The 113,472-nt window shown below is 46.9% G+C and overlaps 5 protein-coding genes across 14 annotated transcripts; 2 read left to right on the forward strand and 3 right to left on the reverse strand.

Annotated features, from left to right (window-relative positions):
• The first annotated feature begins 10,512 nt into the window (after window positions 1-10,512).
• On the forward strand, window positions 10,513-31,624 carry TAF5 (TATA-box binding protein associated factor 5). Its single transcript, XM_002821116.5, has 11 exons — window positions 10,513-11,116; window positions 15,948-16,185; window positions 20,840-21,155; window positions 22,210-22,373; window positions 22,486-22,621; window positions 24,341-24,461; window positions 25,854-25,983; window positions 27,953-28,117; window positions 29,745-29,922; window positions 30,085-30,262; window positions 30,569-31,624. Exons 1-11 carry the CDS (start codon window positions 10,558-10,560, stop codon window positions 30,784-30,786), a joined length of 2,403 nt encoding a protein of 800 aa, XP_002821162.3. The 5' UTR covers window positions 10,513-10,557; the 3' UTR covers window positions 30,787-31,624.
• On the reverse strand, window positions 31,609-39,160 carry ATP5MK (ATP synthase membrane subunit k). 3 transcript variants are annotated; one of them, XM_002821117.6, is made up of 4 exons: window positions 38,967-39,160; window positions 34,924-35,019; window positions 34,744-34,836; window positions 31,609-31,725 (listed from the first exon to the last, which is right to left on the reverse strand). In XM_002821117.6, the coding sequence occupies exons 2-3, from the start codon at window positions 35,008-35,010 to the stop codon at window positions 34,747-34,749; spliced, it is 177 nt and encodes a 58-aa protein (XP_002821163.3). In that variant the 5' UTR covers window positions 35,011-35,019; window positions 38,967-39,160; the 3' UTR covers window positions 31,609-31,725; window positions 34,744-34,746. The 3 variants fall into 3 exon arrangements, with proteins under 3 accessions (XP_002821163.3, XP_054378767.2, XP_054378766.2); XM_054522792.2 differs by having other exon boundaries at window positions 38,304-39,054; XM_054522791.2 differs by lacking the exon at window positions 38,967-39,160 and adding an exon at window positions 36,762-36,987.
• Window position 39,161: 1 nt separating this feature from the next.
• Window positions 39,162-89,763, forward strand: PDCD11 (programmed cell death 11). 7 transcript variants are annotated; one of them, XM_024253554.3, is made up of 36 exons: window positions 39,162-39,288; window positions 40,973-41,085; window positions 42,930-43,061; window positions 45,640-45,807; window positions 47,560-47,721; window positions 50,275-50,398; window positions 50,899-51,080; window positions 53,996-54,103; window positions 57,414-57,620; window positions 58,281-58,405; window positions 58,581-58,641; window positions 59,316-59,462; window positions 60,807-61,058; window positions 62,100-62,240; window positions 62,763-62,957; window positions 63,865-64,035; window positions 65,673-65,892; window positions 66,981-67,130; window positions 67,537-67,652; window positions 68,981-69,522; window positions 71,340-71,402; window positions 76,114-76,219; window positions 77,926-78,015; window positions 78,225-78,327; window positions 78,775-78,952; window positions 82,011-82,067; window positions 82,681-82,803; window positions 83,740-83,862; window positions 84,282-84,573; window positions 84,726-84,842; window positions 85,821-85,970; window positions 86,205-86,455; window positions 87,145-87,313; window positions 87,898-88,051; window positions 88,508-88,673; window positions 89,403-89,763. In XM_024253554.3, the coding sequence occupies exons 2-36, from the start codon at window positions 40,984-40,986 to the stop codon at window positions 89,572-89,574; spliced, it is 5,619 nt and encodes a 1,872-aa protein (XP_024109322.1). In that variant the 5' UTR covers window positions 39,162-39,288; window positions 40,973-40,983; the 3' UTR covers window positions 89,575-89,763. The 7 variants fall into 7 exon arrangements, with proteins under 7 accessions (XP_024109322.1, XP_024109323.1, XP_063583795.1 ...); XM_024253555.3 differs by having other exon boundaries at window positions 86,208-86,455; XM_063727725.1 differs by lacking the exon at window positions 83,740-83,862.
• A 1,049-nt stretch (window positions 89,764-90,812) lies between these two features.
• CALHM2 (calcium homeostasis modulator family member 2) lies at window positions 90,813-96,808 on the reverse strand. Of its 2 annotated transcripts, none has more exons than XM_009245766.4 (3): window positions 96,177-96,808; window positions 93,410-94,122; window positions 90,813-91,672 (listed from the first exon to the last, which is right to left on the reverse strand). In XM_009245766.4, exons 2-3 carry the CDS (start codon window positions 93,962-93,964, stop codon window positions 91,178-91,180), a joined length of 1,050 nt encoding a protein of 349 aa, XP_009244041.1. In that variant the 5' UTR covers window positions 93,965-94,122; window positions 96,177-96,808; the 3' UTR covers window positions 90,813-91,177. The 2 variants fall into 2 exon arrangements, with proteins under 2 accessions (XP_009244041.1, XP_002821164.1); XM_002821118.5 differs by having other exon boundaries at window positions 90,813-91,594; window positions 96,177-96,763.
• Window positions 96,809-97,265: 457 nt separating this feature from the next.
• Window positions 97,266-102,890, reverse strand: CALHM1 (calcium homeostasis modulator 1). Its single transcript, XM_002821119.3, has 2 exons — window positions 102,192-102,890; window positions 97,266-99,758 (listed from the first exon to the last, which is right to left on the reverse strand). The coding sequence occupies exons 1-2, from the start codon at window positions 102,741-102,743 to the stop codon at window positions 99,273-99,275; spliced, it is 1,038 nt and encodes a 345-aa protein (XP_002821165.3). The 5' UTR covers window positions 102,744-102,890; the 3' UTR covers window positions 97,266-99,272.
• Window positions 102,891-113,472: the final 10,582 nt, after the last annotated feature.

The raw sequence follows: 113,472 nt of genomic DNA on the forward strand, positions 1-113,472 counted from the left end.
GAGGCAGAGGTTGCAGTGAGCCGAGATCATGCCACTGCACTCCAGCCTGGGCGACAGAGCAAGATTCCATCTCAAAAAAAAAAAAAAAAAAAAAAAAAAAAAAGAACAGAAAAGAAAAAATGCCAAATAGATACAAGCTTTTTCATGGAAACAGACATGTTGATTTTAAACTTCAATACATCTATGATACGTGATAGAAAAAAAAAAATGCAACAATAGCCAGGAAAACACTACAAAGACAAAGCCCCAGCTTGGGCAACATGGTAAAACCACATCTGTATAAAAAATACAAAAATTAACCAGGTGTTATGGCCTGCGCCTGTAGTCCCAGCTACTTGGGAGGCTGAGGTGGGAGGATTGCTTGAGCCAGAGAGGTTGGGGCTGCAGTGAGCCAAGATCCTGCCACTGCACTCTAGACTGGGCAACAGAGTGAGAGTCTGTCTCTAAAATAAATAAATAACTTTGTTAGGCTGAGGCGGGTGGGTCACTTGGGCTCTTGAATTCAAGACCAGGCTGGGTAACATGGCAAAACCCTGTCTCTAAAAAGAATACAAAAAATAAAAGATTAACTGGGCGTGGTAGCACTCGCCTGTAGACTCAACTACTGGGGGAGGGATAATGGGAGGGTAGGCTGAGGTGGGAGGTTTGCTTAAGCCCACGAGGTGGAGTCTGCAGTGAGCCATAATTGTGCCACTACACCCCAGCCTAGGTGACAGAGCCAGGCCCCATCTCAAAAATAAAATAAAAATCTATAAGATGTGTTAAAACTCACAAAAGTACATCAAAAAAGTTCAACTTTATTACATGTAAATTAAATGATGATAATGACAATAATAATAAACCATACTGAGATACCATTTCTCACCTATCAGAATGGCAAAAATTTAGGAAGTAACAATTCACTCTGTTGATGAGGCTGTGAGGAAATAGTCACTCTCACACATTGCTGACAGGATTGCAAATTGATACAAACTTTATGGAGGGGAATTCTGCAACACCTGGGAAAACAAATTGTCCACTTATCTTTTCACCTAGCGATCACTCTTCTGGAAATTTATTCTGAAGATACAATCCAACAATATAAAAATACATACACAAAAGGTTATTTAATGCAGCACTGTTGGTAATTACACAATTCTGGAAACTAAATGGCCATACATAGGAGAGTAGTTGAATAAACAATTGAACATCCACAAGATAGAGTACTGTGCAATGCTAAAAAAAAGAACAGAATGAGGAATTTCTCTAAAGACAGTTACGATTTCCAGGATACATTTTTTTGTGTGTGTGAGATGGAGTTTTGTTCCTATTGCCCAGTCTGGAGTGGAACGGCATAATCTTGGCTCACTGCAACCTCTGTCTCCCCGGGTTCAAGCAATTCTCCTGCCTCAGCCTCCCAAGTAGCTGGGATTACAGGCATGTGTCACCACACCCAGCTAGTTTTTTGTAGTTAATAGAGACAGGGTTTTACCATGTTGGTCAGGCTGGTCTCGAACTCCTGACCTCAGGTGATACACCCACCTCGGCCTCCCAAAGTGCTGGGATTACAGGCGTGTGCCACCTCACCTGGCCGATTTCCAAGATACATGGTTAAGTGAAAAAGAGCAACTTAAAAAAGAGGATCTGTCGGGCACGGTGGCTCACGCCTGTAATCCCAGCACTTTGGGAGGCTGAGGTGGGTGAATCATGAGGTCAGGAGTTTGAGACCAGCCTGACCAATATGATGAAACCCTGTCTCTACTAAAAATACAAAAATTAGCCGAGTGTGGTGGTGTGTGCCTGTAATCCCAGCTACTCAGGAGGCTGAGGCAGAAGAATTGCTTGGAGCCGGGAGACGGAGGTTGCAGTGAGCTGAGATCATGCCATTGCACTGTAGCCTGGGCGACTGAGCGAGAGTGAGACTCCGTCTCAAAAAAAAAAAAAAAAAAAAAGAGGATCTATGATCTATAGTATGCCACCTTTTGTTTAAGAAAGAGAGGCCAGCCGGGCATGGTGGCTCATGCCTGTAATCCCAGCACTTTGGGAGGCTGAGGTGGGTGGATCACGAGGTCAGGAGTTCGAGACCAGCCTGACCAACATGGTGAAACCCCATCTCTACTAAAAATACAAAAATTAGCTGGGCGTGGTGGTGTGTGCCTGTAATCTCAGCTACTTGGGAGGCTGAGGCAGGAGCATTGCTTGAACCTGGGAGGCGGAGGTTGTGGTGAGCTGAGATCGTGCCATTGCACTCCAGCCTGGGCAATAAGAGAGAAACTCCACCTCAAAAAAAAAAAAAAAGAAAGAAAGGCCAGGTGTGGTGGCTCATGCCTATAATCCCAGCACTTTGGGAGGCTGAGGTGGATGGATCATTTGAGGTCAGGATTTTGAGACCAGCCTGGCCAACATGGTGAAACCCCGTCTCTACTAAAAATGCAAAAATTAGCCAGGCGTGGTGGTAGGCGCCTGTAATCCCAGCTACTTAGGAGGCTGAGGCAGGACAATCGCATGAACCCGGGAGGTGGAGGTTGCAGTGAGCCAAGATAATGCCATTGCACTCCAGCCTGGGCGACAGAGGTGAGACTCTGTCTCAAAAATAAATTTATAAATAAATAAATAAATAAAATAAATAAAAAGAAAAGAAAGAAAGAGAAAGAAGAAAATATACTGTACCTTATCTGCACATTTGAAAAAGAAACAGAAAGGATAAAAAGGTGTGGTTAGAATGGGGTGGAACAAAGGATAGAAGGAATGGGTATGACACTTCCCTGAATATACTTTTTTAAATAGTTCTGAATTTTACATTTAAAAAAAGATGGGAAACCTTCTAAAATTGAATACAGCCGGGTGCGGTGGCTCATGCCTGTAATCCCAGCACTTTGGGAGGCTGAGGCCGGCGGATCATGAGGTCAGGAGATCGAGACCATCCTGGCTAACACAGTGACACCCCGTCTCTACTAAAAATACAAAAAATTAGCCGGGTGAGGTGGCAGGCACCTGCAGTCCCAGCTACTCTGGAGGCTGAGGCAGGAGAATGGCATGAACCTCGGGAGGCGGAGCCTGCAGTGAGCCGAGATCGTCCCACTGCACTCCAGCCTGGGCAATAGCGAGACTCCGTCTCAAAAAAAAAAAAAATTGAATACAAAGAGAAATAAATTAATCAAACCGTGTTTCCAATGATTAAGATAACCACTGTGAAGGATGGGGTGGGGAATAACTAACCCAAATTACTTTTCAGCATAGGATTTGGACTATATATCCACAAGCTAAACACAAAAAATACAGAAGTTTCTTGCTTTGTTCAGTTCCGACATGTATGAATTTCAATTAACACAGTTTAATTAAATAACATCAGTCCAACAATAACATGGTTCAAAGGTAGTTACCATAGTATATTAACTGTAATTGCATAAAGTATAAACTTTGCTACTAGCTCTTCAGTCCACAAATCTCTAAGTAAACAAGAGACACCTGGTGATCGGTAACCATCATCTCAGTTCTTTCTTTTCTTTCTTTCTTTCTTTTTTGTTTTTTGAGATGGAGTTTTGCTCTTGTTGCCCAGGCTGGAGTGCAATGGCAGATCTCGGCTCACCATAACCTCCACCTCCCAGGTTCAAGCAATTCTCTTGCCTCAGCCTCCTGAGTAGCTGGGATTACAGGCATGTGCCACCATGCCCGGCTAATTTTGTGTTTTCAGTAGAGACGGAGTTTCTCCATGTTGGTCACGCTGGTCTCGAACTGCCGACCTCAGGTGATCCCTGCGCCTCGGCCTCCCAAAGTGTTGCGATTACAGGCATGAGCCACTGCGCCTGGCATCTCACTTCTTTCAAAGTCAGCTGGTGATCGGTCATTGTACTTACCCTATTCAGTTGTAGTTTTCTTGTCTTCTTGTCTGCCAGTGACTCACACATTTTATAAAAATGAATAATCAGGCTGGCACAATGGCTCATGCCTGTAATCCCAGCACTGTGGGAGGCTGAGGCGGGCGGGTGGATCATTTGAGCTCAGGAGTTCGAGACCAGCCTGGGCAACATAGTGAAACCCTGTCTCTATAAAAAATACAAAAATTAGCCAGGCATGGTGGCTCGAGCCTGTAGTCCCAGCTACTTAGGAGGCTGAGGTAGGAGGATCCCTTGAGCCTAGGAGGTTGAGCCTGTAGCGAGACACAATCACACCATTGCACTCAAGCCCAGATAACAGAGTGAGACCCTGTCTCAAAACAAACAAACAAATAAATAAATAATCAGAAGAAAGAATTAATGAACAAACATGAAAGTGTAGTAACGAAAGGAAAAGTGTTGGAAGTCACATTTCAATCACCCATAAATGGCAAATTTATTGACATAAATGATGAAATTTGTTGTTATTAAAAGGATGAAGATATCCCAGAGGAAGTGTTGCCAGCAAAAAAACCTCTGCATTAAATAGGAGCTCTCAGAGACATTTCACAACATTGAAAGCACAAAAGAAAAAAAATGCAAACTTAGAAAGGAGTACAACAATTTGCTAAGGAACGAAAAACATGCTATCACTATACTGTAAATTATAAGAGAAGAAGGCAAGCACTATTCAAACTATTCGTAATGAGTTTTTTTTTTCCAATAAGCCTTTTGGACTCCTATTATTCTTGATGAGTTTTTAACAAAGAAATGAAGCACTTTAATCCTCAATGTTTCTTTTTTTTTTTTTTTTTGAGATGGAGTCTCACTCTATCACCCAGGCTGGAGTGCAGTGGCGCAATATTGCCTCACTGCAACCTCTGCCGCCCAGGTTCAACCGATTCTCCTGCCTCAGCCTCCCAAGTAGCTGCGATTACAGGAGCCTGCCACCGCGCCCGGCTACTTTTGTATTTTTAGTGGAGAAGGGGTTTTACCATCTTCGCCAGGCTGGTCTTGAACTCCTGACCTCGTGATCCACCCGCCTCGGCCTCCCAAAGTGCTGGGATTACAGGCGTGAGCCACAGCACCCAGTCAATCCTCAATGTTTCTAATATTTTAAATTACAGTGTACCAAATAAATATTAGTTTTACTATGTTTTTCATTTTTGTTTTTTTTGAGACAGAGTCTTGCCCTGTCATCAGACTAGAGTGCAGTGGCTCGATCTCGGCTCACTGCAACCTCCACTTCCCAGGTTCAAGCAATTCCCTTGCCTCAGCCTCCGCAGTAGCTGCAACTACAGGTGCACGCCACCATGCTCAGCTAATTTTTTGTATTTTAGTAGAGACAGGGTTTCACCATGTTGTCCAGGATGGTCTTGATCTCCTGACCTCCTGATCCACCCGCCTCTGCCTCCCAAAGTGCTGGGATTACAGGAGTGAGCCACCACGCCTGGCCTGTTTTTCATTTTTCTATACATTTACAACCAACAGTAAGAGACTGTTGAATATTTTCACATTTTTTGAAGGTCACAGAGCAATGTTAACATTAACATTGATTATTAATATCACTTTGCATGGTTTCCACTTGCAAACTTTTTTTTGAGATGGAGTCTTGCTCTGTCACCCAGGCTGGAGCGCAGTGAAGCGATCTTGTCTCGCTGCAGCCTCTGCCTCCCAGGTTCAAGTGATTCTCTTGCCTCAGTTTCCCAAGTAGATGGGATTACAGGTGCCCGCCACCATGCCTGGCTAATTTTTGTATTTTTAGTGGAGATGGGTTTTCACCATGTTAGCCAGCTGGTCTCGAATTCCTGTACTCAGGTGATCCGCCTACCTCAGCTTCCCAAAGTGCTGGGATTACAGGCGTGAGCCACTGCACTCGGCCAGCACACTTATTTTTTATGGCCCCAGACTATTGTACAAAGCTAAAACTGCCAGCATTCTAAAAATGATCGAATCTAATTAGTATACTTCTTTTTAAAAAGAGACATAGGTTAGCAATTCTGAAGCCACTTTCTGTACATCCTAGGATTGAGCAAGTAAGTAAATATGTTGTGAACAATGACAGAATTCTCACTATTGGAAAAGAGTGTTAAAAATACAGAAAAGGGAATGGATAGAATAAATTCTGCTTTACTAGATTAGAATTGGAGACATTTAAGGTGAACTTAAGGATAAAGATAAATGGATATAGATAGATATGTGTACATGTAGATGTATGTACATTTCTCAGCACTATCTGCTGAGAGGGCCTAGAAGCAATTACATACCTCACACTCTGGTCTTGGTTTCTAATACCAATAAAAGAACTGGCCAGGCACGGTGGCTCATGCCTGTATTCCCAGCACTTTGGGAGGCCAAGGTAGGTGGATCACTTGAGCCCAGGAGTTTGAGACCAGGCTGGGCAACGTGTCAAAACCCCATCTCTACAAAAAACACAAAAGTTATCCAGGCATGATGGCACATGCCTGTGGTCTCAGCTACTTGGGAGGCTGAGGTGGGAGGATCACCTGAGCCCAGGGAGGTCGAGGCTACAGTGAGCTATGAACATGCCACTGTACTCTAGTCTGGGACAATATAAAGGGAGTGTAGAATGTCTCATTGTGCTAGAAATTAAGAAGGAAGTGCTCAAACAATTATGTGGCCATGTCAAAGAAATACAGGAGCCAGTTTGAAGGAGATCCTAATGATCAAATTTGTGACAAACAATATTAAAATAAAAATGATGATAGTAACTGCGTGAATAAATAAATAAGGAGACAGAAAATTTTTCTTTTTTTTTTGAGACGGAGTCTCCTCTGTCACCCAGGCTGGAGTGCAGTGGCATGATGGTGGCTCAATGCAACCTCGCCTCTTGGGTTCAAATGATTCTCCTCTCAGCCTCCCAAGTAGCTGGGATTACTGGCGTGAGCCACCATGCCAGACATTTTTTTTTTTTTTTTTTTTTTTTTTAGTAGCGATGCGGTTTCACCATGTTAGCCAGGCTGTTCTCAAACTCCTGACATCAAGTGACCCCCACCCCGGCCTCAGCCTCCCAAAGTACAGGGATTACAGGCATGAGCCACTGTGCCCAGCCAAGAGATGGAAAATTTCTTCCTTCCACTAGAAAACCAACTACTAAGTGTAGGAGAAATGATGAAATTAGAAAATTACCAATTGGTAACCATGGTATTAATAACTGACGCAGAAAAAAATCAGCAATGGATGCTAAAACTAGTATGTGAAAGTGTGAGGGGTTATGCCGGGCGCAGTGGCTCACACCTGTAATCCCAGCACTTTTGGAGCCCGAGGCAGGTGGATCACGAGGTCAGGAGTTTCAGACCAGCCTGGCTAGCATGGTGAAACCCCGTCTCTACTAAAAATACAAAAATTAGCTAGGCATGGTGGTGCACGACTGTAGTCCCAGCTACTTGGGAAGCTGAGGCAGGAGAATTGCTTGAACCTGGGAGGCGGAGGTTGCAGTGAGCCGAGATCACACCATTGCACTCCAGCCTGGGCGACAGAGCAAGACTCCGTCTCAAAAAAAAAAAAAAAAGAAAGTGTGAGGGGGTTATAGAATTATTACTATTATTATGTTTTAAACACAGGGTTGGCCAGGTGTGGTGGCTCATTCCTGTAATCCCAGCAGTTTGGGAGGCTGAGGCGGGATGATCACTCAAGGTCAGGAGGTTGAGACCAGCCTGGCCAACATGGCAAAACCACATCTCTACTAAAAATATAAAAATTAGTTGGGCATGGTAGTGCACACCTGTAATCCCAGCTACTCGGGAGGCTGAGGCATGAGAATCACTTGAACCCAGGAAGTGGAATTTGCAGTGAGCTGAGATTGAAAAAAAATTAATTCACTTAAGATCAATTTAATGGGTCACACTCAGTATTTTATTTTATTTATTTATTTTTTATTTTTTTGAGCCGGAGTCTCGCTCTGTGGCCCAGGCTGGAGTGCAGTGGCACAATCTCGGCTCACTGCAACCTTCATCTCAACTCCTAAAGTGCTGGGATTAGAGGCATGAGCCGCCACCTCTATCCCTAGATTAGCTTTGCATTTCAGTCTTGAGATCACTTTTGAACATTATGCTTGCACTTTCTTAATCAAACATTTACAGAACACCTTTTAAAGTGAAGTAGAAATAACCAATGGCTATTTATTACATACTAGGTATTGCATATGCATTACTTCATTTAATTCTCAAAACACTATGACGTAAGTACTATTATTTTTTTGTTAGAAATTGGGCAACTGGGGCCAGGCATGGTGGCTCACGCCTGTAATCCCAGCACTGTGGGAGGCCGAGGCAGGCGGATCACCTAAGTTCGGGAGTTCGAGACCAGCCTAACCAACATGGAGAAACCCTGTCTCTACTAAAAACACAAAATTAGCTGGGCCTGATGTGGCACATGCCTGTAATCCCAGCTACTCGGGAGGCTGAGGCAGGATAATTGCTTAAACCTGAGGGGTGGAGGTTGCAGTGAGCCGAGATGGCGCCATTGCACTCCAGCCTGAGCAACAAGAGTGAAACTCCGTTTCAAAAAAAAAAAAAAATTAGGCAACTGGGACATAGTAAATTAAGTAACTTGCTTCAGGTTATTCAGCCAGTAAGCAAGGTCAAGCCAGGTGGTCTGTGCCTGTAGTCTCAGCTACTTGGGAGGCTGAGGTGGGAGACTGCTTGAGCCCAGGAGTTCAAGGCCAGCCTAGGCAATATAGTAAGGCTTCAGATCTCTAATAAAATAAAATATTTTTAAAAAGTAAGCAGGGTCAAAGCACGCTGGTAAGACCTCAAAACCAATAACTTGAACGGCTGTGCTAGATTTTCCCAATGTCTCAGGCTCATTTTTCTCATCTGTACCTATTCCACAGAGTTACAAGGTTCCAATGAGATAAAATATGCAGGAGGGTTTTATAACCTATGAAGCACATTGCAAAATGGCATATATGATTTTGTTTTTTTTTTTTCCTGAGACGGAGTTTTGTTCTTGTTGCCCAGGCTGAAGCGCAATGGTACGATCTCGGCTCACTGCAACCTCCGCCTCCTGGGTTCAGGTGATTCCTCTGTTTCAGCCTCCAGAGTAGCTGGGATTACAGGTGCCCGCCACCACACCTGGCTAAATTTTTATATTTTTAGTAGAGACGGCGTTTCATCATGTTAGCTAGGCTGGTCTCGAACTCCTGACCTCAGGTGATCCACCCTCCTCGGCCTCCCAAAGTGCTGGGACTACAGGTACGTGCCACTGCGTCTGGCCATGATTTTTAAATACAAAATTAAAATGGTTTATTTGTAATAACGGATAATAGCATGAATACATAACGTACATATTTCACAACCACAAAATTCTGGTATTTAAAAACTTTTTTTTTTGAGACGGAGTCTCGTTCTGTCGCGCAGGCTGGAGTGCAGTGGCGGGATCTCGGCTTACTGCAACCTCCGTCTCCCGGGTTCAAGCGATTCTTCTGTCTTAGCCTGCCGAGTAGCTGGGATTACATGGGCGCACCACCATGCCTGGCTAATTTTTTGTATTTTTAGTAGAGGCAGGGTTTCGCCATGTTGGTCAGGCTGGTCTCTAATTCCTGATCTCGTGATCCGCCCGCCTCGGCCTCCCAAAGTGCTGGGGTTACAGGCATGAGCCACCGCGCCTGACGTTAAAAACTTTTTATTGAAATGTAATGTACATGGGCCAGGCGCAGCGGCTCACGCCTGTAATCCCAGCACTTTGGGAGGCCGAGGCCGGTGGATAACCTGAGGTCAGGAGTTTGAGACCAGCCTCGCCAAGATGGCGAAACCCCGTCTCTACTGAAAATACAAAAATTAGCCGGGCGTGGTGGCACACGTCTGTAATCCCAGCTACTCGGGAGGTTCAGGCAGGAGAATCGCTTGAACCCGGGAGGCAGAGATTGCAATGAGCTGAAATCGGGCCACTGCACTCCAGCCTGGGCAACAGAGCGAGACTCCGTCTCAAAAGATAAATAAATAAATAAATGTAATGTAATGTCTATGGTGTAAAGTTCATAAAGCATGCAGCTCGATTAACTTTTACAAAAGTAAAAATTGCAAAAAAAAAAAAAAAAAGTAAGCACTATTCAGGTCAAAATGTAAAACATTACCAGTATCTCGGAAGCCTCCCTGTGGCAAATGGTATATGTTTTTGAGTTAAATACGTGGATTCGAATGTTGACATCTGGACTTTCTTCTTGCCTCTGGTAAGTTATTTAACCTCTCTTGGTTTCAACTGAGCCATCTGCGGGGTGGGGATAATATTACCTCATAAGAATATTTAATTGTAGCAGGGCGTGGTGGCGCATGCCTGTAATCCTAGCTACTGGGGAGGCTGAGGCAGGAGAATCGCTTGAACAGCCTGGGCGACAAGAGCGAAACTCCGTCTCAAAAAAAAAAAGAAAAAAGAAAAAGATTATTGAATTGAAGGAGATCACATAATGTAAAACATCTATCATAATGCCTAAATATAGCTGGCCTGCAATAAATGGCAATTATTCTCAGGCAAATGTAATAGGTGGTCACCAATGCCCACTTCCTGCCTTTCTTTCGCTCGTTTTTGAAAGTTGCTCTCTTTCCTATTCCGTTTCTCCTTCCTTTTCGCTCCTCCTACAGCCGTAAATGGCCTACTAGAGTTGTCGTGAAATGCTCCTCCCCGCCCTCCATGTGGCGAAAATGCAATCACGCTTGACGGCGCGAGGTGGCTCAGCCGCAAGATGGCGGCGCTGGCGGAGGAGCAGACGGAGGTGGCGGTCAAGCTAGAGCCTGAGGGACCGCCAACGCTGCTACCTCCGCAGGCGGGGGACGGCGCAGGCGAGGGTAGCGGCGGCACTACCAACAACGGCCCCAACGGCGGCGGCGGGAACGTTGCGGCGTCGTCGTCCACTGGCGGGGATGGCGGGACCCCCAAGCCCACGGTGGCTGTCTCCGCCGCTGCCCCGGCGGGGGCGGCCCCGGTGCCTGCTGCTGCTCCGGACGCCGGCGCTCCGCACGACCGACAGACTCTACTGGCCGTCCTGCAGTTCCTACGGCAGAGCAACCTCCGCGAGGCCGAAGAGGCGCTGCGCCGTGAGGCCCGGCTGCTGGAGGAGGCAGTAGCGGGCTCCGGAGCCCCGGGAGAGGTGGACAGCGCCGGCGCTGAGGTGACCAGCGCGCTTCTCAGCCGGGTGACCGCCTCGGCCCCTGGCCCTGCGGCCCCCGACCCTCCGGGCACTGGCGCTTCGGGGGCCACGGTCGTCTCAGGTTCAGCCTCAGGTCCTGCGGCTCCGGGTAAAGGTGAGCCGTGGGGTCCCGGGTAGGCACGGCCGCCGCGAAGGGGAGCAAGCCGGTAAGGCAGGGGCTGGCAGGCCTGCACCTCTGCGGGCTTGTTTTGAATTTCCTGGGCCCGCCTCTAGGGCCACATGCCCGCCCCTTTCTCTAGTGCGCCGGCTGCGCAGTCAAACCCCCTTCCGAGCTGTCAGTTCCAGCGAGAGGCTGAGGAGAGCTGTTGAGCAGAGGGATGTATGGGGAAGGTGAGCGCGGAGAGGCGGGGACCTTCACGCTTTTGGTCCCTTTCCTCTCATTTGGGCTTTTGAGCCTTGGGCAGGTCCGCATGACACTAACAGTGTTTGTACGGTTTCGTACTAGCGTACTTTAGGTACTATAAGTACTTTATTCTCTCTTTATTTCTTTAGTTCCTCTTAAAAGATGTGTTAATAAATATTTTATATAATTTTTTTTTTTTTTTTTTTTTGAGACGGAGACTTGCTCTGTTGCCCAGGCTGGAGTGCAGTGGTGCGACCTCGGCTCACTGCAACCTCCGCCTCCCAGGTTCAAGCGATTATCCTGCCTCAGCCTCCCGAGTAGGTGGGACTACAGGCTCCTACTGCCAAGCCCAGCTAATTTTTGTATTTTTAGTAGAGGCGGGCTTTCACCATGTCGGTCAGCCTGGTCTCGAAATCCTGACCTCAGATGATCCACCTGCCTCGGCCTCCCAAAGTGCTGGGATTTACAGGCGTGAGCCACCGCGCCCGGCCGCCATACAATATACACTTGTAACAGTCCTGCACATCATGTACCCCCTGAATCTCAGCTAAAAGTTGAAAAGTTTTTTCTTTTTCTTTTTTTTTTTTTTTTTTGAGACGGAGTCTTGCTCTGTCGCCCAGGCTGGAGTACAGTGGCGTGATCTTAGCTCACTGCAACCTCTGCCTCCCGGATTTAAGCGATTCTCCTGCCTCAGCCTCCCGAGTAGCTGGGACTACTGGCACGCGTCACCACGCCCGGCTTATTTTTAAAAAAATATTTTTAGTAGAGATGGGGTTTCGCCATATTGCTCAGGCTGGTCTTGAATTCCTGACCTCGGGATCCACCCACCTCGGCGTCCCAAAGTGCTGGGATTACAGGCATGAGCCACCGCACCCAGCTGAAACTTTAAAAATATATATGGGCTGAGAACCACCAGTGTTAAGTCTTTGGAGGATGCAGGTTCCTGGGCATCACTTCAGACTTAGTGAATCAGGTCCTCTAGAGGTGGAATCTGGGAATCTTCACTTTTGAATAAGTGCTTCTAAGGAGTATTGACATATGGCAGCTTGAGAGCCATGTGTTTAGGCATGGGCATTGGACAGCCCTTTTTGTCTTTGCTGCATTTACTTGTGTGATGCTGATTGCCATTATTTTTTTACTTTTTAATTTTTTTTACCTTCATGTTGGCCGGGCGTGGTGGCTCATGCCTGTAAATCTCAGCACTTTGGGAGGCTGAGGCGGGTGGATCACCTGAGGTCAGGAGTTTGAGACCAGCCTGGCCAACATGGCGAAACCCCCTTTCTACTAGAAATACAAAAATTAGCCGGGCGTGGTGGCGCATGCCTGTAATCCCAGCTACTTGAGGGGCTGAGGCAGGAGAATCACTTGATCCTGGGAGGCCGAGGTTGCAGTGAGCCAAGATGGCGCCACTGCATTCCAACCTGGGTGATAGAACGAGACTCTGTCTCAAAAAAAAAAAAAAAATTTTTTTTTTACATTAATATTGTCAGGAGGCAAGTCATTCTCATGTTGAATTTCCTCTCTCTTTTAAATGAGTGGTTATGAGGCTTTTTTTTTTTTTTTTTTTTTGATGGAGTCTCGCTCTGTCGGCCAGGCTGGAGTGCAGTGGTGTGATCTTGGCTCACTGCAACCTCCGCCTCCCAGGTTCAAGCGATTCTCCTGCCTCAGCCTCCCGAGTAGCTGGGACCACAGGCGCGTGACGCCACGCCTGGCTAATTTTTTTTGTATTTTTATTAGAGACGGGGTTTCGCCGTGTTAGCCAGGATGGTCTCGATCTCCTGACCTTGTGATCCACCTGCCTTGGCCTCCCAAAGTGCTGGGATTACAGGCATGAGCCACCGTGCCCGGCCACTTGAGGCACTTATAATATATATATGTAAAATGTTTGGTATGGATAAGTTTATGCCTCTGTATATGTCCCTGAAACCTGAGCCCCTCCTTTCTCCCAGCAACTGTTGTCACAAATCCATGCAGTAAAACTCATATACAATATAAGGTCTCAAAGGTGATCCTGAGCTAACAATAAATGTTTATTGAATTACCCAGTGCAGAGCTTTTAGCCAAATTAGTCTGTATGACGCCTAATTTTTGCAGCATTGCCAGAAATGAAGTATTCATACATAGCATTGTATTCATACCTCATTGTAATCCATAAATAGAAATGTGTGCAGATGTGATTGAAGGCTGGGCGCGGTGGCTCACGCCTGTAGTCCCAGCACTTTGGGAGGCCGAGGCGGGTGGATCACTTGAGGTCAGGAGATCAAGACCAGCTTGGCCAACATGGTGAAACCCCATCTCTACTAAAAATACAAAAAAATTAGCTGGGCATGGTGGCATGTGCCTGTTGTCCCAGCTAATCAGGAGGCTGAGGCAGGTGAACCACTTTAATCCAGGAGGCAGAAGTTGCAGTGAGCCGAGATCAAGCCATTGCGCTCTGGCATGGGTGACAGAGCAAAACTCCGTCTTTACAAAAAAAAAAAAAAAAAAAAGAAATCTTTTTTGAATGTTGAATTTTGTGAATGAACTATAAGATGAATTATATTGTTGGTTATTTTGCTGTAATCTCAGATCTCTTCAGAAACTTGACCTAATTATAGATCATAACTGAGAAATCAGTAAAAGAGGCCATCAGAGTAACCAAAGAAATTATCACATTTGTGCAGTAAACAGCAAAGTGTACTATAATGGCAACTTACAAAAATTTCCAACAACCAAATTCTGATTTAATTGACAGATGTATTGTTAGGTGGTGCTGTATTACCAATAAATACTTACGTTTTCTGTTTTGAAATGGTGGTTATGGAAATTGTCGTAAGCATATAACTATCTTTTGAAGATATAAATAAGGCATGGTCCTTCCCACCGTTAAGTACTTATATTTTATAAAGGGTAAGAGATGTATATAATGTGAAGGGAACACAGGATAGGATATGTTACAAGAATGTTACACAGTGCTTGGGTGGCTCAGAGAGCTGGGAATGTTACTGCAGTGCATGGCTTAGTCGTGGTGGGTGCCATTTGCACAGAGCATTGAGAGAAAGTTAATTTAGTTGTTTGATTTGCACATATCATCTTTTATACAATTTGTCTTTTACATAAGGTAGTTCCAGGAGAAATACTGACTCCTTGTTATTGTTTTTTTTTTTGTTGTTTGCTTGTTTTTTTGAGACGGAGTCTTGCTCTGTCACCAGGCTGGAGTGCAGTGGCACGGTCTTGGCTCACTACAACCTCTGCCTCCTGGGTTCAAGTGATTCTCGTGCCTTAGCCTTCTGAGTAGCTGGGATTACAGGCACATCCCATCACACCCAGCTAATTTTTGTATTTTTAGTAGAGACGGGGTTTCACCGTGTTGGCCAGGCTGGTCTCGAACTTCTGACCTTGTGATCTGCCCGCCTCAGCCTCTCAAAGTGCTGGGATTACAGGTGTGAGCCACCGTGTTGGCCTGTTATTGTTATCTTAAGATATGGATGTGCTGACGGGTTTCGGTTTGGGTGACTGAAACAAGTGAAAAAAATTCCATTAAAAGATTATGGCTGGGCACGGTGGCTCGTACTCTTTTTTTTGAGATGGAGTCTCGCTCTGTCACCCACGCTGGAGTGCAGTGGCGTGATCTCGGTTCACTGCATCCTCCGCCTCCCGGGTTCACGCCATTCTCCTGCCTCAGCCTCCTGAGTAGCTGGGACTATAGGCGCCCACTACCACGCCTGGCTAATTTTTTGTGTTTTTAGTAGAGACGGGGTTTCACTGTGTTAGCCAGGATGGCCTCAATCTCCCGACCTTGTGATCCACCTGTTTCGGCCTCCCAAAGTGCTGGGATTACAGGCGGGAGCCACCGCACCCGGCGGCTCTTACTTGTAATCCCAGCACTTTGGGAGGCAGGTGGATCACCTGTGGTCAGAGTTTGAGACTAGCCTGGCCAACATAGTGAAACCCCATCTCTACTAAAAATACAAAAATTAGCTGGGCATAGTGGTGCATGCCTGTAATCCCAGCTACTCAGGAGGCTGAGGCAGGAGAATCACTTGAACTCGAGATGGGGAGGTTGCAGTGAGCCGAGATGGTGCCATTGCACTACAGCCTGGGCGACAAGAGTGAAACTCCATCTCAAAAGGAAAAGAAAAAAAAAAAAACAACTATGTGGGCCAGGTGCGGTGCCTCATGCCTGTAATTCCAACACTTTGGGTGGCCGAGGCGGGAGGATCACAAGGTCAAGAGATCGAGACCATCCTGGCCAATATGATGAAACCCTGTCTCTACTGAAAATATGAAAATTAGCTGGGCATGGTGGCGCACGCTTGTAGTCCCAGCTACTTGGGAGGCTGAGGCAAGACACTCGCCTGCGAGGTGGAGGTTGCAGTGAGCCGAGATCTCCCCACTGCACTCCAGCCTAGCGACAGAGCGAGACTCCCTCTCAAAAAAAAAAAAAAAAAAAAAAATATTATGTGATTGTGTTGAGGAAGAGACAGTGGGAAGAAAGAGACAACAATCTGAGAAACAACTCACCTCTGGGCCTTAACAATACAGCCATAGTCACATGGTCATAATAGGTCATTTTCTTAAAAGTTTTTTGTTTTTTAAATAGTTGGAAGTGTTGCTGTGGAAGACCAGCCAGATGTCAGTGCCGTGTTGTCAGCCTACAACCAACAAGGAGATCCCACAATGTATGAAGAATACTATAGTGGACTGAAACACTTCATTGAATGTTCCCTGGACTGCCATCGGGCAGAGTTATCCCAACTCTTTTATCCTCTGTTTGTGCACATGTACTTGGAGCTAGTCTACAATCAACATGAGAATGAAGCAAAGTCATTCTTTGAGAAGTATGTAAATTTTTACATATATATACACACGTAGTGTGTGTGTACGTGCATATATGTTCACATCTGTAACCACAAAAATGTAAGACTGAGACTTAAAAAGTACGTTGTGAAGGAGAGGTACCTGAGGCTATGAGAACTTAAAATGTGGGGTTTAATCTAGCTGGAGAAGTCAGAGAAGGCTTCCAGAGGAAATGATACTTGAAGTGAGATCTGAGATCTGAAGATTAGGTAGGAGTTAACCAGATGAAGAGAAGAGGGAAAAGCATGTGTAAAAGCTCTCTGGTGGGAAGGATCCTGGTAGGTACAGAGGCTGAAAGATGGCCAGGGTAGCTGGAGCAGAGAATGGGATGGGGGTGTGGTATACCATGAAGCTGGGAATTGGTTAGGGACTGGAACAGTAGGCAGGTTCTATTGTTAAAGTGAAGGCATTGAAAAAAAAGAATAGGCAGGTTTTTGGGCCATGTTGAGGGTCTTTGTTTATCCTAAGAGCAGTAGGGAGTTGTATTGGGTAGGATTAGATTTCGTTGAGAGTCACTGAAAACTCATCAACAATGGCATAAATAAAAGTTTATTTTTGCCTTTATCTTAAGAAAACTAAGAAGCAGTGTTAGGATTAGATTAGAATAAGAGTAACTGAGAACCCAAACAACAGAGGTTTAAATACAATAAAAGTTTATTTATTTTTCTCATAAAGGTGGGACATTCGGGATTGGTGTGGTGGGTTCTTCATTACCAGGGCCCCAAGCTCCCTCAGTCTCGTTGCTCTCCCATGCTTTTCATGCAATTTCCACCTGGTGGCATAAGATGGTTTTCCTGCTCTAAGCAGTCACATCAGTGTGCCAGTCAGCAGGTAGGGCACACGGAAACTTCACACACTTCTTCCTTTTATATCTTAACAGTCAGTGGCCACACCTAGCTACAAGGGAAATAAGAAATATGGTCTTTACCTAGGCGTCTATGTGCCCAGCTGATATTCAGGTTTTCTTTTATGGAGGAAGCCAGGAAAAATGGATATTTGGGGAGAGTGAAGCCTTTTTGCTACAGAGTCATTTCTGCTACAGAGTCATTAAAGGACCTTGTCACTATTAGATATATACTTTGAAAGGACCTTTATGCAGTGGGGAAAACAAATGGAGGATAGAATGACTATAGGGACAAGTTTTGGAAGTTATTGCAGTAGTTCTCAACTGGAGGTGGAATTGCTCCTTCCGCTAGACCATTTGAAAATGTGTAGAGGTGGCCCGTCGCTGCGGCTCACGCCTTTAATCCTAGCACTTTGGGAGGCTGAGGCGGGTGGATCACTCTGACCTCAGGAGTTTGAGACCAGCCTGGTGAGACCCAGTCTCTTCAAAAAAATGCAAAAATTAGCTGGGTGTGGTAGCTCACTCCTGTAATCCCAGCTATTTGGGAGGCTGAGGCTGGAGAATCGCTTGAACCTGGGAGATGGAGGTTGCAGTGAGCTGAGATTACATCTGTGCACTCTAGCCTAGATGACAAGAGTGAGACCTTGTCTCAAAAAAAAAAAAAAAAAAAGAGAAAATGTGTGGAGGCATTTTTGGTTGTCATAATGACTGGGCGGAGGAGCAGGAATACTAAATGTTCTAATATATGCACCTAGGTAGTCCCACTTTACAAAGAATTATCCTGCCCAAAATGCTAGTAGCACCCTTGTTGAGAAACACTGGACTAGGTTGTGGTGGAGGTGAAGAGAAGTAGACAAAGTCATGAGACACTTGATAGATTAGCTATGGAAGTGAGAGAGATGGAGATATCATTGAAATCTCCAGTTTTCTGGCCGCTCTAGCTGGATAGGGGAGCCAATTCCTGACACAGAAAACCCTAGAAGAGGACTTGATTTGTCAGGCCTTGGAATAATTTTGAGTTCTGATTTGAATATGCCTTTGACTCATTTAAGAAATGTCAAGTTGATAGGTAGATGATATATGAGAGCTCAGAAGAGAGGTAGGGACTAGAACTATTAATTGGAGTTGTATGCAATATTGATGGATATGGATGAGGTTGACTAGGGGATAGTATGAAATAAGTCAGTCAGTGGGCTAGGCCCAAGGAGCTCCAAATTTAATGGCCAAGTAGAAGAGATACACAGGAAGAAAACCAGGGGAGAGTTGAGTTATAGAAGCCAAGGGAAAGGAGTATTTAAGAAGGAGGCAGGCCAGGTGTGGTGGCTCATGCCTGTAATCCCAGCACTTTGGGAGGCTGAGGTGGGCAGATCACCTGAGGTCAGGAGTTCGAGACCAGCCTGGGCAACATAACAAAACCCTGTCTCTACTAAAAATACAAAAATTAGCCGGGCGTGGTGGCGGACACTTGTAATCCCAGCTGCTTGGGAGGCCGAGGCAGGAGAATCACTTGTATCCGGGAGGCGGAGGTTGCAGTGAGCTGAGATTGCGCCATTACCCTCCAGCCTTGGTGATGAGTGAAAGTCCATCTCAAAAAAAAAAAAAGGAGGCCGTGCTTAGCAGTGTGAATAAATTTTTTTTTTTTTTTTTTTTTTTGAGATGGAGTTTTGCTCTTGTCACCCGGGCTGGCATGCAGTGGTGCCATCTCGGCTCACTGCAACCTCCACCTCCCAGGTTCAAGCAATTCTCCTGCCTCAGCCTCCCAAGTAGCTGGGATTACAGGCATGCATCACCATGCCTGGCTAATTTTGTATTTTTAATAGAGACAGGGTTTCTTCATGTTGGTCAGGCTGGTCTTGAACTCCCGACCTCAGGTGATCTGCCCACCTTGGCCTTCCAAAGTGCTGGGATTACAGGTGTGAGCCACCGGGCCTGGCCTGAATGAGAAATGTTTAATACAAGCAGTAGAGCCTGAAGTCAAGATTTATCACTTAACACAGGGTAGTAGTAATAGAGGAACAGTAGAACTTAGCACCCCTGGCTTCTATGCCATTATAGTAAATTCATTATACTAGGATGCCTAATAGGAAGTATATAAAGCAAAATGTTCTGTAGCCAAGTGCTTTTGAAAAAAAAAAGAAAGGCTGATGACAGAACTTCTACTCTAGAAGCTAATTTCTCTTTAAAGTACTGTCATCTAAACACTCCATCCTTGGCAACGTAGACACTGTCACTTAAAAAATCAAAAACATAGCCTGGGCAAAAGAGCGAGATCCTGCTTCTACAAAAAGTAAACAAAAATTGAGCCGGGCACAGTGGCTCATGCCTGTAATCCCACACTTTGAGAAGCCAAGGCGGGCAGATTGCCTGAGCTTGGGAGTTCGAGACCGTCCTGGCCAACATGGTGAAACCCCATCTCTACTCAAATACAAAAGATTAGCTGGCCATGGTGGCGCGTGCCTGTAGTCCCAGCTGCTCAGGAGGCTGAAGCATGAGAATTGCTTGAGCCCTGGAGGTGGAGGTTGCAGTGAGCTGAGATTGCGTAAACAAAAATTAGTGGAGTATGGTGGCACAGCAGTCCTAGCTAGTCGGGAGACTGAGGCAGGAGGAACCCCTGAGCCCAGTAGTTTGAGACTGCATTGAACCACTGCACTCCAGCTTAGGCTTCAGAGCAAGAACCTGTCTCTAAAAAAGAAGGAAAAACCTTTTTGCTCTTCCAGTCTCATGGTGTAGCTGTCTCCCCACATAGGAAGCTGGAATATCATAGGGGATTCTCTGTCTTCCCATTATGGACAGTCTCACCGCTTGCCAGGACCCCATCACCACAGGAGGATAATGGGCAGTTACTGATATAAGAGGCTGAGATTTCTAATTTTATTCGAATCTTAGATCATATATTGATGAGTTGTAATGGGGTAACATAGTTAACAGTTTAGAAATCTGTTGGCTATGTGTTTATCAGAGCTGGAGCCCTAATATGTTTAGTTATTGTTTTAAAAATGTTTTTGGATTGATTGCTGTTTTTAGTGAATGCCAAATATATTGTCTTTAATTTTACTTTTTTAGGAAAATTAAGAGTTGTAAAAACAAAAGTACATTTAAGTTTACTAGTTGTTATCAAGGCTAAAGGCTTTATTTTATTGTCTTTGGTAATAGTGAGTAAGTGGAAGTACTCATTGTTTGGTATCAACAATGAGTACTTCCACTTTGTTGTTTAGTGATCATATTAAAGTATTGATATTTTAAAAATGTCTGGTATATGTTTCCAATGAATATAGGAAATCATTAAAAATGATGGGTTTTATGAGAATGTTATGTATTGATTATTGTTGAGATGCTGAGTACTGTGTACATTGAGTTCATTATACTTTTGTATACCTTTGAAATTTTCATAATAAAACTTTTAAAAGTGGGTTTTGAGAAACCATAACATTTAGTAAAGCAAGGGTTCTTATATTTTCAAATGTCTACCAGTTTCTTTTAAATGTCTCCATTCTAAAGAAACTGTCTACCAATGGTGGGTATATTATTTTTCACTTAGGATATTTAAGTTCTTTTCTTAAAATGTTTGTGATACATTTCATTAGAGAATTACATTTGTTCATTTTTAGAATAAATTCAGAAACTGAATTATAGTCATTTTGAAATGAGTTACTTCTTATCCTACAGCTCAGTTCAGGATTATTTAGACTACTACATTGAAAATATTCTGGGATGGTTTATAAGTATATGGGGGAAAGGCAGATCCCTTAATGATTACATTGAAAAATGACTTTTTAAAATCACTGAAACAGGTTCCATGGAGATCAGGAATGTTATTACCAGGATGACCTACGAGTATTATCTAGTCTTACCAAAAAGGAACACATGAAAGGGAATGAGACCATGTTGGATTTTCGAACAAGTAAATTTGTTCTGCGTATTTCCCGTGACTCGTACCAACTCTTGAAGAGGCATCTTCAGGAGAAACAGAACAATCAGATATGGAACATAGTTCAGGAGCACCTCTACATTGACATCTTTGATGGGATGCCGCGTAGTAAGCAACAGATAGATGCGATGGTGGGAAGTTTGGCAGGAGAGGCTAAACGAGAGGCAAACAAATCAAAGGTATGGGAATGAACCTAAGAACTCTGTAATGCAGATTATGAAAAATTGTAGCATTTCCATCTACATAAGTTACACATTTTTCTTATAGCTAGCTTGGAAACAATTCTTTTTGTATGTTTGTTTTGAGACGGAGTTTTGCTCTTGTCACCCAGGCTGGAGTGCAGTGGCGTGATCTCAGCTCACTGCAACCTCCACCTCCCGGGTTCAAGTGATTCTCCTGCCTCAGCTTCCCGAGTAGCTGGGATTAGAGGCACACGCCACCACACCCGGCTAATTTTTGTATTTACTTTAGTACAGACAGGGTTTCACCATGTTGGCCAGGCTGGTCTCGAACTCCTGACCTCAGATGATCCACCCGCCTCCGCCTCCCAAAGTGCTGGGATAACAGGCGTGAGCTACTGCACCTGGCCGCTTGGAAACAATTTTATACTGTATATAAAATTTTGTGTTCTAAGGTTGATGTTTTTATGTGACAATTTGGGTATGGTTGCATTTTATGGAACCCTGAATGCAGTGGCTGAAACAATTTTTCTCCCATAAAATGAATTTCAGAGGAAGGCCCTCCAGGGCTGGCATGAAGGCTCCACAGTGCCATCAAGGTCCCTGGCTCCTTCTGGTTTCTGATCCATCATCTTTAGAATGTGGCTTTCTTCTTTGTGCTCACAAATGGCTGTTGCAGTTTCAGCATTGCAGCTCCGTTCCAAGAAGGAAGAAGGGGGAGGACAAAAGGCATATCTCTGCTGAAGCTTTCCCTTTTTAATCAGGAAAACAATATTTTTTTGATACAACCATACCCAATATACTTATATGGACAATCCTAGCTGAAAGGGAGCCTGGGAACAGAAATGATTTAACTGAGCACATTGCTACTCCAATAAAATCAGGGTTCTGTTAGTAAGGAAAAAGGGGAGAATGGCTATTGGGTAGACAAGTACAGAACCCTGCCTCAGAGTGTAAATTACTATTTTGTAATTGTGATTTATCCTATCAAGATGTAAAATGGGTGTATTAATGAATAAATAATTTTAAAAATGTTGGCTCTTTTGACTTGTAGGTATTTTTTGGTTTATTAAAAGAACCAGAAATTGAGGTACCTTTGGATGATGAGGATGAAGAGGGAGAAAATGAAGAAGGAAAACCTAAAAAGAAGAAGCCTAAAAAAGATAGTATTGGATCCAAAAGCAAAAAACAAGATCCCAATGCTCCACCTCAGAACAGGTGAGGAAAAAACTTCAGGAACTTGTGTGTGGAGGTATGAGACAACATGTTATAGAGAGTTCAAGTTTGTTAATAGTCAAAAGGTAATTTTGACTCTCTTTTTCTTTCACAGAATCCCTCTTCCTGAGTTGAAAGATTCAGATAAGTTGGATAAGATAATGAATATGAAAGAAACCACCAAACGAGTGCGCCTTGGGCCAGACTGCTTACCCTCCATTTGTTTCTATACATTTCTCAATGCTTACCAGGTTGGTAAAAAAATTGGGCGATTTCTGCCTGGAGAGTCATTTAGGATGATGATTTACCATTAAGAGACAAACAAATGTATTAGCTAAAATGGAGTTTCGTTATTTAAACTCCTTTTTTTTTTTTTTTTTTTTTCTGAGACAGAGTCTCGCTCTGTCGCCCAGGCTGGAGTGCAGTGGCGTAATCTCAGCTCACTGCAATCTCCGCCTCCCAGGTTCATGCCATTTTTCTGCCTCGGCTTCCCCAGCAGCTGGGACTACAGGTGCACGCCGCCACGCCCGGCTAATTTTTTGTATTTTTAGTAGAGACGGGGTTTCACCGTGTTAGCCAGGATGGTCTCGATCTCCTGACCTTGTGATCCACCTGCCTCAGCCTCCCAAAGTGCTGGGATTACAGGCATGAGCCACCGCGCCTGGCCGTTAAATTCTTAATACAATTTAAAGACAGCATTCAGGAAGAGAGAATTGGATACTGCACAGAATAGATAGAAGGCAATGTTTAATGGCATTTGTTTCACTGATCAGAATTCTGCTAGCCTTTGAGGAGGAGCAAATTGTGGTTCATTTCTGTTGAATTTGGTTTAAGTACTTATGTAAACTTATTTATCAATTTTTTTTTTTTTTTTTTTTTTTGAGACAGAGTCTTGTGCTGCCACCTAGGGTGGAGTGCAGAGGTGAGATCTCGGCTCACTGTAACCTCTGCCTCCCGGATTCAAACGATTCTTGTGCCTCAGCCTCGGCCTCCTGAATAGCTGGGATTACAGGCACCCTCCACCATGCCTGGCTAATTTTCGTATTTTTAGTAGAGACAGGATTTTGCCGTGTTGCCCAGGCTGGTCTTGAACTCCTGACCTCAAGTGATCTGGCCACCTCGGCCTCCCAAAGTGCTGGGATTACAGGCGTGAGCCACCGTGCCTAGCTATATAAACTTTACTTTATTTCATTATTTTAATTTAATTTAATTTTTTGAGATGGAGTCTCACTCTGACACCCAGGCTGGAGTGCGGTGGTGCGATTTGGGCTCACTGCAACCTCCGCCTCCCAGTTCAAGTGATTCTCCTGCCTCAGCCTCCTGAGTAGCTGGGATTATAGGCATGAGCCACCACGCCCAGCTAATTTTTGTATTTTCAGTAGAGACGGGGTTTCACCAGGTTGGTCAGGCGGGACTTGAGTTCCTGAGCTCAGGCAATCCACCCGCCTCAGCCTCCTAAAGTGCTGTGATTACAGGCGTGAACCACCACACCCGGCCAAACTTAATATTTTATTTTTGTTTTTGTTTTTTTTTTGAGTTGGAGTCTCACTCTGTCGCCCAGGCTGGAGTGCAGTGGCACGATTTCGGCTCACTGCAACCTCTGCCTCCTGGGTTCAAGTGATTCTTTTGCGTCAGCCTCACAAGTAGATGGGATTACAGGTGCCCAGCACCCTGCTTGGCTAATTTTGGTATTTTTAGTAGAGATGGGGTTTCACCATGTTGGCCAGGCTGGTCTTGAACTCCTAACCTCAGGTGATCCACTTGCCTCAGCCTCCCAAATTGTTGGGATTACAGGCATGAGCCCCTGCGCTTGGCTAATATTTTAAATCAAGAATTTTAAAAGTCTTTATATATTCTTTAAAATAGAGAATTGAGGATATATTTAGTAGAGTGTGAAAATGATTAACATTTGCTTCCTATCTCTAAATACCCTAAAATAGTATTGTTTAGTCTAACCCTTTTATTGGCAGGGTCTCACTGCAGTGGATGTCACTGATGATTCTAGTCTGATTGCTGGAGGTTTTGCAGATTCAACTGTCAGAGTGTGGTCTGTAACACCCAAAAAGCTTCGTAGTGTCAAACAAGCATCAGGTAACTGAGATGACCTTTTGGAATGTGAACTTGCCATTAGTCTATACCAATCTTGATTCCACGGAAAATACACAGGAGATTGTGTTCTTTACAGAAATTCACTTGATTTTACTTTAACTCAAGATTCTAACATTCCCAACAGTGAAAAGCTTTGGAGTGACTGGGGTGCTAGACTGGTTTAATTTCTTTAGGCCTCAGTTTTCTCATCTGTAGAATGAGTGAGTATTAAGCTAAAAAACTTAAAAATCTAACATTTTATGATTGCTTGTAAATCTTAAAAAATCTTTAAATAAGGGATGGTACTTCCTGTTTTAGTCATAAAAATGGCTAAAAAAGAACAAATAAGGTCAGGATTTTATTTGAAAGTTTTTTACTTTTTGTTTTTTTGAGACAGAGTCTTGCTCTGTCACCCAGGCTAGAGTGCAGTGGTGCAGTCTTGGCACATTACAGCCTCTACCTCCCAGGTTCAAGGGATTTTCCTGCCTCAGCCTCCCCAGCTCCCCAGTAGCTGGGATTACAGGTGCCCACCACCATGTCCAGGTAATTTTTGTATTTTTAGTAGAGATAGGGTTTCGCCATGTTGGCCAGGCTGGTCTCGAACTCCTGACCTCAGGTGATCCACCTGTCTGGCCTCCCAAAGTGCTGGAATTATAGGTGGCTCACTGCAACCTCTGCCTCCCGGGTTCAAGCGATTTTCCTGCTGCCACACCCGGCCTGAAATAAAGTTTTTTACTAACAATATTATTTAAATAAAACAATATATTTTAAATTATTTTAATATTTCCATAGGTTTTTTTTTTTTAATTTTTAAATTTTTTTTAGATGGGGTCTCACTCTGTTGCCCAGGCTCGAATGCAGTGGTATGATCACGGCTCACTGCAGCCTCTAATCCCTGGGCTGAAGTGATCCTCCCCCTTCAGCCTCCTGAGAAGCTGGGACTACAGGTGTGTGCAACCACGTTGGCTAATTTTTTATTTTTTGTAGAGACAGGGTTTCTCCATGTTGTCCAGGCTGGTCTCGAATTCCTCTGGGCTCAAGCAATCTGCCCGCCTCGGCCTCCCAAAATTCTGAGACTACAGGTGTAAGCCACCATGCCTGGCCCATAGTTTTCATTTTTGTGGAACACTGTGGCATAGTGGGCAAAACTGAGTTTCAGTCCTGGTTCCCACACTGAGTAGCTGTGTGCACTTTAGCAAATTATCTGTTCTGAACGTCAGTTTCTTCTCTTACACGCTGAGATGATACTGCCTAATTTAGAGGGATTAGCAAAGTGTGGTTGGTATATAGGAGGAAATTTTCAAATGTTAATTCCTCTCCTGAACTGTGATATGATTACTTTAAAAGTTTTGATGAATGTACTTTTAAAACATCAATATTTCTGGACCATTTTAGATCTTAGTCTCATAGACAAAGAATCAGATGATGTCTTAGAAAGAATCATGGATGAGAAAACAGCAAGTGAGTTGAAGATTTTGTATGGTCACAGTGGGCCTGTCTATGGAGCCAGCTTCAGTCCAGATAGGTAAAATACAAACAATAAAAATTAAATACTGCTATGTTATATTGAAATTATATAAAAGTTAACTACTGGAAACATTATGCAAATGCTGGGAAAATTCTGATAAAAATCTCATGGTTGTCTGACGTTCATTATCTTTTGGAATCTTGCCATTTGCTAATTCATCTTTGAATCCTGGTGTTTGTACATGGTAGCAATTTAATGTATACTCACTTTTTTTTTTTTTTTGAGACAGAGTTTCGCTCTTGTTGCCCAGGTTGGAGTGCAATGGCGTGATCTCGGCTCACCGCAACCTCCGCCTCCTGGGTTCAAGCGATTCTCCTGGCTCAGCCTCCTGAGTAGCTGGGATTACAGGCATGCACCACCACACCTGGCTAATTTTATTTTTTTATTAGAGATGGGGTTTCTCCATGTTGGTCAGGCTGGTCTTGAACTCTCAACCTCAGGTGATCTGCCCACCTCAGCCTCCCAAAGTGCTGGGATTACAGGCGTGAGCCACTGTGCCCGGCCTGTATACTCAAATTTATAGAATCAAAATGCACAGTTTCAGGGCTTACTGGTTTTAAAAATTAGCTTTAATATTTTCTTTTTTTTTTTAAATTATTTTTATTTGTTACCCAATGGTAAATAACCAACCAAAGCTTTAATTTTATAGAACTCCATTAGGGGTTGAATTGCTTCATTGGGTCCCTGCATTGTGTCTTCTGGCTGCTTCATGAAATTTAAGACAAATTCCTGACATTAATGGCATATTAGCTAGTAATTGAGGATTTATCTTTCTATAATCAAAAGTACTAAGAGTAAATGAAAAAGGAAATTCGAAATTGGTTTGCTTCCCTTTAGGTATATGATTACCATGTCATCCTGTGTGTATAGGTATTTGCCTGTTTTTCATGATCTCTAACACTGTAAAAATGGGGGGAGGGCGTTTTGTATTCATAATACCGTCAGTATATTCCTTGGATAGATAATAGCTTTCAGGCCGGGCACGGTGGCTCATGCCTGTAATCCCAGCACTTTGGGAGGCCAAGACAGGCACATCACCTGAGATCAGGAGTTTGAGACCAGCCTGGCCAACATGGGAAATCCCGTCTCCACTAAAAGTACAAAAATTAGCAGGGTGTGGTGGCGCCCACCTGTAATCCTGGCTACTTGGGAGGCCGAGGCAGGAAAGTCACTTGAACCTGGGAGGCAGAGGTTGCAATGAGCCGAGATTGTACCACTGCACTCCAGCCTGGGTGATAAGAGCAAAACTCCATCTCAAAAAAAGAAGAAAAGAAAAAAAGATAATAGCTTTCCATCCATCAAGGTTTCATCATTATGAAACTTTGAGAATTAGGTTTTTTGTTGCTTGGTAAGGTTTTGCCAGATGATACATTTTTATTTGAGGGAAACATCTGATTTCAGTGAAAATTGTAATAACCTTCTATCAACCTTTTGTGTTTATCCTTGAAACAGGTAGAGAATTATTAGCATGTCTGTAGTGTTTTTTTTTTCTTCAAAAGACATTTCCTTTTTAATTCTTACATAGCTTACACAGCATGGGAAAATAGCATCTTTATTTTAGGGTCAAAAATTGTTGAATTTTAAGTGACATATTACATTTCTTAAACTTTCTCAATTGACCTTATTTGACTATACTTTGTTAATTACCCCTGGTATTTTTTTCTTGTGAAGAACTGTGATTTTCCCTAAGTTTTTGTATCATATTACCTCATTCATTAGGTGCTTGGTATATGTAGAGTGTCAGGGTTAACATTAGTTTGGTTAGTTCTTTCGATTGATACCTACTGTGAATTGTGTGTATGAATTAAAAGTGAGATGTAGCATGTTAGGTATATTTAATTTAGTCAAGTGTATATAAAATATTCAAATGTATATAAAATATTTAATGTATTCAAATGTATATAAAACTGGGCAGGTGACCAAAGGTTACTCTGGGAGTCAAATATATCACCTTTTCTTCTCTCAGGAACTATCTGCTTTCCTCTTCAGAGGACGGAACTGTTAGATTGTGGAGTCTTCAAACATTTACTTGTTTGGTGGGATATAAAGGACACAACTATCCAGTATGGGACACCCAATTTTCTCCATATGGATATTATTTTGTGTCAGGGGGCCATGACCGAGTAGCTCGGTAAGAACACTGTGATCTTATGACTGGGTCTATTCAATGAATAGAATGGTTTCTTGTTGGGAATTACACAGCCAGCCAAATTCATTTACACTTCCATTCTTGAGGATCAACTTTCTGAGAAGCTTTTGCATTTATAACTTATTTGAAATTGGAGCCGGGCGCAGTGGCTCATGCCTGTAATCCTAGCATTTTGGGAGGCCGAGGTGGATGGATCACCTGAGGTCAAGAGTTTGAGACCAGCCTGGCCAACATGGTGAAACCCCATCTCTACTAAAAATACAAAAATTAGCCGGGCGTGGTGGTAGCCGCCTGTAATCCCAGCTATTCAGGAGGCTGAGGCAGGAGAATCGTTTGAACCCGAGAGGCAGAGGTTGCAGTGAGCCGAGATCGCGCCATTGCAGCCTGGGGGACAAGAGTGAGACTTCATCTCAAAAAAAAAAAAAAAAAAAAAGAAAAGAAATTGAGGCAGGAGTATTATTATATCTGCAATTACATCTATATAAATCTTGATAGTTAAATCCTCCCTCCCACCCCCATCAGATGCTTAACCTTGTCTTCCATACCACTGTGAGCACCTTTATGTTTCTCTGTCATCTGCTTAGAAGTTGAGGTTAAGGTAGTTCAGGTTAGAAACTATTTGGCCAGGTGCAGTGGCTCACACCTATAATCTCAGCACTTTGGGAGGCCGAGGAGGGCAGATAACTTGAGGCCAGAAGTTCCAGACCAGCCTGGCCAACATGACGAAACCCTGTCTCTACTGAAAAAAAACAAACATTAGCAGGGTGTGGTGGCACGTGCCTGTAGTCCCAGCTACTCAGGAGGCTGAGGCAGAATTGCTTGAACCCAGGAGGCAGAGGTTGCAGTGAGCCGAGATTGCACCACGGCATTCTAGCCTGGATGACAGAGTGAGACTGTCTCAAAACAACTATTTGGTGGCCAGAACTAGGGGGAAATACTTTTCTGTGGTTTAGACTAGGAATAGGGGAGGAAGAAGAATATACAGAGAATTGGAGTTCTAGAACTTAAGTTTTGGCTGGCTACAGTGGTACACACCTATAGTCCCAGCTACTGGGGAGGCTGAGGTGGGAGGATTGCTGGAACCGAGTTTGAATTCAGCTTGGGCAACAGAGCAAGACCTCAGCATTTTTTTTTTTTTTTTTTGAGACAGAGTCTCGCTCTGTTACCCAGGCTGGAGTGCAGTGTTGCCATCTCGGCTCACTGCAACCTCTACCTCCTGGGTTCAAGCAGTTCTCCTGCCTCAGCTTCCTGAGTAGCTGGGATTACAGGCGTGCGCCACAATGCCCGGCTAATTTTTTGTATTTTTAGTAAAGACGGGGTTTCACCATGTTGGTCTGGCTGGTCTCGAACTCCTGACCTCGTGATCTGCATGCCCCGGCCTCCCAAAGTGCTAAGATTACAAGCGTGAGCCCCCACGCCTGGCCAAGACCTCAGCTTAAAAAAAAAAAAAAATTGTACCAGATGAACTCTTAGGACTGTTAGTCTCATTTTTCTTCCCCTCAGAACTAACTTTTCATATGGATGTTTCTGTATTTATTTTGTATAGATTTTTGGCATTTCACAGCTATCTACTAATTGTCATCTTTTGCTTTCAATAACTTTATAAAAGGCTCTGGGCTACAGACCACTATCAGCCTTTAAGAATATTTGCCGGCCATCTTGCTGATGTGAATTGTACCAGATTCCATCCAAATTCTAATTATGTTGCTACGGGCTCTGCAGACAGAACTGTGCGGCTCTGGGACGTCCTGAATGGTAACTGTGTAAGGATCTTCACTGGACACAAGGTATTTTACACTCTTATTATTCCAGCATCCAAGGTTGCTTTCAAAATAAAAATATTTTTTAAACAAGTGACACATAAATTTTAAAGATACCATTCTTACTACAAAACTTTAAAATTTTGTCTTATTTTCCTAGTTTGATCCTTTCTATGAACTTTTTTCTAGGGACCAATTCATTCCTTGACATTTTCTCCCAATGGGAGATTCCTGGCTACAGGAGCAACAGATGGCAGAGTGCTTCTTTGGGATATTGGACATGGTTTGATGGTTGGAGAATTAAAAGGCCACACTGATACAGTCTGTTCACTTAGGTTTAGTAGAGATGGTGAAATTTTGGCATCAGGTAAATGACTATTAATGGCTTTACGGTAAATGCTATGTTAAGAGGAAACAGTGTTGACGATTGCAATACTAAGTCCTTATGTTTTAGGTTTTACTTCCCTTTAGCTATGATTCCAGAGTGTCACCCTACATGAATCACTTCTCAGGTTAAAGTACCACTTGAAATGCTCCTTAGGAAGGAATAGAGTTGTTGGTCAAGTTTAGATTTTTCACCCAAAATGTACAGTAAATACATAGTGTACTGGACAAAATGTCCGAATGTAAATATGATGGATGCAACTAATGGTTTCCTTTGACTTCCTCTTAGGTTCAATGGATAATACAGTTCGATTATGGGATGCTATCAAAGCCTTTGAAGATTTAGAGACTGATGACTTTACTACAGCCACTGGGCATATAAATTTACCTGAGAATTCACAGGAGTTATTGTTGGGAACATATATGACCAAATCAACACCAGTTGTACACCTTCATTTTACTCGAAGAAACCTAGTTCTAGCTGCAGGAGCTTATAGTCCACAATAAACCATCGGTATTAAAGACCTTTTGGAAGCTACTGTTTTTAAAAAGGGAGACTAAAAGCAAATACCTCAGTGATTAATATTTAAGCTACAGAGAATGTTTTTGTCTATATGGATCTGGAAGTATGCTGCTTGGAAAATCTGAACGGGACAGTTCCACGTTTCTATAGCAACCACATTTGACTAATTTCCGTTAGTTGAATAAGAGGTATTATGATCATGGAGGGGACATTTATGGTGCTTTGGATTGTGTGGAAACTATGCATTTTCTGTTCAAATGCTATTTTAATTTATTACATTTAGAAAAAAAGTTGATTTCAATAATTCATCCTGCTTCAAGATTCAAATTCAGAAATATACTATCATCTTGAATTTTAGCTGAAGAATCCTATAAGCATGTATGTTTCTGCTGTAAAAACGTAGTTACTGTACGGCACTCAAAAACTATGTTAAATGATCTGCTAACTTTTTTTTTCTTGGCCCATGATTAGTGGAATGTATGTAACTAGGTAGGGTTCCTTTCTTAGATCTAGATGAAGTACAGCCACCCACTGACATCTGAATTTATATACCTGTTGAGTTTTGAGTGCACCCAAACACTCGATAAACCAGGTGAAATTTAGCTTCCATGTTCTACTTCAGCTAAAACAGCTAAATACAACCTAGTACACTTGAAGTCAGACAGACATTTCAGTTGCTTACCTCCAGTACTGAGCCTTGCTTTGGGAAACTAAAAGATTTAGACCAAGTCACTGCCAGTTTTTGCCTTTGTTGCATTTTGTACAGTTTTTATATTTTTGATATCTTGTAAATAAAGACAACCAGCTTTTCCAGGTTCATAATTTATTGTACAAATTGAATTATCACATGATGAGTTGGCATTAGCTTCTCCAGGCATGGGAACTTAACAGATGAGGTTAAGAACCGTAGACAGTTTAAAATCCTATAAACAAAGCAAACAGTTTAGATACAAATGTGGTCAGCTTTACTCTTAAGACATTCAAGAATTACTAAGATAACATGAACCCACTGAAACTGAATGTGAATTTATTAGATTGTCAAAGATGTAACACCAAAAAAATTAAAGTGTATCTCAGATTAATACTTTTTTTTTTTTTCTGAGACAGAGTTCGCTCTTGTTGCCCAGGCTGGAATGCAATGGCGCAATCTCGGCTCACTGCAACCTCCGCCTCCCGGGTTCAAGTGATTCTCCTGCCTCAGCCTCCCAAGTAGCTGGGATTACAGGCATGTGCCACCACACCCGGCTAATTTTGTATTTTTTAGTAGAGACAGGGTTTCACCATGTTGGTCAGGCTGGTCTTGAACTCCTGACCTCAAGTGATCCACCTGCCTCAGCCTCCCAAACTGCTGGGATTACAGGTGTAAGCCACTGTGCCTGGCCTCAGATTAATACATTTTAACCTAACATTCCACCTTTAACAAATAAGCTACCAACAATTTAGTATGATCCTAAAGATATACTATTGGAAAAGTCTAGCATATAAAGTAACATCTTTTTTTTTTGTTCAGAGACAGAGTCTCACTCTATCCCCCAGGATGAAGTGTAGCAGCACAATCTCGGCTCATTGCAACCTCTGCCTCCTGGGTTCAAGTGATTCTCATGCCTCAGCCTCTCAAGTAGCTGGGATTACAGGTGCCTGCCACCACGCCTGGCTAATTTTTGTATTTTTAGTAGAGATGGGGTTTCACTATGTTGGCCAGGCTGGTCTCGAACTCCTGATCTCAGGTGGTCCACCCACCTCAGCCTCCCAAAGTGCTGGGATTACAGGCGTGACCCACCACGCCCAGCCTCTCCATTTTTGTAATGGGGATACTACCACCCTCCTGAAGTTACGAGGTAATTAATATAAAAAATTGGGCAAAATACTACCTGTTTGTCAGGAACAAGCCAGTGATCACTGCATTCTGGGATATGCAGTCCCTAAGGCCAACTGTTTTGAGACTGGCAAAGCTCTTAAGCATAGAAGAGGCCAGGCACAGTGGCTCATGCCTGTAATCCCAGCACTTTGGGAGACTGAGGCAGGTGGATCACTTGAGCCCAGGAGTTTGAGAGCAGCCTGGGCAACATCACAAAACCCTGTCTACCAAAAGAAAATACAAAAATTAACTGGGTGTGGTGGCATGCACCTGAAATCCCAGCTATTCAGGAGGCTGAGGCGGGAGGGTCACTTGAGCCCGGGAAGCAGAGGTTGCAGTGATCCGAGATCGCACTGCTTCACTCCAGCCTGGGCAACAGAGCTAGAGTCTCAAAAATATCCGGGCTGGGTGTGGTGGCTCACGCCTGTAATCCCAACACTTTGGGAAGCCAAGGTGGGCATATCACCTGAGGTCAGGAGTATGAGACCAGCCTGACCAACATGGTGAAACCCCGTCTCTACTAAAAATACAAAAAAATTAGCCATGCGTGGTGGTGTGTGCCTGTAATCCCAGCTACTCAGCTTGAGGCAGGAGAATCGTTTGAACCGGGAGGCAGAGGTTGCAGTGAGCCAAGATCATGCCATCGCACTCCAGCCTGGGCAACAAGAGTGAAACTCCATCTCAAGAAAAAAAAAAAAGTCTGTGAAGGAGAGCTACAGCAGATGAAGATGTGGCATTTGGGCTTTCCACATATCACCCATTGCCAACACAACAGATATTTAAAGGATGGACAAATGGGGGTTGGTGGATTATAAGAAGAAAAACCTATGGGGATTTAAGGAAAAGATAGAATTACATAAAAATTGGAAACTAGAAAAAGAAATATTTGCAACTGATATAAAAGGTTGGTTAATGATTACATAAAGAGCTTCCAAGTCACCCAATTGATAAATAAAAACATGTATAGGATGAATTGTATTTTCAAGAAAAATGCAAATAGTAAACACACAGAAAAACATGTCCTTCAGAAAGCAAGAAACACAATTTTTTTTACTCATCAAATTAGCAAAAACCAGATACTTACATTTCACATTGGCTGGGCAAAAGACACACCCATTTACAAAGCTGGGCACCCCGTAATTGGGAAAGCACTTTTGCCTAAGATGACAATCCTAGATACAGACAAGGCTTCATGCTCAAAAGCATTCATTGTAGTATTACTAATTCTAATGGGAGCGAGAGTTCCTTTCTGAAATAGTTCATATATTTATAAACAGACATGCATTCAAATTAAAGATATATTTGGTATAAGACGAAATTACAGACATGATCATAGTCACTGGAAACCAAACAAAATACATGTAACAAAAATTGTTAGGGTCTTGGGATATGGGCAATATTTTTCTCGCTTTTTTTTTTTGAGACGAAGTCTCGCTCGTGTCCCCCAGGCTGGAGTGCAATGGCGTGATCTCAGCTCACTGCAACCTCTGCCTCTTGGGCTCAAGCTATTCTCCTGCCTCAGCCTCCCGAGTAGCTGGGATTATAGGCGCCTGCCACCACACCTGGCTAACTTTCGTATTTTTAGTAGAGACGGGGTTTCACCATGTTGGCCAGGCTGGTCTCAAACTCCTGACCTCAGGTGATCTGCCTGCCTCAGCCTCCCATTGTGCTGGGATTACAGGCACAAGCCACTGCACCCAGCCTCTTTTTCTTTTTTTTGAGACAGGGTTTTGCTCTTTCGCCCAAGCTGGAATGCAGTGGCGTGATCTCGGCTCACTGCAACGTTTGCCTCCTGGACTTAAGCAGTTCTACCCTGGCTAATTTTTGTATTTTGGTAGAGATGGGGTTTCATAATGTTGCCCAGGCTGGTCTTGAACTCCTGGGCTCAAGTCATCTGCCCGCCTTGGCCTGCCAAAGTGCTGGGATTACAGGTATGAGCCACTACACTAGGCCTCTGTTTTTTTTTTTCTTGTATGCTATAAATTTTGCAAAATGACAATGGTTTATTTTTATACTAAATGTTAGGGAAAAATCCTAACATCAAAATGGCTAAGTTATAAAGGTCTAAATGTCAACTTCTTACCATTTATGTTGCTTTCACAGCTGGAGTTTTTTTGGACCTTAACTTGAAATATAAGACAATCAAAGCAATGCTTCCATAGGTGGCCAGTACACACTGAGAAAGAAAGAAAAAAGTAAACAAGACTTCTTGTTTCATCTATATTATTTTAAAATATAACTGCTTAAAGTTATCAATACTTACGTTCAGTCTACCTGTGATAGTATAAGAGTTGAAATATTTTTTAATACCAGTGAACTGGTATTGCGCATCATTTTCTGGGCCTGCCATGATTTCAATCTTTTAAAAAAAGAAAGAAAGCAACAATAAATTGGTTTGGATGTAATTTAAAAGTAAATAAATTTTGTCTTGTTTTAGTCTAAAAACTCAAGGTCACTGTATATAAATACTGTAAATTTTTATCTATATCTCACCCAACACAGTAGTAGCAAAGATGGTGGAAAAAGCCTTCCCGATAAGAAAAGCTTTTGGAAGTAGGATTTTACCTTGATTGCTATTTCATGAACACCTCAGAATACATCAAATCACACAATAGCCCCTGCTAAGTTCATTCTCTGACCCAATACAGCTCAATATTTTCATTCCTGGCTCCATCACACCACAGTCCATTGAATTAATCCATTTTAAGGCTACTCAAAAATTGGAGCTGGTATTTTTCAAACATTCAACGGGTGACCATCAATTAAACAGCTCAATTACAACCCCCACTTTTACAATTTTTCTTGTTATAAGTAATTTAGGACCTCCACTGGAGAAGGGAGAAGGGATAATTTATTAAATGGAGTTAATAATAGCTACTGGTGGTAGTAAGGAAGCTGGAATCCTTGCACCACCACCAAAATAGATAAAAGATTTAAATATAAATAGTGAAACCAAAAAGTCCTGGAAGAAAACATGGGGAAATATTTAAGTCATCTCAGGGAAGGGAAAATATTAAGAAAAAAAGCCAAAAACCAAAAAAAACCATAAAAGGATAACCAACCTATTGGTCAAAGAAATGTAAAATGAGATCAATATTTAATCATCAAACAAGCAAAAATAAAATTATGGTAAGTAGTAGTATTAAGTATGTGAGAAAACTAAGAATTCTCTCTCTGTTGCTTGGAGTATAAACTGGTAAAACCAGCCTGGCACGGTGGCTCATGCCTGTAATCCCAGCACTTTGGGAGGCCAAGGCGGGTGGATACGAGGTCAGGAGATCGAGACCATCCTGGCTAACACGGTGAAACCCCGTCTCTACTAAAAATACAAAAAATTAGCCGGGCGTGGTGGTGGGCGCCTGTAGTCCCAGCTACTCGGGAGGCTGAGGCAGGAGAATGGCATGAACCTGGGAGGCGGAGCTTGCAGTGAGCCTAGATTGCGCCACTGCACTCCAGCCTGGGCGACAGAGTGAGACGCCGTCTCAAAAAAAAAAAAAAAAAGTAAATAAAAAATAAACTGGTACAACCTTCAGAAAGTGCAATTTGGCAGTATCTATCGAATTATAAAATGAGTATACCCTTTCATCTAGCTGGTTTTTTCCTCCAGGAATTTACCCTTATTGAAATATTACAAAGTGGAAACACAGTGTGTGGTTGGTTCAAAGATGGTCAATGAAATACTGTTTATGAAAATCTTAAAAGTCCATCTATAGAAGACTGATTAAAAAATGATGGTTTCCATTAAACGACACACAATATGCACAGATCTTTGTGTACTGACATTGGAAGATGTCCCAAGTAACGTTCAATTTTGTAAGAAAAAATCCTATTTCTGGATTTTATAAAGCACGTCAATGGTTCTGAGTCTTGTCCCTAGACCAGCAGCATTAGCATCACTGGAAACTTGTTAGTGCAAATTCTTAGGCCCTACCTATTGAATCAGAAACTCTGGGTCCAGGAATCTATTTTAATAAGGCTTCTAGATAATTCTAAAGCATGCTAAAGTTTGAAAAACACTGCAGTAAATGAAATAGAAACATAGTAAGTGTATTAAAAAAACTCTGGAAGAATATATAGCAAAGGCAGCTTAATCTATAGTACCTGTGTATTTTACAAAGGCATGAATTTCTTTTATAGACAAGACGTATTCAAAAGGTCACCAGAACAAGAGCTGAAAATTCGTATGCATGACCGCCTATCTACCACGACCGACGCCACGCCGAGTCGATTGGCAACACAGACGAGCCGGTCGAGGTCCGGTCGAGATTGGTAGGCAGTGACAGTGACTCAGCTGGGTCTTGATGAAATGGAAGAGGGAGATATCTGTCAGGGAGTCATTGCTATGGAAACTGGAACTCCCCCATTCAAAGGCTTTCAGAGGCATTCTCGTGTAAAGAATTGGCAATAAATATTTGAGAAAAATGACCTTAATTTTCAAGTTTCAAGAAGGTTCTTGGAGCAATGAAGGAAATCCAAACTTCCTTAGGCCTCTTCAGAGACCTTGGCCAGTCTAGCCCAAGTAAGAAAATCTCCATTAAAAGTAACTTTATACACTTGATCTTAGCCAACAGAAGCGATAAAAGCAACTTTATAATGTAGCTATCAACTGTTCTACTTTACTAAACTTACTAAAGACATACTTCCCCCCGCCCCCCTCCCACCAGCTCCATTCATTTCATGATACATTTCTTAGGGTTTGAAGTAGGTTTTTAAGAGAGACGCTACAGAAAATAAGGGCTTCACTTTGACCATTAACTGAAAACCCCCACTACATTACATCTAACTAAACTTTTTAGGAGGATACGCCCAACAATACTATGGCGCTTTAAATTTCCCTTTAATTTACACACAATATGGAAGGAAGGCTGATGTTTTGTGATATCCCACAGAAGACTATTTCTGACTGCAGGGAAGTGCAAGGTTCAAGAACTGAAATCAATCACTCAAGTTAGTCTGGGTCTTAAAGGAGGAGGACTCTTGAGAGGCTCAAATGGAGGGCCAAATTGGGAACGGGATCGTTGCTGGTGAGATAATGGAGTAAGGTCGAAAAATTTGGTTCTGCACTCTTCAGCACGGTGCAGGTTACTTTAGGGCAAAGATAAAGGAACCCTTGTGTTTACAGTGCTCTTTGTAAGACTCCTACTTGTGATTTAATGTTGTTAAATGGTGGTATGTTTTAATTAAGCTGCTAACTGCCCTTCTTGAGACAAGGTCTCGCTCTGTCGTCCAGGCTGGAATGCAGTGGCGCGATCTCAGCTCACTGCAATCTCCGCTTCCCGGGGTCAAGCGATTCTCCTGCCTCAGCCTCCCGAGTAGCTGGAACTACAGGCGCGCGCCACCACGCCCGGCTAATTTTTGTATTGTTGGTAGGGACGGGGTTTCACCATATTACTCAGTATTACTCAGGCTGGTCTCAAACTCTGGACCTCAGGTGATCTACCCGCCTCGGCCTCCCAAAGTGCCGGGATTACAGGCGTGAGCCACCGCGCCCGGCCACTAACTGCTCTTAAATGTAACTAATCCTTCCGTGCCTCTCTCCACCTGTGAGATGGGCACTTCATTAAAGGTCCAAAGTGACCAGTAGCTCTTGTTACTTTCTCTGTTCCTCGATATTGCTATTTTCCTTTCTAACTTAACACCTACCTGGAATGGTGAGATCACGAGGTAAGGAAGGCAAAGATGAGTGAGAACCACTCAGGTAACAGAAGCAAACCTCTTGCATTCAAGGAGTTTACAGCTCTCTGTTCTGACTACCTCCTAGGAAAGGCCTTCCCACTGATCGTCTACAGACTGAAATCTAACCCTTTTACAGCGAGCCTGGCGAACTGTAGGGGCCGGGCCACATTCACTCGCTTTGAAAAAGGCTGCAGCGCACCTAAAACAGGCCCGGCTGGCCAGCTTCCTAAGCACAGCTCGGTGGGAACAAATAGCTATGGACATACAGAAGAAAAGAGGTTAATTCGGCCAGTGATGGGGATCAGAAGCCCTAGTCCTCGTCCAATATTACGTCACTGGGTGACCTCGGAGGACGCTTCGCGGAGGGCCTCATTTTTCTCCACTGGCGAATGCAATCTAAGGGTCTTCGGAAACTGTGGGAGCCCTTGGGCGCACCTATCCGCCTCACCTCGAGGCTTCTCACTCGCTGGCCGCCACCTTGCGCCCCTCGTTTTTTCTAGCTCCTTTCCTATTCCCCACCCCTTCTCTCCTCCAAAGCTAAGACCTCGAGTTGCTCCTCGGCCAGAAACGGCGGGCGGTCCTGCAACGTGCAGGCGCGAGGCCCAAGCCCGGCCTCCCCTCTTCACCCACCTGCCAAAGCCGCAAATTCCGCAGCTTGTGTCCTTCAACGAACGAAACCACCTCTCGGCCCGGCCGGAAGAAGCCACCTCCCCCGCACGCGTTTAGCCGGCCCTCGCGATTCGGCCTAATGCGACGATTGGCTATGGCTCCAAGTCCCGCCCTTCCGATTCCTGTCTCTAGGTTAGCCCCGCAACACCGCAACGGAAGTAGGGTGTTGAGCCCGCCCACACTTCCGGAAGAATTGCAGTGGACTGTGGGTATCCTTTTCTCCGCGTGTGTGAGTACCGCGGCGCGAGCTTAGTGGTAGCTGGGTGCTGACGCCGCGACGCTGGTGAGTAAAGGCAGAGGCGAAAAAGGAGGAAACCTCATGGCTGCCAGGTCTGTCCCAGGCCTGGTTCCCTGCCAGGCACACGCTAGATGAGTGTGGTTCGGCCACCTTAGCCCCGCTTCGAAGCCGGCTGTGTTCTAGCAGCCCCTGTAACCCCAGGCTTTGTGTTCGGAAAGTAGCCTAAGTATCTTCTGTGCCCCTGGATCGCCTTACTTTTCGGAGCCTCAGTTTCCCCTTGTTTGAAAGGAAATTAAGGGTGAAATTATCAGCAAACTAGACCCCCCCAAACTTTCCTGTTTCTTTGAATCATATACCCATCCCTGATTCCATATCCTTGGCCCCACTCGGTCATCACTTCTCTAGTCTAAAGCCCTTCTAGAGTCTTATTGCCAAGTGTCTGTCAGAACTAACCTCTCCTGTCTTCTGTTTTCACTTATACCCAGTTCTGGTTCTCATGGTTTCTCTGCTGTACTGTATTTGAATCCTTTTTTTTTTTTCTTCTGTCACTGAGATAACAGGAAACAGTGCATTTGAATCCTTCTACCGAATTTACTTGCCTTCAGTACTGTCTCTCTTCATGTCCAATCTGTAGCCTGCAGTATATTTTTATTGCTTACCGTTCTCTCGCTTTCCCTGCTTAAAAGTCTCTGACTTCCCAAAGCAAACTACCCATATCTAATTCAAGGTCTTCCACAAAAAAGCCCAACTTCTCTCCTTTAATGTTTTTGAGACAGAGTCTCACTTTGTCCCCCAGGTTGGAGTGCAGTGGCATGATCTCAGCTCACTGCAACCTCCGCCTCCCGGCCTCAAGCAATTCTCCTGCTTCAGCCTCCTGAGTAGCTGGGACTAGGCGCATGCCACCAGGCCCGGCTAATTTTTGCATTTTTGGTAGAGACGGGGTTTCACCATGTTGTCTATGTTGGTATCGAACTCCTGACCTCAGATGATCCACCCGCCTCGGGCTCCCGAAGTGCTGGCATTACAGGTGTGAGCCATGGTACCTGGCCTCCTTTAAAATTTAACTTCAATTTTTATGCTTTAATTTCCCAGTGGTCTAGTTGAATAATTCTTCAGAGACAACAGCAAGCCTTTGAGCAGTTGTTTGATAGGGAAATTGCTGGTGTTTATTGAAATAATAGGCTTTTCCCATCCATGTCTTTTCTCACATTCTTTTTCTACCTGTCAAGCTTCTGTTCATCTTTTACCCTTCAGCTAAAAAAGATCTTCTTTATGAAGCTTGCCTCCTTTACTTATCCCTTCCTACACTGCCTTGTCCCTTCCTACATCTTTGTGATCATTTATAATCTGATTTGCATTTTAAGTTACTTGCATAATTGTTTTGTCTTCCAAAAAGTGCATGTTCTTTGAAGGCAGAGGATTATATATTCATCTATAGAGCTACAGTGTATCTCTGACTTAACTGTAGCTGCTTAGTTAGTATTTGCTACATTGAATCTATAACTTCTTTTTCTGGAAGAAGGTGGGTGGACTTGTGGTTTTGAAGCAGAGACCTTTGGAAAGATGAAGTATGGATTATTCCGGGCCTGACATCTAAACCATCTATGTTGTAGTCCTGAATGTTGTCTAGCATATTGCTGGAACATTCTGTCTCTTGCCCGTTGATAACACCTTTCTGAAATCTGCTACCAAGACAACATGTCACCATTATCCTTTGCATTGTTTTTAGGAGACCCAAACATGGCAAACCTGGAAGAAAGCTTCCCCCGAGGAGGTACAAGAAAGATCCACAAACCAGAGAAAGCTTTCCAGCAGTCAGTTGAACAAGACAACTTATTTGATGTAAGTAGTATGCTTGTTTGGTGACACTCGCTGGAAACTTTTACTCTAGTGTCTTGTGAAAAATGAGCCTTATTTGAGAATGTGTTATTTTTCCAGATTTTTTTTGCGTTGAAGTCTACTTCTATAAATTTAACTCATTTAGAGAGGACATACCACCACAAGGCTGTATCTTTTGAAGCTTGGCATTTAGTATTAAAGTACTGTTGTCATGCCTGTAATCCCAGCAGTTTGGGAAGCCGAGGCAGGCGGATCACTTGAGGCTAGGAATTGAAGACCAGCCTGGCCAACATGGTGAAACCCCATCTATACTAATACCAAAACTAGCTGGGCATGGTGGTACACCTGTAGTCCTAGCTACTTGGGAGGCTGAGGCATGAGAATTGCTTGAACCAAGAAGGCAGAGGTTGCAGTGACCCAATATTGTGCCACTGCTCTCCTGCCTGGGCGACAGAGTGAGACTCTGTCTCAAAAAACACACAAACAAAATGAATAAAGTGCTGTTCCTTGTTCTTAGACACTCTTTGCCATGTGCCATGTTGATTAAGGATGGAGAGGAAACAGTTTTTTGTTTTTTTTTTGAGACGGAGTCTTACTCTGTTGCCCATGCTGAAGTGCAGTGGCGTGAGTAGCTGGGGTTACAGGTGCCTGCTACCATACCTGACTAATTTTTGTATTTTTGTTAGAGATGGGGTCTCACCATGTTGGCCAGGCTGGTCTGAAACCCCTGACCTCAGATGATCTGCCCACCTTGACCTCCCAAAGTGCCGGGATGACAGGTGTGAGCCACTGCACCCAGCTGATGTTTTTGATATTTTTGTTGTTGTTTTTTCAAGCAATGGGGAGAGATGGATGTTTCACTCTGTTACTCAGGCTGGACTTAAACTCCTGGGCTCAGTCGATCCTCCCTCCTTAGCCTCCTGAGTAGCTGGAACAACAGGCATGTTCCACTGTGCCTGACTGATCATTGCATTTTTACAGGGATTCCTTGCCACATGTAATGGTCAGAATTTGCATTAGACTTCACAGTCTCACCTAGACTAGGCTGTGCTCCAAATGCTTTGGGAAAGGGAACTAACATTTGAGTGTGTGGCTTTAGGTCTATATTATGTAATCTTTTCAACTGTACTATGAAGCAGTGATTGCAGTTCCATGATGAGGAACAGTGTCTTGCTCTGTCACCCAGGCTGGAGTGCAGTGTTGTGATCTCAGCTCACTGCAACCTCCACTTCCTGGTTCAAGCGATTCTCCTGTATCAGCCTCCCGAGTACCTGGGACTATAGGTGTGTGCTGCCATGCTCGGCTAAATTTTTTTGTATTTTTAGTGGAAAAAAAATACAGCCTGTTGGCCAGGCTGGTCTTGAACTCCTAATCTCAAGTGATCTGCCCGCCTTGGCCTCCCAAAGTGCTGGGATTACAGGCATGAGCCGCTGTGCCTGGATTTTATATAATTTAGCTGAAACCACATAGCTTGTTATGGTGGAAAAGATGAGAATTTAACTTGGGTCTGTGTAACCGTGGTGTCCATTTTCATGCACTATTCTACATTGCTTCTCAAACTGAGGAACCCCAGTGTTCATCCCAGTCAAGAGAGGAAGAACACAAGAGAGAAGAGACTTTGGGAACATGAAGGAGGCTTCTCAGACCTTGGGCAGAGGGAGCATTGGTGGCCCCCTTTTTTTTTTTTTTTTTTAAGCAAGAATTAAAGGAACAATTGGGAGTGGGATGGGGTAGGGTGGAGTGAAGGAGTAACAAAGCAAGGTGAGTGATGACCTAAAATAGGAGGGAAAAGTCAGATTGCTTCTTATTCTTTTGGGTCTTTGTGGGTTCCCCCTACCCGCTTCTAGATTTCTACTGAAGAGGGATCCACCAAAAGAAAAAAGAACCAGAAGGGGCCAGCAAAAACAAAAAAGTTGAAAATCGAAAAGAGAGAAAGCAGCAAGTCCGCAAGAGAGAAGTTTGAAATCCTTAGTGTTGAGGTTTGTTAAAGTTGGTTTTCATTTAAACAATTGACCTTGGTTGCTTAAGTTTGTGTATGTTCTTTCTTTCTTCTTTCCATCTTTTTTCCCTTAATTCCATTTTCCCCTTAATATATTATATTTCATGCGTGTGTGTGTAGAGATGCTTGGAATTTATGCTATGGAGTGAGCATGATTTCCTTCCATTGCTAACCGATGCCAGGAATGTTTTTTTTCTTTGTATTTGTTTATTATTTTCCAGAGACAGGCCTGACTCTTGCTCAGGCTGGAATGCAGGCATGATCATAACTCACTTTAGTCTTGAACTCCTGGGCTCAAGCAGTCTTCCTGCCTCAGCTTCTCCTGAGCAACTGGGACTACTAAAGGTGTGTGTCACCATGCCCAGCTAATTTTAAATCTTTTGTAGGGCTTGGATCTTGCTATTTTGCCCAGGTTGGTCTCAAACTCCTGTGCTCAAGCAATCCTCCTGCCTCAGCCTCCCAAAGTGTTGGGATTATAGACGTGAGCTACCCACCGTGCCTGCCCCCTTTTTTTCCTTTAAAGCTGCCATGGGCTTGTTTGTGTCGTCACAGGACTTGAGTTCTGATATATTCAGAGGTTAGAACGGACAGTAACTTTAGCAGTCATTCTAATCTTACCCATTCATTTCATAGATGTGGAACCCATTTCCAAGAATTGAAGTGGTCTGTGTTCCTTACATCTTAATTTTTTATTTTTTAATTTTAATTTAATTTTATTTATTTATTTATTTTGAGACAGAATCTTGCTCTGTTGCCCAGGCTGGAGTGCAGTGGTGTGATCTCGGCTCACTGCAACCTCTGCCTCCCGGGTTCAAGCGATTCTCCTGCCTCAGCCTCCTGAGTAGCTGGGATTACAGGTGTCCCACCACGCCTGGCTAATTTTTGTATTTTTAATAGAGACGGGGTTTCACCATGTTGGTCAGGCTGGTCTGGAACTCCTGACCTCGTGATCCGCCCGCCTCGGCCTCCCAAAGTGCTGGAATTACAGGCGTGAGCCACGGCGGCCAGCCTGCCTTACATTTTTAGATGATAACACCAATATATGTTAGTTGTAAAAAAGAAAAGAAGTTAAATAACTTTGAAGGGGAACATTCAGATTTGGCTAGATTCAGAGTCAGTATTTTGTTCTATATGATACTTTAAAAAAAATTGTTAGACTTGGTGCCCACATTAGAAAACTAAAATTTTTTTTTTTTTGAGACGGAGTCTCGCACAGTTGCCCAGGCTGGAGTGCAGTGGTGCCATCTCTGCTCTACTCACTGCAAGCTCCGCCTCCCGGGTTCTCGCCATTCTCCTGCCTCAGCCTCCTGAGTAGCTGGGACTACAGGCGCCCGCCACCACGCCCAGCTAAGTTTTTGTATTTTTGGTAGAGACGGGGTTTCACCATGTTAGCCAGGATGGTCTCAATCTCCTGACCTCGTAATCCGCCCGCCTCCGCCTCCCAAAGTGCTGGGATTACAGGCGCGAGCCACTGCACCTGGCCGAAAACTAAAATTTTTTTTTACATGAAAATGTGATTTCTGGCTTCTTGTAAAAATTTGAAAGTACCAATAGCACAAGGCCCGTATTCCCTCATGTTTGTAATGACAAGGAGCTGAGTAGTGGTTGTGCCCTTTAGACCTGGCATGGTCACTCCAGACTGCCATTGTCTCCACTAGCTGGCTTCCTTCATTGTGTTGTCTGCCAGGCATTTGAGTTGGCGTTGCTCAGAATAATGTAAAAGGCAAAGGTGTCCTCCAGTATCCCAGTGCTGTTAACACTATCGTATAATCTAGACCTTTTACAGTGCTCAGTCAGATATTTGAGAAGTTCACTGATACATACACATGTGTATTTCTTTTCATTTATAAAATTCCTGTAGGTTTTAATTTTTTATTTATTTATTTTTTTTTATTTTCGAGACAGAGTTTCACTCTTGTTGCCCAGGCTGGAGTGCAGTGGCATGATCTCAGTTCATTGCAACCTCCGCCTCCCAGGTTCAAGTGATTCTCCTGCCTCAGCCTCCCTAGTAGCTAGAATTACAGGCCAGCCACCATGCCTGGCTAATTTTTGTATTTTTAGTAGAGATGGGGTTTTGCCGTGTTGGCCAGGCTGCTCTCGAACTCCTGACCTTAGGTGAGCCACCCGCCTCGGCCTCCCAAAGTGCTGGGATTACAGGCGTGAGCCACTGTACCCGGCTTATTTTTTATCTTTATTTTTTGAGATAGGGTGTCACTTTGTTGCCAAGGCTGGAGTGCAGTGGTGTGATCACAGCTCACTGCAGACTCAACCTCCTGGCTCAAGCGATCCACTCACCTCCGAGTACCTGCGACTACAGGCGTGTACCACTATGCCTGGCTAATCTTTTTTTTTGGAGAAACTACGTTGCCCAGGCTGGTCTCAAACTCCTGAGCTCAGGAAGTCCTCCTGCCTTGGCCACTTAAAGTATTGGAATTATAGGGCGTAAGCCACTGTGCTCGGCCTTATAGCTTTTAAATCGAGACTAGAAGCCAGACCTTCCAACCTTCCCTATTGTTGTTCCCGTCCTTATTGTACACATTTCACTTTTTCTCTTCTAGTCCCTGTGTGAGGGAATGCGGATTTTGGGTTGCGTGAAAGAGGTGAATGAACTGGAACTGGTGATTAGTCTCCCCAATGGCCTCCAGGGGTTTGTGCAAGTCACTGAAATCTGTGATGCCTACACCAAAAAGCTGAATGAGCAGGTGACACAAGAACAACCTCTGAAGGTAAGGGAAATCCGACTGAAGCCTGTTATTGAAAATAAGTGGAACACAAATAGATTTAAAATTACAACTTTGCCAGGTGCTAAGAAGGGAAGGTACAAGGTCCCGTGAGAGTTTATTATAAAGGAATTTTTGACTAAGTCTGGGAGCCTGGAAGACTGTTGAGGAAGGGATGCTTAAGCTGAGATCTAAATAATGAGGGTTCCCTAGATAAAGAAGGAAAGGCGTTCAGGCAGAGGCAATGTGATATATAACAGAGAGAAGGCTAGTATGGTTGGGTAAGGAGAACAAGGGAGAGTGTGATGTGAGATGGGCAGGAGAGCCTGAATGGGGGCCAGGGCATATACAGCCTTGTAGATCATTTTAAGGATTGTTTTTAAATTCTAGAATCAATGGGAAGTCCTTGAAATGTTCTCTTTGGGGTACAGCATAGCGTGTAGATTGAAGAGGCATGAGAAGTTGCTTAGAGACAAGTTAGGAGGCTCTTGTAGTCGTTCATGCCCTGAGATTGATGGTGACCTGGGTTCAGGATTTCCTGAGGACTGAGGAGGCAAAGTCATTGCTTGGTGATAGATTCAATATGAATGGTGGGGCAGATAGAGGTATCAGGGCTGAGTTCTAGGTTTCTGTTTTGCATGATTTGATGCTTGGTCATGACATCCTGAGATAGGAAACCCTGAAGGGGACCTGGATTGGGAGAGATGATCATGGTTTTTCAGTTTTTGAGACAGAGTCTCACTCTGTTGCCCAGACTGGAGTGCAGTGGCATGATCTCAGCTCACTGAAACCTCCATCTCCTGGGTTCAAGCGATTCTCCTGCCTCAGCCTCCCCAGTAGCTGGGATTACAGGTGCCAGCCACCACACCCAGCTAATTTTTGTATTTTCAGTAGAAACAGGGCTTCACCATGTTGGCCAGGCTGGTCTCTAACTCTTGACCTCAAATGATCCACCTGCCTCGGCCTCACAGAGTGTTGGGATCATAGGTGTGAGCCATCATGGCTGACCTATGATTTTTTTTTGTTTTTTTTGTTGTTGTTTGTTTGTTTTTGAGATGGAGTCTCACTCTTTCACCCAGGCTGGAGTGCAGTGACACGATCTCAGCTCACTGCAACCTCCAGCTCCCAGGTTCAAGCAATTCTCCTGCCTCAGCCTCCTGAGTAGCTGGGATTACAGGCAGATGTCACCACACCCAGCTAATTTTTGTATTTTTAGTAGAGACAGGGTTTTACCATGTTAGCCAGGCTGGTCTCAAACTCCTGACCTCAGGTGATCTGCCTGCCTCAGCCTCCCAAAGTGCTGGGATTACAGGCATGAGCCACCATGCCCGACCCTCAAGTGCTTTTTAATGGTCATGTAGGAGATAGACTGCAAGACTGACCACTGGATTTAACAATATGGAACTCATTGGTGGTTCTATGGGGAGATAAAGTGGTGGAGTGAGAGGAGTAGAAAGCAGATTGCAGTGAGCTGAAGAATGAGTAAGAGATGAAGTAGAGGCAGAAAGTGTAGACAACTCTTTTGACAAGTCATTTTACATGCCAGTTATGTGGAAATATTTGAAGGCCTTATGCTGAAATTCAAGACTGTGGCTAGGCCACAGACCCAACTTCCTTTATGGATGGGGGGTTATTCCTCACCCACCTTTTGGGTTCTTTGGGGTCTGAGGATGAGAAGTTACTGAGCCAAAGCTGGGTAATGGATTTTTGGTTCAGGAGAAGGGTGTGTATCAGGTCTTTCTCATTTGTGTTATGCAGGACCTACTTCACTTGCCTGAACTTTTCTCACCTGGAATGCTGGTAAGATGTGTGGTGAGCAGTCTGGGCATCACAGACAGGGGTAAGAAGAGTGTCAAGCTGTCTCTGAACCCCAAAAATGTCAACAGAGTGCTGAGTGCTGAGGCCCTGAAGCCTGGCATGGTAGGTATCTAGGGTCGGGGAGGAAGAGTGGCAATGTGCCTTTTCCCTGCCTCTGAGGGAGCGTGGCTAGGCCACCTTTTACTTTCAGCTCAACTGTTACACATTGGAGTGTTTCTTTTTCTGGAAGGAAGGTCTCTTGGGTTCTTTGGGTACTTAATGGACATTGAAGACTTGAACCTAATCATTACATTGGAGAAGAGAAAAGAGAAAGCAAGTCCAAATTTCTTTTTTTTTTTTTTTTGATTTTTTTGAGTCAGAGTTTCGCTGTTGTTGCCCAGGCTAGAGATCAATGGTGTGATCTCGGCTCACCATAGCTTCCACCTCCTGGGTTCAAGCAATTCTCCTGCCTCAGTCTCCTGAGTAGCTGGGATTACAGGCATGCATCACCAAGCCCAGGTAATTTTATATTTTTAGTAGAGACTGGGTTTCTCCATGTTGGTCAGGCTGGTCTCCCAACTCCCGACCTCAGGTGATCCGCCCACCTCGGCCTCCCAAAGTGCTGGAATTACAGGCATGAGCCACTGTGCTCTGCTAAGCAAGTCCAAATTTCACTGGTGGCAAAGAAAAATGCCTCCAGGAAGCCTTAGCAGGGGACTTGGTGATGGTGAGAAGGAGTTCCTCATAGTGCCTTACGTACTGAAATTTCCTCACAGATTTGGTCTTTTACAAAGGCTTCTGGCATTTGTGTAGAATGCTTGAAAGCTGCTCTCTGAGAGCAGGTGACGAGGTAGTCAGCTAAGTTAGTCTGTCATCTGTATTGGATATCTTACTACTTTGTGTTCAGTCCTGTGGAGATTCAGAAGATGTTAGTCCTGGCTCAGAGCCTCCAAGTCTAGTAGGTACAAAAGAGTACATTTACACTTATATAGATAATATAAGTGCTCTTGTAATTAAGAGGACGGAGATCAATATGATCTTTGCAATGTTGGTTAGAAGCAGTAGGATTTAGGAAAGGCCTAGAAAGTTTGGTAGGATTTAGTTGGATAAAAAGGGAATAAAAAGCGGCTGGGCATGGTGGCTCACGCCTGTAATCCCAGCACTTTGGGAGGCCGAGGCAGGTGGATCACAAGGTCAGGAGTTTGACACCAGCCTGACCAACATGGTGAAACCCCGTCTCTACTAAAAATACAAAAATTAGCTGGGCATTTTGGCGGGCTCCTGTAATCCCAGCTACTCAGGAGGTTGAGGCAGGAGAATCACTTGAACCCAGGAGGCGGAGGTTGCGGTGAGCCAAGATCGTGCCATTGCACTCCAGCCTGGGTAACAGAGTGAGACTCCGTCTCAAAAAAAAAAAAAAGGAATAAAAGTAAGTTAAGTTGCAGGAAGCTGAAAAGTGTCAAGAGCCTACTATATGACAGGTGAAGTTTTGGGCACTTTGATGAAATTCTCACAGCAACCCTGTGAGGCAGGTTGATATTATTCCTTATACGTTTGAAAAAATGGACTCAGAAAGGTTTAAGTGACTTACCAAAGACCAGATAGCTAGTAAGTTTCAGAGTCACACTGCTTCCCATGTAACATAAAGGAGATTGGCAATATTTTTTTTTTTCTTTTTTTTTGAGATGGAGTCTTGCTTTGTTGCCCAGGCTGGAGTGCAGTGATCCTGGCTCACTGCAACCTCCACCTCCCAGGTTCAAGCAGTTCTCCTGCCTCAGCCTCTCCAGTAGCTGGGATTACAGGCGCATACCACCGTGCCCGGCTAATTTTTTTATTTTTAGGAGAGACGTGGTTTCACCATGTTGTCCAGACTGGTTTCGAACTCCTGACCTCAGGTGATCCACCCGCCTTGGCCTCCCAAAGTGCTGGGATTACAGGCATGAGCCACCACGCCCTGCCAGCAGTATTTTTTTAATGTCTTGGAAGTGCTCAGAAAAGACATACTATGACAGTTAGAAGGATTCTCTCAATAGTCCTGGCTCTAGGAGTGCCCTTACAGGGTCTAGCAGTTCATCTCTCTTCGCATAATGTAAAAGTCTGCTATCTTTTTTTTTAAAAGATAGTCTCACTCTGTTGCCCAGGCTGGAGTGGAGTGGCATGATCTCTTCTCACTGCAACCTCCGCCTCCTGAGTTTAAGCAATTCTTCTGCCTCAACCTCCTGAAGCAGGGATTACAGGTGCCATGCCCGGCTAATTTTTGTATTTTTAATAGAGATGGGATTTCACCATGTTGGCCAGGCTGGTCTCAAACTCCTGACCTCAAGTGATCTGCCTGCCTCGGCCTTCCAAAATGCTGGGATTACAGGTGTGAGCCACCGTGCCCGGCTGAAAGTCTGCTATCTTTTGAAACCACTCGAGGCAAGAGACTCTTCTATATTGTTCCATCGTTCAGCTGTGTTAAACATTCCTCATTGTCTGGCAACCGTCAGCTCCTTCAAGCCTGGGAGTATTGAATTTGATGTCTGCCGTCTAGTGGGATTGTGGCTTAAAGTTTAATGTGGGGGTGGGATAGTGGCAGAGTGTGAGCTTAGTGGCACTAACATTCAAGTTTGGATGTTTTGTGTGTGTCCCATTACCTTTGAATTGGAACTTTTGGGACTACTTTCTCTTCCCCAGCTACTTACAGGTACCATATCCAGCCTGGAAGACCATGGCTACCTAGTGGACATTGGTGTTGATGGGACCAGAGCTTTTCTGCCACTGCTGAAAGCCCAGGAGTACATCAGACAGAAGAACAAAGGTGAGGGCAAGAAAAGGGGCCAGTACATGGTGGTGAGGTGATACCTGTGGGGATTATATTTAAGTGCCATTTTGATGAGTAACATGACAGAATGGTGACCCTGAAGGTGCTGTGGCTTTGGTAAAACCAGCACTTAATCCTAGTTAATAGGAAAGGAAAGATGTATGAAGGGCCAGCTAGTGGCAGGGTCTCACTAAGGTCTGATGGAACAGTGTCAGTTTTTCTAACCTGGAAGATTCCACTGCAATTTGGGCCCCCATGGCTTCTGAACCAGCAGTCTCCTGGCTTGTGTATTTTTGTGTGGTAACTGAATTCCAGATCAATTAGGATAACTTCATTTCCTTCTTGTAGTTGGCCCCTTAGAGATTGGGAATGTGGGGAGTAATTGATGCTAACTGGGCAGGTAGGCCATGGGTCTTTTCAGGTATTACTTGGGCCCACGTTAAAAGTCCTTCTCACAGAGACATTTTTCCTTTTGGGGTCTGGGTCTGGGCTTACAGGTGCTAAACTAAAGGTGGGTCAGTACCTGAACTGCATCGTTGAAAAGGTGAAAGGCAACGGAGGAGTTGTTAGTCTGTCTATTGGTCACTCAGAGGTTTCTACTGCCATTGCTACTGAAGAGCAGAGCTGGAACCTTAATAACTTGCTACCAGGACTGGTGGTCAAAGCTCAGGTACAGAAGGTAAGCTGTTCATTGCTACTACTACTTTTTAAAATAAAAATAATTCTTTTCAAAATATTAAATGCATAAAGTCTAAAACTACTGTCTGATAAAGGTAGTCAGTAGTCACTTATGCCCATTGAGCACTTCAAATGTGGCCAGTGCCATATGTTGAAATGATAATATTTTGGATATATTAGGTTAAAAAACTATACTAAACAGTCTTTTGTTTCTTTGTAGTTTCTAAAATGTGACTGCTAGAAAACTTAAAATTACATGTGTGACTGGCATTGTATTTCTGTTGGACAGTGCTGATCTAAAAGGTCAAATGGAATTAAAAGGTTTATAATGAAGAACTTATCCATCATAACCCCCATCTTTAACTCTTTTAGCTTATCTTTTGAAATTTCTCTCCATATTTTTGAGTGATAAGCTTCTGCTGGTATCTCTTGATTTTTCAATCTTAGGCATTGAGTTTTAACTTTTCATCAAGGTAGAAAAGATTTGGATCTCTCTTTTTTTAATTAAAAAAAATATATATTTTCCCAGCACTTTGGAGGCCGAGGCGGGCTGATCATGAGGTCAGGAGATTGAGACTATCCTGTCTAACATGGTGAAACCCTGTCTCTACTACATATACAAAAAATTAGCTGGGCGTGGTGGCGGGCGCCTGTAGTCCCAGCTACTCGGGAGGCTGAGGCAGGAGAATGGCATGAACCCAGGAGGTGGAGCTTGCAGTGAGCCGAGATTGTGCCACTGCACTCCAGCCTGGGCAACTGTGTGAGAGTCCGTCTCAAAAAAAAAAAAAAAAAACAACAAAAATACATATATATATATTTAATAGAGATGAAGTCTCATTATGTTGCCCAGGCTAGTGTTGAACTCCTGAGCTCAAGTGATCCTCCCACCCTGGCCTCCCAAAGTGCTGGGATTACAGGCATGAGTGACCTCGCCCAGCATACTAGCATGACTTTCTTTTTTTTTTTTTTGAGACGGAGGCTCGCCCTGTTGCCCAGGCTGGCATGCAGTGGCATGATCTTGGGTCACTGCAACCTCTGCCTCCAGGGTTCAAGCGATCCCCCTGCCTCAACCTCCCAAGTAGCTGGGACTACAGGCATGCACCACCACACCCAGCTGGTTTTTGTATTTTTCGTAGAGATGGTTTCACCATGTTGGACAGGCTTTTGTCAAACTCCTGACCTTAAGTGATCTGCCTGCCTGGGCCTCCCAAAATGCTGTGATTACAGGTGTGAGCCACCACACCTGGCCTACTATGACCTTGAACAGCTTTTTTCCCTTGGAGTTGGCAGTCAGCTTTGTTTTTGTCATTTGTGAAATTCTCTTCCATCAGTATTTTTTCCTATACCTTCAACTTATTTTCCACTCACTACAATTCTGCATGCTTTCAAACCCTTTAAGTAAACTACTAGTTTCTTTTTCTTCCCACCTAGAACCCTTTTTAATGTCCTTGTGCTCTAGGATGAACTAGTTGCTCTGTAGGGCTCCTGCATAGCCGGTATCCTAGGACTTCCCTTCTTCTGTCTCCTCTGTCTGTATTGGAGCCTTCTTTGGTCCCATGTATTCTTCTTTTTGGGTTTACTCCCTCGTTTTAGTGTGGCACATTATCCAGAAGCATCCTGGGAGAGCCTCTCAACTTTAACTTCCAATTCTCTAGGAAGTTTTTGTTTAGATAGCCATATTATGAGTGAGGTACTAAAAAACTGTGAGCAAGTCTGTGTGCCTGTGTGGGATTGTTGACTTTTTAAAGTTTTTATAATTTTTATAATTATTGATTTATTTATTTTTGAGACAGAGTCTTGCTCTGTCACCCAGGCTGGAGTGCAGTGGCATGATCTTGGCTCATTGCAACCTCCTCCATCCAGGTTCAAGTGATTCTCCTGCGTTAGCCTCCCGAGTAGCTGGGACTACAGGGACCCACCACCACGCCTGGCTAATTTTTGTTTTTGTAGAGACAGGGTTTCACTGTGTTGGCCAGGTTGGTCTCAAACTCCTGAGCTCAGGTGATCCACCTGCTTCAGCCTCCCAGAGTGCTAGGATTGTAGGCATGAGCCACTGCGCCTGCCTTCTTGTTGACTGTTTAACTTTTCTGTCAGGAACAGGACTAGCAGATTTAATTTGGGCACCCTCCTAATGTGATTGTTATAGGTCTTCTCTGGCATGTTAGATTTGTCTAGAAAGGATCTGGCAATCTCCACCCATGAGGGTCTAAGCCTGGCTACCCGAGAATGAGTACGAGAAAGGGGCTGGGTATTTACATGATATTTAGAATTTAATTGACGTGAGAATATTTACATGATATTTAGAATTTAATTGACATTTTCAGAATTTGCACTTTTCCTGTTTTTTGAGTCTGGTAACAGTTTTCCCAGAGAATAGGTTTCGTATTTTTGGGGGAGGTAAGAGAGAGGACTTAGTTCTCTGATTTCATTCATCTCCCTTACCACTATCTTTTGAGGGGATTGTCACTTTTCGATTTTTGGTGACTCTGTAAGGGTGACTTGGCTTGCTTGTGGTCAGTATCTCCCTTTTGCAAGCATTTGAGTTTTACCTTCCTATACTGGGCAAATATCTAAGTTAGTAACAATCTATTCCAGTTGTCAGTCTGGCAGTTCCCCAAGGATACATGTACAAAACTCCTTCCATCCTGTGGAGGACTCCCAGAGAGTGGGAGGATTGATGTCCTCTCTTAGCTGGAAGGGAGGTGAGCCTACTAAGGAAGGAAACAGCCAATGCAGTAATTGTTCTGCCAGTTAGTTTTATAGGAAGAAAAGATTGATAAGAGTTAGCTGGGAGAGGAGAGATACACAGTTAGGGATAATATGGCATTGAGTGAGCATATGACACTGTGAGCAGTGTCTCACATTCCTGGTTCTTTCAAAGAACTTTTTTTCATAACTTGTTCTGTTTATTTCTAGGTGACTCCATTTGGCCTTACACTAAACTTCCTCACATTCTTCACGGGCGTGGTTGACTTTATGCACCTGGATCCCAAGAAAGCTGGAACATATTTCTCAAATCAGGCAGTAAGAAATGTTGAGCCTGTATTTTCTTGATTCCAGTTGTGGTCCATTTGCTGTCCAGTATCATAGCTAGCTACAGGGAGGTCCTAGGACTGCATGCATACAGGTGTGCAGAGAGGAGAGGAGAGGAATAATGAAAAGTGTTATGGAGGCCAGGTGCGGTGGCTCACGCTTGTAATCCCAACACTTTAGGAGGCGAGGTGGGCGGATCGCTTAAGGTCAGGAGTTCAAGACCAGCCTGGCCAACATGGTGAAACCCTGTCTCTACTAAAAATAAAAAAATTAGCCAGCCGTGGTGGCGCATGCCTGTAGTCCCAGCTACTCAGGAAGGTGAGGCAGGAGAATTGCTTGAACCCGGGAGGCCGAGGTTGCAGTGAGCTGAGATTGTGCCACTGCACTCCAGCCTAGGCAACAGAGAGAGACTCCATCTCAAACAAACAAACAAAAAAAGTGTTATGGAAGGAAAGTAAGAAACTCTCAGTGGCTGAACTGAAATTAGAGAAGGAGCAGGTGGAGAAGAAGGCAACTTTTAGTTTTTACTTCATAGTCTTCCATATAGTTTGATTTTTTTTTTCCTTTGGTAGTAGTAGTTTTTTTGTTTTTATAATTTAAAGTAGTTTAGAAGAATATTTAACGTGGGAGAATAAGATACGTTTTAACAGCAAAAGGTGATTTTAAAAGTTGTATGAGTAGTATAGATCCAATTTTGAAAAAAATTTTAAAAAGTACCTGTGGTTAAAATACTGGAATATTATGCAAACAGGTGTTAATAGTGATGAATTCTGGGTGATTTTTCTGTTCTTTTCTTTTCTTTTTCTTCTTTTTTTTTTAAGGTCTTACTCTGTCTCCCAGCCTGGAGTGCAGTGGCACAAACACGGCTCACTGCAGCTTCAATCTCCTGGACTCAGTTGATCTCCCACCTTAGTCCTCAGAGTAGCTGGGACCACAGATGCGTGCCACAATGCCTGGCTAATTAAAAAAAAATTTTTTTAGGCCAGGTGTGGTGGCTCACACCTATAATCCCAGCACTTTGGTAGGCCAAGGCAGGAGGATCACAAGGTCGGGAGTTCAAAACCAGCCTGGCCAGCATTGTGAAACCCCATCTCTACTAAAAATAAAAATAAAAAAAATTATCCGGACCTGGTGGCGTGTGCCTGTAGTCCCAGCTACTCGGGAGACTGAGGCAGGAGAATCGCTTGAACCCAGGAGGCAGAGGTTGCAGTGAGCCGAGATTGTGCCACTGCACTCCAACCTGAGCTACAGAGTGAGACTCTGTCTTTAAAAAAAAAAAAATTTTACAGGCGAGGTCTCGCCATGTTGCCCAGACTGGTTTTGAACTCCGGGGCTCAAGGAGTCCCCCAGCCTTGGCCTCCCGAAGTGCTGGGATTACAGGTATGAGCCACAACCCTGGCTCTGCTCGTATTTAAATATTCAAATTTCCTACAATGAACATGGATATTTGGGAAGAAAATCCTAATATATGTTATTCAGAATTTTTTAGAATTCTAAAATGATTTCTTTTCTTTTTTAAAATAGTAATGTGTGCTATAGATAATTTATTTATTTATTTATTTTTTGAGACAAGGTCACACACTATTGCCCAGAGTGGAGTACAATGGCACAATCACAGTTAATTGCAACCTCAACCTCCTGGGTTCAGGCGATCCTCCCACCTCAGCCTCCTGAGTAGCTGGGACTACGGATGCATGCCACCACGCCCAGCTAATTTTTGCTATGTTTTGTAGAGATGGGGTCTCGCTGTGTTGCTCAGGCTGGTCTTAAACACCTGGGCTGAAATGATCCTCCTGCCTAGGCCTCCTAAAGTGCTGGGATTAGCCTCCTAAAGTGCTGGGATTATAGGCTTCAGCCACTACAACTAGCTGAGAATTTTTTTTTTTTTTAAGTGAAACTAGGATTTTCTACTACCTAGTGATAAGACTGTTAATATTTTCCTAAACCTCTTTTTAGTAATTTTTTCCACCCTATAACCATTTGTGTATAGAGTTGAGACATTTTACATCTTTTAATGTTGTGATGAGATCAGGCTTTTTCTGTTAGTTTCAGAGGAGCCTTGGATGTAGTGACACCAGTACATGGTTTCTGTTGTATTACAGATACATCAGCTCCTTGGTGTTGAGGGGACACTTGGTATATAGTTTTCTGGCCTTGAGTAAACTTTCTGGCTAATTTTTATTTATTTATTTTATTATTATTTTTTGAGACAGGGTCTCACTCTGTCACCCAGGCTGGAGTGCAGTGGCACGATCATCACTCACTGCAGCCTTGACCTCCTGGGCTCACTTAGGTGATTCTCCTGCCTCAGCCTCCCAAAGTGGTGCACGCCACCATGCTTGGCTAACTTTTTTTTTTTTTTTTGGGGACTGAGTCTTACTTCATCACCCAGGCTGGAGTGCAGTGGCACAGTGTTGGCTCACTGCAACCTCTGCCTCCCCATTTTAAGTGATTCTTGTGCCTCAGCCTCCTGAGTAGCTGGAATTACAGGTACGTACCACCATGCCTGGCTAATTTTTTTTTTGAGATGGAGTCTTGCTCTGTCGCCCAGGTTGGAGTGCAGTGGCGCGATCTCGGCTCACTGCAGTCTCCGCCTCCTGGGTTCAGGCGATTCTCCTGCTTCAGCCTCCTGAGTAGCTGGGATTACAGGTGTGTGCCACCACACTCAGCTAATTTTTTGTATTTTTAGTAGAGACGGGATTTCACTGTGTTAGCCAGGATGGCCTTGATCTCCTGACCTCGTGATCTGCCTGCTACCTGCCTCGGCCTCCCAAAGAGCTGGGATTACAGGCATCAGCCACCGTTTCCAGCCTGACTTTTTTTTGCTAAAACTAGAGATGAGGTTTTGCTATGTTGGCTGGGCTGTCTCAGACTCCTGATCTCAAGTGATCTGCCCACCTCAGACTCCCAAAGTGCTGGGATTACAGGTGTGAGCCATGATTCCCAGACTATTTTTGTATTTTTTGTTGAGACAGGGTTTCACTATGTGCGCAGGCTGGTCTCTAACTCCTGAGCTCAAGTGATCCACCTGCCTTGGTGCCCCAAAGTGCTGGGATTACCAGTGTGAGCCACCCATACCTGGCTTGAGTAAGCTTTGATTTAGTCATGCATAGTCCCTGTGGGACATTTTGACTTTTCTGCATGCTGCTTGAGTTTGGAAGCCAGTTTGAGTACTTACTTACTAAGGATGTGAGTACTCACATACCTGGTTAGCATGTGGAAAGGCTTGATGCCTGGAAGGTCTGCTCTAGGGTGCTCGTGTGTGCCTCCTCCTGCTCACCCTGCCCTTCCTTTTGTCTAGGTGAGGGCCTGCATCCTCTGCGTCCATCCTCGAACCAGAGTTGTGCGCCTGAGCCTGCGCCCCATCTTCCTACAACCTGGACGTCCACTCACCCGACTCTCTTGCCAGAAACTTGGAGCAGTGCTGGATGATATTCCTGTCCAGGGTTTTTTCAAAAAGGCTGGGGCCACCTTTAGACTGAAGGATGGGGTTCTGGCCTATGCCCGGGTAAGGAGGCCTCTTTGTTTGGTCAGGGATCTTATCACTGGAAGGACTTTTGGAGCACAGGGGGCCATTTCTGCTTCTTTCATCCCTTGATGCTAGTTTAAAATTTTTGGATATTGTAGTTCTAATTCCTGTTCTTAGTGATTAGAACAACGTCTGTTGACTGTATTAGGATGCCTTGGAACCAGCTTGCCATATCTGATACTTGGTTAATGGTTAAATTAACCATTAACCATAAATATAAAGATGAGTTAGGATCCAGACCAGGGCCCAGCAGTTTTTCTTAAAGGGCTATGTCATAAATACTTTAGGCTGTGGGCCCTGTAGTCTCTGTCCTAATTGTTCAATGCTGCTGTTATGGCATGAAAGCAGCCATAGACAGTACGTAAATGAACGGATGGCTGTATTCCAATACAACTTCTATTTACAAAAACAGGCACTAGGCACAGTTAACTGACCTATGTTATGGACTTTCTCTGACCTTGCTGAAATTCTGTGATGATAAAGAGCAGTTTTTTAGTGTGAAGAATTACTTAACCAGGCAATCAAAGTACTTTTTTTATGGTACATGATAAGTGTTGAGTCCTCTCTATGGGCTGAAAGGTCTCATTGGCTCAGACCTGTTTTCCCTGGCTTGTCCTCAAATCACTTGGTACTTTGCAGCTCAGCCATCTCTCTGATTCTAAGAACGTCTTCAATCCTGAGGCCTTCAAGCCAGGGAACACTCACAAGTGTAGAATTATTGATTACAGCCAAATGGATGAACTGGCCTTGCTCTCTCTACGAACGTAAGTCTGTCATTAACAGGTAGGGGTGTAGAGATGTGCACCTGTACATGTTCATATTCCGTTTCTCCTGGCTGTGCTTGGGGAGGGTTTTTTTTCTTGCCAGCATGTGGTAGCCCTGAATTTTAGGCAACCTCTGCCCTAGTTTATTTAATTCTGTGTTTTCTCCTTGTCTTAGGTCTATTATTGAAGCTCAGTACCTTAGATATCATGACATCGAACCTGGGGCAGTGGTAAAGGTAATACCTCAATCATATAATTAAGTACTCCCTCACCATCAGGCGTTCTTTAGTTCACGCACAGGTGACTGTCAGCCCGTTAGTCCTCATGTTAACACATTGAATATCATGTTCCTTGCCTCTGCCTGCTGACTAGAATTTCTTTCTCTTTCTTTGGGTAACTCATAATTAATTTCAAGGTAAGATCTTACTAGCACCACCCAGCTACACAAAGGCAGTAGATCATAAATCCTGAGATTTGGGATTTGATGGTGGTTAGTAGACCAGATCAAAAGTTAGTCCTGTGATTATTGATCTACCTGGGATATTAGTGAGAAGCCAGTTCCAGGTACCTGTCCTCTCCGACCATTTGGCTCTAATCGAGCAGCTCCCTTTATATGTAAAGTTTATTCCTTAGGAGACCTTGACATAGTCCCTTCCTTTGGGGAATATATTTTAAGGCACACAGAAAGCACATGCTCGCACTGAAAGATGTGAAGCCTCCCATAAATAAAGCTGACAGAATAATCCAGCTCAGTGTGGGGTGTGTGCTTCACCCATGTGCCATCTAGAATAACAGGCACAGTTAGCCCAGGAAGGTGGCTGTGAAGGGGAGGTGTGACATGCCTTGTTGTAAGAGGTGGGGGAAAGGCCATTCTTGAGACATTGCGGCAGCTTATCTTTGGATTCTCTAGGGCACAGTGCTAACCATAAAGTCATATGGGATGCTGGTGAAGGTGGGCGAGCAGATGAGGGGCCTGGTACCTCCCATGCACCTGGCTGACATCCTGATAAAGAATCCGGAGAAGAAGTACCACATCGGGGATGAGGTCAAGTGCCGGGTGAGCCTCCTGAAGGGTCTTGGGGTTTTGGCTAGATGGGAAGAGAGCAGTTCTCAACTGAAGTTTCTGCCTTTTTCCACAAAGTGTGTGTGTAATGTCTGCAGTGTGTGTTGTGCTATACCTGGCATTGGGAAGAGAAAAGTGAGTCCTCGTTTTGTGTAGTATAATTGGGAGTTAAAATATTCATACGTGACGAGAGAGCAAGCCAGCCTGTGATCTTTTGCCATGTGGCTTGGTGCACGTTGTGTGCTGTGGTCACACCTGAGAAAGGGGAGGTGAGGGTGGGCTGGAGCAGCCAGAATTGTTGACGTTATCAATAGCGACTGCCACTAACAGGTATTCTGTGCCAGTTTCTATGCTAGGCATGTGACAAGCATTATTTCATTTAATCCTTGAAACAACCCTAACAATTAAGTACTATTATCTTCATTTTGTGGGTGGGGAAATTAAAGCTTAGGAAAGCCAACCATCTTGCCCAGAGTCACACAGCTAATACATGGCAGAACCAGTTTTCAAATTCAGCTCTGTATGACAACAATGTTTTCTAGATTTCAGGCAGAGGTGGAACTTGAACTAGAAAGGATAGGTAGGATTTGGAAGGTTGGGGAGAGCAAAGGGTGTGTTCCAGGCACAGAAATAGCCCTGGCAAAGCTGCCAAAACATGGGTGATTTGTGACAAAGGCTCGAATCCCAAGGAAAGCTTCATAGGGTTGTGAAGATTCAACATGATGATGCACACAAGAGTGCTCCACGGGCAGGCACTCAGCATGTTAGATTTTCCTGTATTCATTTTATCTCATCATTATTGACTCAGCAGAGGTAATGATTGCCCATTGGTGCAAAATTTTACAGTAGTGGGATCAAGGGTTAAAAATAGTTTTTCTGTCTTTAAGGAGATGACCTTCTGAGGGGGTGAAAGACAGTTGCATCTCCATCTTATTTCATAGCTAATAAACAGCAGTACTAAGGTGGTAACTTGGTTCATCATTAGTTCTGTTAGACTAGATGCAAAGCCCACCAGGAAGGAGCCAAGATGGTGTAGAAGTTAGTGTAACCAAGACTCCGTAGAGGTGCTGTAAGATAATTAATGTTGCTTCATGGTCAGGAGAGGGTAGTTTGCAGCAATTTATGGGAGGAATTACATTTGAAATAGTGATTTGTATGCTCCAGATTGTCATACAGCAGGAAGCAGGAAGAATCTGCCACTGAGATGATTAGAGGAAAAGCTATAGCAGGTTCTTGGGGAATGGCCCCGTGGCTTTTGGGTTTAAGAGGTTGCAGAGACCAGCTCAGTGGCTCTCATGATAACAGATAACTTGATGACAGCCTGTGTCCCTCCCCTAGGTTTTGCTTTGTGACCCTGAAGCCAAGAAGCTGATGATGACCCTGAAAAAAACCCTGATTGAGTCCAAACTACCTGTCATTACCTGCTATGCTGATGCCAAGCCTGGTCTGCAGATACATGGCTTCATCATCAGGGTCAAGGACTATGGCTGCATTGTGAAGTTCTACAACAATGTGCAGGGACTGGTGCCCAAGCATGAGCTCAGTACCGAGTATATCCCTGACCCGGAGAGAGTTTTTTACACTGGCCAGGTAACCCTTCCCCTAGACAGGTCCCCTTTACCCTTGGTGACCCCGCAAACACAAATACGAAGGAGCAGTAAGTAGTGGGGCTGCCTTTAGGAGGCTGAGGAAGAGAGCACATGGGGCAGTGGTGTGAGCCGGCTAAATGGAGGAGACGGGGAACAGAACAGAGAGAAAGCCTCGGCAGGGTTCAGCAGAAGCTGGCAAGGTGGTGGATCTCAGGCACGCATGGAAGAGGTCAGTCTTTACCTGTAATAAACCTGTGCCTCTCATATCAGAAATTGTTTTGAGGTCACTGTCACCACACGGGGGCAGCGCTGTAAAACTAGTGAGTCTTGGTATCACTAGGAAAAACACTTTTTTATTCCTTTAAACAGATAGATAATAATTGTACATATTTATGGGGTACAATGTGATATTTCTTTTTTCTTTTCTTTTCTTTTTTTTGAGACAGAGTTTCCCTCTGTCACCAAGGCTGGAGTGCAATGGCATGATCTCAGCTCATTGCAACCTCCACCTCCCAGGCTCAAGTGATTCTCGTGCTTCAGCCTCCCAAGTAGCTGGGACTACAGGCATGTGCCGGCATGCCCGTCTAATTTTTGTATTTTTAGTAGAGATGAGATTTCGCCATGTTGGCCAAGCTGGTTTCGAACTCCTGGCTTCAAGTGATCAGCCTGCCTTGGCCTTTCAAAGTGCTGGAATTACAGGCCTGAGCCACTAAGCCTGGCCACCATGTGATATTTCAATACATGCTTACAATGCGTAATGATCAAACCAGGGTAATTAGCATCTCCATCACCTCAAAGAGAAAAATGATTTTTAAGACTTAGATTGTACAAAAAAAGTTACTTATGTCTTCCGTTTATCCCAAAGGCTGCCCTGGGGGATTGTGTACCTCTCAGTGTTTATTTCTTCTTTTCACTGCCTCCTGATCTGATCCAAAGGCTTGGTAGATCTCTCAAGGCCTCTGCAGCAGTAGTGGAGGGCATGCTGCAGGGCCTGCAAGGCTTGCTGGGAGGAGTTGGCCAAGCCTGTTTGGTTTCTCACCAGGTGGTGAAGGTTGTCGTGTTGAACTGTGAGCCATCCAAAGAGAGGATGCTCTTATCCTTCAAGCTGTCGAGTGATCCAGAGCCAAAGAAAGAGCCTGCAGGACACAGTCAGAAGAAAGGAAAAGCCATTAACGTTGGGCAGGTACGTGGACTTCTCTGGACAAGCTATTTTATGTTACAGTGGCAGAGAGCAGGGCACCACTAACACATGGCGTATTGGAACCCATGAAGCGGAAAGATAGAGGTAGCTAGATAAGATTTTGGGGCTAGAGGGGTTCTTGAGAGAGAACCTCATATGCATTCCTTCCTGTGTGTCAGAACAAATGGAAGCTGTCCATGAAAGTCCTGTTACAGTGAGGATTTTCAGCAGTGGGCTGCTGACCTCTTTCCTCTCGGGTCCCTAGGGCCAGCCTGCAGTTCTGGCTTTCCTGGGGCTCTGTGGAGGGGCTTGAGAGAGGAGTGTGATGGGTCCACACATGAGTCCTGGTGCATGTACACATGCATGCATGCTGGGTGGTTGGGGTGATGGGTGGGGTTTCGAAGAAAGCTGCCTCTTAGAGATCCTTGATGCCAGAGTTTGATGCCTCCAAGCCCTGCCTGATCCAGACCAAGTTGTTCTCTGTTCATGACAAGTGCTATTTTTGTCTTTCTCTTCCCTGGGTAGTTGGTAGATGTGAAGGTTTTAGAGAAGACCAAAGATGGGCTGGAGGTGGCTGTCCTGCCCCACAACATCCGTGCTTTCCTCCCTACATCTCATCTGTCGGACCACGTTGCCAACGGCCCATTGTTGCATCATTGGCTCCAGGCAGGTGACATCCTTCACCGAGTCCTGTGTCTGAGCCAGAGCGAGGGGCATGTTGTATCCTTGACTGGTCTGTGTGGAGCAGAGGAAGGTGGGGGGCCATGGGTGCTTGGATGGGAAATTCTGGGGAAATTAGACAGCTATTTGACCTCAGAAATACCTCCACAAAACCAAACCAGTGAGGAAGCCTGTGCTATGGAAAGTAAGAGCAGGCCTGAGGAAGTGCTGCCAGCAGATGCCGGTGGTCAGGGCGGAGTAGCCTGAAAGGTTGCAGAGAGGGGGACTCTCGGGGGCTGGAGAAGGAGGCCCAGTGGGGTGCTCGGGAGCACATCTAGTTTTCTTGGGGCTTTCAGTGCTTGCCCCTTGGGTTAGAACAATTAATAAGGTGGCTTCTGTCCCCCTTTCCTCTTTTTTTTTCCCCTGTGCCTTCTCCCCTTGGGGCTATAGGCTCAGGAATATTCCCTTTGGTCTTTGCATGGGTGCTTTGAAGGAGCTTCTTCTCACAGAATGTAAAGTTCATTCTCCTTGGAGTAAAAATGGGCAGAGGAGGGAAAATGAGTTCATCAGTGTGAAGAGGGAATGGTGGAGGATTGTGTGATGGCTGATCCAGCTGCCAGACCAGGGGGATGAGCCATCCCTTTTTGGTCTCCTCTAGTAATCTGCAGATTAGTGAATCGGGAATGGAATAAAACCGTGATTCTCAGCTGTAGTGTGCAGTTGGGCCATGCAGATGGCTGGGCCACACCAAAGTTTCTAATTCAGTAGGTCTAGGTGGTGCTTGAGAACTTGCATTTCTCCAAAGTTTTAGGCGATGTTGATGCTGCTGCTGGTCTGCACACTTACAGAATCGCTGTAGGAGCAGAGATCGGCCTGCAGTTCTGTCTTTCTCTGTGGAGAAAGGAGATGGGAGAGATGGACATTTCATCTGCCCTTTCTGGAACATTCCTTGATGAAGTACCACTAGCTTCTTTGCAGGAAGCCAGCCTTGGTCTCCACAGTAGAAGGTGGCCAGGATCCCAAGAACTTCTCAGAAATCCATCCTGGAATGCTGCTCACTGGTTTTGTGAAGAGCATCAAGGACTATGGCGTGTTCATCCAGTTCCCCTCAGGTCTTAGTGGACTGGCCCCAAAAGCTGTAAGTTCAACTCCATGTACAAGGGCTTTGAGGAGAGATACAAGGTCACAGAACCTGAGGGCGGGTGGGGAGGAGTAGGATACTTTATTCTTTTTTTTGAGACAGTCTCATTCTGTCACCCAGGCTGCATTGCAGTGGTGTGATCTCTGCTCACTGTAACCTCCACCTCCTGGGTTCAAGCGATTTTCCTGCTTCTGCCTTCCAAGTAGCTGGGATTACAGGTGCCCACCAACATGCCCAGCTTTTTTTTTTTTTTTTTTTTTCTGAATAGTAGAGACAGAGTTTTACCTTGTTGGCCATGCTGGTCTTGAACTCCTAACCTTAAGTGATCCACCTGCCTCAGCCTCCCAAAGTGCTGCGATTACAGGTGTGAGCCACTGCACCCGGCCAAGGATACTTTACTCTTTTGAAAGATTTTCAGGGGTACCTCTTAAGGTGTGTGTGTGACATAAAGGCACCTGGGAGGGGTGAGTGCAGCTGAGCTTTTGGCTCATGTTCCTCTTGCCCAGCTATGTGACCATCTGGAGGAAGGGACACCTTTCCCACTCCACACTACACATTGAAGGCCTTAGTCTCCAGTGTGAAGATGACTGCACTTGTTTTTATTCTCTCAGCACATTTAGACAGGGAAATTGATCATCCTGAGCTACTGAGTACAGGTTTTGCAGACTTCTGAGGTTTTTGAGTTGTTAAGGGACCAGAATGTCCTTGAAATTATTACCCTCACCACCGCCATGTCATTGAGTCCTGCACTTTCAGTTGGGGACAATGCCAGCAGTCCCCTAGCAGAGCCTCCTGGTGTGCCTGGCATGGCAGCCGAGGCCTAGATGGGGGATGGGACTCACCAAAGTCATGGAAGACAGCCGAGCAAATGGCGTGCAGCTGATTGCTGCTGCAGATCATTTATCAGTATTTCTTCCCCTCTGTAGGCCTGTCTCCCTGGTGTTTTGCCTGGGAAAATCTCATTTGCATCCCCTGCCAGAAACATTTTAAAAATGGGAGCAGAGGGGAGGGCCCCAGAAACAAGCCCAGTGAGGGGCAGAAGATTCCTGTGGGTTGTTAGGGGTGAGGACAGCCCTGGTGTCTGCCTGGCTTGCCGTGAATGTGCCTTCTTGACTGGGTGCCCTCTCCTGGAGGCTCTGTTTTTTGTTGTTGTTGTTGTTTGTTTTTGTTTTTGTTTTCTGAGATGGAGTCTCACTCTGTCGCCCAGGCTGGAGTACAGTGGCACAATCTCGGCTCACTGCAACCTCTGCCTCCCGGATTCAAGTGATTCTCCTGCCCCAGCCTCCCGAGTAGCTGGAATTGCAGGCGCATGCCACCACTCCTGGCTAATTTTTGTATTTTTAGTAGAGTCAGGGTTTCACCATGTTGGTCAGGCTGGTCTGGAACTCCCGACCTCATGATCCACCCGCCTCGGCCTCCCGAAGGGCTGGGATTACAGGCGTGAGCCACCGCTCCCAGCCAATCCGGAGGCTCTGTTTTTATGGAAGGGGAGTAGAGCTGTTTTCAGAGAGGGCTTGGGGGAGCTTCCTGGGCCCCATTTCCCCCCACTCACATACCCCTTTCCAGGGACATCAAGTGGGTTGTCTTAATGAAGAGCTTTCCTCTTCTCATCTCCTGCCTATTCTTCTCTTCAGATCATGAGTGACAAATTTGTGACCTCCACAAGTGACCACTTTGTTGAGGGCCAGACAGTAGTGGCAAAGGTGACCAATGTGGATGAGGAGAAGCAGCGGATGCTGCTGTCACTGCGGCTGTCGGACTGCGGTCTGGGGGACTTGGCCACCACCAGCCTCCTTCTCCTGAGTCAGTGCCTGGAGGAGCTGCAGGGCGTGCGCAGCCTCATGAGCAACCGAGGTGGGGCACCTGTGGGGCAGGGGAGGTGCGCCAGGGGTGGGAGGATATGTTGTAAATTACACCTGTTGTTAGGTGAGTTGTTGGGCTTCCCAGAACATAAGAAAAAAAATTTTTGGTTAACTTTTTTTTTAATCCAAGTATGACCTGCATAAAGTGCACAATTTTATTATTATTATTATTATTATTATTATTATTATTAGAGACCGAGTCGCACTCTGTCGCCCGGGCTAGAGTGCGGTGGTGCAATCTTGGCTCACTGCAACTTCCGCCTCCCAGGTTCAAGCGATTCTCCTTCCTCAGCCTCCAGAGTAGCTGGGATTACAGGCATCCGCCACCATGCCTGGCTAATTTTTGTGTTTTTAGAGAAGACAGGGTTTCGCCGTGTTGGCCAGGCTGATCTCGAACTCCTGACCTCAAGTGATCCACCCGCCCTGGCCTCCCAAAGTGCTGGGATTACAGGTGTGAGCCAGTGCGCCTGGCAAAAGTGCACAGTTATTATGTGTGCAGCTCAATAAATGTTTATATTACATCCCTTTAAGATAAAGGATTACAAGCATCCTAGATGTCCCCTTCTCCCCACTCCCAGTCCAGAGTAAAAATTTCCCTTAGTTCTGTGGCTTTATATTTGCATTTGTTGTGAATTCACTCGCCTTTTCACCTTTCATTCCTTTATTCAGCAGATGAAATGGAACTGAGACTTGCCAGGCTTTGTGAGGGGTTATTATTCTGACCCTCTTAGACTTTGAACCATTGTGTGGGGTGGTTGTAACTTTAATGGAATTTCATAGCAGGAGGCTTGAGAGGGGACAGTGAAAATTCAGAAACCAAAGGAAAGCCTGTCTTCCTGGTATTTGTTGGCTACTCCCATGAATTATGGTCAGGTAGGATTATTAGCAGGGGGATTAGGTCTGTCTGCTTGTGACAAGAGTTTTCATGGATACTGAACATTTTTGCAAAAAGTGATTTTACCTTCTCAGTGGTTCCAGTGCTCCACTGTCCTCCGTGGTGATAGCACACTGCCAGAGGAAAAGAACAGTGAGAGTGTTGTTTCATGGTACTAATCCGTGTTTCCTTTGGGTCTCTGGCAGACTCTGTGTTGATCCAGACGCTGGCTGAGATGACCCCGGGAATGTTTCTTGACCTAGTGGTGCAGGAGGTGTTGGAAGATGGCTCTGTGGTATTCAGTGGGGGTCCAGTGCCTGACCTGGTCCTGAGAGCCAGCAGATACCATCGCGCAGGTGAGTGCTTCTGTCTTACCCATTGTGGTTGGTGGGAGGACCATTTGCCCATTGCTCCCTTTCCTGGATATAGAATTTCTAAATACTTAGGGTAGATGAGTTGATTGAGTAGAGATTTTTGGCGTGCCTATCTTGTGTGAATGCAAAGGCTTAGGTCCGAATCCTTTAATTGTTACAATTGGGTAAATCTAGATTTTTATATATTAGGTTACATAAATTAAGGCCTACCTGAACTTGAACTATGGGAGATAGACCCTTGATTTCCCTAATTATGGCCATTATGGACCCAGGACATGTGTCCTCTTTGCTTTTTTTGGATCTAAGGGGTAGCAACTCCATGTGAGAGGTGCTGCTCTCCCTTCACCCTGTTCCAGAAGGATAATCACACTGTGGTTCTGCACTGCAGGGCAGGAGGTGGAATCTGGGCAGAAAAAGAAGGTTGTAATCTTAAATGTTGATCTTTTGAAGTTGGAAGTGCACGTTTCCCTTCACCAGGACTTGGTGAATAGAAAAGCTAAAAAGGTAAGCTTGCTCCTGACTTCCATTTCCATGGTTTCACGTGATGTACCCTTCAACCCCACTCCAGTTCAGGGATTCCAACTCAGATGCCTGTAGCAAGGGTAGCCCTATGTCTGGATGGATCCAGGACACCCCCAGTTTAGACCTCTTGTCCTGGTGTGGTTCATAGTGCTGACTTCTGTTCTGGTTCCAGTGATAAGTTACATGGGCACTCCATCTTTAGGGCTAGACAGATAAATAGTGTGTGCAGGAGTGGAGCTGGCTGTGTGGGCAGGGAGTGGCTGGCCTGGGACTCTGATGGGCTGGAGAGTGCATGCCCAGCCCACGTGGGGCTGAGACTGTTCAGTCCCGCCCAGTTGTTGCTGGGTGGGAATCTGGGGCTACTGCTGCTAAATCTTTGATTTTTAAGAGAAGGCAGAATTTGGATTTTTATTTGAAATAAAAGCTGAAAATGTTGGAAACTTATTTTTTTAAAAACATCCCATGAGCCAAACAGCATGTCTGTGGGCAGTTCAGACCTCCAGGCTGTGCATCCACACCCTCGCCTGCCTTATCTTCTGGACACTTGTGTGTGACATAAGAATGGGTTTGAGGGAAAAATTATTATTTTTCTCTGGGTGATGAATATATTTGGTTATTGTCTAAAGCACTTATTAGGCACCTAGTTGCATAGAGTATGGTGCAGTATAGATATAATCCTTAATTTCTAGTTGCCGACAATGTTAAGAGTTTAGGATAGACAGAGAACGGAAAGCAATACTAACTTCTCATTCAGTTTTCTAGCAGGACCCTGTACCATTTTATCACCTAAGGGAAGCTTGGGCATACAAGAGCATGAGCACATTTTGGATTTTGAGGAAAGAGAGGCTAGGTGCCTTGCACAAAATAAGCTCTCAGTAATGACTCTATTCATTGCTTGGGTGGAAGAGTGATTAAATTGGGGGTGGGGGAGCTGCAGGACAGAGTCAGGAACCACAGTGTCTCTAAGCTGAGAGAGCTGTTGGAGGTTGCAAGGATGTGCATCAGAATTATCTCAATAACTTGTAAAATTCAGATTTACTAGATCTAGGATAGGGTCTTGCAATTTAAATTCAAAGCAAAACAAAGACCAAGCCAAGGTAATTCAGAGGCAGCCCCATGAGTTTAGTGTACAGGAGAGGAAAGCTAGGTCCAGGGAGTGAAGGCTAGTCTGTTCCAGCTCAGACCAGCCTTGGGTTCCCCAGCCTTGGAACCTCAGAGGGTTTCCTCAGCCACACCCTGCCCAGTGGGGCCATGAGTGGGTGACCATGCTGTGTAAGGAAAGCAGAGATGGTGGCTTTTCTCTCTTGTAGCTGAGGAAAGGCAGCGAACACCAGGCGATTGTGCAGCACTTGGAGAAGTCCTTTGCCATCGCCTCCTTGGTAGAGACTGGCCACCTGGCAGCTTTCTCCCTGACCTCTCACCTCAACGACACCTTCCGCTTTGACTCAGAGAAATTGCAGGTGGGACAGGGTGTCTCCCTAACCCTCAAGACCACAGAACCAGGAGTGACTGGCCTTCTTTTGGCTGTGGAGGGGCCGGCTGCCAAGAGGACCATGAGGCCGACCCGGAAGGACTCTGAGACAGTTGACGAGGATGAAGAAGTGGATCCAGCTCTGACTGTAGGGACCATAAAGAAGCACACTCTCTCCATCGGGGACATGGTCACAGGGACTGTCAAGTCCATTAAGCCCACCCATGTGGTTGTGACTCTGGAAGATGGCATCATTGGCTGTATCCATGCCTCCCACATTCTAGATGATGTTCCAGAAGGCACCTCTCCTACTACCAAGCTGAAGGTTGGGAAGATGGTCACTGCCCGAGTGATTGGCGGGCGAGACATGAAGACATTCAAGTATGGAGGCTCTCGGGGGTGGGCTGGCTTCGAGGGAGATTGTTGTTGTTGTGGGAGGACTGGGAAAGTAGGTGGGCTCCAAAAAGTTGCATGTAAGTCAGATTTTCTTTTAGTTAACCAAAGGCATTCACCAAAGAATTATTTTGCATGATTCTTTATTTTTTCTTTTTTTTGAGACGGAGTCTTGCTCTGTCACCCAGGCTGAAGTGCAGTGGTATGATCTCGCCTCACTGCAAGCTCCGCCTCCGGGGTTCACACCATTCTCCTGCCTCAGCCTCCCAAGTAGCTGGGACTACAGGAACCCGCCACCACGCCCGGCTAACTTTTTGTGTTTTAAATAGAGATGGGGTTTTACCATGTTAGCCAGGATGGTCTCAATCTCCTGACCTTGTGATTTGCCCACCTCCACTTCCCAAAGTGCTGGGATTACAGTGCATGATTCTTTTTAAAAATATGGAATATATGGTGTGGTTGTTAAGAACATGGGTTTGGAGTCAGATGCGGGTTTGAATTCTAGATTAACTGTGACCATGTGGCAGTAGTTACTTAACTCCAAATTTTATTGTCTTAATTTGTAACGTGAGAGTCATGGTAGCGACTACCTTGTAGGGCCATGGTGAAGACTGAAAGAGAGAACGTGTAGTCTGTTCTTTGCCTAGTGGGTTGCCTGCCTCAGTTACTGCGCTGTATACATCTGCAGTTGTCATAATCCGTTCTCCACCTCCCACTTTAATTATCTTCATTTACTTTAAATCTAGTGCCGCATGTTACTGTAGCAGAAATTCTTGCTATAACAAGAACAGCAAAAAAAGAATTCAAAGTGTGGCCAATAATTTGCATATTAATTTCAGTAGCTAACTATGGGGTCTTCAGTAAGTCATTTATCCTCTAAATAAAGACCTCAGTTTCCTTATTTTTAGAACGAAAGAATTGGAGTATATAGACTGTAAGGAAAATTGTTTTCAGGATCTGATATGACAATCCTAAAAGATCAGGCCAGGCACAGTGGCTCACGCCTGTAATTCCAGCACTTTGGGAGGCTGAGGCAGGTGGATCACCTGAGGTCAGGAGTTCAAGACCGGCCTGGCCAACATGGTGAAACCCCGTCTACTGAAAAAACAAAAATTAGCCGGGCACAGTGCCTGTAGTCCCAGCTACTTGGGAGGCTGAGGCAGGAGAATCACTTGAACTCGGGAGGCGGAGGTTGCAGTGAGCTGAGATCGTGCCATTGCACTCTAGCCTGGGCAAGAGAGTGAGACTCCGTTTCAAAAAAAAAAAAAAAAAAATCAGATGAGGCTGGGCGTAGTGGCTGAACCCTGTAATCCCAGCACTTTGGGACGATGAGGGAGGTGGAAAACTTGAGCCCAGGAGTTCAAGACCTGCCTGGGCAACATGGTGAGACCCCATCTCTACAAAAAAAAAAATAATAAAATAAAAATAAAAATTAGCTGGGCATGGTGGCATACACCTGTAGTCCCAGCTACTTGGGAGGCTGAGCTGGGAGGATTGCTTGAGCCCAGGAGATTGAGGCTACAGTGAGCCATGATTGCGCCACTGCATTCCAGCTTGGGTGACAGAGTGAGATCTTGTCCCAGAAAAAAAAAAAAAAAAATCAGATGAGCCTGCTCCTTACTATTAACTGCAAAGGTTGGGAATGGAAACCTTCAGCCTGACACATCTACCTTCAGTGGTGGTGTGACAGTGGAACAGCGTGCTTTTGTGAGCTTGGTTTGGTGGAGAGTAGGGAGAAATCCTGACCTACAGATTACTGTGTTACAGAGATGAAGAGAAATGATTCAGCTTATTTGTTTCTCCAGGTATCTCCCAATAAGTCACCCCAGATTTGTTCGAACCATCCCGGAGCTGAGTGTTCGGCCAAGGTGAGGGGGACATTAGCAACACTGTCTTACGGAAGGAGCACTGGGCTTTGGAATTAAGAAACCTGAGTTCGAATCTTGATTTTACCAGTGTTAGGATTTATTTTTGCCTTTCTCTGTGCAAGTTTTCTTGTTTCTCTAGTGGGGCTATTTGGTTCTCCTAGGGCTAGAGGGATCATATGAAAATTAATGCAAAAGCTGTGTACAGGTTTTAAGTATCAATTTAAACCCTGGTTTCAGTTCTTTTTGTCAGCCTGTCACAAAAAGAAACATTTTTGCTCTCAACCCATTTTTCTATAACTCAGTAATTCCCTAAATAAGCAACATGTATCCAAGAATACCTGTTATTTCAACCTGGACGACTGTGTGGTGGGCTGGAGGCTGAGCTGGAATTTCAGGTCATGCTGGGGTAGATTCTGAAGAGAAGAGTGTTGCATGAGATACTCTGTGGGGAGAACGAGGAGTTCTCTAAAAGAACCCAGCCACTCAGATGATAGACCCTTAGTGAATGAAGCTAGATGTGTGTGACCTTAATTAAGAAAGGTTCTGTGGCTCAGTCCTGGGATCCAGCCAGGTTGTAAATCTTAATGCACCTAGAGATTTACAGAATGGTCTCCAAAGTAACTTCCAGAGCCGGGCACAGTGGCTCACGCCTGTAATCCCAGCACTTTTGGAGGCTGAGGCAGGTGAATCACTTGAGGTCAGGAGTTCCAGACTAGCCTGACCAACATGGTGAAACCCCGTCTCTACTAAAAATACAAAATTAGCCGGGTGTGGTGGCAGGCGCCTGTAATCCCAGCTACTTGGAAGGCTGAAGCAGGAGAATCGCTTGAATTTGGGAGACGGAGGTTGGAGTGAGTCAAAATCTCGCCATTGTGCTTCAGCCTGGGCAACAAGAGCGAAAGCCGTCTCAAAAGAAAAAAAAAAAACAAAGAAAGTATTCCTGGTACATTGAGTTTCAGTTGCTAATAACACTTCTGGAACTTCAAAGTAAGCCCTAAACTAAAGTTTCAGAATAATAAGATTTGGGGGATGAATTACATTCCTATTTGTTAACTCTGTGGTTTCTTAGTTTTGTAGATGTTGATTGTGTTTACCCTCCAGTCTTTGTTGGAAAAATGAAGAAACCTCTTCATATTAATGGTTTCAGCCTGCAGTATCTTCACCTCTGACATGTGATGTCTTGTTTTAATTAAACCCTTAATTAGGGTTGAGGTTAAGTAGTTTATTCAAACTAAGTGTAGATATCTTAATTTAACAGATATATGGGGGATGAGTCAGTGAACTCTGTGGGAGCACTGAGATCCTAAATGGTTTTTGATCCTAGGAGTACTGAGGAACCCCTCATTAACACCGCTGGTGTTGGAAGACTGTGGTATGAGCCAGAGTGGGGGTACTTGGCTGTAGCAGAGTGGGCCACGTCAGGAATTGAGTGAATTTGTTAAGGAGGTGGGAGATGTAGAGTTATAATAACAGATAGACAGATGGCCAGACACACTCCCAGACAGATGGCCAGACATCTTCCACTTCCTCCATGGACCTTTGTTGTACTGTGACTTGTTTTAATCTCAAGGCTCTTGAGAAACATAGTGATATTTCTCATGCTTATGTTTTAAAATAAATATTTTGAAGTCAGGATGAAAAACATTTAACTGACAGTTTTGACTTAACGGAGGAATTGTAGCTGTATTTTTATTCCTCATTTCTTATGGGGATCTCGTTCACAAAGAGAATGCTGTCTGTTCTAGAGCTGAGTTCAGAGGTGTTGAGGGGCACTCAAGGTTAAGATTCATCTTACCTGGTTACTCCTCTGGAGGGCTGAGAGGAAAGAGGCAAGGCCATTCAGGAGTCTTAAAAGGTGTCTCTGGCATTCCTGTTAGCCAGTGAGTTTTCTCATAGGTCCCCATTCAGTACTGCCAACCCTTCGTTTTTGGGGGGTTGCTCTTTTTGGAGAGGAAGTTTCAAATCACTTCAGGAAAAGAACAAAGGATAACGCTATCAGTATATATGGTGGGTTTGGTTTGGTTTAAATAACAGAAATTTCTTTTCTCACGGTTTTGGAGGCTAGAAGTCTGAGATCAAGGTGTTGACAGGTTTTGTTTCTTCTAAGGCCTCTCTCCCTGGCTTACAGATGGCCATCTTCTCCCCATGTCTTCACATGGTCTTCCTTTTATATGTATCTGTGTCCTCATCTCTCATTTTAAAAAATTATAGTAATTTTTAAAATTACTGTAACACATACATTTACCCTCAACAATTTTCAGGTATACATTACCTGAAACAACATGCATTGTTAACTAAATGCATGTTGTACAGAAAATCTCTAGAAGTTTTTCGTCTTGTGTGACTGAAACTATACCTACTGAACAGCAAATCTGCTTCTCCCTCTCTTCTGCCCCTGGCAACCACCATTTCCCCTTCCGTCTCAGTGAATTTGACTATTCTAGTACCTCACTCATATAAATGGAACACATACAGTATGCGTCCTTTTGTGACTGGCTTATTTCACTTAGTGTAATGTCTTTAAGGTTTATCCATTTTGCAGCATGTGTCAGAATGTCCTGTCTTTTCCTTTTTCTTTTTTTAGAGACAGGGTCTTGCTCTGTCACCCAGGCTGGAGTGCAGTGGCGTGATCATGGCTGACTACAGCCTTGACCTTCTGGGCTCAAGTGTTCCGCTTCCCTCAGCCCCCCAAGTAGCTGGGGCTACAAGCACGCACCAACATGCCTAGCTAATTTTTGTATTTTTTTTTTAAAAACTGGGTTTTGCCTTGTTGCCCAGGCTGGTCTCAAACTTCTGAGCTCAGGCAATCTGCCTGCCTTGGCCTCCCAAAGTGCTGGGATTACAGGCATGAGCCATTGTGTTGGCATATCCAGTCATTTCAAGGCTGAATAATATTCCATTGTAGGTATATATGCCACATTTTGTTTATCCACTCATTGGTCAATGGACATTTAGGTTGCTTGTGCCTCTTGGCTGTTGTGAATAGTGCTGCATTGAATGTGAGTGTGCAAATATCTCTTTGTGATCCTGATTTCAGTTCTTTTGAGTATATACCTTTAAGTGGGATCACTGGATCGTATGGTAATTCTATTTTTAATATTTTGAGAAACTTCCATATTGTTTTCCATAGTCGCTGTACCATTTTACATTCTCATCAACTGTGCACAAAGGTTTCTGTTTCTCTATATCCTTGCCAACACTCGTTATTTTCTGTTTTTTTTTTCTTTTTTTAATAGTGGCCATCCTAACGGGTGTAAGGTGATATCTCATTGTGCCTTTAATTTGCTTTTTGTGGTAATTGGTGATGTTGAGCATCTTTTCATTTGCTTGTTGGCCATTGGTATATCTTCTTTGGAGAAATGTCTACTCAAGTCCTTTCGCTCTCTTTTTTTTTTTTTTTGAGATGGAGTTTCACTCTTATTGCCCAGGCTATAGAGTGCAATGGCACAATCTCAGCTCACTGCAACCTCTACCTCCTGGGTTCAAGTGATTCTCCTGCCTCAGCCTCCCAAGTAGCTGGGATTACAGGCACCCACCACCACGCCCAGCTAATTTTTTGTATTTTTAGTAGAGACAGGGTTTCATCATGTTGGCCAGGCTGGTCTCAAACTCCTGACCTTAGGTGATCCACCCGCCTTGGCCTCCCAAAGTGCTGGGGCAATTCTTACTTTACTAGATAGGAAAGTTCCCATTTTCTGCAGTTGGGAACACTTGCTATTGTATTTTACAAATTTACTAACATTACTTGTACCAGTTTGGTTCATTTGGGCTTAGAAATTATTTGAATTGGTAAGCAGGGGTGGCAGTTCTGTGATTCCTTTGAGGTGATTGTGGACTGACAACTTTCAGGCTACATCCCTTTGTGGCTTTTCTGAGAAGAAAAAAGAAAATCAAAGGCTGAGTGCCGTGGCTGACATCTGTAATCTCAGCACTTTGGGAGGCCAAGGCCAGTGGATCACTTGAGGTCAGGAGTTCGAGACCAGCCTGGCCAACATGGTGAAACCTTGTCTTTACTAAAAATACAAAGAAATTAGCTGGGTGTGATGGCGGGTGCCTGTAATCTCAGTTACTTGGGAGGCTGAGACATGAGAATCACTTGAACCTGGGGGGTGGAAGTTGCAGTGACCCGAGGTTGTGCCACTGCACTCCAGCCTGGGTGACAAAGCAAGACTCTGTCTCAAAAAAAAGAAAAAAAAATTACTTGAATACATGAATGCTCATTTTATTAAAAAAAAAAAAATGCTAATGGAAGGGTAGCATAGGGCAGAGAGCTCTGGATTTTGAGTCCGAAGCCCTGACTTTAACTCCTGGTTCAATAGCATAAAATGGGCTTAATATCTACCCTGCTGAACTCACACAGTTGTCAAATTCAGTGAGAGAGAATTTTTGAATGCAGTTTTGCAAATTAAAGCAACAGCCAAAGTATTATGAAAGAAGTAAAACAATTTTGTTTCCTGAGTTTATAAAGGCTATTGTGGGCTACCTGCTTTAAAAGCAGCTTGTTCATAAGTAGATGAATGAAATGTAAAAGATTAGCCTCGGGCCAGTATTGTGGACATTCCCCTTTGAGGAGAGAAACAAAGCCTTGGAGGGTGGGTATGAGTAGGGGAGTCCCGTACAGTCAATCCGTGGCCACTTGGGAGAGATGGTTTCAAACTCAAAGTCTTATCCAGAGGTAGGTTTACTCTTTACATTTACTTTCTGCAAACAGTGAGCTGGAGGATGGCCACACTGCTCTTAACACTCACTCTGTTAGCCCTGTGGAGAAGATTAAACAGTACCAGGCCGGCCAGACTGTTACTTGCTTCTTAAAGAAGGTAAGTAGTTTTGCCACTCGGCAATGAGATGTCATTCTTCTTTCAGGAAAAAAGTCGTAACATTGGAGAGAAAAGCCATTAGCAGAGAAAGCCATTTGAGTCTGTGCTACCATGCTGGGTTTGTGGAGATAGTACATGGCCTCTGCCACTAGAGAACTTCTGGTCTAATTAGGGAGCTAAAATATGGCTTACACACAATTAGCAAGCAGCTCATAATTCAATATGTTGGTAGGTTAATTGCAGAAATGGAAAGTAAAATATAGGGCAAGATTTAGAATATAAATGTATATAATTTGGATTTTAGATTCATGCTTTTCATGAAATTCAGGTGCACTGTAAAACAACATGAAATTGGGTGCCAGATTATGTGTTCCAACCCCAGCTGGAACAGGAGTTCAAAAAGGAAAGAAAGCAGCCTGTACTGGTTGAAAGATGTAGGAGAGGCAGCTGGATTGGGTTTGACCTTGAAGAATAACACCTCTCCATTGTTGCCAGATTCCTCTTCGATGAGCATCTTTGAGCATGTTCGTCACTGATGCTTGATCCCTTCAGTTACCTATTGTCTATAGACATTCATACGCCCCAGATGCCTTAGCGTGGCAGATAAGACTCTTCATAATCTGACCTTCCTTGCACCTTGTGTTGTAGTCATTCTGAAAAGCTTCTCTGTCTTTTTCCCTTCCTGTCTTTATTCATGCTGGTTTCTACATCTGGAGTACCTTCTATTCCAATTGCCTACTGCCCATCAAGGTTCAGCACAGATAACCTTCCCTCGTTACTAGTTCCTGTAGCATGTTGTACTTCCTACATGTTGCTTGCTGTTGTAGTTATTTGCCCACTGATTTGACTTACTGCTTGTAGGCTGTAATCTCCTTAAAGGCAGGCCCTGGCTTTTATTTGTCATTATGATGCCATGTACATAGCAGCTGCTCGATAAATGATTTGTTAAGTTGACTTGAAAATTGGAGTACATATTTATGGCCAGGCATGGTGGTTCATGCCTGTAATCCCAGCACTTTGGGAGGCCAAGGTGGGTGGATCACTTCAGGTCAGGAGTTCGAGACCAGCCTGGCCAACATGGTGAAACCCCATCTCTACTAAAAATACAAAAAATTAGCTGGGCCTGGGGCTCACAGGCCTGTAATTCCAGCTACCCTGGAGGCTGAGGCAGGAGAATCACTGGAACCCAGGAGGTGGAGATTGCAGTGAGCCGAGATTGCCGCCACACACTCCAGCCTAGGAGACAGAGCTATCAAAAAAAAAAAGAGAAAATTGGAGTGCATATTTAGGGCAAGACACTGCATAAACAGTGAAGGATCCAAATCCAAATTGGTTTAGAAATTAAAAATTGGCCTCTGGAGATGGTTAACAATCGCTGGGCACAACTGAGCTTGGAGGAGGCTGCAGAGGTCTGTGGGATTGGTTCTCCAGCTTGAGGACATCTCTGGAGTCTCTCTTGCCTCCTGGTCAGCTGAGACCCTGGAAGAGATGCACATTCTGCTAGGCTGGCAAAGGCTCTGAGCTGGAGTCTGAGGGAAGCTGGTGAGAAGCGGAGGTTGGGCAAGGGCAGTGGGATGGAAGGGTGGATTCCTGTCTCTTGGAAAAGTATACTGGGGCCCTTTCCACCTTGTGGTTTTAGGAAAGTTTTAATGGCGGGAAACCTTGTATTTGTATTTGCCCTACTCTGGTTCCTTTTTTTCCCTCAGTACAACGTGGTGAAGAAATGGCTTGAGGTGGAGATTGCCCCAGACATCCGGGGGAGAATTCCCTTATTGCTCACTTCTCTGAGCTTCAAGGTCAGTGTGCTTGAGATCCCTGGAGAGGGGACCCAAATTCCCTAGCTTGGCTCATTGTCTGGTGTGTGAGTTTACAGTGGATTTGAGGAATCTTGTTCTTTATTTAAGGGTTGGTTTGGGAGATACTTGCTTTGGAGACTTAAATGCTGTGGTTTTGGATAAATGACAGCCTTTCTTCAAGCATCACAGGAGTTTTTTTATCCTTCCAGGTTCTGAAGCATCCAGATAAGAAGTTCCGGGTTGGCCAGGCCCTGAGGGCCACCGTTGTTGGCCCAGATTCCTCCAAGGCCTTCTTATGTCTGTCCCTCATAGGTGTGGGAATGAAACAGTGCCTGGTCGGGGAAGGGAAGCGGCAGGAAGGGGTGGGATGGGTTTTCAGCTATTGCTCAAGTTGGAGGACCCCTTCAGTATTGGAATCCTCAGAAAGCCTGGTGTGGGACCTTCTTGGAACAGTTTTTCTCTTGGGCTTTGCTCTGGCCCAGTTACTCCACTGCTCTCTGAGTTACCTTTACCTACACAGGTTACCTTTACCTACACATGTGTTTTTCTCGAGTCCCTGGGAAGGAATTGTCCACCACTTGGCCCTGGGGTTCTTGGCTACATGGCAGGGTGATCTCAGTCTAGATGGTTCTGGATCACTCAGCCCGGATACCCCAAGTCTGGGCAGCCTCCACCTTCCCCAGCCTGTGTGTGGCCGGCATTCCCGCTCCTCCCTTAGCTCATCTCCTCTTCCCTGAATCAGGTTGGTTCTTCCACCAGGTCCTCACAAGCTTGAGGAAGGGGAAGTGGCCATGGGCCGAGTGGTGAAGGTGACTCCCAATGAGGGGCTGACAGTCTCCTTCCCCTTTGGGAAGATAGGAACAGTCAGTATATTTCACATGAGTGACTCCTACTCCGAGATGCCCCTGGAAGACTTCGTCCCCCAGAAGGTTGTCAGGTAAGCGAAGTGTTCTTCCTCTTTTCACCTGTCTGTGGAATTGGTGTATTTAAAAAAAAAGTTGTTGTAATGCATGACTTTTTATCAGAAAAAACAGGTATATGAAATAGAAAATGAAAATTTCTGTAACCCCTCTGTTTCTCTACCACTTTTTGCCATTATGTACTTTGACTTCTGTCTTTCTAGACTTTAATGCATATATATATAGTTTTTCTTTATATAAATAATAGAATATCATTTGATACACTGTTTTTTTCTCATAGCAGTTTATCATGGATTTTTTTCCTTTTCTATGCTAATATATCAAAATCTATTTTGCCCTTTTACCTTATTTTAAAATGTTTGTTTAGTATTCTGGGGTTTTTTTAATTGAAATTTATGTAACCAATTCTCTATTGATAATACTTTTTTTTGATAGACAATAATGTTGAAGTATCTTTGTACATATATTTGGGGTGTTTTTTTTTTTTTTTTTTTAATTGAGACAGTCTGGCTGGAGTGCAGTGGCGTGAGACACAGCCTTTTTTTAACTGAGGCGGAGTCTGGCTGGAGTGCAGTGCACAGGCTGGAGTGCAGTGGCACGATCTCAGCTCACTGCAGTCTCCTTCTCCCAAGTTCAAGCAATTCTCCTGCCTCAGCCTCCCGAGTAGCTAGGATTATAGGCATGTGCCATGACGCCTGGCTAATTTTTGTACTTTTAGTAGAGACTGGGTTTCGCCATGTCAGTCAGGTTGGTCTTGAACTCCTGACCTCAGGTGATCTGCCCACCCCGGCCTCCCAAAGTGGTGGGCTTACAGGCATGAGCCACGGTACCTGGCCCTTTCGCATATATTTGGATACTAATGCAAGTATGTTTGGTAAATAAATTCCTAGAAGTGAAATTGATGGGTTACATACCCTCCAAAATGACTGTGCTAATTTATGTCCCCATTAACTGTAAATATGACTGTCCATTTCTCACACCACTATTGGCACTGGATATTTTAAATCTGTATCTTAGCCATTGGTTCAGCAAAAATTGGTCTCTTGTTTTTTTTTCCTTTTTTTTTTTTTTTTTTTTTTTTTTTTTTTTTTTTTTTTTTTTGAGATAGAGTCTCACTCTGTTGCCCAGGCTGGAGTGCAGTGGCACAATCTTGGCTCTGTTTTGTTTTGTTTTGTTTTGTTTTGAGACAGTCTTGCTTTGTCGCCCAGGCTGGAGTGCAGTGGCACAATCTTGGCTCACTGCAACCTCTGCCTCCTGGGTTCAAGTGATTCTCGTGCCTCAGCCACTCAAGCACCTGGGATTACAGGCATTGTGTCACCATGCCTGGCTGATTTTTCTGTTTTTAGTAGAGACAGGGTTTCACCATGTTGGCCAGGCTGGTCTCAAGCTCCTGGGCTCAAGTGATCTGCCTGCCTTGGCCTCTCAAAGTGAGCCCCCGCACCCAGCCAATTTGAGTTTTAAGACGTTTTAATAGCCTGAATAAACTAAACTTGAGGAGACAGATTTCAGCTGCATCCAGTAGTCAACTGACAGTAGAGTAGATGCCCTTGGAGGCAGAGACTGGAAAACAGTAACTGCCCTCTCCTGTCTCAGCTGTCCCAGCCACCAGCACCTACCTGCCTAAATTCCCAACCACTCACAACCACTGCACGGCACAAACACGCCCTGGGCCTGGGAGAAGACAAAGAATGAGTCCTAGAGACAACCAGGATCATCTCTGGTTTCTCTTGAGGCTTAGATAATGAGGTTGTGGTTTTAAATGTGTTTTATTGTGGCCAAACCTATGATAAATTACTTGCCTAAAGGTAGACGGTCCCTTGAGGTTCTGTCCAGCTCTGACGGCTATGATGCCACGTTATCAAAGGCAGACATCTGTCGTGGGAAAATTTTTGACTGGATTTTTGCTGAGATCCTTTCTACCTCTAAGATTCTGTATATTATGGTTTTGGACTACTAATTGCCATTTTAGATGAAATGTTTAGAGATGCAACCCTGCTGTCCCTCCTGGAAGCGCTGACCTACCTCCTCTGAACTGCTCTTGTGTGTCTGTGGTAGTACCTAGCTGATCCCTTGGGCGTGATTTCCTGGGGTTAGTGTGTCTCTCTGCTGAGATCAAACATTCTCAGGATCTAACACAGAGCTGGTTCTTCTTTTAAGGACATACCGTATGCCTCTGTGAGACTTTCTTTTCTTCTTCCCTCCCTCCCTCCCCTTTCTTTCTTTCTCTCTCAGGGTCTTACTTAGTTGCCCAGGCTAGAGGGCAGTGGTGTGATTGTAGCTCACTGCAACCTCAAATTCTTGGGCTCAAACAATCCTCTGTCCTCAGCCTCCCAAGTAGCTGGGACTACAGGTGTGTGCCACCACACCTGGCTTTTTAAAAAAATTTTTTTGTAGAGACAGGGTCTCGCTTTGCTGCCCAGACTGGTCTTGAGCTCCTGGCTTCAAGCAGTTCTCCTGCCTCGGCCTCCCAAAGTGTTGAGATTACAGATGTGAGCCACTACACCTGGCCCCAACACCCTTGTTAGGTAAGAAGAGTAGGCAGTGTTATTTCTTTTTTTTTTTTTTTGAGATGGAGTCTTGCTCTGTTGCCCAGGCTGGAGTGCAGTGGCGCGATCTCGGCTCACTGCAACCTCCGCCTCCTGGGTTCACGCCATTCTCCTGCCTCAGCCTCCCGAGTAGCTGGGACTACAGGCGCCTGCCACCACGCCTGGCTATTTTTTTTGTATTTTTAGTAAAGATGGGGTTTCACCGTGTTAGCCAGGATGGTCTCAATCTCCTGACCTCATGATCCGCCTACCTCAGCCTCCCAAAGTGCTGGGATTACAGGTGTGAGCCACTGTGCCCGGCCCGGTAGTGTTATTTCTATTTAATAGACTAGTAAACTGAAGCCCACAGAGGTGACGTGACTTGTCCAGAGTCCCTCAGCAGGTTTTCAACAGAATGAAGAAACATGACCAGAGTCTCCTGTCTCCTCACTCATGCCTATTGGTCAGCCTGGAGGAGAGGAAGCTGAGACCCTTTGCTGTTCACAGATGCTGAAAATTGAGCGTTTCCTTCTCTTTTGCCTTCATTCAGATGTTACATCCTGTCCACTGCAGACAATGTATTGACTTTGTCGCTGCGATCATCCAGGTGGGTTTCTATGTTGTTGAAACAAGAAAGGAGGAAGACCAACTCAGGATCAAGGGGAGGCTAAGTGTATCTGACACAGAATTTTGGGCTTGCCACCTTCTCTGCTCATCACTTTTTATCCTGAACCTCTTTTACCCAGAAAAGCTGAGGCTGTTCAGATTGCTGCAAGAATCCTGTCTGCTCAGGCTCTTGTTTTCCAGGGAAAGGGTCAGATATCCAGATGTGGGTGTCCAGGGTTGCAGATGGTAGTCCTGGTGAGGGGAGATGCTTTAGCCTCCAAGGTTCCATTGTAGGGGTGAGCGTGCCATGTATGGAGCTGGCTTGAGGTCAGCTTGCTCTGTGGTCAGACATCAATGTTAATGAGGCCAAGGCTTTAGGTTTGACCTCTCTGGCTTGGTCCGCCTCTCCCCATTTCTACATAGCCGGGCCCCAGGCACCTGCTTCTGGCCTGGCAAGATGTTAGAAGAGAGTAGAGTTGGGCTCTAAAGGTTATATCCTGCTGACAGGTCCAGAGTCATATTCTTATTTAGTAAGTATGATGGTTGCAGGTGTATTGGGGGTGGCATGGACAGTGGAGGTTAAAGGTGTGCATGTAAGCCTTTTATTTCTTTAGAACAAACCCGGAGACGAAAAGCAAAGTAGAAGATCCAGAGATTAACTCCATCCAGGACATTAAGGAAGGGCAGCTTCTGAGGGGCTACATAGGGTCCATCCAGCCACATGGTGTGTTCTTTCGGTGAGTGAGGGGGCTCTGCACCCGGACCCAAGTGCCTTCCCTGAGCCTGTGTTGCTGTGGGGTCCACTGTGTTTCTCAGTCAACTTCTTTGATGGGAATATGAAGGGAGGAGAGTTTATGAGTCCCCACTCGTTTTTAAAATTCCAAGTTTTCTAATACTTTTAAAACAAGTGTTGAGTTATTAGTTATTTGGTGTTTTGGACAAAGAATATGGCATTTCTAATTTCTGTTATAAATAAATCTGGGGCCGGGCGCGGTGGCTCACGCCTGGAATCCTAGCGCTTTGAGAGGCTGAGATGAGAGAGTTGCTTTGAAGGCCAGGAGTTCAAGACCAGCCTGGGCAACAAAGCAAGACCCCCATGTCTCCAAAAAAAAATTAAAAATTAACCAGGTGTGGTAGCATGAGCTTGTAGTCCCAGCTACTTGGAAGGCTGAGGCGGGAGAATTGCTTGAGCCCAGAAGTTCGAGGTTACAGTAAGCTATGATTGTGCCACTGCCCTCCAGCCTGGGAGGCAATGATACCCTGTGTCTAAAAAAATTAAATTTAAATTAAAAAATACGTAAATGTGGATGTTCTGTTTTAGTGTTTGATGATGATTTGTAAGTGATCGTTCTGTGAAATCACCTCATGTTCACAAGCACCTGATACTGCAGCCTTCCCTGCCATGCTGTTTCTGCACTTTGTCCTAGCAGTTTGTGATTTATATATTGTGATGCCATGATGTGGAGTAAAAAATACCCTCAATCATATCTTCATTATGCTTGATGATGATTTCTAGTGTACAAAGCCCACTTCATCCTGCTGAATGCCAGGAACTTATGTCTGTCACAAATCCTTGTCACAACTTGAGTCCCTGTGAGAGTGAAGTCCCGAGGCCTGGTTGGAATTCTGTTGTTGCATTTGTGACCACAGGACTCTTGCCTCTCTCCTTTCAGCCTTGGCCCCTCCGTTGTGGGTTTGGCTCGGTACTCCCATGTCTCCCAGCACAGCCTGTCCAAGAAAGCCCTTTATAACAAACACCTCCCCGAAGGGAAGCTGCTAACAGCCAGGGTCCTACGGTAGGTGCCTTCCCGTTCTCTCTCTCTCTGTAGTGTGAATCAAACCCCTTTCCAGGAGCCCTGGAAGGAGATTTCAGGGTGAACTGTAAACAAAATGGCTTGCGTAGTGGTGTTCAGATGAATAAAAGGCCTTTGTTTGGAACCTTCTCCCCCAGTGCCTGTGAAAACAGGTGGTAACTCAACCCTGCATAGCCCCGTTGTTGGGGATGGTGGAGGGGGCACCACATCTACCCCCTGTATTTTTCTACTAAGCATGAAAAATTGTGCAAATCATTCTTGAGAATATTGAATGGACTCCCAAGGCAGAAAGGGTAGGACCCAGAATCGTGGGCTGATCAGGAGGAAGAAGGCCTGGGCTGCCTGCGGTGCCCTCTGCTTTTTATGATGTCTTCACCTCCCTCTGTCTTGCTCTGTCATAGCCTTAACCACCAGAAGAACCTGGTAGAGCTGTCTTTCCTCCCGGGAGACACTGGGAAGCCGGACGTGCTTTCTGCTTCCCTGGAAGGGCCACTTCCAAAGCAAGAGGAAAGGAAAACAGAGGCTGGGGAGAGAGACCAAAAAGCGGAAAAGAAAAATCAGAAAAGGAACGAGAAGAAGAACCAGAAGGGGCAGGAGGAGGTGGACCTGCCCAGCAAGGAGAAGCAACAGCCCCAGAAGCCACAGGCGCAGAAGCGGGGTGGGCGGGAGCGCCGGGAGTCTGGGAGTGAGCAGGTGAGGTCCCGCGGAGGGCTGCGGCTGCCTATCCTCCTCCTGGAGGGACAGCTGCGAGGGCGTGGGGACAGGGCGCCTGGTGGGGCCGAGGGAGGGTGTCGTCTGGGGCTGCAGGAGGATGCTCCTAGGCATTCTCCCACCTGGCCTCTCAGGAAAGAGTGAGCAAGAAGCCAAAGAAAGCCGGCCTGTCAGAGGAGGACGACAGCCTTGTGGACGTGTACTATCGGGAGGGAAAAGAGGAGGCAGAAGAGACGAATGTGCTGCCCAAGGTGAGGGTGATGTCGTGGGGAGGGGAAGGCTGCTCCAGGCGAGGGAAGAGCTGGGCCATCCTCTGCCTCATCCTCTTTTACTTCATTTCCTGTAAAATACGAAAGCAGGGGCTGTCAGTTACCTCCACTGACCATCAGCTCCTTGAGGACAAGGGACCCTTTTTACCCAGAGCAGGCTACATAAAATAAATTCTAAGGAATATTTATTGAGTGGAACTGAATTAAATTAGGAGGCTGGGCAGAGAAAGAGGAGGCTGAGCCGTTCTGAGCCTGCATCTTCCAAAAGATGAGAATAGTAATACCTGGGCTGAGAGGACTGGGTATGGGACGGCTTATACCTGTCTGGGCAGGGCCTCCCTGCCACCCTCAGAATTATTGTCATATCTCTGTCCCAGCTCTACTGTTATTTTTATTTTTATTATTTTGAGACAGAGTCTCGCTCTGTCACCCAGGCTGGAGTGCAGTGGTGTGATCTTGGCTCACTGCAACCTCTGCCTCCCGGGTTCAAGCAATTCTCATGACTCAGCCTCCTGAGTAGCTGAGACTGCAGGTATGCACCACCATGCCTGGCTAATTCTTGTATTTTTAGTAGAGAGGGGGTTTCGCCATGTTGGCCAGGCTGGTTTCGAGCTCCTGACTTCAAATGATTGGCCCACCTCAGCTTCTTAAAGTGTTGGGGTTACAGGCGTGAGCCACCACGCCTGGCCTCTATGGTTATTTTATATACTGGTATGCATATACATGTGTGTGTGTGAAAATTTTGTTACCTAAATAAACGTATTTACAAAGAAAACTTTTATGTCACTGCTATAAAGTTTCCCCAGTGGGCTGGGGCCTGGCATGGCCTAGGAGGAGAGGAGAGGAAAGAAGGGGTCTCTGGGCTTGGTAGGAGTCCATGCTTCTCTAGGTGGGCTGGGGCGGGGGAACAGGGAGCAGCCTGAGCTAGGTGCTTTCTTTAGCGCCTCTGTGTTCCTCCAGGAGAAGCAAACCAAGCCAGCAGAAGCGCCCCGGCTGCAGCTATCTTCAGGCTTCGCTTGGAATGCGCGACTAGACTCTCTGACCCCGGCCTTGCCTCCCCTAGCAGAGAGCTCAGACAGCGAGGAGGATGAGAAGCCACACCAAGCCACGGTGCTGTATTTTGCAGGGCATGTCCTTTTTGCAGGGACCGCTTGGTGTCAGTCTCTTGTGCTCTGTTCCTAGACTGGGTGTCTTCCTGGGTGAGTGGGGGAGGGGGCAGCGGCCAGTCCCAGGCCAGGGTGTATATATAGAGCCCTGGGCTGCCCAGCCAACTCATGGCTTCCACCACAGACCTCCCCTAGGCCTTGAGGAACAGATGACTCACTGTGTTTCTGCCTTCCGTAGCAGAAAAAGAAAAGCAAGAAAGAAAGGGAGTTGGAGAAGCAGAAGGCAGAGAAGGAACTGTCCCGCATTGAGGAGGCGCTGATGGATCCTGGGCGGCAGCCAGAGTCCGCGGATGATTTTGACCGACTGGTGCTGAGCTCCCCCAACAGCTCCATTCTGTGGCTGCAGTACATGGCTTTCCACCTGCAGGCCATGGAGATCGAGAAGGCCCGTGCCGTGGCTGAGAGGGCCCTTAAGACCATCTCCTTCAGGTCTCAGCTTTGCCCTAGGGAGCACTGTGTCTCTGCACGTTCTGGGCTGGGAAGTTTCTCAGCCTGTGGGGTAGCTCCTCCTAGGCGGGCCGGCAGCATTTTGGGTGGCTGCCACCAGGGGCCCATGGGTCCCCAGGCTTTCTGCCATAGGTGTGGCCATCTGTGAAATAGATCTACTCATTTATATTTTATAGTCCTCTTCCCTGAAACTGCTAAGGGTAACCTTCACAAGAGTCTGTACACTTATATGAGGGAACCAGTTTGAGCAGAAGCACATTAAGAAAAGAACTCACTACATACCTGGGCGAAATCCCTGTGGTGGCAGTTTTTGAGGCATAATGAAGAGGGAAGGCAGTCCTTTGCTTTATCCTCTTAGCTTGAAGAGAGAATCAGACCCAGGACTCTGCGTCCAGCCCAAACCTCAGGCCCATTTGGGATCTGGTGGGCATCCTTTCTAGGAATGGAGGCAGAATCCAGGAGAGCCTCAGACCCAGCCATTGGGGTTGGGGCAGGGGTTCCTAATGCTGTGGGAGCTGTGGGGACACAGCCTTTTAGGGTCTGCATTTGGGGTGGGATCTGAGGACACAGATAGAGTCTGGGAGGGGGAGATGGTTCCTGAGTCTGTCTGGATGGGGCGGGAGGCTCACTGGTCTCATGTGGAGCCCATGTGCTGACTGGTCTCCCTCCAGAGAGGAGCAGGAGAAGCTGAACGTGTGGGTGGCTCTGCTGAACCTGGAGAACATGTACGGCTCTCAGGAGTCCCTGACCAAGGTCTTTGAGCGAGCCGTGCAGTACAATGAGCCTCTCAAAGTCTTTCTCCACCTGGCTGATATCTACGCCAAGTCAGAGAAATTCCAGGTAGGAGGTTGGGCCACAGACGAACTCCTGGGAGACCCAGGGCCACAATCTCAGGGAAGAGCCCCTGGGGTTCTGGGTCCAGTCCTGCTGTGAGCTTGCCACCCAACATCGGGGCCCCAACTTCCCCATCTTCCAAGTAAGAGAAGTCATTTCCCTCACCTCTTCTTCAGGCCTGTGGGGTCAAGGTGAGAGAAGGAGTGGCTTTGGAAGTGAAGGGGCAGTGGACCCCTGGTGTGTCTGCCTTGGGCTGTTGGCAGGGCATCACAGACAGAAGGGGACATCCCAGCCCAGCATCCGCTCTGGCGTCTCTCCTACTCCCCCTTGTCATTCTCATGTTCTCCTAGGCTAGGACCGCCCTCCTATGGGTGCAGAACAGCAGGGAATCCCCTCCATCATGTTGTGCCTGTCCACTGTGCCCTTCTGTGAGCCTCCCTCCCGCTCCTCTCAGGTCTCTAGCATTAGGCCCTGAGAGTGATTTGGTGTCTGGGAGCCCAGGTCTAGCTTCTTGTGAGTGTTGCTGCTTGTCTGTCTTGTCCCCTCTGTAGTATCGCACTCTCCTCAGCGCGCCTTGTCTTTTCCCACAGGAAGCTGGTGAACTCTACAACAGGATGCTGAAGCGTTTCCGGCAGGAGAAAGCCGTGTGGATCAAATACGGCGCCTTCCTTCTGCGGAGGAGCCAGGCTGCGGCCAGTCACCGCGTGCTGCAGCGAGCCCTGGAGTGCCTGCCTAGCAAGGAGCGTGAGTGCTCATTCCCAGCTCCTGAGCCCATGAGCACTCCAGGATCGGGGAGTAGGGATTGGCCGTGGCATTGCTTCTTCTGAGTCAGGAGAGCCTTGTGAGGGCTTTCCTCTTGCTGCCTGTTGATTCTTTGCCCCTCAGCATAACAGTGCATGTTACATTTCAAATGCCAGGCTCCAAAACATGGAGGAACAAAACGCAGTTAGCACTAGTTCTGTTGCCCCTGCGATCCCCCACCTCTTCTGTGCCCAGAGAGTGGTGTGTCTGCAGTGCCCATCTGTGTATTTGGCCCCAAACCCACCCCACCTTCCTTTTGGGTCTTTGTCCCTCTTGTCACAACCTGGGTCTTGGGACCGAAGAGCAGGGAGTCAGGCACACGCCGACCCTGCGGAACACTGTGTTGTGGTGAGGGGACTGTCTGCTTGTTGGGTCTCTTGAGCTGTCCTTTCCCCGCAGATGTGGATGTCATTGCCAAGTTTGCCCAGCTTGAGTTTCAGCTGGGGGACGCAGAGCGGGCCAAAGCCATTTTTGAGAACACGCTGAGCACCTACCCGAAGCGCACAGATGTCTGGTCGGTCTATATCGACATGACCATCAAGCACGGCAGCCAGAAGGACGTCCGGTGAGTGGGGCAGCCGGCCAAGGCCGAGTTCCTCAGGAGAGGGCGTGGTAGGCACTGGTCCCACAGCAGCTTTCAGCATCCCAGTCCTCTTACTTGATCTAGAAAACCAGCTTGTGGTGATGCCCCAGGCCCAGTGACATTCACTTCTTCAACTTCTCTTTCTGCCTCAAAGGCCAGCATCTCGTCTGTGTCTGAAACCATTGGTAGGAGGTAGCCTCGTCAAGAGACTCGAGTTTCTCTCATAATTAACACTGTTCCTGGCTCTCATTGTAGACCACTTTCACAGGCATTCTCTTGCTTTTGACCCCAGCATCTCCACAAGACAGGGAGGGTTTAGAGATGAGTAGACTGAGGTCCAAAAAGAACAGGTGCTTCACCCAAGCCCTTCAGTGAGCTGAGCTTTTCTCAGAGAAAAGCTCACTATGTATGTTTCTCACTGTTGTGTCCCCTATCCCAGTATCTTTGTCCTGATCACTGCGTGGCTTTAGGCAGGGAAGTCCCTTACCATCTCTGGGTGTCCATCTGCTCATCTGGAAGATGAGGGTGGTAGTGCCTCTCCTCAGAGCATCATGGGAGTTCATCATGGATTAATAAAGATAATGGTAGAAGTGGGAGTCCTGGATGGGAGAGGGTCCTGGTTCCAGGGCTGAGAGCAAGAGGGTGAGTGCTAGGCAGGAAGCATGTGGCCTGGGACTGAGAGGCAAATGCCACTCTGCTTTTCCTCAACAGGGACATCTTTGAGCGGGTCATTCATCTGAGCTTGGCCCCCAAGAGAATGAAGTTCTTCTTCAAGCGCTATCTGGACTACGAGAAGCAGCATGGCACTGAGAAGGATGTGCAGGCAGTCAAGGCCAAGGCCCTGGAGTATGTGGAGGCCAAGAGCTCAGTGCTAGAGGACTAGTGGCAGGCTGGCTCTGTGGGACACTGTCAACAATGGGCCAGCCTGGCCCTGCCTCGAGTGCCTGGGCACTTGGAAAACTGTTACCTCAGGACTCTATTTAAATGCTGCTTTTTCTGCAGCACCCTTGGGGGAATCCTGTCAGGATGAAAAGGAATTTGAGATTTTTAAAATTCCTCTTCGCTTGCTTTATTTTCAATACCAACTTGTTATCTTTTTCCTTATCTGAGGCTATCTGGGGATTGCAGGCAGCAGGCCCCTGGACTCCCAGAAATACTGAGGGTCCCTCTTCCAGGGAAGTTCCCTGGGGAGCAAGAGTGGAGGGGCTACTCCCGAAGGTCTTGTGGTCAGGGTCCTGCTTTGTCCCTGGCAGGCTGTCAGTCCAGCCAGAGGGGGTCAGTAGGCTCCAGGGAGTGGACCCTCCCCTCCGAACTTGGAGCCACTGGGCGTTCCTTCAGCCTCAGCCTCACTGGTACCTTCTGCCCTTTAGGGGAGGCTATGAGTCTGGGACAGGAGGACAAATTCAGAGCCCAGAGGGGAAAATGGAGAAACCTGGGCTGCTGAAGAAGGCCACGGGTGTTGGCGTGAACTGATGATGTCTCATCCCACGCCCACTATGGCCACATTACCTAACCTCTCCATATCTGGGCTACTCAAGGTCTTGGGGGCCAGCACAGACCCAGCTAGTTGTTGAAGCCCATTCTTTTTTGGCTCGGTCATGAGGCAATTAAAAGTTTTCTCTGGCAGAGCTTTAAGTGTCCTGAGAGCTTTTCCATGGGAAGTGACTGAGTCATATGCCAGGAAGCCGGACAGGGCCAAGGGAGAGCATCCAAAGGTCCTAGAGGTGGGGCGGGTGGCGGGCAGGGATGGGAGGAAGGAGAAGCTGGGGCTGGCCTGCTTCTTGGACATGAGCACTAGGTTACAAGAGCTAGTTCTGGCCTGCCCACTGAGCGCAGAGTCTTCTGACTCGTGAAATTTCAGACTGTTTCCTTCTGAGAAAGGCCAGGCTTCATCTGTTCCCCACACCAAATCAGATAATAGAACCCAACTGCAAAGAGATCATCAGCCCCAGGGCCTTCCCCTGTGTTGAACCCCTGGCACTCCCTGCACCCTCCCTGCCACCCCTGTGGGCCATTCTAGTCCTGTCCCCTTCCCTAACACAGGGCACAGGATTTGGGCCTGGCCCTATGACCACCAGCCTGCTGTGGCATGCCCATTCAATCACGCAGACACCAGGCTAGTCCTTTTAGTAAGAAAAACTTTATCAAAAATTTAAATATATAAAATAAGGCCAGAGGCTGCACTGGAGGCCACTTCCCAGTGGTGCACTGCTGCGCTGGGTGTCCCTATGCAGCTAGACACATGTTAACTGCATAGAGTACCATAAAGGAGCCCACTGGTAAGCTTCAATGTCACCTGGCCCTGCTGGCTGGGGCTTCCATTGTCTACTGGGTCTCTCCACACCCCAGACTGCCTTGTGGTCCTTTCCCCTGGCCAAGAAGATACAGTTTTTTAAAAATCCTCTTCTGATATGGATGTGAGCAAGCAGTGGGGTTCAGTTTGGGACCAAGTAGTGCCATTTACAAAGAGCATGGGAAGCAGCTCCTTAGGAGGCGAGCAGGGCCATCTCCACGTTGTCAGGGGCCGCGCCGTTGCCTGCCAGACCCTGGGCCCACTTGTGCAGGCGGCTGTAGAGTGGGAGGCCCTGGTTCTCACGGTACAGGTAGACGCCGGTGATGGCATTCCACTGTGGCCGTGGCTGTGTGCCTTCCACTGGGAAGTTGGCAACCAGTTCCTCATCATCCTTGTTGAGCGCCACAAAGCCAAAGAAGCGGCGCACATTGTTGGCAGCGAGCACCCGAGAGTGCACCTCGGCCGTGCGCTGGAAGAGCTGGTCCTCATTGGCGCGGTACTGCGCCCAGTAGGCCTCCTGGCGGTAGCTGAGTGGTGAGCAGTAATGCTTGAGGCACTTGGTCAGGAACACCAGGATGGCCACCACGCCGATGAGCAGCCACCCAAAGAGCTGGCCAGAGAATGGGCACAGTTCAGGAGGGGCGAGGAACTGCCTGAGCCCTATCCCCCAGAGCGAATGGGCCCTATCCTGCAGAGCAAATGGAAAAGGAGCAAGTTCCGCTTGCGTAAGAGAAGCAGGCCCTTGTGGCTGTGATTCCATTGCTTCCTTACCCCCTTTAACTCACACTCTACTTGCTCTTAGACTTAGCCTGTGTTTTCTGCTGCCACCCCTGCAACCTTAAGAGCACCTCCTTCCCCTGCCATCATCTCAGTCCATCAAAACCCAGCTCAACCTGTCAGGCTCAGCTCAGATGCCACCTCTGGGAAGCCTTCAATGGCCCCTCTGGGAGCACTTGTGCCTTCCCTGAATCTCCCGTGGCCTGGTTCCTCATCACCATCTGCCTTGTTTGGAGGTCACACATGTGCTTGTCTGAAATGCTTGGAGGGCAAGGACAGGTAAGGTCATCCTTGTTTCACCACTTGCTCCTGTACAGAGATCTGGGGGCATTTGATCAGCATCAAATAAGTATCATTTCTTTGTCTACCATCTTCCAGCTCTGGTGCTGTCTCCAGCCTTTTCTCTCTTTACGTTTCTTTTTCTTTTTGTTTGAGATGGAGTCTTGCTCTGTCACCCAGGCTGGAGTACAGTGGTGTGATCTTGGCTCACTGCAACCTCCACCTTCCGGGTTCAAGCAATTCTTCTGCCTCAGCCTCCCAAGTAGCTGAGATTACAGATGCCCGCCACCACGCCTGGCTAATTTTTGTATTTTTAGTAGAGAAAGGGTTTCACCATATTGGCCAGGGTGGTCTCCAACTCCTGACCTCCAGTGATCCACCCGCCTTGGCTTCCCAAAGTGCTGGGATTACAGGTGTGAGCCACTGCGCTCAGTCTCTGTTTACATTTCTTATTTACCCAGAGAAGAAACCTTTTAGAAAACCTGTGCTCCCTTGAGGTCAGGAGTTTGAGACCAGCCTGGCCAACATGGTGAAACCCCATCTCTACTAAAAATACAAAAATTAACTGGGTGTGGTGGCTGCATACCTGTAATCCCAGCTACTCGGGAGGCTGAAGCAGAATTGCTTGAACCCAGGAGGCGGAGGTTGCGGTGAGCCAAGATTGTGCCACTGCACTCCAGCCTGGCAACATGAGTGAGACTCCATCTCAAAAAAAAAAAAAAAAAAAAAAAAGAAAACCTGTTCTCCTTCCTGTCTCTCCCTCACCCCCTGCTTCTCTAAGTTAACACTTACAGCTGAGATTTTCCGCTACTTCCCAGTTCTCTTCCCTTGCCCTCTGTCCTTTGACCAACCTCCTCTCCTTCAGAGCCCAGCTAAGGCTCAGGATGGCAACTGCGTCTTCCTGACTCAACACTCCATCCTGACCCAAGGGACTCCCCTTAGGTCAGCAACACTTGAGGCTGACTCAGTGCTTGGCTGGGCCCTTCCTGGGATAGGAATGTGTTCATCCCCAGAGCCAGCCACACTCCACTGTCAAGGGCCCATGCTCAATCTGGCTGAGGTAAGGGGCTTATCTGTGATTGGAATTAAGGCCCAGACCGAGCCAGAAGAATGTTCCTTTAATTTGGTCATGTACAAGTGAGATTTACAGTGAAAAAAAAAAAAAATTGATAAAACTCTCTCTTATTTGTGTCTGGAATTGGCCCTTGCCTCACCATGCACCAGTTAACCAGCCCTGATACCTAACGCTAGTGCTTTCCCACAGACCTCAGCCCCTGAGGACCAACCCCAGTTTTAGCACTAGGCCATACCTGGACCTCCCACCAGCCACCACTAGGGAAGAGGAGCTTCCCTTTGCACAGCTCCTTACCTGGGACTCATACCTGAGCCTGCGGCTGACCTCCTCCCGGAAGTCTGACAGGTTGTCAGGGTTCTCCTTGCAGGGGAACCTGGCCAGGATTTCGGTAGCGTGGACTGATGGGAAGTGCTCTTCCCTGGCCGTGAGTGAGGAAGGGTCCACGAACTCACTGAGAGCACAGACATAAGCCTCACCACGCAGCAGGGAGATGACAGACCAGGTGACGGGGGCCACAGCCGCACGGCCCAGGATGGAGCTTAGAAGGAGGAAGGTGGGGGCGGCGGAGCAGTTCTTGGTCCTCCGGTGCTGGCACTCGGCCACGAGGTTCCAGGTGTGGTTGTTGAGGATGATGCCAATGATGAAGAGCACTAGGGCGGGCACGCCGATGGCCGCCAGCCCGTACAGGTAGTTCCGGGCCGGCGAGCAGGGGCAGTGGAAGGCCACCACAGAGAAGAGCTCCTGGCTGCCCACCGTGCCTAGTGCCACCAGGCCGTTGAAAATCATCACATCCTTGCTCTTGAAGAAAAGTGACAGGAAGCGGAAGTTCTCTGCGATCAGGGCTGCCATGGCGTTAGTCGTGGCGGGGTGGATTGCAGGAGAGGAGGCAAGAGGAGACGGGATTGACGATTGCTGGTGGTACTAGGAAGGGGCACAGGCTGGGAGGCGCTGGACAGCAGGGTGTGGTTGTGCTATTTTATCCCCAGCTGTGGTTGGCCTGGTGTTTCCTGTGGAGCAGATGACCGATAAGTGTTTCCCTCTGAAAACCAGGAGTTGAGGAAGATGCTAGTGTGGACAGGCTGGGGAGAAAGGAAGGAGTGCAGGGCCCAGGAAAGTGACAGTTGCCACTGTTCACTGAGTTCCTCCAGGGCGCATGGCACCCCTCATTTCCCATCCTCACACTCCCACATCGAGCTGTGTGCCCGCCGTGCACTAGGGAAAGTGAAGGCTTCCTGAGGACAAGTGGCTCGCCAGGGTCACAGATGAGAGGCAGACTGAGATTCAAGCTTGGGTGACCTGCCTCAAATGCTTAGGTTCTTTTTGCCACCACGAGCTTCTCCTGGGGTAGGGCTTGGGGGTGGCCCATGGTGCTAATGCATGTGGGGCGCTGACCGGCTTTCCCTTTGGGAGTCCAGGTGGCGCACATTAGCAGAGGGGCCAGGGACTCCTTGGATCCAGGGCATGTCCTTAGGGCCTCAGCCTTGAGGTTGTAAAAACTAGAGTGAGTGTCCGGGTGGATAAGGGACTTGGACAGGATCCTGCCGTGTGGGCTGGGGTGGGCACAGCAAGATGCCAGAATCCCTGGAGTTTGCAAGGACCTTATCTTTTTGGAGACCTCAGGGTCTGATCACACTTCCTGACTGTTCTCTGGGCCTTGGTTTCCTCATCAGTGAAAAGAGGATAAATCATCCTGACCCTTGCTCTTTCCTAGGGATGTTGGAGGGAAAGAAAATAAAAGATGCCTGATTGTGTTCTGTGTGAAACTCTCCATCTCTCCCACCCTGTCTTGTCTTTGGGGTGGGGATGATTCTCCTGCCTGCAAAGATCAGGGAACTGAGACCTGAAGAGGATAAAGTACCTTGCTGAGGCCAAAGAAATATAAAGGTGCCACAGCAGGACCTCTAACCACAACCTAAGGAGACTTGGGAAGTGGACAAGGGTGATTCTGCACTAAGTGAACCCTCTTTTTTTCTGTCTCCTACTGATCTTGCCGTGTCCATCCACGAGTGTCCCGAAGAACCTCCTCTTCTGCAGCCGTGACTCCTCTCCTATCCAGCAGCCTCCCAGCAGCCCTGCTCCACCCCGCCTGCCAGCAACAGGAAGCCCTGGTGAGACCAAAGGCTCAGCGGTGCCACCAGCTCATCCGGAGATTATTCTGCCTTGGTCTGGGCTGCAGCGATGCTGGCAACCTGCCGGGAAGTGGCCATGGCCTCGGGCAACAGCGAAGTTTAGCCCAACTCCCTTCCCAGCCTCCACCCACACAAGCCTGAGAGACAGGCCAGGGTGTGGCCCCATGTCCTCCCCATCTGGAGGGTGAAAAACAAAACTCCCCAGGCCAGAGGAAGCCAGGGAGTGGAGGGATGGGGTGAGCGCCAGACACAGAGGGACCTGGCCCTGTTCCCTTCCATGCTTCATGGAGGGATCACCCCTTCTAGATCACCCCTTCAGTCCCTGCCAAGGAAGGCTGCCAGAAGGGCTCAGGCAGAGCCATGTGGCCATGTGGACTCCAAGAAAAGGAGAAGCTGGAAGAGGAGGACCAGGAGGAACAACAGGAGGAGGAGTAGGAGGAGGAGGAGGAGGAGTCTGATTCTTCCCCCACTTCACAGCCTGGAGCTTCCAGCCTAACTTCCTGGGAAAGGCAGTTTGCATCACTGCTGGGGATGAATGGGTTAAAGTCAGCCCCCTCTGCCCCATCCTTTTCCCTTCTTGGCTTCTAGGCTCCTAATTAGCTCCCTGTGGAGGCCCTGGGTTCATAAACTAGCTCAAAGTGGGGTACAAGACACCTGCACAGGGTGGGTGGTGAGCAGAGGATGGGCCAGGCCGTCTTCTGAGACCACTGCCCCCAGGCCAAGGATGGGTCACATCCAGACCCCCAGTGGGACCTCCTCCAACATCGCTGACGACAGGAGACTGGCGGCTCGGGGAGGGGCGGGACTGCTCCCTGTTCAGCCGGGTGGAGGGAACCTCAGCTAGGGGCCTCTCTCCCCTCTGGGCAGCGTGGGACCGGCCCCACCATGCTCCGCTGACACCTGGCACACCCCAGGGAGGGCCCCTTCCTTACCTGGGGCCAGCTGTGGGCACTTGTGGCCATGGCCTCCTCGGGGCCGGACTCTCCAAGTGGCCTCCAGGAGGGCGGTGCAGGGCAGCGGCAGCCTCCGCCGTTCCCTCCCGCTTTTCTTATGCACGGGGGCCTGGGGCTGGTGGCGGCTTCAGACTAATCTAACTCCAGAAAAGAGAGAAGAAAACAGTGGGATGGAGTCTGCGCGCCAGTGAGTGGAAAAACAGCCTCCCCGGCGCCACCAGGCAGAGGAGGGCGGGTCCCGAGGGCGGCGCGAGAGGAGAGGAGCCGAGAGGAAGTTGAGGTGCCTGTTCTGCAGCTGCTGCGCGTCCCACCGACCCGCTGCTCGCCGTCCCTGGGCCGTACTGGCCCTCCGCCCTCGGCCCAGACCCGGACCCGGCCGTGCTCCACACCAATGGGACCAGTCGGGAGGGCCACGTGGGGGTGTGGAGGCATTGGGGAGATCTGACCTAGACCTGCCCCCTATGACAGTTTCAAGAGCACCCCACTACTTGACCCCCGCTGGGCAGAAGCTACCGAAGGAGACCCCGCGAGGGTCAGGGGAGGGTGTCGTCAGACCCGCGCTGAGCCCTGCAGGATGCTCAGGGCCAGGGCCCCACCCTCTTCTGGCCCTTCTCCCTCAGAGTTGTCCATTGACTGGACAAACCATCCCCAATGCTGGCTCTTTGACCCATAGTCAGCTAACTCCCCGGCACCTGCTTCGGATCCCTGGAGGGCTGAGGATTGAATTCAGGAGCCTAGGGATTCTCCGGAGCCTGCAGGCAGAGCTCCGACTGGTGGGTGAAAGTTACAAGGAGGCAGGTTTCTGAAGGAAGCCCTGCGTAATAATCAGAGCTGCCCAGCCTGTATCTAAAAGTGGTCAAGATGCGGGCTGAAGCGTCACGGGTAAGGAATGCTGCAGAGGAGAGTCTACGGACAGGCTAGATGACCCTTAGCATGGAGGGAGAGGACCCCTCACACCTGTCAGCTCTGCAGTGCTCGTGGTTCCGTCATGGTGGAGCTGCCGAGTGACCCGCTGGCCTCCCTAAGCTGGGCTTGACCATATGTAGGAAGGAAAGAAAAGGTACCAAGTTTGCTTGTTTGTTTATTTGTTTGTTTCAGATCCCAGCATGTGCTAAACACAGTCCCAGATCCTTCCCTAAAAGTTATCTTCCTCTATCCTCGCCACAATCCTGAAAATCAAGTCTTTTTAAAAAAATAATGTTTTCATTTTAAAAAAATTATAAATCTTCTTTTTCTTCTTCTTCTTCTTCTTATTACTTTATAGAGACAGAGTCTTGCTATGTTGCCCAGGCTGGTCTCCAACTCCCAGGCTCGAGTGATCCTCCCTCCTTGGCCTCCCATGGGCTGGGATTACAGGCATGAGCCACTGTGCCTGGCCAACCAGGTCTTCTAATATCCATTTTATAGACAGACACACTGAGGCTTAGAGTGGCTGGGTGACTTACCACAAGTCCTGTAGTGCTGGTATTTGAACTCAGGTGTGCCTGACCCAAAGCTTTGCTCTCCTTCACATTTGTACCTCCTGATACCTCCGGGCCTTCTCTTCCCACTGGAAGTGCTGCCGCCCACCAACATACACCTTGTTTTTTGCTCATCCTAATCCTCCCTGACTTCAGGGCCCACACCAACTCCTACCTCCTGGAAGAGCCCTCCCAGCCCACCTTGGCCCACAAAGATCTGAGCAACTCCTCCCAAATAATTAAGAGGAAGGAAACTGGACCCCAGAAGTGGGAATAGAGGGAAGGATGGACAAAAAAGGATGGAATCATGCCAAGATCAAAATGAATTCTTAGATGCTTGGGACTTATGTCTCAGAGCTGAAGGCGGTGCTGAGAAACCTATCTGTACCTCTGTTTCCTCTTCAACAAGATGGAAGCTCGAGTGTTTGTGTTGCTGTCTCATCCCTGCCCAGGAGGAAGGAAGTCCTTAGGTTCAGAGATCAACAAATACATTAGCCACCCTGTGCTGGGTGCCTACTATGTGCCAAGTGCTTTTACACACAGCAACCCCATGATGGCGGGCAGGGGGGGCCTCATCCTCATTGTATAGATGAAGAAACGAAGGCACAGGCAGTGATGCAGCTGGCCCAGGGACAGGGTTTGTGAGTGGTAGAGACACCATTTGACCCAGTTCTGTCTCACTTTGGAATCTGAGCTGCTTTCCCTTTACACTGCTCTCCTCCACCCTCATCCCACCTGGGCTAGAGCCTCGGAGCTCCTCTTAGCCTCTTAGAACTCCATCCCCAAGAGGTGGGGTCTTTGAGAAAAATGGAGAGACTTCAGCTTCTGTGTCTAACTTCTCAAGCCTTGGGGATGGTCTGATTTCCCCCGGATACCTGGATGTGACAGGGGTATTAAGGTGGTTTTCAAAGACCCCTCTACAGGAGGACTTTTGTGCTTGGTTGGTGCTAAATAAACACGCAGTCCACCTGGACAATTGTCACGTGACCCCCATGGTGACCACACACTGTGGTCTCTTCCATGTGAACCTAGCTTCTGACATCTTGTCTCATCGCCTGTCACCCCAGGTGTGTCACACCAGGTAGGCTGTGTGTCATGTCCTTATGGACCTGCCCCGGCCCACCCAGTCTCACCTAGGACATGCTTACCCAAATCAGAGGGCTCCCACTTCATGAGACGCCTGGATGATTCCCACTCCCTGAGCCCTGAGCATAAAGGAAGAAAGGTACTGAAAAGCCACAGACGAGAGTGGACCCTAGGGCAGGGATGTCTGTTGAACCTGGGAGGAGATGGCAAACATCAGCCTGGGAAGGGCTGGGCAGAGGGGAGCCATCGGTCCCTGTACCTGCCATGACAGTTCTGACCCCTTTAGACTAATACTGCTCATGGGCCCACTGCCCTAGGGCCATCCAGGGCAGTGTCACACCTGAAGGCATCAGATCCCCTTCCAGCTCCAAATTTCCTGCCTCCAATGGGCAGGCGAGTGCTAGGAAGTGTGGATCTGCCTAGGGGAGTACTGCCCAGCACTGAAACCCTTCCTTTTTCCACCTGGTTTTGGGGGTTGGAGGGGCTGTGGGCTCAGATCCCCGTTCCTGCCTCTTCAGCTGGCCACGCCTCACACTTTGCTGAAGTAGGTGGCCACCTCCTTACGCGGAGGCCGGGGTCCACCCCCAGCCCAGCCGTTGCCCATCAGCGGCGGCTCCTCCTGGCCCAGCCGCAGAGGTGGTTTGCATTTGTGCCAGCTTGTGAGCAGCCTGTTCATGGTGCCTTGATCCGTGATGCCACGCAGCTTCTCCCTTTCCTCCTCTGCACCATCGGGGGTCGTGGGGGCAGCTTCGGAAGCAGGTGCCGTGGCCAGTGTCCCGTGGGTGTGACCCAGCTCCAGGTCATGGTTCATGGCCTCGAAGAACTGCTGGATGCAGACCTTGGCGAAGGCCTTGGCGTGCTCTGTGCACGTCTCGTCGAAGAGCTTGCGCTCGATGTCGATATAGTGGGACCAGTATTTGCTCTTGAGGAAGGCGGCCTGTGTGAAGCAGGGCCGCACAGAGCGCACCACGAATGCCAGCAGCGTGGTCAGCAGCACGAACGACCAGCCCAGCGCCTGTGGGGAGAAGAGAGAGAGTCACGGGGCACTGTCCTTGGGCCTCCGAGCCTGTTCAGACTCCCAAAGCACTCTTTACGCCAGTGCCTCTAGGGCAAAGAGCACAAATTGGGCAAGTGAGCCTGCCTCTTGGCCTCCATTTCCTCATCTGTGAAATGGGCATAGAAATTGAAATAATGGAGATAGGTGCACCTCATGGAAAGAAGATCACGTGGGTAAAGCACCCACCATGCTGGCAGGGCACCCAGGGCCCAGGAGTTAAGTGGGCAGACCCTGGAGTTAGGCTGCTTGGGTTTGAATGCTGTCTCCACTACTTACTAGTTGACCAGAAGTAAAGCACTCAACTTCTCTGTGCCTCAGTTTCCACACCTATAAAGCAGCTGTTGGTAGCACCTATCTCAGAGTGTTGTTGTGAGGACTGAATGTGATAAGCTTAGCGCAGTGCCTGGTACCCAGTGCTCAGTGACTATTAACCATTACTGTTGTGCCAATAGGCCCTCACTTACTTACTGTGCCTCTTCTTTCAGGAAGCCTTCCTTGATCTCCCCAGGCCATAGTGGCCCATTTTCCTCTGAGTCTTGAACCTCTCCTTTGGCTCCTGGTATTGTCACCAGTGCCGTGCCAAGTGAGTACCTCCTCTGTGTCGGTTCTGAGCTGGGCCTTCAGGGGTCATGGAGGCGAATCAGGCAAGAACTCAAACTCTGCGCTGAAGAGCACCCTGCGCTTGGTTCCAGCTCTGCTCTGTCAGCTCGCTGCAGGGCATGGGGCAGGATGCTGCCCTGGCCCATGCTTCAGCGTTAGGCCCCAGCCGCACAGAGAAGCACTTGGGCAGATCAGGACTGGGGCTGAGGGCAAGCCCAGATGCCTATAGGGCCAGGCAGGTCGTGACAGAGCACACGGGGTGGGGAGCCACTGAGTATGTGCACAGGCTGGGGGCAGCCCAGGCTGTTCCAGGAGTACATGCGGACCCAGTGGAGCTGGATCTTCTGGATTTTCCAACTTGGAAATCACAAAAAAAATGATTTTTATGTGAAAAATTCCGATTTTTATTTTAATTTTATTTGCTGTTTTGTTTTGAGACAGGTCTTGCTCTGTTACCTAAGCCGGAGTGCAGTGGCACAATTACAGTTCACTGCAGCCTTGACCTCCCACTTCAGCTTCCTGCGTAGCTGGGACTACAGGCGTGTGCCACCAAGCCTGGCTAATTTTTTTCTTTCTTTTTTTTTGGAGACAGGGTCTCACTATATTCCCCAGGCTGGTCTTGAACTCCTGGGCTCTAGCAATCTTCTTGCCTTGGCCTCTCAAAGTGCTGGGATTACAGACATGAGCCACATCGTACCCGGCCCATTCTGGTTTTTAGAAGATGCCAACAAATTCTAAAGTTGAATCTAGAATTCAGTCTCTGAAGGCCAAATCAAACGTGTATAGGCCAGGCAGCCTGTGGCCTTTGCGGCCCACTCAGCTTATGATGTGGTGGCTTAAAGTTCAGGTGGAATGGCAGCTGCCAAGGCCCTGAGGCCGGGGACGATGGGATGAGTGCCCACAGGAGAGGAGGCACAGGTTAGGGAGGAGAGGGAAGTAGAGTTCAGTCAGGATGCTCAGAGCGTGACATTCACCAGGGCCATCTGGGTGGTGATAGGGGCCTCCCAGGAGAGAGGCCCCTGCTAAAGTGGGAAGCCAGGGGTGTCTGGACTTGCCAGGGCAGAGTTTCTCCAGCCCTTGCAGGGCAGGCTGGCCCCAGCCCCTCACCCTGACAGCACCTGGTCTGCCAGCTGTGAGGGCGGGCTGTCTGGGTGGTCCTCCCCACAGGGTACTGACTGGGCTGGAGGAAGCCCGAGAGGCTTGGATGGGTGAGCGTAGAGGGGCAGAGGATGCGGGAGTAGGGCTGGGGAGGACCCTCACTCTGGCTGACCCGTCAATGGGCTCTCCAACCTGCCTTTCCGTCACATCCCAACAGGGCCTCTCTTTCACCCATGCACCCCCTTCCAGGACACCCTGGTCCTCAGCTCCCACTCCCCAGCAGGGAAGCACCAGATGGGGGCATTTGCCAGGGAAATGTACCCAAATGGCTTAGCCACCCACTGGCCTCACCACTGCCGAGGCCCGGAAGAGGGAAAGCATGCAAATTCCTCCAGCTTCCAAGCTCAGAGATCAGGATAGGGATGCAGGTCCACTCTGGGGACCTCAGGACAGGGGTCAGGCCCACTCACCAGAAGCCTCTGGACAGAGGGAGCCAAAGCACGTTTTCCGGATGGCCCTGGGCTGAGGGCAGACGTGTGGCTCTGCCTTCAGCCTCAGTTGGGAAGATGCTCCCCACACCTCGGAGCTCCACCTGAGCAGAGGCCCCATTTTGAGAGGTAGGGGGACAGGGCCCTCCCAGAGGGAACTTGATCTGCCAGGGAGACCCAGCGTGAGGCCATGCAGCCCCCTCACCTGGGAGATGCAGCGGAGGTAGCGCACGGCCACCTCTCGGGCCAGCAGCCAGTCGCCATCGTAGATCTCAGGGCAGGGCACCCGGGCCAGCAGGCGGGCAAGCTCGGGAGCAGTAAGGCCGGGTGCCAGGCTGCCGTTGCCCAGTGCGCTCACAGGCACGGCAGTGCAGAAGGCACAGAGGAAGCATTTGCCGTCGAGTAGTGTGACGGCCACCCAGACGACGGGCGCGATGAGGGCGCGCTGGGCCATGGAGCAGAACATGTAGCGCAACACAGCGGGGTCCTTGGCCCGGCGGCCCGGCGGCCGCTTCCACTCTTCGGCCAGCATGGACACGTTGTTGTTCACGACCAGGCCAAGCAGAAAGAGCACCAGGGGTGGCGCCAACAGGATGCCCGCACTGTAGGCTGCATTGTAGCCCGGCAGGCAGGGGCAGTTGAAGTCGAAGGCCGAGTACATCTGGGCACTGGCCAGGGCCATGATGCCACAGATGCCGTTCATGAAGGACTCCTGGTTGGACTGCAGGAACTGGAAGATCATCCGGAACTTGTCCATCGTGCCCCCTGCGGGGCCTGGCCTTCTCTTCCCAACTCACTGCTGCCTCCAAGAGGGCCCCTGCTGCCCACCCTGCCCAGTGGGTGCCCACCTCATGACTCGGGCTCTCCTGGCTGGGACCAGCAGAGCTCAGAGGCTGAGGTCACTGTCGCTTTGAGGAATCTTTAGTCAGGTGCTGGCTGAGAGGGTGCAGATTGACCAATCCTGTGGGTTCAGCCAGGGCTGTGCCCCTCCCTCCTGGGCTTCTCTCTCTCTGCAGCCGCCTCCACCTCCAGCGCTAGCACCTGCTAGAGACCAGCTTTCTGTGGGTGTGGGAGGGAGGGAGGGAGAGGCGGGAGAGAAGGCTCAGACACAGGCTGGGAAGACACTGTCTCCAGCAGGGCTGGAGTTTGGAGAGTCCAGGGCTGCTGCAGGGGCCTGAGGTCCTGGACCTTGTCTTCTGGGCTCCTAGGAAGCTCATCGCCCTCCTTTTGCCCTTCTCACTGGGGGTCTCCTCCATGCTGTATCAGAATCCTAGAGGGCTCCTCCATCAGTTCCCCAATGACAGTGTTGTGCTGCGGTGGTGGTGGCTGCAGTGAGGGTGCTGCTGGTGGTTGTGGGGATACTGGCCACAGAGGGGATGGCAGTGGTGGTGGTGGGGATGGTGCTAATGTGGACATGGCTTAGAAAGAAACATCCTGGATTTGCTGGCAGAGGACTTGAATTTGACAAGTTGCCTGGGCAGGGGCTGTGGCCTGTGAGTGTGCTGTAGGGGTCCTTGTGTCAGCCTGCCTGTGTCTCTGTGGGTGTGCCTGTGTGTTTGTGGGCTGTGGACGGCAAACCCTTTCCTGGCTCCACCTCCGACCTCTACTTCCCCAATCAAAAAATAAAGGGGTCTGCATGCTGACAGCAACGGGGTGAAAAAATTAAATGGGTGGGGTGATGGGGTTTCATGCCTGGAGTCTGGGCCTCCAGAGTGCCTGCAGAAACCTGGCCAGCCCTCCTCCACTGACACATCAAAGAGGAGGAGCTGAGCGTGCTCACTCTGATGCCCAGGGCTCTCCCTGACCTCCCATGGCAGGTCAGATCCAGCTCCAGCTGGGCGGCTCCTGTCTGGGGAAAGGGGTGGGGTCTGGGGCTGAGGCAGAGCCTGGCCAGGACATCTCCATGGGGCCCACAGATCTGTGCCTCCCCATGTGTGTGCCCACACGTGAGCTCACTGTGCCTTTGGGCCTCTGCATCTGTGTATCTGTGTGTGTGTGCGACCATGTTAGTGGTCTTTGTGTCTGAGGGTCTCTGTATCGCTGACCAGAACCAGCATTGACCCAGGCTTGCCCTGGGTGGAGCACTATGGCAGGCACTTACATGCATTGCCTGTGTAACCTTTGTACAATCCTATGGGACAGGTACTACCACCCCCATTTTACAGAGGTGGGGACTGAGGCTTGGAGAGGTTAAGTTATCAGCTGAGAGTTACCCAGCTTGTAGGTGGAGGAGTGGGACTGGAACCCAGGCTAGCCCTCTCGTGGGGGTGGGAGTGGGGGGTGGAGGAGGGATTAGGAAATGTTTTTTGGCCTTTCTCTTCTGGGCGAATCAGGCTCCTGTTCTGCTGGTCTGGGTGGAGATGCTGGAATGTCACCAATAGGATACAGTGGGGAAGGATGTTGCTTCCCTTGCTATCAGGCTGGGCTTGGGGCATTTGGAGCCCCCAGGCTGGTAGCCTCTGGAAGACCCTTGCAGAGGCTCCCCAGGGAACACCATAGGTGGATGGCAGGATGAGGGAGGTCCAGTGATGGAGGTGACCTACCCTGCACGTCTCCTGCAGTGTTTGTGTGCATGGCCAACAGCAGGCAGCAGGTGTGAGCTGATGCCAGAGCTGGGGTGGGCTTGGGGTGGTCCAGGAAACCAGGAGGGGTGGTTTCAGGGGGCCACCTGGAATTCTGTCTTGTATATTGCACACAGCTCCCTGTTTGTAGACAGCGTGCCTTTCTAGTAGTGCCCATGCTGCCTGCTCTAACCACATATACACATTCTGCAAATTCTAAGCACAGTGTTATTTTTAAAATACTTGAGGCTGGGTACAGTGGCTCACACCTGTAATCTCAGCACTTTTGGGAGGCCAAGGTGGGAGGATCACTTGAACCCAGGAGTTTGAGGCTGTGGTGAGCCATGATCACAACACTGCATTCCAGTCTGGATGACAGAGCAAGACCCTGTCTCTAAATAATAATAACAACAATAATAATAATAATAATAATAAAATACTCAATATAAGACAGTTTGATTAGATTCTCAATCAATCATTCTCATTATTATAAGAATTTTGGTTGCAGAGTGGGCACTGTGGCTCACGGCTGTAATCCCAACACTTTGGGAGGCCAAGGAGGGAGGATTGCTTGAGCCCAGGAGTTTAAGACCAGCCTGGGCAACATAGAGAGACCCAGTCTCTATGCCCGAAAAAAAAAAATGTGTTACAGTTGTCAATGAGAGTGAAGAGTGAAGATTAATTCTTTTTTTTGAGACGGGGTCTCACTCTGTCACCCAGCCTGCTGTGCAGTGGCAAGATCTCAGCTCACTATAACCTCTACCTCCCAGACTCAAGCCATCCTCCCACTTCAGGCTCCCGAGCAGCTGGGACTATAGGTGTGCATCACCATGCCCGGCTAATTTTTGTATTTTTTCCTTGTCTCAAAAAAAAAATTATCACCTACTTGGGGTAAGTTTTTTTGTGGGTGGTGTTTATCCAACATTTGAAGAAATCATCATTAAAGAGCCTTCATGAGGGCGGGTGCGGTGGCTCACACCCGTAATCCCAGCACTTTGGGAGGCTGAGGTGGGCAGAGCACAAGGTCAGGAGATCAAGACCATCCTGGCTAACACAGTGAAACCCCGTCTCTACTAAAAATACAAAAACTTAGCTGGGCATGGTGGCGCACGCTTGTAGTCCTAGCTACTCGGGAGTCTGAGGCAGGAGTATCTCTTGAACCCAGGAGGCAGAGGTTGCAGTGAGCTGAGATTGTGCCATTGCACTCCAGCCTGGGTGACAGAGTGAGACTCCTATATCTCAAAAAAAAAAAAAAAGACCTGATGAGTTGGGAGTGGTGGCTCATGTCTGAAATCCTAGCACATTGGGACACCGAGATGGGCGGATCACTTGAGATCAGGAGTTCCAGACCAGCCTGGCCAACATGGTGAAATCCCGTCTCTACTAAAAATACAAAAATGGCTAGGTGCGGTGGCTCATACCTGTAATCCCAACACTTTGGGAGGCCGAAGCGGGAGGATCACCTGAGGTCAGGAGTTCGAGACCAGCCTGGCCAACATGATGAAACCCCATCTCTACTAAAAATACAAAAATTAGCTGGGTGTGGTGGCGGGCACCTGTAGTCCCAGCTACTTGGGAGGCTGAAGCAGGAGAATCACTTGAACCCAGGAGATGGAGGTTGCAGTGAGCCAAGATCATACCACTGCACTCCAGCGTGGGTGACAGAGCGAGACTCTGTCTCAGAAATATAAATAAATAAATAAATAAATAAATAAATAAATAAATAAATAAAATAAAGAGCCTCAAATAGGAATTGCCTGTGGTCTTTTCATGCAAAAAAAAACACCTGATATTAAAAAGCACTCACGAAAGCAAGCTCATTTCTCATTTTGAGAAGTTTAGGAGGCTTCATTTGGATGTTTTACACAAATCTTTCCTAATACCTTATATTTCATTTTTTCCTATCATAATTATATAAGATATAGTAATCTTTTTGTTTTTTTCACCAGGCATCCTATGGATGTCTCCTAGTTCTCTCCCTGTGGCCCAGTGTTGTATATCAATGCCATCATGGATACACCTGCTGTGGGTGGTGATTAGGCCATGAGGGTGGAACCCTTGTGAATGGGATTGGTGCCCTTATAGAAGGGACCCTGGACCCTGGACCTCCACTCCGCAAGGATACAGTGAGAAGGCAGAACCCAGCCTCAGGTACACTCATCTCAGACTTCCAGCCTCCTGAACTGTGAGAAATAAATGTTTGTTGTCTGTGGTATGTTTTGTTACTGTGGCCCAAGCTGTTGGACACAGGGACACCCCTGGGCTCCTGGGTACCACCCTTCCCTCACGCTGCTGCTCTCCTGGAACACGGTTGTGCCTCACTGCCCATCCAAAGCCACATCTGGGCCCCACCTGCTTGCTCCTTGTTTCTTCCACTCAATGGTCAAGTTTTTCTCTTACCGAGAAGCTGGCCGGGTGCGGTGGCTCACCCTGTAATCCCAGCACTTTGGTGCGGTGGCTCACACCTGTAATCCCAGCACTTTGGTGCAGTGGCTCACACCTGTAATCCCAGCACTTTGGGAGGCTGAAACGGGCAGATCATTTGAGGTCAGGAGTTCGAGACCAGCCTGACCAACATGGTGGAACCCCATCTCTACTAAAAATACAAAAAAGAAAAAAAAAATTAGCCAGGTGTGGTGGTGTGTACCTCTAATTCCAGCTACTCAGGAGGCTGAGGCAGGAGAATCGCTTGAACCCAGGAAGCGGAGGTTGCACTGAGCGGAGATCACGCCACTGCACTCCAGCCTGGGGGACAGAGCGAGACTCCCTCTCAACAACAAAAAAAAGCCATGTCACAGAGCTAAGAGCAACCCAACTAGTGATCTGGGTTCAAGTCTCAGCTCGGCCACACACTAGCCAGGGACCTTGGGCAAGTCACCTAACCTCTGGGCGCTGCAGCGTTCTCATCTGTGAAATGGGGAGAATGATAGCGCCTGCCTCCCAGGTGATTGTGAGGATTCAATCAGCTGTGCAGGTCAAGAGTTTTGCAGTGCGCCAGGCACACACGGAGTGGTCGTGAACCATCCTTACAACACTGTAATGATAATAGTGATCATCTCCGCACCTGAGCTTCAGTAGTGCATTTTCAAAATCTGTATTAGTTTTCTATTACTGCTGTAACAAATGTCCACAAATACAGTGGCTTAAAACAACGTGAATTATTTTTCTTGTAGTTCTGAGGTCAGGAGCCTATAACGGATCTTTGCTGGCTAACATCAAGTGGCTGGCAGGCTGTTCCTTTTGGAAGGTCTAGAAAAGAACCCATTTCCTCGTATTCTCTACTGTGTAGAGGACACCCACATTCCCTGGCTTGTGACATCACATTCCTCCAACCTCTGCTTCCCTCATCACAGCTCCTTCTCTGACTGTCATCCTCCTCCTACCTCTCTCTCTCTTTTTTTTTTTTGAGACGGAGTCACTCTGTCGCCCAGGCTGGAGTGCAGTGGTGCGATCTCAGCTCACTGCAACTTCTGACTCCTGGATTCAAGTGATTCTTCTGCCTCAGCCTCCCTAGTAGCTGGGACTACAGGCGTGCGTCACCATGCCTGGCTAATTTTTGTATTTTTAGTACAGACAGGGTTTCACCATGCTGGCCAGGCTGGTCTCGAACCCCTGTCCTCAGGTGATCCTCCTCCATCAGCCTCCCAAAGGGCTAGGATTACAGGCATGAGCCACTGTGCCGGGCCCTACCTCTCTCTTATAAGGACATGCAGGACCCACCTGGCTAATCCAGGATCGTTTCCTCATCTCAAAATCCATAATTTAATCACATCTGCAAAGCCTCTTTTGCCATGGAAGGTAACATATTCACAGGTTCTGGACATTAGGCGGTGGACTCTTGGGGGCCTATGGTTCTGTTTAACTTCAGTAGGGGTCTTCAGTGGTGCATTTATCAGTGCTTAGTGTATTCTCCATCTCTTCCCTATGACTCCCAGGTCACGACTAAATAAATAAAAAGCAGGATGTCATACACATTTTGGAGCATGGTAGCAAACTCAGCCATGGTCACCACTGTGGGATGTACACTCGCCTCCTGCTTCCTGGCCTTGGGGCTGTTGTCCAGGCACCCAGAGGGCACAGCTGGTGAGTGCCCTCTGGTTTGGAGGAGTTAGGGATGTCATGAAAAGCAGCATGCAAAGGAGGCTCCTGGGGACAGCAGGTGCCGTAGTTTTAGGAAAATGCCCAATTTGCGTAGGAGAGTGTGAGCGCGCGGTGCATCCAGAGATTGGAGCAGTGGAGGAGGCAGGATCCAACAGCAAATGTGGCTGCCAAGGCATCTCAGGTGCTGGTAGGCTGGGTTATCAGAGGTATGAAGTCTACCTAAGAAAGATAAAATGCTATGTTCTCCTTCATCAGCCAAACCCTATGGGGGTGTACGCTGTGGCAAAATGGTAGCACTCACCAAGTCATTCACGTGTTCCCTTATAATTCTCAGCCTCTGTGCCAGGGAGGCTGGGGCCTTGTGCCTGAGTCCTGGTGCAGAATCTACCCTCATCCTTTACCATCTTCCCATTCTTCCCTGAGGGTGGCCCTGGACGCCAGGTGTAACAGACACCTCTGTGCCCCGCCCACTCCCCTCAGCCCTCACCACTATCTTCTTTTTTTTTTTTGATATGGAGTCTCGTTCTGTCGCTAAGGCTGGAGTGCAGTGGTGTGATCTCAGCTCACTGCAACCTCAGCTTCCTGAGTTCAAGTGATTCTCTTGTCTCAGCCTTTCAAGTATCTGGGACAACAGGTGCCCGCCACCATGCCTGGCTAATTTTTGTATTTTTAGTAGAGATGGGGTTTCACCATGTTGGCCAGGTTGGTCTCGAACTCTTGACCTCAAGGGATCCGCCCACCTCGGCCTCCCAAAGTGCTGAAATTACAGGCTTGAGCCATCACACCCAGCCTTTCACCACTATCTTCTAAAGGTTGCTCACTAAAAACAGCCCAGACTGTCTGTCTGAGGGCTTTTTTTTTTCTGGCACTGGGTTTACATTTGGCCCAAGGAAACCTGGAGGTGCCCAGCTAGTGCCCCAGCCAGTGACAGCCAGAGATTGGTGGAGACATGCCACCTCCTCATTCCTGGGGAGCAGTTACTCATGTTGTGCTCTCCCCGAGCTCCCCAGTGGGATCATGCTCTGGTTGCCCACGGTGGTAACTGGCTGGCGGCTCCACCCTTGGTTGGCTTTCTTCCCTCTCCAGTATCACTTCTGTTCCTTGCAGGGTTCCCTGGAAGCAACATTCTTGTAAGCTATGTGCACTCATTTCCTTTTCTCAGGACCTGCTTCTGGGAAATACTGTGGGTCTTTAAAAGTTTTATTTGTTTATTTAGAGACAGGTTCTTGCTCCATCTCCCAGACTGGAGTGCAGTGGCACAGTCATAGCTCACTGTAACCTTGAACTCCTGGACTCAAAAGATCATTAAGTCTCAACCTCCAAAGTAGCTAGGACTACAGGTGTGCATCACCATGCCCAGCCAGGTTGTTTTTTTTTTTTTTTTTTTTGTAATCTTTGTAGAGATAGGGTCTTGCTATGTTGCCCAGGCTGGTCTCAACTCCTGGCCTCAATGGATCCTCCCTCGCCTCAGCCCCACAAAGTGCTGGGGTTATAGGCGTGAGCCACTCTACCCAGCCATATCATGTGTCTTGATGGTGGCATCACAAGATGGTGGTGTCAGCTGGGTCCCCAAGCGACTGTGTGGGGCAGATCCCCCTTCTTCAACCTCTCTTCGCTGTTTAACTATATCAGGTTTTGCTTGAGTGAGAAATACATCTTTATTGTGTTACGCTACTGACACAATAAAGATTTTTGTTTTATTTTTACTGCATTTTATTTTATTATTTATTTATTTATTTTTGAGATGGAGTTTCGCTCTCTTGCCCAGGCTGGAATGCAGTGGCACGATCACGGCTCACTGCAACCTCCACCCGCCAGGTTCAAGCGATTCTCCTGCCTCAGCCACCCAGGTAGCTGGGACTATAGGCGTGTACCACCACCCCCAGCTAATTTTTATATTTTTAGTAGAGACGGGAGTTCACCATGTTGCCCAGGCTGGTCTCAAACTCATGACCTCAGGTGACCCGCCTGCCTCAGCCTCCCAAAGTGCTGGGATTACAGGCGTGAGCCACCGCGCCCAGCCTAGTGTATTTTATTTTACATTCCTAGCCTAGCCTAATACAATGTTTATGTGTGAGATTTTAAGCAAGACACCCAGAGTCCATTCTAACTCTGAAATACCTCTAATCTATCGATTCTCTCCATCTCCATCCTACTCCAAGCCCCATCAGTTCTTGCCTGCCTTCTGCAATTCACATGGGCCCCTATCAAGACACTCCCAGGCTGTGGCCAGGGGAATCTTTAAAAAGTGAACATCTGACTAAATTACTACTTAATTCCCTCCAACGGTTTAAGTCCAAAATCCTTAACAGGGCCTGTATGACCACGTGAGAGCTGGTACCAGGGTAACTCTCCTCCCGATGCCTCCTCCCCAGCTGACCAGTTTGCTTTCAGTTTCTCAAACAGGACAAGCCCCTTCCCATCTCAGGCCTTTGCACAGGTTCTGCACATTCCAGCAATACTTCTCCCCCTATTCTCACCAGAGAAATTCCTGTGAATCCTTAAGGTCTCAGTGTAATGATTGTGTTGGGGCTCAGAGAAACAATACCCTGAAATGAAGGTCTCAGAAGCAAAGGACTCTTTATGACCCTCACCTGTGCCTCTGTCTCTGGCCCGTCATTCTCCTCCAAGGTTAGCCATAGAAACTAGACTCCCTCTTCCCTGGGGTGGGTCATAGAAACCAGAACCCCGTTCTCCCTGAAGCCAGCCTTAAAACCATACAACCTAAAAATATTACTCTAGGCCCAGCGGGTAGTGGTTCACGCCTGTAGTCCCAGCACTTCGGGAGGCTGAGGTGGGTGGATCACCTGAGGTCAGGAGTTCAAGGCCAGCCTGGCCAACATGGCGAAACCCCGTCTCTACTAAAAAATACAAAAATTAGCCAGGCGTGGTGGCAGGCACCTGTAATCCCAGCTACTCGAGAGGCTGAGGCAGGAGAATCGCTTGAACTTGGGAGGTGGAGGTTGGTTGCAGTGAGTTGAGATGGCACCACTGCAGTACAGCCTGAGTGACAGAGAGACTCTGTCTCAAGAAAAAAAAAAAAATTACTCTAATCCCTACCCCCAACGTTTCTGTGTGAAAACTGGCCATAAAGAAATGATTTGACCTGCCTTGTTAGATTGCAGGTCACAAGATCCCCTTCTCCCTGTCCCATGGGAGAAAGAAGTGCTGCCCAGAGAGGCCTGGGAGAACCTAAATGGAAGCCTTGCTGGGTTTTCCCCCCAAGTCTGTAACATCAGCTCAGATCTTTTTTATCCAATCGTATTTCTGCGTGGTTGTTTCCATACTCTGTTGAACCTAAGCATAAAAATGAACCATTTCCTCTGTGTCTTTGGGTCTTCATCCTAAAAACTCTGGCATCAAATTAATATGTATGCTTTTCTCCTGTTGATCTGCTTTTTGTCAGTGATTTTCAGTGAACTTTCATTGGGTGAAGGGGACGTTTTCCTTCCCCTACAGTTCCTTCTTTAGAGAGGACTTCCTGAACCTTCTGCCGAGACCAGTCCTGCGGGTTAGAGGCTTTCAGAGCCCCCTGGATGTACTTTCCCTTCCAGCACTGAATACAATCGTAATTACTTTTTGAGGTGGGTGGGTTATTTAATATCTAGGGGCTCCCATTGTACCATAAAGGCTAAAAGTCCTCATCTGTTTTATTTACTACCATATGCCCCAATGCTTAGCACAGTGTGCCTAGTACATAAAGGATGCTCAGTTAACAAGTGTGAATGAAGGAATACATGAACAAGTGAATGAAGAAAAGAAGTGAATCTTGGACCAAGATAAATTTGTAGGGAGGCAAGAATTCAGACATAAAAGGGAGACAGCACTCACCTGTACAGTTCCGCGAGGAGATAAGACAGTACACTTCTGAGATGGCACAGCTCTGTGAGATGAGTGGGGGGCGAAATGCCTGTACAAAGCTCACTGCCATGGCAGCTGCCACCAGATCACCTCCCACTGGCCTCCTCTAGACCCTCAGGGACCTCTCCCCATCCCACATGTCTCAGCCTCCCCCATCAGAGCCAGTCAGCACAGGCAGGGAGAAGTCATTTCATGTGGCTGCAAAGGGCTGGGCAGAGCTGAGCCCCAAACAGAGAACTCCCTCATTTTCTTCTTCTTTTTTATTTTTATTTTTTTGAGACAGAGTTTTGCTTTTGTTGCCCAGGCTGGAGGGCAATGGTGCGATCTTGGCTCACTGCAACCTCTGCCTCCTGGGTTTAAATGATTCTCCTGCATCAGCCTCCCAAGTAGCTGGGATTACAGGTGTGCGCCACCATACCTGGCTAATTTTGTATTTTTAATAGAGATAGTATTTTACTATATGTTGGCCAGGCTGGTCCCGATCACCTGACCTCAGGTGATCCACCCGCTTCGGCCTCCCAAAGTGCTGGGATTATAGACATGAGCCACCACATCCAGCCATCTTCTTTTTTTTTAGAGATGGGGTTTTGCCATCTTGCCCAGGTTGGTCTTGAACTCTGGGCTCCAGTGATCTGCCTGCCTTGTCCTCCCAACATGCTGGGATTACAGGCATGAGTCACCATGCCTGGCTGGACTCCCTCATTTTCAATGAGGGCCTTGGAAATGGAAGCATGTTAGTGTGGACACGATTTCTCTGCTCCCATTGTAGTCTTTGGGTCCCAGTGCCCTTCCCTGTATGGGGATGCTGAAGGTCTCTCTTGTATCATCATCACAAATTGGGGCAGGTGCCCAGGGATTTATATGAATCATATAGAAACCTACCCATCTGCTTGGCCAGGACTACCTCCCTGGGTGAGCAGTCCCCTCCCCTGGGAAGATGGCAATAACCGGTGACTTTCCCTC

The sequence above is a fragment of the Pongo abelii genome, chromosome 8, assembly GCF_028885655.2.
Source record: "Pongo abelii isolate AG06213 chromosome 8, NHGRI_mPonAbe1-v2.0_pri, whole genome shotgun sequence".
Classification (NCBI taxonomy): Eukaryota; Metazoa; Chordata; class Mammalia; order Primates; family Hominidae; genus Pongo; species Pongo abelii.

Coding starts and splice junctions, on each gene's coding strand:
- CALHM1 (XM_002821119.3), bottom strand. CDS start 102,743: ATGGACAAGTTCCGGATGATCTTCCAGTTCCTGCAGTCCAACCAGGAG. Junction 99,759..102,191: donor ACCTCCGCTGCATCTCCCAG/GTGAGGGGGCTG, acceptor TTCTCCCCACAG/GCGCTGGGCTGGTCGTTCGT.
- TAF5 (XM_002821116.5), top strand. CDS start 10,558: ATGGCGGCGCTGGCGGAGGAGCAGACGGAGGTGGCGGTCAAGCTAGAG. Junction 22,622..24,340: donor CATTTCTCAATGCTTACCAG/GTTGGTAAAAAA, acceptor TTTTATTGGCAG/GGTCTCACTGCAGTGGATGT. Junction 30,263..30,568: donor TGGTGAAATTTTGGCATCAG/GTAAATGACTAT, acceptor ACTTCCTCTTAG/GTTCAATGGATAATACAGTT.
- ATP5MK (XM_002821117.6), bottom strand. CDS start 35,010: ATGGCAGGCCCAGAAAATGATGCGCAATACCAGTTCACTGGTATTAAA. Junction 34,837..34,923: donor CTATCACAGGTAGACTGAAC/GTAAGTATTGAT, acceptor TTTCTTTCTCAG/TGTGTACTGGCCACCTATGG.
- CALHM2 (XM_009245766.4), bottom strand. CDS start 93,964: ATGGCAGCCCTGATCGCAGAGAACTTCCGCTTCCTGTCACTTTTCTTC. Junction 91,673..93,409: donor GGCTCAGGTATGAGTCCCAG/GTAAGGAGCTGT, acceptor TTTGCTCTGCAG/GATAGGGCCCATTCGCTCTG.
- PDCD11 (XM_024253554.3), top strand. CDS start 40,984: ATGGCAAACCTGGAAGAAAGCTTCCCCCGAGGAGGTACAAGAAAGATC. Junction 59,463..60,806: donor GGGATGAGGTCAAGTGCCGG/GTGAGCCTCCTG, acceptor TCCCTCCCCTAG/GTTTTGCTTTGTGACCCTGA. Junction 64,036..65,672: donor GTGGACTGGCCCCAAAAGCT/GTAAGTTCAACT, acceptor TCTTCTCTTCAG/ATCATGAGTGACAAATTTGT.